Here is a 144,179-nt window from a genome sequence, read left to right as displayed (position 1 = left end):
AAAGATTATTTAAGATTATTCCCAAAGTTTAGTGTAGTTGCTATTTCTGAAACATGGTTCGATGAGGATAAAGTCTCAGCTGTTGAACTGGAAGGACATGAACTGTTTGTAATGAATAGAAAAGACAAGAGGAGGTGGAGTTCTCTCTCTGTAGATTCTAACCTGCATTGTAATGCTATAGAAAGCATGTCTACTACAGTTGATCATATGTTAGAGTGTGTCACGCTTGAGATTCACACGGAGAAACAAACACAAATAACTGTTGCATTTATAGAACACCTGGTTCTTCTCTGGATCATTTGAATGACTTTATATCTAATATGTTTCACTCAATTGGAAATAAGTCTTACATTGTCTGTGGTGATTTGAATGTTGAGCTGCTTAACCAGGTGGACACAAGAAAACCACAGACTTTATCAATACTTTTTATAACAGGACATTATTTCCAGTCATAGTAAAACCAACTAGAATAACAACAGAATCAGCAACATTCATTGATAACATATTTACAAATGAAACTGGTCAAATTGATGGAGGTCTTTTAATGACTGATATTAGTGACCATCTTCCTGTTTTTGCAATTCTTCAAAATGTATTTAAAACACGGTGTAATGAGACGAGCGACATAAGAACAGTGAGACATAGAACACCTGAAGACATTCAGACTTTGAAAATGGAATGAAATAAACAAAATTGGGATGAAATTTATAGGTATGAAAATCCTAATGAAGCATATGAAGTCTTTTTAGCAAAATTACTTGATATTTATAATAATTGTTGTCCACTTAAGACAATAATTTGTAAAAAACAGATGCTGAAACCCTGGTTCACTAAAGGAATAATTAAGGCAGAAAGAAAAATCAACTATAGGAAATTCCTAAAATCCAGAACGCAGGTTTGTGAAAATAAATATAAAGCATACGAGAATAAATGAGTTAATATAATCAGAAATTGTAAGAAAGAATATTATACACAATTATTAATGCAACATAGACAGAAAATCCAGGGAACATGGAAAATAATGAATGATTTAATACACAAGAGACATAATAATAATAATAATAATTATCCTAATTATTTGAACAAAGACAATGACAAAATAAGTCATATTAAGGGAATTGTTCATGAGTTTAATGATTACTTTGTAAACATTGGCCATAAATTGGCAACACAAATTGTGGCCCTCAAAACAATGACATGGAGACTGGGGTCACGTATGAGGGTGTTTTTTCTAAACCCAACAAATGAAAATGAAATATTGAAAATTGTGAAGAGCTGTAAAAACAAACAATCAACAGATAATAATGGGTTCGATATGTTTTTAGTCCAAAAAATCATGGAACATATTGTCAATCCATTTACTCACATCTGTAACTGATCTTTTCAAACAGGAATTGTTCCTAATCAAATGAAAATAGCAGGTTATTCCCTTGTACAAAGGCCGTGACTAACATTTGACTTGTAATTATCGACCCATTTCTTTACTTTCACAATTTTCAAAAAGATGAGAGAAATAGTTTGTTAAAGATGAGATAACTATGTTGAAGCGAAGCATATATTAAATGAGCATCAGTTTGGTTTTAGAGCGCACAGGTCCACAACGATGGCAGTTGTTCATCTGGTTGAACATATTTCCCAATCATTAGATCAAAAACTCCATACAATAGGTTTATTTTTGGATTTACAGAAAGCATTTGATACAATTGACCACACAATTTTATTACAAAAATTGGAAAAATGTGGCTTTAGGGGAAAAGCAAATTCTTGGTTAAATAATGACTTATCGGATCGATTCTGATAAGTTCATCTGAAGGGAGCAGAGTCTAGTTGTCAGAGAATTAGTTGTGGGTGTGCCACAAGGCTCTGTTTTAGGCCCAAAATTATTTGTATTATATATTAATGATATCCAAAAAGTGTCTGATGTTCTTAATTTGATGTTGTTTGCAGACGATGCCACAGTTTACTGCTCGGGTCATAATCTTAGTGAGTTGGTGAAGGTGATGGAGAGAGAAGTGCATCAACTAAACAACTGGTTTGCATTCAATCAATTATCATTGAACTGAAATAAAACAAAATTGATGGTATTCAGTAACACACATGTAGATAATGATATCAAAATTAAAATAAATAGTTATGAAATTGAAAGAGTCAATTATATTAAGTTTCTTGGAGTGATCATAGATAAATTACATGGAAAACACATATTCAAAAACTATTGCAATTTTATACAAATTGCAGTATATTTTGAACAAAAATGCTTTATATTTACTTTACTGTTCTCTCATTACTCCATATTTAACATATGGTATTGAGATCTGGGGAAACACAAACAAAACTAGAACTAAACCAATTTTCATTCTACAAAAAAGGCCATTAGACTGATCAATCCTGCATCTTATAACTCGCCGAGTCCCTTTGTTCATTCAATCTAAGCTTTTAAAATGTTATGATTTGGTAAGACCTGTTTACTGCTATATTTATGTATTTAGTTCAATATAATCAAGTCCCTACATCATTGAGGATAAAGTTTACCCAGAGGGAAAGTAAATATAGTTTAAGGGGAACGTGTATATTTGACAGAGCTTATGTGAGAACCACGCCGAGGGTCATTGTTTGTCAAGTAAAGCAGTTCAATTATGGAACAATTGTTGCGATGAATTAAAAAATGCCACTTCTTTATTTCTGTTGAAAAGGATCTTTAAGAAAACAATCATTGATAAATATTTAGCAGAATGAAACTGCAGCTTTGTTCTAAAACCTTGAATGTTTGTGGAGGAAACTGTGAGCAGACTGTCCAGTTTTATGTGGTGTTGTTTGTGTTGATGAACTGTGGCTTGTGAACTATAAAATGTCCACCAATGTTGAGCGTTTGAGAGAAGGGTCGGCACAATAAGCCTTGGCTTCTGCTACACCTGGTCCAAAAACATGAATGTATCTCGAATTTAGTTTTGTGCTTGAATGTTGAGCACCTTTTGTTTTGTTTTTGACCAAACCACAATAAATAAAATAAAATAAATGCAGTTAAGATGAATATATTTGAAGTTTTGCTCAACATTATAACGTTTTATCCCAGAATCGCAATTTGTCGGTTGAAAGTCAGGTTTTCTGGTGTCAAAAGCCTGGTAAAGACCTAAAAACAGGATCAAGTCTTGGGAGTCAGCGTTGCATCATCAGGTCCATCTAACACAGTCTGGTATTGGAACTAATGTGAGGGTTTTTCATGAAGCCAGTTTGTGCCTCGTTTATGTCCGAAAGGCCAGATTTAAGACGTTTGGCATAAACTGAGGCCAGTATTTTACACTCTGTATTGAAGCGTGTGATTGGACGCCAGTTTTCAATCATCAGCGGATCCTTTTGGGGTTCAGGGATCAGGCAGATCACGCCTTGTTTCACTGAAGCTGACATTTCTCCCAAGGTGACACATTGATTAAGCGCTTTAAACAATGGCTTTTCAATCATGTCCCAGAATGGAGCATTAAAACCCCCTGGAGACCCATCACACCGGGCAATTGGCCTTTTTTTAGGGCTTTTTTCCACTTCCTGTCATTCCACGATCGTTATCGTGAAACATCTGGTTGAGAATCTGACTGATTTGACTTTTTTGACAAAAGGATTCAACATATTTCAGAATATCTAGAGACTTAGATAATAACACTTTGTCAGTTACTTTTAGGTCATTCACACCATTTCTTTTTTGGTTCCTTTTTTCTGTAGAAGAAGCTTGAGTTTTCCCCATATTCTCTCCATTTACACGTCGATGTCACAAAAGCACCTTCAGCCGTCTCGTCTTTTAAGCCTTTCATTTCTACTTCCTCCTCTTCACCGCAACTTTTACACTGGGAATATTCTGGAATAATCTTCAACCATTTGACAAAACACATCATGGTTCAATAGATTCACATTCAACTTCCAGAAGCCTCTAATATCTGGTTCTCTTCTGCACCAGCCTGAGGTCAGCTGACGGTCAGAGAATGGGGCATAATTATGACACACTTTGATCGATTGGAATTATGCCCAGAATATTCCTTGATATCAGATTTAGAAAGTGCCAAATGTCCGTCACATTTAGTCGCTCGTTCGTTCTGTGCTTTTAAATGTGGAGGTCAAAACTCTTCTGGGAGGTATTTGATCCACTAAATCATTTGGTGCATGTTTGAAATCACCTTGTTGAGCATACTTGCAGATGGAGCAAAGCCATGTGTTACCTGCGTGATCAGTGAATGTGTTGTTGTGTTGTAATGAGCATGCGCAATAAATGGTCAGTAGTGTTGTTTTTTCCCTCAGACCAAAGAGACGACGGTTGTCTGTATTTTTTCCCCCGAACCACATTGGTGACTACAAAACGATAGACTGCTGCAGAATGTCTAACGTAACAGGTTATGGGCCCAGTCAAGTAGGCCAAAAGTGGTTCAGACTTTTATTCGACGGCGAAGAGAAAAGTTACGAGCTGTGGGAAACGAGGTTCCTCGCGCATATGGAGTTACGCGGCCTCAGAGGAGTTATCTCGGAAGACCCGGAGATAGATGAGGAGGACGAAGATGCTTGGGCGGAAGATGAGACGAAGAACGGCGAGGCATATGCAGAGCTAGTGCAATGTCTTGACAACAAGAGCTTGTCATTGGTAATGAGAGACGCGAAAAGAGACGGAAGAAAAGCGCTGAATATTCTCCACGAACACTACGCTGGAAAGGACAAACCTCGTATTGTGAACTTTCCTCGCTTCATAAGGCCAGCAATGAAACGGTAACTGACTATATTATTCGAGCAGAGACTATATTCACGTCATTGAGAAGAGCAGAAGAGCACACTAGTGATGGGCTTCAGATAGCGATGGTAGTTAAAGGGCTACCTGATTCATACAAGCCATTCGTCGTGCACATCACCCAGACAAATGACACTGTGACGTTCAGCGAGTTTAAAACGAAACTGCAAAGTTATGAGAGTACTGAAAAATATGGGAAGAGTGACGTGAATGCTGATGAAGACAACGTGATGAAGACTAGTTGGGCAACAAGGTCACGAGGAAGAGGAAGAGGAAAGAAAATGGTCCTGGCTGATGCTGAATGTTACACGTGCGGTAAAAAGCGACACATGGCCAGGACATGTCCGGACGGATACCAGTTGAGAAAAGAGGAACAAAAATGGGACACAACACAGCGCGGAAGGGGACAATATCGAGGACGAGGCGGTTATTATGTGAAGAAAGTTGATGGAGAGACGGAGGCAGAGCCTACATCTTTTTGTTTCTTCAAGATGAGTGACTGCCCTACACAAAGAGGAAACAAGAAAGGTCTCATGGTCGACTGCGGCGCCACAACACACATGATCAACAACGCCACAAAGTTCAAAACAGTTGACAAGAGCTTCAGACCTGAGGACCACATGATCGAGCTTGCCGACGGATCCAAGGTGAGCGGGATGGCGAAAATGAGGGGAGATGCTGAAATCTACTTGTTGGACAGCGAGGGACGAAGAGTGAAAACGATTCTCAAACAGGCACTCTACATCCCATCGTTTCCACAGGACATCTTTTCAGTTAAAGCAGCGACGGCCAACGGAGCTGAGGTCCACTTTAAGGACGGTAATGACTGGCTGGTCCACAAGGACGGTACCAAATTCAAAATGGACGTGTATGGTAGGCTGTATTACCTTAGCGCAGTAGAAGATGAAAATGTTGATGAAGTATATGGGTGTCATGACATTCAAACGTGGCATAGGATACTTGGTCATTGCAATTTTGATGATGTTGCCAAATTAGAAAAGGTGGTTGAAGGAATGTCTATAAAAGGGAAACATGACAAATCCAACCAAAAATGTGAAATATGCACACAGGGCAAACTCACACAAAGCAGAAACCGACAGGCAGACTCTAAAGCCACAGCTGTGTTAGAGCTTGTACACACAGACCTATGCGGTCCTATAGAACCAGCAGATAAAGATGGGTACAGATATGCAATAGCATTTACTGATGATTGCAGTGGGATGATATTTCCATACTTTATTAAAACAAAAAGTGACACGACAAAAGCTACAGAAAAATTCATAGCGAATGTAGCCCCATATGGAAAGGTAAAGTGCATAAGGTCAGATAACGGCACAGAGTTTACCGGACAAGAGTTTCAATGTCTACTTAGGAGTAATGGGAAAAGGCACGAGAAGAGTGCACCCTACTCACCTCATCAGAATGGGACTGCCGAAAGAGGGTGGAGAACCTTATTTGAGATGTCACGATGCATGGTATTGGAGAGTAACCTCCCAAAGCAATTATGGACATATGCTGTACAAACAGCAGCCCAAATCCGCAACAGGTGCTACAGTAAGCGGCTAGAGCAGACACCTTACCGTATTTTTACAGGAAAAACACCTAACCTATCTAACATGCAGATATTTGGCTCTGAATGCTATGTTTACAAGCAGGATAAGAAAAAGCTAGACTCTAGATGCAGCAAGGGGATCCTTGTAGGCTATGACAAATATACTCCAGCATATAATGTGTATTATCCTGAGACAGGAAAAGTCCTAAAACATAGGCTGGTAAAATGTATCACCAAAGGTGGCACAGATAGCCAGACCCAGACAGATTGTGACATGGGGGAAGACATTGAGAGTTATGTAAATACACCTCAGAAGAGAGTCAACCAGGGTCAGAGACAGCCTGAAGAGAGTAAAGAGTCCAGTATTGAAGAGGCTGCTGAGACAGGTCCGACACAGACAGATAGTACTCAGAAAGAAGAGGTAGAAAGGAGATACCCTACAAGACAGAGAAAGGCTCCAGAATACTTAAAGGAGTACCAGTGTAAAGTTGAGTGTAACAATGACGAAAGTGAGAATGTAGATTATTTCTACAGAGTAGCTTATGATGTTCCTAAAACACTTAGAGAGGCAATGGACTCTAAAAAGTCAAAAATGTGGGCTGATGCGATGAACTCTTTGACAGAGAATGAAATTTTCACTCTGACCCCACTGCCAAGAGGCAAGCAAGCAGTGGGAGGTCGCTGGGTATATGCAGTGAAAGAGAGCCCAGATGGATCTGAGACTTGTAAAGCCAGATATGTTGCAAAGGGCTATGGTCAAGTGGAAGGAATTGACTATAAAGAGACTTTTTCACCAACAGCCAACATGACCTCTGTACGAGCATTAATGCAGGTGGCTGTACAGGAGGATCTTATTTTACACCAAATGGATGTGAAGACTGCTTACCTCCATGCTCCAATGGACTGTGAGATATATATGGAACAGCCGGAAGGTTTTGAAATCAAATCAAAGACAGGGGAACACTTAGTGTGTAAACTCAACAAGTCATTGTATGGTTTAAAACAGTCCGGACGTAGCTGGAATATGTTACTACATGATCACCTTACAGAGAACGGTTTTGTACAAAATTATGCTGATCATTGTGTCTACAGCAGAAAATCTGAGAATGAGAAAGTGATTTTGTTAGTATGGGTGGATGATTTAATCATAGCAGCGAGTAACAACACCTTACTCAGTGATGTGAAGGAAATGTTGAAGAGAAGATTTAAGATGAAGGATATGGGTCCACTTAAATACTTCCTGGGTATAGATTTCAGACAGAGTGATGGAGAAATCAAAATGACCCAAAAGAGACACATAGAGAAGATATTAGCGAAATTTGGAACGTCCGAATGCAAACCGAGATCCACCCCATGTGAGCAAAAGTTAAACTTTGATTCAACAGGATACAGAGAGATAGTAGGTAGCTTGATATACATTATGACATGTACAAGACCTGACCTGAGCTGGGCTGTTAGTAAACTATCTCAATACCTAGCAGAACCAAAGCAACAGCATTGGGCTACAGCGAAACACATACTGAGGTACTTAAAGGGTACTATGGATCAAGAACTACACTACCAGAAATGTGAGGAAAGCCCATTACAGCTGGAGGGATACAGTGATGCTGATTGGGCAGCCGATATGGATGACAGGAGGAGCTCGACTGGATACTGTTTCAGCTTAACTGAGAATGGTCCAGTTATATCATGGAAGAGCAGAAAACAGCAAACGGTGGCATTATCCACATGCGAAGCTGAGTATATGGCGCTAGCAGCCACTACTCAAGAAAGTATGTATCTTGTACAACTACTTGGAGGAATAGATAGTTGTAACCAGCATACACCAGTCAAGATATTTGAGGACAACCAGGGGGCGATGGCTTTATCAAAGAACCCAGTTTGCAGACAGAGAAGCAAACATATAGACATAAAGTACCATTTTGTACGGTCTGCACACGCAGAAGGTAAAATATGTATAGAATATTGCCCTACTGCAAACATGGTAGCTGATGTCCTTACCAAGCCTTTGACAAAAGCTAAGTTTGAGAGTTTTAAGGGATATTTGTTTGGGAAGTAATGTTGAACATTGCTAATATACCAAATGTTTTTTTTTTTAATGTTGTTTTGAAGTGTTTAGAACTTTGCCAGTATGCCAAATGTTTTATTTTGGGGTTATATATTTTTGTTTACTATATGAGAACTATACACATGTCTTTGAGTGGGAGTGTTGAGCATACTTGCAGATGGAGCAAAGCCATGTGTTACCTGCGTGATCAGTGAATGTGTTGTTGTGTTGTAATGAGCATGCGCAATAAATGGTCAGTAGTGTTGTTTTTTCCCTCAGACCAAAGAGACGACGGTTGTCTGTATTTTTTCCCCCGAACCACATTGGTGACTACAAAACGATAGACTGCTGCAGAATGTCTAACGTAACACACCTGCTACGATTAGACACGCCCCCTGGGATTCCTTTCTCAATTCTGATCATTTATTCACACGTTATAGATGTTGCAAATAATGAAAGTACATTTCTCCTCCTCAATATTGAGAATGATCCATCTCTTTGGGATGAATATGATTTTGAACAGTTCCTTGTGTTCAGTGCGATAGCGGCGGTTGAGGCGTGCTCCGCCCTATTGAACCTCAGCAAATGAACAATCAGTAACTTCATCTTTTCAAAGATCTAAAGTCCGTCATTTATTCACCAAAACAGTTCAAATGACCAAATGTTTAATAAAGAAACACACATAAAAGAGCTGATTTCCACACGAGCCGTCTCATGGTTTTTATTTGGGGTCTTATCGCTCTTCTGTCCAACTCTGTGTCAAACGTCCCCCAGTAAGTGGAGACACTGCTGGTCTCTGGATCCACAGACTCACACGTGTCCACAATCATCTTCTTCAGGCTTTTTGTGAGCTCAGAACCTCCTTTTGCACCTTTCGAATTCTTTAAGAAGAGACTCTGACCTTTGCTCCACCATCTCATTTATGTTCAGAGAGATTAAGTCTTTAAGTCTTGTGATGGCAAAAGAGATATAAAAGAGGTATAAAAGAGGTATAAAAGAGGTATAAAAGAGGTATAAAAGAGATATAAAAGAGATATAAAAGAGGTATAAAAGAGATATAAAAGAGGTATAAAAGAGGTATAAAAGAGATATAAAAGAGATATAAAAGAGGTATAAAAGAGATATAAAAGAGGTATAAAAGAGATATAAAAGAGGTATAAAAGAGATATAAAAGAGATATAAAAGAGATATAAAAGAGGTATAAAAGAGGCGGTGGATTAAAGTCACTCACGTTGTGTCACTTCTCAGTCCGAGGAGGTTTTTCTGCTCCTTAAAACTCCATAAACGTCTCTAAAATGTGAAATCAAAGCTGAGCAGAATCTGTGTCACACCCATAGACCATGAAAACGAGTGGACTGTTGGACTGTGAGGTCAGAGGCCACGCCCCCAAATACTCACACAGGTATATAAATACACACGTGGTACATTCTGTCAGTCAAAGTCTGAAACAGTAACTCTTCTGCTCATGTCCCAACACTGCCACCTTCTGGAAATGTCGTGTCAGGTTCATTCATAAATCTAACGCCCAAACTTGACTTTTCCGTTTCGAGACGAGCTCTTTGCTTTTTTACAACAATCTGAACAAACGTTACATTATAAACCTTCTGGTCATTCTGGAAAAATGTCATATTCACAAATCCAAACTCAGAAATATAGAAAAGAACTAAAAAGAAATGGACCTGGAGCGACTAAAGTCCAGTGTGCTCTCTCTGCTACTATATTCACAGTTTAATATTGATAAAGTTGTGTGGTCTTGACTTCCTCTTGAGACGTGAGTGGGACATTTTCATCTGCAGGTCCTTCTTGATGAAAAACTCCTCTTCAAACACAAGTTCAAGCGCACAACTCTCCCACGTGGAATAACAGATATGTACTTGTGAACAGGAGATGGACCTTTCTCCACCAGAGCTTTTCTAACGCTGTTCGTGGAGAAAGAAGAACATTGTGTGTGAATTCTGTGCCAAATATCAGATCTGCTGTAGCCAAAGAAGATCTAAACAGAGTGTCCAGTCTCTCCCAGGATCTCTGACCAACACGGTTAAACAGGATCTAATACAGTCTAAGGTGACCCCTGTAATGAGGGCTCTTTGTGTGGACGCTGCTGAGTTATCGGCCACTTTATTAGGTACACCTGTCCAACTGCTCGTTAACGCAAATGTCTCATCAGCCAATCACACGGCAGCAGCTCAATGCATTTAGGCTGTAGACTTGGTCAAGAGGATCTGCTGCAGTTCAAAGCAGCATCAGGACGGGGAAGAAAGGTGATTGAAGTGACTTTGAAGGTGGCGTGGTTGTTGGTGCCAGACGGGCTGGTCTGAGTATTTCACAAACTGTTGATCTACTGGGATTTTCACACATCTCTAGGGTTCACAGAGAATGGTCCGAAAAAGAGACAATATCCAGTGATTATTATGAAACCCTCTTTTATTATAAATCACATCATCAGCAAAATGTCAACCATCATCAGTCAATTCATCCTGAAAATCAAAGAAATATTAAATACTGTTACCACCCACCTGTCCGCCGGCGAACATTTTCTATATCTCAAATATTCTCTTACATCATCACTTTTATTTCCGTGGTCAATACCAGCAAGCCATACATCATTTTAAAGCTTATTTCCTCAACAAAACGAATATGTCATTGATTTACATTGAATAATATGCCCCAAGAAGCAATTGCCAATAGTTTGTGAGAAAGTCTCAACTTCTACAAACGCATGTCCTGTTTGCTGTTTATGACGGACGAAACGGCTTTAATTCTGTACATCCTTGTACTCAGTCTGTCCGTAAGGAACCATTGAAAAACAATATCCACTTGTATTTTTCCTGAAGTTATCTGATTTCGAGATATTGTCAAGTAAACAAACTTTTCTTCGTTTCTCACCGGACGAGAATGCGCTTGTCCGCCGCATTTCTCCGTCCATAACAAATGACCTGTTTGACTTATACGATAGTGTTTGACATCGATCTCTTCCTTAGACTGTTTCCTACAGAATGAATTGCTACAGCCTCCGGAGGAAAAAAATTCGGCGCTTCCGAAGCGCGCGTCCATCTTTGTTTTTAGCCCTTAGCTTCTGCTAGCAGGCACGCAGGAGACTTTGAGTGACATATTATTCTAGCCAGTCAGGAGAACTTTTTCCTGAGAGGCGGGACAAAGGGTTTATTTACACAGAATTCTCCCTGTTCACGTGCGTAAGGCTCCGGGAAGGCTGTAAAGAGCCAGATTTCTCGGCAGGATTTTGCGCATAACGTTTTCTGATTTTATTAGCCTTTTGGACGTGCATTTTGTGAGATGTATGTATTATTATACCAATACAAAAATAAAATAAAAATATTATAATTTTTTTTTTTTTTTTTAACCTCTATATGGGAAATTCATGGGTAAACTCATATTTACACATTTTCACATATTTTTTTTTTAGCGGTTATAATTGCTATTAGTGGCCTACAAAACATCAAAATGTATGTTTTATGATCATAGAGGTGCTAAAATTGTAATAAAGCAGTTTGGCACAGTTGGCACATATTTGGATCACTTGTTCCGAATATACTTTTTGATACAAAAAGGTCAACAGCACCAAAATGCCTGTTCCTAGAGATCTGAAACTTTACACAGTTGTTGTCAACAAGATAAACATCATGTACAGTGAACAGCATATGCACACAATGAAGTATGTCATGCTCAGGACCATTACAAATTGACAATATTCAGGCGAGACTAAAAAAGGATGTTTTGTTTATGTTTGGGCCTCTGTAGTGTAAGTTCTGAAGCCCTGACAGTGTTCATGTGCACATCTGCAGAAACTAGAAGGCCTAAGCTTTCTAATGATGCATCACACTTGCATGTGGAACATAAGATCCTCTTTTAATAAGCAATGCCATTTGGGTCCAACCATTGTGCACAGGGCGAAAATAGGTGGGTGGTAACAGGTTAAACATGAAGCAAAACATTTCATCACAAATGTTCAGGGAGTAAATACCATTTTGTCCTGGGACTTTTGAAAACATAAAACTATAATAATAATAATAATGATAAAATGTTTGAGAATGAGTGACAGTTTCTGACTCCATGAGAGTTTAGTCAGATTTGACAAATTCCTTTTTGAAGCGTTCCAATGTAAAACAGAAATAATTGTTTGATTCGTCGAACACTAAAATAATCTCGACAAAATAATATGAATAATAAAATGCTCATTGAAGTTAAATGTTTTTTCTAAATGTGTTTGTGTTTGGGATGAGACCAGACTAACAGGACCTGAAGTGTCAGTCCTCCAGGGGGCGCTGTGTGCTCAGCTTCACCAGAGACACTGAACTGTTTACACGCCACAGTCCAAACCCAGGAAACAGAGGCTCAGTGAAGGAGGAGCTGAAGGTGTGGAGGTGGGACAGTTCTCCACCAGAGAGGACCTTATAGAAGGACAGAGCTCCAGCCTCAGAGTCCAGCAACACGCCCACTCTGGAGGTGTTTGGAGGAAACAGAGGTGACAGCTTATATCTTCTCAAACTTGACATAAACTCAGGTCTTTCTTTCTCATTGTGCATAAAATAATATTTTCCTCCCCAGATCCTCAGATTCCAGGACTGATCATTGAATCCAAACTCACACTTCTCACTCTCTCCTCTCCGTCTGATTCCTCTGTAACTCACTGCTACATCAACGTTCCCCTCACACTGCACCTCCCAGTAACAGCGCCCCCTCAGGCCGGAGGAGGCCAGGACCTGCCACCAGTGTGTGAACCTGTCCTCATGATCTGGAACTTGTTCTGACTCAGAGAATCTCACAGTCCGTTTGTCCTCAGACAGATGGAGTCTTCTGTGTGCCGTGTTTGGATCCAGAGTGAGCTCACAGTGATCTGAAACACAAAGACACATTTAAAATGTGATGATTTAAACATGTTAGTGAGAGTAAATATGAAGTGTGAAAGTCCTGTTTCTTCTCAAAGGTAAATCAATGATAATGAGGTGGTTGGAGGCTCAGCTCATGTGTGATCAGCTTCAACATGTTTAGTTTGGCTCAAAACCTCATCAGTGTTTTGAACTGGGACGTTCAGTTTGTGCGGCTCCAGATCCAATACTGATCTTTAATGTTTGTTCTTTACGATACTGATCCGATACTGATCTGATACCGATCTGATCTTCCTATATTTCATGTTTTGACCCTTAGTTTAGTCTGATCTTGAGCCTTTATAAAACATGAAGAACACAAAGCTGAATTTGGCTCCAGTTTAATTCCATGACGACAGTTTCAATATGAATATTACAGAATAGTGTTTTAAAGTGGTCCACAGCTTCAGAGCATCACACTCACTGTGACAGACACATTGATGGATTGATGCAGGTCAAATGAGATGTGCATTTATATATTTGTGAATAAATCATTGGTGGACGACCTAAACTGTGCTTTCTTCACCTGTGAATGTGGATGTTTTTCAGACGTTCCACATTCTGCTTTGGAGCCTCTCAAAATCCACATTTATTCAAAGACAGATTTGTTCTCATCAATTCTCATTTATAAACATGAACGTTGAGATGACATGATTGACAGTTTAAAAGTGGGCGTGGTGTTCAGGGGAGATGTCCGTGGACACAGTGTGGATATTTGCTCCAACTAAAAGACTCTTTAGGCCCTTTTTACTTTAGTTTTTAGACTTGTTTTAGACCGGAGCGCCAAGGCACACGCATTTCCCGAGTCCTCACGGAGCGAGACGAGCCGGTCGTGACACACGGCTGTAAAAACACAAGATTCTATCAAGTCAAAGTACAGCACATTTACTATGTTGTGGAGACACCAGATTGTTGAACTTTAGCCTTCTTCTTTCACCAATAAGTGACTTTTGACTCCTTTGACTCGTCTACTGCCTCTTAAGTCTCTCACACACATGGATTGTAGAAGAACAATCAAAATACACAACTTTATTGATTCAGGATCAGATTTATATGTCCACATCCAGAAACACTGCCCCCAGTGGTCACCACAGGAACTCTGAATGTGACAAAAAGATCAAACTCTCACAAGCAAAACGACAGATTTAAAAAGAAAATGTCAATCATGTCAAGTCATTTCAACGTTCATGTTTATAAATGAGAATTGATGTGAAAAAATCTGCCAAAACATTTATAATTTATATGTATTACCTTCTGATAGATTTGCAGTGATTTTTCACTAGAACTAAAGTCTCAATAACAAAACTCTGCTGAATATGACTGAGAATTAATATCATTTATGATGAAAAATGATGAGATCATCTTTGATTATTACAAAGGGTTATTAGGGATATTAGTGTGATTCTTCCCATTATTTATTTATTCTGCCCTAAAGCTGTTTGGACCTTTTAATTCATATTAAATGATATATTAATATATCTTGAGTAACAGTTAATATGTAAAACGCAGCCTAATTGTGTCTCAGACATAAACATATCAGTGTTTATTTGTGTCTGATACAATATGTCTTTGTGTCTTACATTCAATTAAAAAAGTCAAAGGTCCAAACGTGACTGTGTCATATTAAATAATGATTGAGACACGTCAATATCTCTTTGTGATATGAATCCATTATTATTTGTAGAAAGGATGAACAAAAACAAGTCAAAGACATTTCTTACATTAATACATGACATGTCCTCTGAGTGCGCCATCTAGTGGTGAAATCAGCCTTATTCAAAAGTGACTCCTACTTATTTATTTCTTCTTTATTTTCAGCTTTAATTGGCATAAAAACACAATAAACAGTAATAAACGTGTAGTTTGGAAGAGAAAAAGAGCATAGATCATGTGACGTCTGCAGAGCTGAGCCGATGGTGCCCAGGCACATTGTACTCACAGCTCCTCAGTGTTTCTGCTGCTCTGGACTTCAGCCTTAACATTAGCAGTGACCGCTGCGTGTGGACCACGTGAGGACCATATGCACTTGTATGGAGCCCATCTAGTCACAGGTTCTGATCCCATACTCAAACATACATGTGTCTGTGTGACGGGGGAAAGGGTGGAGTCTGTGGGAGCTGTGGTGGAGGAGGACCAGGGCATCAGGAGTAACTCAACAATGTGGGCTCAGGAGTAACCGCAGCAACAGCCTCCTCTCACTGCCACCAAGAACACGACCTTTTAAGACATCGTTTGTCCCGTCTGCCGTGTCCAGGGCCCAAGCCTTCAGGGGCTTTTTCATCTTATATATGTTGTTTTATCATTGTTCATCGTTTGATGTTGCACCGAATCACCAAAGCAAGTTCCTATTTTGTGAATTATGTTCATTGACAATAAACCTTTTCTGATTCTAATTCTGATTCTGACTTCTTCTTTTGCATTTACCCCTTGACTACAGATGCCACAAACTGCAGCACAAACAGACGGGCAAAGTGTGAGCGGCGGCCGAGGCGTCGGAGCAGGACAATATGTTTCCAAGTCCAATTCATGACGACAGACGAGTACGAGAGCGAAAGCTCAGGATAAAGAAGACGCCATCATAAATCTGTCTTATAATAATAAGGTATTATCATATTTACCTGTAAGATTAGGAGAATAAAGATTAATGTAAAGATCGCCCTAGTTCAAATGTAAAGTTGGACAGTTCCTCCAGTGAAACAGTTTCAGTCTGATGTTTGTGGAAGTTGCTGCTTGTCAAACCTCTAAATGTGTCGATAAGTTCAAATAAAAACATCAGATCTACAGCTTTAAGTCTTCTACATGTGAAGTTGTACCAAATAAAATACTACTCACATTTTCTAAGACCTGGAACCATCCAGCGCTTTCCAGAAGGATCCAACCTGGAAAACACAAGTCTAGTTTAGACCAGAACCTGGACCAACCCCTGAACCAGGGCCCACACCTGACAGACTGTAGGGGGCAGTGTGGTCTCACCTGACAGACTGTAGGGGGCAGTGCGGTCTCACCTGACAGACTGTAGGGGGCAGTGCGGTCTCACCTGACAGACTGTAGGGGGCAGTGTGGTCTCACCTGACTGACTGCAGGGGGCAGTGTGGATCGTCCCGTAGTGCGGTCAGTCTCTCTGCTGAGGGTCCTGGATGGTTGTAGCTCAGGTCTAACTCTCTTAGATGGCAGTGGGTGGAGCTTAGAGCTGAGGCCAGATAGGCCCCGCCCCTTTCTGAGACCAGACATCCAGACAGCCTAAAGACACACAGCATTACACTCATGTGGACACAAGGGGCAGAGTGCATGATGGGAGTGTCTCACCTGAGAGTCTCCAGTCTGCAGGGGGCGCTCTTCAGTCCATCACACAGCAGCTCCACTCCTGAGTCCTGGAGGTCATTTTGACTCAGGTCGAAGTGTGTGAGACTGGAGGAGCTGAGGACTGAGGCCAGAGGACCACAGCTGAGAGAGGACAGGCCACAAGTACTCAATCTGGGGAAAATACATTTTTATTTATTATGCCCCGAAATAGTCATTGCAGTAATAGTATTGAAGCAGTACACAAACTTAAAAATAATTTTAAATGCAAGTTATTATGATGAATAGAATAGAAATGTCAATAGACTAATAGACAAACAAACACTGGAAGAGCAAAGTGTAGTTGATCCAACCTGAGAGTCTCCAGTCTGCAGGGGGCGCTCTTCAGTCCATCACACAGCAGCTCCACTCCTGAGTCCTGGAGGTCATTTTGACTCAGGTCGAGGTGTGTGAGACTGGAGGAGCTGAGGACTGAGGCCAGAGGACCACAGATGCTGTTTGTCAGGTTACAGCCGGACAGACTGAGGACAGAGAGGGAGATTAGAGCGCACTCACACCTGATCGTGAACAAAGTGTCAACTATGAGGTCCGTTTGGACAATGTCAGTCTGATTTGTGCTTCAGTGATGCTGCTGGAGGAAGTGGACCTTATGAAAGTCTGTGTGTAGTTGAACTTTAGGATTATATGGCCTCGAGGACATGTTTATGTACCAGTGTTTTCACATTTTAGCTGCTTTTGTTGGACACATTACACATGTTCTGCCATTTGGATTTAGGGTAGACTTAGAGTTGAGAGTGTTAACCACTCTGCCACAGTGTAGTTTATACTCACATGGCTTTGGTGGAGGCCTTGATAACCGGCAGCAGATTCAGCAGAGCCTTCTCTGAGGGACAGTATTTCCTCAGGTCAAACTCCTCCAGGTCTGAGTCTGTGGATAGTAAGAGAAATGCCAAGGCTGACCACTGAGCAAGAGAAAGTTCATCTGCCTTCAGGCGTCCTTCTCTCAGGGTGTTTTGGATATCCTGCACCAGACTGTGGTCGTTCAGCTCGTTCAGACAGTGGAACAGGTTCAGGCTTTTCTCTGTAGACAGACCCTCATCATTGAGCTTCTGTTTAAGGTATTTTAATGTCTCTTGATTGGTCTGAGAGCCACTTCCTGTGTGAGTCAGCAGACCCTGCAGCAGCCTCTGATTGGTCGGCTGAGACAGGCCCAGGAGGAAGCGCAGGAACAGGTCCAGGTGTCCGTTTGGACTCTTTAAGGCCTGGTCCACAGCAGAGCTAAAGAAGGTTTCTTCAGAAGAGTTTGATGAGGACAGCAGGTTCTCTCCAGAGCTGAAGAAGGTCTGATGGACGTGAAGAGCAGCCAGAAACTCCTGCACACTCAGATGGATGAAGCAGTAGACCTTATCCTGGTACAGCCCTGGCTCCTCTCTAAAGACCTGTGTGAACACTCCGGAGTACACTGAGGCCGCTGCAGCGTCCAGCCCACACTCGCTCAGGTCACACTCGTAGAAGATCAGGTTTCCTTTCTGCAGCTGCTCAAAGGCCACTTTTCCCAGAGACTGCACCATCTCCCTGGTCTCTGGAGTCCAGTGAAGGTCTGTCCCTGATCCCTGGTGATACTTGATGTTCTTTACTTTGGCCTGCACCACCAGGAAGTGGACGTACATCTGTGTGAGAGTCCGGGGCAGCTCTGGTTCCTCTGTTTGTTCCAGAAGCTTCTGTATAACTGTGGAGAGGATCCAGCAGAAGACCGGGATGTGACACATGATGTGGAGGCTGCGGATGCTCTTGATGTGGGAGAGAACAAGTTTGACCTGCCGCTCGTCTCTGAACCTCTTCCTGAAGTACTCCTCCTTCTGCGGGTCGGCGAACCCTCGCACCTCTGTCACTATGGAGATGCACAACTCAGGGATCTGATTGGCCGCTGCGGGGCGCGTGGTTATCCAAAGGCGAGCGGAGGGAAGCAGGCTCCCCCTGATGAGGTTTACCAGCAGCACGTCCACTGAGACGGACTCTGTGGGGTCGCTCAGGACCCGGGTTTGGCTGAAGTCCAGAGGAAGTCTGCACTCGTCCAGACCGTCAAAGATGAAGAGCACCTGGAGCTGTTGGAAGCTGCAGAGAGCGTTGGATGGACTGAAGAAGTGGTGCAGCAGCTCCACCAGGCTGACCTGTGTGTCTCTGAGCACATTGAGCTCTCTGAAAGTGAACGGGAACAGCAGCTGGAGCTCCTGGTTGGTCCTACCTTCAGCCCAGTCCAGACTGAACTTCTGAGTCAGCACTGTTTTCCCCACGCCGGCCACGCCCTTCGTCAGCACGACTCTGATTGGTCCCTTTGTCTGTGCTCTCATTGGTTCTTCTCTGATTGGGAGTTTAAACATGTCTTCACACTTGATGGCGGTCTCTGCAGAGGCCGGTTTCCTGGTCTCGATGTGTCTGACCTCATGTTGCTCTGTGGCCTCTCCCTCTGTGATGTACAGCTCTGTGAAGATCTGCTTCAGTTCAGAGGAGTTTCCTTCTTTAGCGATGCCCTCACACACACGGCTGAACTTCTGTACCAGACCAGTCTTCAATTCTCCCTGAACCTTAGAACACAGACCTGTAAAAAGAGAAATCTGCATCAGACGTGTAACTGGACACACTGGGTTCAGTTAGAGCAGAGAGAGCTCTGGAGATTTTATGAAATTCAACCCGCTGTTACGGCCCCCGTCCTCCCTGTTGTGTGTTTGACTGTAATGTTCCCTTCCCAACACGGCTGTAACAAGGGACAAGTTGGTTTCCTTTTTCTACTTCCTGATTCCTCTGGTTGATGGGCCAATCCACAGTCTTCACCTGAAGCCACTCCCAGTATTTAAAGACACGTGTTGCAGCTGCACAAGGCCATTTGTCTTCTCGTTCATCAGGGCTGTGGTGGTAGTGCCTGACTTTGTGTTTTGAGACATTTGTAGTTTGTTTGTTTGTTTGTTTGTTATGTGTCTCCTTTTAAGTTGTCACTTTGATTCTGTTCATGGGCCTTTGTTTTGTTTGTCCTGTGACTCGTACCTTTTAGAGACACTTAACTTGTTTTCTTAGTCGTGTCTGTGTTTGTTCATTTACCTTTGTGTTCCTGTTTATTGAACAAACTTTATTTCACCATTGAACATCTTGGTTTTGTTACTTCTTTTACCCTCGCAGTTATAACACGCACACTTTGAAACAGCAGAAACATTTGAATCCAGATAAGAGAGCTCTGGTCAAGTCCTTTTCAGCCAATAGCAGCTGTAGCTAATCACCTGACACTTAATGCTGATATGCAAGTATAATTTAGGTAATAAAATAGACTTACAATAGACTAGTTCAGTCAGTAAAAAGCAATGTTCTCGCTGGGCTGAGGTTGAAGGATGTCGGTGGGACAAACCGTACTAGCGCCGTAGGCAGCGCGAGCAAAAAGTACTACGGCGCTTGTGATCTTAATATCCTATTATGATCACTATTTTCATACCTGAATATTGCCTATAGGTTCTCGGTCAATTGAAATTTACGTTCGTGAATTGTCACTATCCCGTTTTTGTGTGTCTGTGTGTGAGAAAACAGGTCCATCACTTTCACCCACGACTACCACAGACGCTCTCGCAGAACAGGAGCCAAATAAACATTTGGGACCAGAATGGAAGTCGTCTGTTATCGAGTGTAACTTTCTTAACTATATGATTGCGTTATATAAAAAACTCGCAGTATCTTTTTGGCATGGCGCCCCGCCATGATAAAACCCCTCAGCGAGAACACTGAAAAAGGTGTGTAGATTTGTGCTTTAGCATCAAATCTTCTTCCTTGTGCCTATGTAACATAGTTGATATGAGCGCGTTAAATCCCAGCATATTAAGGCGCACTGCCATCTTCTGGTACCTGTTTGTACCTACACTTGTACCTGTACTGATATCGCGAGAACTCTCTCGAGCTCTCCTCACTGTAATGGAGGACTCAAGACGAGATAACATGTCCATGAATTGGAGTGGATAAAATGTGTAATTCATTCATGTGTAGTCATTGTACAGCTAAACTAGTAATTGTATGAGTGTTGTATTTATCTTATTTTTACCGTCTTCTGCTGACGTAAACTCGCAGTATATATGATTTGACTGTGTTTTTCTAACGAGCTAGTTAGCGGCTAACAAACCGCTGTCTCCGCAGACGACAGAGAACATGGTGAATGTCCACTGAAAAGCCAATTCACTCTTGTTTTATCTTGTGCAGGTATGTAAATGTGTGGGAAATGTTTTATGTTGAAATGTTGTTTTTGATGTCGATGATGTTGATTTGAGGGTGTTTCACTCACACACAAAAGAAAAGAAAAAAATGACAGACAAATTGCATTAAGATATTTTCAATTGATTAGAAATAAAATTATTGCACTATACGATCACGAAAGCTACATTAACAATGGGTCATATTACATATTGTAATGTAGGACTCACTGTAATGGAGGACTCGAGACAAGATGACAGAGCACATGGTGAATGTCCACTGAAAAGCCAATGCACGACTCTTGTTTTATCTTGTGCAGATAATAAACTGCTGTCAGACCAAACCAGCCGCCTCCGTGAGTCATTGAAATAAATGAGAAGGCAAAATACACCGGTCACACCTGTACCTAAAAACCTGGAGCATCTGAACTGAATGATTTTCACCCAATAGCACTGACCTTCATTTGATGTAAGAGTGTGGAGCAAACTGTGAGTAAAAACATCATGTCGTCTATATCCAACTGTTTGGACATCTAACAGTTTGCATATGAAAGTCAGAAGTACAGAAGATGCAGCCATCACTCTATATTACACCTTAGCAAAGCACCTTCAGGCCCCTGACCATTATGCTAGAATCCTCTTTGTGGACTTTACATCAGCTTTCAGTTCTATGCGTGTACATATTTGACTGAACAGGCTCATGGACCTCGGTGTTAATGGAGGCATTATCAAATGGGTCAGAGACTTTATGTCCAATCGTTCCAAAGAGATATTTATCCTACTCTGGGTAGGCCCTGCCCACTGGGCGGGACCTCCTAATGAAAAGGTGTTATTGGTTTCAACAGAAACTAAACCTTTTTGTTTTCTATCAAACTAGCGTCTTTGTTTATTATCAGTCCTTTAATGGACTATCAGCCTTCTATTGTCGCTGGCTCACTCTCTTTCTCTTCCCTGAGGACCTGATTAGCATCAGAATGCTCTGGGCGTCGACGTCTCCAGGGATTCAAGATTCCAATACAAACAACAGGAAAGTTGAATCTTAAACCTTCTTCCTATTTAATGATGGTGTTTTTTTTTTTAAAACAAAAATAGCCTCTTTAATTCAAGCCATCTTTTCTCCTGCTCAGAATCTTCTCCTCACTGTCTTTGATAAAGTGGTTTGTGTCTTTAAGATGAAGATGCACGGCGCTCTGTGGTCCTGAACTCCAGTGTCTTCTGTGCTGATAAAGCCTCTTGTGAAGTGGCTGTTTAGTCTCTTCTATGTCACGCTCTTTACAGTTTTCTTTACTGCATTGGACAGAATATTCTATCCAATGCAGTGCACAGAAGACAGGCCAAACGTCTCGTTTTTTCCAGATGATTACAATTGAATCTTTTTCTACAATGGAACACTCCAGGACGAATGAGGAATAACACCAACAACAAGTTATTACTTGTGGTGAGTTCTTTTATGTAACAACTCATAATTTATACGTTGCATTTAGTGATGCAGACCTAAACCCACGTTCAGGTTCAAGTCCGGATTCAAATCCAGAGGTTTAGGTTTAGGTCCGGACTCATTAGGTCCGGACCTAAACCATGCCATATTTGCATAATGTTATAACAGCATAACACAAGCTACTTGGCTAAATTAAGTTGAAGACACTTGAACAAGGACGACTATCAAACACAAGGCTTAACTGCAGATTGAAATAAACTCAACTTGTCTGGTTTATTCACAGTTTTTAACAGAAGTTACAACTTACAAATCACAAGCTACTAGCTACTAGCTAGCTGCTAAACTATAGCTTAACTAACAGTTAACACACATTCATGTGTTTTACTTGAGGAACAAGAGCATGTTGAGTATTGTTGACAGGGTCAGTCTGGGTCAAGGGTCAAAGCAGCTGTTTCATCTGATACAATGTTTTGCCTTTAGACACATTTCCATCTTTAATGTTACAGATCCATTGGCATCAAAAGTCAGGTAAAAACCTTCAAACAGACAATACACCAGTGTAAATAATTAAATAACAGTGTAAAATAACAGAGTTATAAAAACTAGTATAAAAGTCAACTAGAATCACTATAAAGCATCAACTTAGCAGTATCAAAAGTAGAATATGAAAATATTTTACACAACACATCAAAATAATAGATCATATTAGCAGCATTAAACACCAGACCATATTTAACAACTGTAGAATACAAATACAAAATATAAACTCCAATTAATGAATGCAGCAATTAAGCAATATTACTTTGACTTTCCTTTGTATTTACTTAATGCCAAATATATCACACCACAACATAACACTTAAGTTATTTCATTCATATTTACACAAAGCCCAAAGCACAACCCAGACAAGACCAAGCTGACCCCGCCCCTTTAACCATCACAACATGGCACGCGGCGGCCACAGCTTAAACAGTTCAGATAAAGCCAGCGATCTCACCGGCTTCACTTCAATGTTCACATGTGGACACACGGTTCTGCAGCTCGACACGTACCAGGCGCTCCCGTCTCTCGCATCTTTAAACTTATTTCACCGGCTTTAACTTCTGCCCGGAAGACGCGTGCGTCACTAATTAGGGTCCGTGTGCGCTATTGACGGCGGCGCATGGCAGTGTTTACGTCCAGCGCAAATTTCGCGATCAATGGAAGGTTTAAGATGGTTTAGATTCTAGAACGAAAAGGATATAGTATGTGAGTGCTATATTTTTTTATGAGTCCAGAACCGAATCACCGAGGTTTCGTTTTTTTTGGACCTGAACCGAAACGTTTTTACAAGTCCAGATCCGGTCCGTCGTAGCGGTACACATCCCTAGATACATTATGAAATGTTGAGTGTGACATGTAGATCGTGTATATTTCTAATTGTTTTGATGAAACCAAAGGTAAATAGTTTTCATATTCGTATTATAACAGATGAATGGTGCATTTGGAGCTCCGCCCCTCTGGTCACCTGACTGTCCATCACACAGAGGGTCCTGAAGCCTCTGGTGGACTGTTCGGCTGCTCCGCCGTGACAAAACCTAATATCTAAAGCTAGTTTGTCTTACGACACGTGCTGCTTTCAGGTGAGTAAAGTCCCCGCTCTGAGGGATTATAGACACTTCAAACACCACAGGGACTAGAACAGTGTTTGATTTAGGTGGGGGGCTGCCACACTCTGTTGTAGCTGGACCCAAGACCCTCACACCTTCACAGAGTTCTTAAGGCACGTTTGGACTGGCCCCGGCCCCTCAGACCGGTTTAGAGTTCTTTGGAACGGTTTGCTCCATGCTCAGGGCGCTGAGCAGCAGACGTTACACAAATATAACAAATACAAAATCTAATATAAAACCTGAATTATACCTTTGACAAGATGTTAAAAGGGCTCGAAATAACAAATGAGCTGAAAACCAAGTGCAAAAGCCACTCTCAGTACTTGGGTACTCAGCCCCCAAAATGTTTGACTTCAGTGCAAAGCCTCTACGCAGAGTGACGTGCTGCGACAAACAGAAAACAGATGTTGCTTTGCCTGCTTTGTGTGGCTAACGTGCTTTGCTAGCTTTGTGTTGCTAACGTGCTTTGCCTGCTTTGTGTTGCTAACGTGCTTTGCCAGCTTTGTGTTGCTAACGTGCTTTGCTAGCTTTGTGTTGCTAACGTGCTTTGCTAGCTTTGTGTTGCTAAGGCTCCACATATAAGTTAGCATCAGTGGAAACGTGGCTTTACTGTTCTGCAGATGCTGGAGCAGCTGCTCCTGGTCCATCCTCCTCAGGAAGTCCAGGGTGATGGTCAGAACCGCCTCTCTGCTCGACTCCTCCTCCTCACTCTCAGAGCATTCTGGGTAATCTGAGGCCAGGAGCCTGTGGAGCCTCTGCAGCTGCTGTTTGACATAATCCAGGACCTGCTCCTCCAGACGCTGAAACACAGAGAACACAGAGGAGCAGGTCAGGCCCTGGGATCCACTCTGCAGGTGGAATCTCCTCTAAATGTTTCTGACCATGTGACGCTTTTGGTACAAACCTTGAAAACAGAGTCCAGGTCACAGTCTCCTCTGGGGCCCTCTGCGCTCTCCTCTCTGTGGGACAAACAAACCAATGATACAACATTACACTCTGTCCACTGCAGAACATCAGAGCCAACAAACCCCCGACGGGAGCGACAGGAGCGACGGGAGCGACGGGTGTTGAGAAAAACGTCTTTAAAGAAACAGGATTTGGAGAAGGTTCTTCTGGGACTTACTCTGAATCTGGTCCTGGTTCTTTAAACGCTGGAGGTTGACGTCTGGAGCGGTCACTCTTTAAGGACAGGTCAGCTCAGTCACAGAATAAACTGCAGAAGGTTCTAACCATCCAGTCCATACACCAGAGCTTCTCAAACTGTTTCTGCTGCGATCCCTTTAGGGGATTGTTAGTGAGAGCCCGGGACTGTGTGTCTGACACTCGGACCTGCAGTGTGGGGGCGCCCCAGGGCACTGTCCTCGCGCCCTTTCTCTTCACCTTCTACACTGCAGACTTCAGACATGACACGGACAGCTGTGTCCTGCAGAAGTTCTCTGACCACTCTGCCATCATCGGACTCATCACAGACGACGATGATGTGGAGTACAGAGGACTGGAGCAGGACTTTGTGGACTGGTGTCAGTGGAACCACCTCCTCATCAACGCGGGGAAGACCAAGGAGATGGTGGTGGATTTCCGCAGACGCCACGCCCCCCTCACCAGTGAACATCCAGGGACGGGACATTGAGAGAGTGACTCATACAAGTACCTGGTGTTCATCTGAACCACAAACTGGACTGGACTCATAACACAGACTGTACAGGAAGAGCCAGAGTCGGCTCTACCTCCTGAGGAGACTCAGGTCTTTTGGAGTGACAGGGCCACTCCTGAAGACCTTCTACGACTCTGTGGTGGCATCAGCTCCTGTAGGCGTGGCCTGCTGGAGCAGCAGCATCACAGAGAGGGAGAGGAAGAAGCTGGACTAAGTCATCAAGAAGTCCAGCTCCGTCCTGGGCTGTGCTCTGGACTCGGTGCAGGAGGTGGGGGACAGAAGGGTCCTGGCTAAACTCACATCTATGCTGGACCATGAGTGTCGCCCCCTGCAGGACACTCTGTCCACTCTGGAGAGAAGCTTCAGTGCCTGATCCACCCTCGCTGTGTGAAGGAGACGTGCTAGCCCTGAACACGTGCAATACTGACTTAACCATGTGCAATACCGTCATATTCATGTGCAATTACTGTCACACTCACACGTAATTAATGTCATTCATGTGCATATAACTGATGTAAATAAGAGTGTTTACTTTACCATTATTAGTAGTATTATTTGTCTTATGCCAGCTATTTTTATTTGTATTATTATTATATTTTATCTTTATTTTCTTCTCTCCATTCCCTATTAAGATATGAGAGGAGTTTTGTTAATAAGAGTTTTTGTTTTTGTACATAAGAGTTCTTCTATTAAGAGTGTTTTTTAAACTTCCTATAAGTTATCTGTCCTTTCCCCCTGTATCTACTGCGTTGTAACACCAACATATCCCCATGTGTGGACAATAAAGTTATATCTTATCTTATCTTGTTCACGCCCCCCACAGCCTCCAGAAATATAAACTCATCAAATAAAACACATGCACTTTTACTATAAATGCCTCAATTAAAGGCGTAATGGACGATTTTTTGGCCCAAATCTGAGTCTCATTTCCTCGTGGCGTGGACGGCCGATTAGTCCTGCCACGTATCAATCATAAAACGCACCTACTGCTCACCTGCAGCCTCTTTCTGGCTCGTCTCCAGGACAGCAGCACGTTTCGCTGTGTCTAAGCGCATGGATCTATCATAATATAGTTCCCTCCGTGTAGAGGACAACATTAAGACAGAGAAAGACAGTTTGAGCTCAGAAGAGACGGAAATCTACGGAGACGAGAGACGCGATGTGATCCGTCGCGCTAATAAACAAACGCACGTGTTGCAACGAGGCTTTGATGTGCCTCCGCAGGGGATGAGTGCACATGCGAAAAATCCTCCTTTATTCCTTTGACCTTAAATACACAGCAATAATGAGAGTTTGACATAAATTACATTCATCTTTAGTAAAAGTGTCACTCTCTCTTATGGTTATAGGAACTCTGAACTGCACATGAGAAGGTTCTGGGGTCTTACTCTGAATCTGGTCCTGGTTCTTTAAACTCTGGAGGTTGATATTTAGAGCGGTCACTCTTTAAGGACAGATTCCTGGGTCTGGACCTGTAAAACACAGTCACAGCTGTTGTTAAACCTGCTGCTGCTTCACTGAACTGTAACTGTCTTAAGTGTGAAGAGTCAGACTCACGGTGGATCAGTGCTGCCCCCTGGAGGCGGCTCCTTCACAGAGTCACTCATCATGGACCTGAGGAAAAGCACAGGAAACAGTGACTGAGACTGAGCTCACTTTACTCACACTAAAGTTTCCTTTATTCATGGGAAACACAGTGGTCACATATAGAAATAAGTCATTTAAATACAACGTAAAGTGCCTTTCATCTGGCTGTTTGTGTCACATTAAATGTACTTTATGAGTCAGAAAGTTTGATGTGATAAAGCTGCTCTCTAGAGTCACAGTGAGTCATTTGTGAATAAATGACTTGTTTGACCTCATCAATAATCATCAAATCTAGAATAAATTGACTCTGATGAGGATCATTCCGTCTCAATGGATTTAAACGCTCTAATATATTTGGAGAGGCTTTTAGAAAAATGATCAAACTGAACAAGAGACGTCCATAAGAATAACCCAGACTGTGGCATTAGTCCAGGATAAAGCTCAGTTTGTCTCTGTTAAACTTCCACGTTACAAAAGCTCTTTAAAACTCTTTAAAACTCTTTAAAGCTCTTTAAAACTCTTTAAAGCTCTTTAAAACTCTTACATTTGTGTTTTAGAACACGAGATCTGTCGAGTGTCAGTTTGTGACTCACATTTCTCTTACTTTCACTTTCCTCCAAAAACACGCACACGACTAAAACCGGATTAAAAGATATAAAAGAGATATAAAAGAGATATAAAAGAGGCTTTGAATTAAAGTCACTCACGTTGTGTCGCTTCTTGGTCTCACTTCTCAGTCTGAGGAGGTTTTTTTGCTCCTTAAAACTCTATAAATGTCTCTAAAGTGTGAAATAAACGCGGAGCAGAAACTGCGTCAGGTGTTCAAGTTTATGTCGCAGGTAGGTTAGCGGAAGTGGGCGGGGCTTGGGCCTCCACTCGCTTTAGCTCGGAGCGTTTCTACTTTATTATGTGTCCCATACCACACGCAGGGGCCACAAAACGCAGGGGCCACACACGCAGGGGCCACACACGCAGGGGCCACAAAACGCAGGGGCCACACACGCAGGGGCCACACACGCAGGGGCCGCACTATAAAACGGCTCCGCTTTCCCTTACCTGACCGCGCCCCTCTCTGACGTCACATCCGCCGTGCAGCGCTCGGCCGCAGTCAGACAAAATGGTTGAAGTTGTGAGAAATAGTGACGCCAAATGAAGCCCCATGAACCATTTGAGGCTTCAGCCAATTGTATCGATACATGAGTCGATGCCTCACAAAGTGTTTCACTTGCTCCACTGCGCCATCTTGTGGTCAAATAAATGTAATGCATGTAAGATAGTACAAGCGTCACTGTTAGAATTGTTTTCTCATACATATTGTTATTTACGTGCACTTTATGTTCATGTATTATTTTGTTGTTATATTTGATCACTTCCGGTTGTGACCACTTCCTGGTGTCTTGGCGGGATATAAATTGATTGCTGTTGAGCTCTGCACCTGATGGAAATAAACTGGAACAAAGAAGCTACGAGTGTGTTTTCTTTTCACAAACCAAATAATAACCAATTTTATTGAGAAAATAACATCAATACACAAAAAAATAAAAGATCTACTCAATGATGCATATTTATTCCATAACAACAGCTTGTGTCACATGGTTCAACGATAAGTCCTGATCAGGTCTCGACCTCATGTTCCCCTGGTCCCAGGGCGGATGCAGCTCTGGTCAGACACACAGACTTCTGGAATCTTCAGGTTCATATTAGTATTTATCTATTTCAACTCTCTGATCTTTCTCAGAGCCAGACACTGACACGGATTATGAGACAGTTCATTTGTGCTTGTTCTCCTCCTCCAGACGCTGCTTCAGATCATCCTGATGGAGCTTTAGTTTAAAGTCTGTATCAGAACTTGACTCATTCATCACTGCTGCAAAATGAGTGTCTTATGTCAAAAAGTCTATAATATGAGGGATCATCACACATTGACATAATTGGAGCGTGAGTGAATCAACGCTTTGGGACTCATTCTTTGTTTGTTTTTTTACTCTAATGTGACTCGAAAGCCCAAGTTTTGAACAGGGCTGAATGAGACTTTGAACTCATGTGGAACTGAAGCCACATCATTTTAAACGACTATTGAAGCTCTAAATAAATGATCGAGTTAATCTATTGCCTCTGTCCATCGATTTTACTTTTCTGTGCGACTTATTTTAGCTTTTGTTTCCTCCAAGTGAAATAATGCGGCCGACAACCCATCGTCCAAACATACAAATAATCTGACTGGTTTATTTCTGGTGAGCACTAGTTTAGACCTGGTTTGTTCAACGTTTAGTCCTTGTTTAATTCTGCTTTAGACCTGTTTTGATTCATGGTCAGAGCTGTTTGTACTTGTCTCGTCTCAGTTTAATTCTGGTTCAGTTCTGGAGGAGCAATTTTAAAAAACAATGTTCCTAAAGCATTTTGTATGTTATTTTTTCACAAAAATCTAATCTATCAGTTTTTATTTTATTGTATTCTCTCAATTTATTGAAAACATGTTGGAGATATTTTGTGTGACCCAAACCTGTGTTACAGCAGTGGCCCAGAGGCCCAGAGGCCCAGAGCCAGAGGCCCAGGGGCCCAGAGGCCCAGAGGCCCAGAGCCAGAGGCCCAGAGAACCAGAGCCAGGGGCCCAGAGGCCCAGAGCCAGAGGCCCAGAGGCCCAGAGGCCCAGAGGCCCAGAGGCCCAGAGCCAGAGGCCCAGAGAACCAGAGCCAGGGGCCCAGAGGCCCAGAGGCCCAGTGGCCCAGAGGCCCAGAGCCAGAGGCCCAGAGGCCCAGAGCCAGAGGCCCAGGGGCCCAGAGGCCCAGAGGCCTTGGCCCCTGAAAAAACTGGCCTTTGGTAAAATAAAGTTGAATAGTCCTGGTTTACAGTTTTTTTCGATTGAATAAACACAATTTTGATGGTTTTGTTTTATTTAGTAAAATCCTTCACACAATTATTACAAACACAAACACAATTATAAAACACCTGAGCTGCTTTGCAAAATGAAACACTCTTGTAAAAACTCTACACTAATTTATCAAAACCATATTTTTTGACCATATGAAACAAACACGTTGTATTTGACTTAATAATGTTTGCACCAGTTACACACCAGTTACACACAGTTACACACAGTTACACACCAATTACACACCAGTTACACACCAGTTACACACCAGTTACACACCAGTTACACACAGTTATACACAGTTACACACCAGTTACACCAGTTACACACCAGTTACACACCAGTTACACACAGTTACACACCAGTTACACACCAGTTACACACAGTTACACACCAGTTACACACTAGTTACACACCAGTTACACACAGTTACACACAGTTACACACAGTTACACACAGTTACACACAGTTACAGTTTCTAAGTGCACAGAGTCGTGTGGGTGAAGAACACAGTGAACATGGCTCAGATTTGCACAACTGTAAACACAATGTCTGCTCACACTTTGTGCACAACAACACACACAGTGAACACTACACACACTTGTGTGCATCACTGTAGACACCACACAGGACACAAGACTCATGCTGTTGACAACGTCATTTATTTTGTTCCATAAACTCAAGTCAACATGACGGAATAAAAACATTTACCACTTTTCATGAACATTACATTTTATCCAGTACAAAAAAGAACCTCCCAAACTCCTCCTGGGTGTGGTCATTTGGCACATGGGTGTGGTCATTTGGCACATGGGTGTGGTCATTTGACACATGGGTGTGGTCATTGGACACATGGGTGTGGTCATTTGGCACATGGGTGTGGTCATTTGGCACATGGGTGTGGTCATTTGGCACATGGGTGTGGTCATTTGGCACATGGGTGTGGTCATTTGGCACATGGGTGTGGTCATTTGGCACATGGGTGTGGTCATTTGGCACATGGGTGTGGTCATTTGGCATATGGGTGTGGTCATTTGGCACATGGGTGTGGTCATTTGACAGTCAGTGCTTTAGAATTGCATAAGTGACATCTTGATGTACTTCTGTGTGTAAATGCACAAGTGTGTTGAGTGTTGTAAGTCACTGTGTGTGTTGTTTAGCACAAAGTGTGAACTGACTTATTGTGTTACAGTGGAGCAGATCTGAGGCCCAGTTTTGCTCCTTGAGTTTAAGGTTTTGATATTTGGGCAAAACTTTAGATTTTAGAGTTTATTCAATCGTAAAAAACTGTATCATCACCAAAAGTGGAAATAAAGTGAGTTTATTTAAATAATTCAGATGTAAATGTGGATTTAAAATATGTATTTAAAGAAGTAAATGTTAAATATTCATTTTTGGACATTTAAAAAAACCAAAACACGCTCATGTCAAATAGCGCCCCCTATATTTAGCAGCACCAGCCGCCACTGCTGAAGTCTCATCAATGTGAGTAACAGACGTTCTGTTTCAGCCGCCATTTTGTAACTGTCAAATTCGACTGAAGAATTCAGACAAACTCAAACTTTTAACACAATTTTGTCTGAAATACTTTGATAATTGGACGAGCGTCGGAGAACCTGGCGCTCCAGGTTGTATATGTGGCATTTAACGACATTTAATGAAACATCATCAAAACCATAACGCCACCAAAGAAATCAGATCCTCTGATGGAAGTTGTCCAAGACTTGGAGGAAATCAAGGCAGCGCTAAACGGCTTGTCTAAAGATATCGCCACCGTGAGGCAGCAGCAAGTGAAGCTAGTGGCACTGGTGGATGAAGTTAAAGAGCTACGGCAACGTCTAGAGGAAAAAGATCGGGTCATAAATGGATTGGAAAGACGTATCGATGACCTTGAACAATACACACGAATGGAGGACGTGATTATTAATGGGCTAGAAACAAAACATGGCAATTACGCAGGAGCAGCTGCTGGCGCCGGTGCCATGGTGGGACCGAACGCACCGGTGGAGGAGTTGCGAACACTGGAGCAACAAGTAGTTACATTTCTCTCAACTAAAGACATCAAAGTGCCACCTGCTTCCCCGGAAGTGTAGCCATGCCAAACCTGCGATAGTGGTTCACTTTGTGAACAGAAAACACAAAGTGGATCTGCTGCTCCAGGCACACAAGCTAAAGGGGAGCATGGTGTACATTCATGAACACCTCAGCAGCAAGAACGCAGATATCACAAGACATGCACGAATTCTGTGGAAACAAAAGAAAATACAAGCGACATGGACCAGGAATGCTGGTGTTTTTATTGGTCTAAATGGAACTGAACAAGCACGAGTGATCACAGGGACATCAAAGACTTGGACCAGTACAAATGAGGCAAATACTATTCAAATATGACTTTTCTTTGACTGAAATGACTTATGAACTTCATGAAGATGATGGTTTGTTTTGGATTATAGGGATGAGACTTTCTTCTTTAATGGACTATGAACTCTATGAAGATGAACCTTTCGTTTGGATTATGGAACAACTTGTGTTTGGACCAGTGGACTTTTCCAGACATTTTGCCATTATTTTTGTTATTGATACTATTATTATTTATATATATATATATATATTTTCTTACAACATGCCAGAACTTGGATCCACGGTAGAACAAAATACACACTTAAATGATGAGACCATCAATGATATCGATGATCCAACTGATTTCTACAATAACTTAAATGATTTAAATGTTAAACATGGTAAATATGATGTTGAAAAGGAAATAAATCCTGATACTTATTGTAGTCAGACAAATTGTCAATATTACACAGAAGAACAGTTTAAGAGTGAACATGGAACATGCTTTCTCTGTGAGACATTTTAATAGTAGAAGTCCCATTTATTAAAGATTATTTAAGATTATTCCCAAAGTTTAGTGTAGTTGCTATTTCTGAAACATGGTTCGATGAGGATAAAGTCTCAGCTGTTGAACTGGAAGGACATGAACTGTTTGTAATGAATAGAAAAGACAAGAGGAGGTGGAGTTCTCTCTCTGTAGATTCTAACCTGCATTGTAATGCTATAGAAAGCATGTCTACTACAGTTGATCATATGTTAGAGTGTGTCACGCTTGAGATTCACATGGAGAAACAAACACAAATAACTGTTGCATTTATAGAACACCTGGTTCTTCTCTGGATCATTTGAATGACTTTATATCTAATATGTTTCACTCAATTGGAAATAAGTCTTACATTGTCTGTGGTGATTTGAATGTTGAGCTGCTTAACCAGGTGGACACAAGAAAACCACAGACTTTATCAATACTTTTTATAACAGGACATTATTTCCAGTCATAGTAAAACCAACTAGAATAACAACAGAATCAGCAACATTCATTGATAACATATTTACAAATGAAACTGGTCAAATTGATGGAGGTCTTTTAATGACTGATATTAGTGACCATCTTCCTGTTTTTGCAATTCTTCAAAATGTATTTAAAACACGGTGTAATGAGACGAGCGACATAAGAACAGTGAGACATAGAACACCTGAAGACATTCAGACTTTGAAAATGGAATGAAATAAACAAAATTGGGATGAAATTTATAGGTATGAAAATCCTAATGAAGCATATGAAGTCTTTTTAGCAAAATTACTTGATATTTATAATAATTGTTGTCCACTTAAGACAATAATTTGTAAAAAACAGATGCTGAAACCCTGGTTCACTAAAGGAATAATTAAGGCAGAAAGAAAAATCAACTATAGGAAATTCCTAAAATCCAGAACGCAGGTTTGTGAAAATAAATATAAAGCATACGAGAATAAATGAGTTAATATAATCAGAAATTATAAGAAAGAATATTATACACAATTATTAATGCAACATAGACAGAAAATCCAGGGAACATGGAAAATAATGAATGATTTAATACACAAGAGACATAATAATAATAATAATAATAATAGTAATTATCCTAATTATTTGAACAAAGACAATGACAAAATAAGTCATATTAAGGGAATTGTTCATGAGTTTAATGATTACTTTGTAAACATTGGCCATAAATTGGCAACACAAATTGTGGCCCTCAAAACAATGACATGGAGACTGGGGTCACGTATGAGGGTGTTTTTTCTAAACCCAACAAATGAAAATGAAATATTGAAAATTGTGAAGAGCTGTAAAAACAAAAAATCAACAGATAATAATGGGTTCGATATGTTTTTAGTCCAAAAAATCATGGAACATATTGTCAATCCATTTACTCACATCTGTAACTGATCTTTTCAAACAGGAATTGTTCCTAATCAAATGAAAATAGCAGGTTATTCCCTTGTACAAAGGCCGTGACAAACATTTGACTTGTAATTATCGACCCATTTCTTTACTTTCACAATTTTCAAAAAGATGAGAGAAATAGTTTGTTAAAAGATGAGATAACTATGTTGAAGCGAAGCATATATTAAATGAGCATCAGTTTGGTTTTAGAGCGCACAGGTCCACAACGATGGCAGTTGTTCATCTGGTTGAACATATTTCCCAATCATTAGATCAAAAACTCCATACAATAGGTTTATTTTTGGATTTACAGAAAGCATTTGATACAATTGACCACACAATTTTATTACAAAAATTGGAAAAATGTGGCTTTAGGGGAAAAGCAAATTCTTGGTTAAATAATGACTTATCGGATCGATTCTGATAAGTTCATCTGAAGGGAGCAGAGTCTAGTTGTCAGAGAATTAGTTGTGGGTGTGCCACAAGGCTCTGTTTTAGGCCCAAAATTATTTGTATTATATATTAATGATATCCAAAAAGTGTCTGATGTTCTTAATTTGATGTTGTTTGCAGACGATGCCACAGTTTACTGCTCGGGTCATAATCTTAGTGAGTTGGTGAAGGTGATGGAGAGAGAAGTGCATCAACTAAACAACTGGTTTGCATTCAATCAATTATCATTGAACTGAAATAAAACAAAATTGATGGTATTCAGTAACACACATGTAGATAATGATATCAAAATCAAAATAAATAGTTATGAAATTGAAAGAGTCAATTATATTAAGTTTCTTGGAGTGATCATAGATAAATTACATGGAAAACACATATTCAAAAACTATTGCAATTTTATACAAATTGCAGTATATTTTGAACAAAAATGCTTTATATTTACTTTACTGTTCTCTCATTACTCCATATTTAACATATGGTATTGAGATCTGGGGAAACACAAACAAAACTAGAACTAAACCAATTTTCATTCTACAAAAAAGGCCATTAGACTGATCAATCCTGCATCTTATAACTCGCCGAGTCCCTTTGTTCATTCAATCTAAGCTTTTAAAATGTTATGATTTGGTAAGACCTGTTTACTGCTATATTTATGTATTTAGTTCAATATAATCAAGTCCCTACATCATTGAGGATAAAGTTTACCCAGAGGGAAAGTAAATATAGTTTAAGGGGAACGTGTATATTTGACAGAGCTTATGTGAGAACCACGCCGAGGGTCATTGTTTGTCAAGTAAAGCAGTTCAATTATGGAACAATTGTTGCGATGAATTAAAAAATGCCACTTCTTTATTTCTGTTGAAAAGGATCTTTAAGAAAACAATCATTGAAAAATATTTAGCAGAATGAAACTGCAGCTTTGTTCTAAAACCTTGAATGTTTGTGGAGGAAACTGTGAGCAGACTGTCCAGTTTTATGTGGTGTTGTTTGTGTTGATGAACTGTGGCTTGTGAACTATAAAATGTCCACCAATGTTGAGCGTTTGAGAGAAGGGTCGGCACAATAAGCCTTGGCTTCTGCTACACCTGGTCCAAAAACATGAATGTATCTCGAATTTAGTTTTGTGCTTGAATGTTGAGCACCTTTTGTTTTGTTTTTGACCAAACCACAATAATAAATAAAAAAATGCAGTTAAGATGAATATATTTGAAGTTTTGCTCAACATTATAACGTTTTATCCCAGAATTGCAATTTGTCGGTTGAAAGTCATGTTTTCTGGTGTCAAAAGCCTGGTAAAGACCTAAAAACAGGATCAAGTCTTGGGAGTCAGCGTTGCATCATCAGGTCCATCTAACACAGTCTGGTATTGGAACTAATGTGAGGGTTTTTCATGAAGCCAGTTTGTGCCTCGTTTATGTCCGAAAGGCCAGATTTAAGACGTTTGGCATAAACTGAGGCCAGTATTTTACACTCTGTATTGAAGCGTGTGATTGGACGCCAGTTTTCAATCATCAGCGGATCCTTTTGGGGTTCAGGGATCAGGCAGATCACGCCTTGTTTCACTGAAGCTGACATTTCTCCCAAGGTGACACATTGATTAAGCGCTTTAAACAATGGCTTTTCAATCATGTCCCAGAATGGAGCATTAAAACCCCCTGGAGACCCATCACACCGGGCAATTGGCCTTTTTTTAGGGCTTTTTTCCACTTCCTGTTATTCCACGATCGTTATCGTGAAACATCTGGTTGAGAATCTGACTGATTTGACTTTTTTGACAAAAGGATTCAACATATTTCAGAATATCTAGAGACTTAGATAATAACACTTTGTCAGTTACTTTTAGGTCATTCACACCATTTCTTTTTTGGTTCCTTTTTTCTGTAGAAGAAGCTTGAGTTTTCCCCATATTCTCTCCATTTACACGTCGATGTCACAAAAGCACCTTCAGCCGTCTCGTCTTTTAAGCCTTTCATTTCTACTTCCTCCTCTTCACCGCAACTTTTACACTGGGAATATTCTGGAATAATCTTCAACCATTTGACAAAACACATCATGGTTCAATAGATTCACATTCAACTTCCAGAAGCCTCTAATATCTGGTTCTCTTCTGCACCAGCCTGAGGTCAGCTGACGGTCAGAGAATGGGGCATAATTATGACACACTTTGATCGATTGGAATTATGCCCAGAATATTCCTTGATATCAGATTTAGAAAGTGCCAAATGTCCGTCACATTTAGTCGCTCGTTCGTTCTGTGCTTTTAAATGTGGAGGTCAAAACTCTTCTGGGAGGTATTTGATCCACTAAATCATTTGGTGCATGTTTGAAATCACCTTGTTGAGCATACTTGCAGATGGAGCAAAGCCATGTGTTACCTGCGTGATCAGTGAATGTGTTGTTGTATTGTAATGAGCATGCGCAATAAATGGTCAGTAGTGTTGTTTTTTCCCTCAGACCAAAGAGACGACGGTTGTCTGTATTTTTTCCCCCGAACCACATTGGTGACTACAAAACCATAGACTGCTGCAGAATGTCTAACGTAACAGGTTATGGGCCCAGTCAAGTAGGCCAAAAGTGGTTCAGACTTTTATTCGACGGCGAAGAGAAAAGTTACGAGCTGTGGGAAACGAGGTTCCTCGCGCATATGGAGTTACGCGGCCTCAGAGGAGTTATCTCGGAAGACCCGGAGATAGATGAGGAGGACGAAGATGCTTGGGCGGAAGATGAGACGAAGAACGGCGAGGCATATGCAGAGCTAGTGCAATGTCTTGACAACAAGAGCTTGTCATTGGTAATGAGAGACGCGAAAAGAGACGGAAGAAAAGCGCTGAATATTCTCCGCGAACACTACGCTGGAAAGGACAAACCTCGTATTGTGAACTTTCCTCGCTTCATAAGGCCAGCAATGAAACGGTAACTGACTATATTATTCGAGCAGAGACTATATTCACGTCATTGAGAAGAGCAGAAGAGCACACTAGTGATGGGCTTCAGATAGCGATGGTAGTTAAAGGGCTACCTGATTCATACAAGCCATTCGTCGTGCACATCACCCAGACAAATGACACTGTGACGTTCAGCGAGTTTAAAACGAAACTGCAAAGTTATGAGAGTACTGAAAAATATGGGAAGAGTGACGTGAATGCTGATGAAGACAACGTGATGAAGACTAGTTGGGCAACAAGGTCACGAGGAAGAGGAAGAGGAAAGAAAATGGTCCTGGCTGATGCTGAATGTTACACGTGCGGTAAAAAGCGACACATGGCCAGGACATGTCCGGACGGATACCAGTTGGGAAAAGAGGAACAAAAATGGGACACAACACAGCGCGGAAGGGGACAATATCGAGGACGAGGCGGTGATTATGTGAAGAAAGTTGATGGAGAGACGGAGGCAGAGCCTACATCTTTTTGTTTCTTCAAGATGAGTGACTGCCCTACACAAAGAGGAAACAAGAAAGGTCTCATGGCCGACTGCGGCGCCACAACACACATGATCAACAACGCCACAAAGTTCAAAACAGTTGACAAGAGCTTCAGACCTGAGGACCACATGATCGAGCTTGCCGACGGATCCAAGGTGAGCGGGATGGCGAAAATGAGGGGAGATGCTGAAATCTACTTGTTGGACAGCGAGGGACGAAGAGTGAAAACGATTCTCAAACAGGCACTCTACATCCCATCGTTTCCACAGGACATCTTTTCAGTTAAAGCAGCGACGGCCAACGGAGCTGAGGTCCACTTTAAGGACGGTAATGACTGGCTGGTCCACAAGGACGGTACCAAATTCAAAATGGACGTGTATGGTAGGCTGTATTACCTTAGCGCAGTAGAAGATGAAAATGTTGATGAAGTATATGGGTGTCATGACATTCAAACGTGGCATAGGATACTTGGTCATTGCAATTTTGATGATGTTGCCAAATTAGAAAAGGTGGTTGAAGGAATGTCTATAAAAGGGAAACATGACAAATCCAACCAAAAATGTGAAATATGCACACAGGGCAAACTCACACAAAGCAGAAACCGACAGGCAGACTCTAAAGCCACAGCTGTGTTAGAGCTTGTACACACAGACCTATGCGGTCCTATAGAACCAGCAGATAAAGATGGGTACAGATATGCAATAGCATTTACTGATGATTGCAGTGGGATGATATTTCCATACTTTATTAAAACAAAAAGTGACACGACAAAAGCTACAGAAAAATTCATAGCGAATGTAGCCCCATATGGAAAGGTAAAGTGCATAAGGTCAGATAACGGCACAGAGTTTACCGGACAAGAGTTTCAATGTCTACTTAGGAGTAATGGGATAAGGCACGAGAAGAGTGCACCCTACTCACCTCATCAGAATGGAACTGCCGAAAGAGGGTGGAGAACCTTATTTTAGATGTCACGATGCATGGTATTGGAGAGTAACCTCCCAAAGCAATTATGGACATATGCTGTACAAACAGCAGCCCAAATCCGCAACAGGTGCTACAGTAAGCGGCTAGAGCAGACACCTTACCGTATTTTTACAGGAAAAACACCTAACCTATCCAACATGCAGATATTTGGCTCTGAATGCTATGTTTACAAGCAGGATAAGAAAAAGCTAGACTCTAGATGCAGCAAGGGGATCCTTGTAGGCTATGACAAATATACTCCAGCATATAATGTGTATTATCCTGAGACAGGAAAAGTCCTAAAACATAGGCTGGTAAAATGTATCACCAAAGGTGGCACAGATAGCCAGACCCAGACAGATTGTGACATGGGGGAAGACATTGAGAGTTATGTAAATACACCTCAGAAGAGAGTCAACCAGGGTCAGAGACAGCCTGAAGAGAGTAAAGAGTCCAGTATTGAAGAGGCTGCTGAGACAGGTCCGACACAGACAGATAGTACTCAGAAAGAAGAGGTAGAAAGGAGATACCCTACAAGACAGAGAAAGGCTCCAGAATACTTTAAGGAGTACCAGTGTAAAGTTGAGTGTAACAATGACGAAAGTGAGAATGTAGATTATTTCTACAGAGTAGCTTATGATGTTCCTAAAACACTTAGAGAGGCAATGGACTCTAAAAAGTCAAAAATGTGGGCTGATGCGATGAACTCTTTGACAGAGAATGAAATTTTCACTCTGACCCCACTGCCAAGAGGCAAGCAAGCAGTGGGAGGTCGCTGGGTATATGCAGTGAAAGAGAGCCCAGATGGATCTGAGACTTGTAAAGCCAGATATGTTGCAAAGGGCTATGGTCAAGTGGAAGGAATTGACTATAAAGAGACTTTTTCACCAACAGCCAACATGACCTCTGTACGAGCATTAATGCAGGTGGCTGTACAGGAGGATCTTATTTTACACCAAATGGATGTGAAGACTGCTTACCTCCATGCTCCAATGGCCTGTGAGATATATATGGAACAGCCGGAAGGTTTTGAAATCAAATCAAAGACAGGGGAACACTTAGTGTGTAAACTCAACAAGTCATTGTATGGTTTAAAACAGTCCGGACGTAGCTGGAATATGTTACTACATGATCACCTTACAGAGAACGGTTTTGTACAAAATTATGCTGATCATTGTGTCTACAGCAGAAAATCTGAGAATGAGAAAGTGATTTTGTTAGTATGGGTGGATGATTTAATCATAGCAGCGAGTAACAACACCTTACTCAGTGATGTGAAGGAAATGTTGAAGAGAAGATTTAAGATGAAGGATATGGGTCCACTTAAATACTTCCTGGGTATAGATTTCAGACAGAGTGATGGAGAAATCAAAATGACCCAAAAGAGACACATAGAGAAGATATTAGCGAAATTTGGAATGTCCGAATGCAAACCGAGATCCACCCCATGTGAGCAAAAGTTAAACTTTGATTCAACAGGATACAGAGAGATAGTAGGTAGCTTGATATACATTATGACATGTACAAGACCTGACCTGAGCTGGGCTGTTAGTAAACTATCTCAATACCTAGCAGAACCAAAGCAACAGCATTGGGCTACAGCGAAACACATACTGAGGTACTTAAAGGGTACTATGGATCAAGAACTACACTACCAGAAATGTGAGGAAAGCCCATTACAGCTGGAGGGATACAGTGATGCTGATTGGGCAGCCGATATGGATGACAGGAGGAGCTCGACTGGATACTGTTTCAGCTTAACTGAGAATGGTCCAGTTATATCATGGAAGAGCAGAAAACAGCAAACGGTGGCATTATCCACATGCGAAGCTGAGTATATGGCGCTAGCAGCCACTACTCAAGAAAGTATGTATCTTGTACAACTACTTGGAGGAATAGATAGTTGTAACCAGCATACACCAGTCAAGATATTTGAGGACAACCAGGGGGCGATAGCTTTATCAAAGAACCCAGTTTGCAGACAGAGAAGCAAACATATAGACATAAAGTACCATTTTGTACGGTCTGCACACGCAGAAGGTAAAATATGTATAGAATATTGCCCTACTGCAAACATGGTAGCTGATGTCCTTACCAAGCCTTTGACAAAAGCTAAGTTTGAGAGTTTTAAGGGATATTTGTTTGGGAAGTAATGTTGAACATTGCTAATATACCAAATGTTTTTTTTTTTAATGTTGTTTTGAAGTGTTTAGAACTTTGCCAGTATGCCAAATGTTTTATTTTGGGGTTATATATTTTTGTTTACTATATGAGAACTATACACATGTCTTTGAGTGGGAGTGTTGAGCATACTTGCAGATGGAGCAAAGCCATGTGTTACCTGCGTGATCAGTGAATGTGTTGTTGTGTTGTAATGAGCATGCGCAATAAATGGTCAGTAGTGTTGTTTTTTCCCTCAGACCAAAGAGACGACGGTTGTCTGTATTTTTTCCCCCGAACCACATTGGTGACTACAAAACGATAGACTGCTGCAGAATGTCTAACGTAACACACCTGCTACGATTAGACACGCCCCCTGGGATTCCTTTCTCAATTCTGATCATTTATTCACACGTTATAGATGTTGCAAATAATGAAAGTACATTTCTCCTCCTCAATATTGAGAATGATCCATCTCTTTGGGATGAATATGATTTTGAACAGTTCCTTGTGTTCAGTGCGATAGCGGCGGTTGAGGCGTGCTCCGCCCTATTGAACCTCAGCAAATGAACAATCAGTAACTTCATCTTTTCAAAGATCTAAAGTCCGTCATTTATTCACCAAAACAGTTCAAATGACCAAATGTTTAATAAAGAAACACACATAAAAGAGCTGATTTCCACACGAGCCGTCTCATGGTTTTTATTTGGGGTCTTATCGCTCTTCTGTCCAACTCTGTGTCAAACGTCCCCCAGTAAGTGGAGACACTGCTGGTCTCTGGATCCACAGACTCACACGTGTCCACAATCATCTTCTTCAGGCTTTTTGTGAGCTCAGAACCTCCTTTTGCACCTTTGGAATTCTTTAAGAAGAGACTCTGACCTTTGCTCCACCATCTCATTTATGTTCAGAGAGATTCAGTCTTTAAGTCTTGTGATGGCAAAAGAGATATAAAAGAGGTATAAAAGAGGTATAAAAGAGATATAAAAGAGGTATAAAAGAGATATAAAAGAGGTATAAAAGAGGTATAAAAGAGATATAAAAGAGATACAAAAGAGATATAAAAGAGGTATAAAAGAGGTATAAAAGAGGTATAAAAGAGGTATAAAAGAGATATAAAAGAGGTATAAAAGAGATATAAAAGAGATATAAAAGAGGTATAAAAGAGATATAAAAGAGATACAAAAGAGATACAAAAGAGGTATAAAAGAGATATGAAAGAGATATAAAAGAGGTATAAAAGAGATATAAAAGAGGTATAAAAGAGGTATAAAAGAGGCGGTGGATTAAAGTCACTCACGTTGTGTCGCTTCTTGGTTTTTCTGCTTCTTAAAACTCCATAAACGTCTCTAAAATGTGAAATCAAAGCGGAGCAGAATCTGTGTCACACCCATAGACCATGAAAACGAGTGGACTGTTGGACTGTGAGGTCAGAGGCCACGCCCCCAAATACTCACACAGGTATATAAATACACACGTGGTACATTCTGTCAGTCAAAGTCTGAAACAGTAACTCTTCTGCTCATGTCCCAACACTGCCACCTTCTGGAAATGTCGTGTCAGGTTCATTCATAAATCTAACACCCAAACTTGACTTTTCCGTTTCGAGACGAGCTCTTTGGTTTTTTACAACAATCTGAACAAACGTTACATTATAAACCTTCTGGTCATTCTGGAAAAATGTCATATTCACAAATCCAAACTCAGAAATATAGAAAAGAACTAAAAAGAAATGGACCTGGAGCGACTAAAGTCCAGTGTGCTCTCTCTGCTACTATATTCACAGTTTAATATTGATAAAGTTGTGTGGTCTTGACTTCCTCTTGAGACGTGAGTGGGACATTTTCATCTGCAGGTCCTTCTTGATGAAAAACTCCTCTTCAAACACAAGTTCAAGCGCACAACTCTCCCACGTGGAATAACAGATATGTACTTGTGAACAGGAGATGGACCTTTCTCCACCAGAGCTTTTCTAACGCTGTTCGTGGAGAAAGAAGAACATTGTGTGTGAATTCTGTGCCAAATATCAGATCTGCTGTAGCCAAAGAAGATCTAAACAGTGTCCAGTCTCTCCCAGGATCTCTGACCAACACGGTTAAACAGGATCTAATACAGTCTAAGGTGACCCCTGTAATGAGGGCTCTTTGTGTGGACGCTGCTGAGTTATCGGCCACTTTATTAGGTACACCTGTCCAACTGCTCGTTAACGCAAATGTCTCATCAGCCAATCACACGGCAGCAGCTCAATGCATTTAGGCTGTAGACTTGGTCAAGAGGATCTGCTGCAGTTCAAAGCAGCATCAGGACGGGGAAGAAAGGTGATTGAAGTGACTTTGAAGGTGGCGTGGTTGTTGGTGCCAGACGGGCTGGTCTGAGTATTTCACAAACTGTTGATCTACTGGGATTTTCACACATCTCTAGGGTTCACAGAGAATGGTCGGAAAAAGAGACAATATCCAGTGATTATTATGAAACCCTCTTTTATTATAAATCACATCATCAGCAAAATGTCAACCATCATCAGTCAATTCATCCTGAAAATCAAAGAAATATTAAATACATTTATTAAACATGAAGCAAAACATTTCATCACAAATGTTCAGGGAGTAAATACCATTTTGTCCTGGGACTTTTGAAAACATAAAACTATAATAATAATAATAATGATAAAATGTTTGAGAATGAGTGACAGTTTCTGACTCCATGAGAGTTTAGTCAGATTTGACAAATTCCTTTTTGAAGCGTTCCAATGTAAAACAGAAATAATTGTTTGATTCGTCGAACACTAAAATAATCTCGACAAAATAATATGAATAATAAAATGCTCATTGAAGTTAAATGTTTTTTCTAAATGTGTTTGGGGTGAGACCAGACTAACAGGACCTGAAGTGTCAGTCCTCCAGGGGGCGCTGTGTGCTCAGCTTCACCAGAGACACTGAACTGTTTGACCTCCTCAGTCTAAACCCAGGAAACAGAGGCTCAGTGAAGGAGGAGCTGAAGGTGTGGAGGTGGGACAGTTCTCCACCAGAGAGGACCTTATAGAAGGACAGAGCTCCAGCCTCAGAGTCCAGCAACACGCCCACTCTGGAGGTGTTTGGAGGAAACTGAGATGACAGCTTATATCTTCTCAAACTTGACATAAACTCAGGTCTTTCTTTCTCATTGTGCATGAAATAATATTTTCCTCCCCAGAACCTCAGACTCCAGGACTGATCATTGAATCCAAACACACACTTCTCACTCTTTCCTCTCCGTCTGATTCCTCTGTAACTCACTGCTACATCAACGTTCCCCCTGCACTGCACCTCCCAGTAACAGCGCCCCCTCAGGCCGGAGGAGGCCAGGACCTGAGGACAGTCTGTGAACCTGTCCTCATGATCTGGAACTTGTTCTGACTCAAAGAGTCTCACAGTCCGTTTGTCCTCAGACAGATGGAGTCTTCTGTGTGCCGTGTTTGGATCCAGAGTGAGCTCACAGTGATCTGAAACACAAAGACACATTTAAAATGTGATGATTTAAACAGGTTAGTGAGAGTAAATATGAAGTGTGAAAGTGCTGTTTCTTCTCAAAGGTAAATCAATGATAATGAGGTGGTTGGAGGCTCAGCTCATGTGTGATCAGCTTCAACATGTTTAGTTTGGCTCAAAACCTCATCAGTGTTTTGAACTGGGACGTTCAGTTTGTGCGGCTCCAGATCCAATACTGATCTTTAATGTTTGTTCTTTACGATACTGATCCGATACCGATCCAATACCGATCTGATCTTCTTATATTTCATGTTTTGACCCTTAGTTTAGTCTGATCTTGAGCCTTTATAAAACATGAAGAACACAAAGCTGAATTTGGCTCCAGTTTAATTCCATGACGACAGTTTCAATATGAATATTGCAGAATAGTGTTTTAAAGTGGTCCACAGCTTCAGAGCATCACACTCACTGTGACAGACACATTGATGGATTGATGCAGGTCAAATGAGATGTGCATTTATATATTTGTGAATAAATCATTGGTGGACGACCTAAACTGTGCTTTCTTCACCTGTGAATGTGGATGTTTTTCAGACGTTCCACATTCTGCTTTGGAGCCTCTCAAAATCCACATTTATTCAAAGACAGATTTGTTCTCATCAATTCTCATTTATAAACATGAACGTTGAAATGACATGATTGACAGTTTCTTTAAAAGTGGGCGTAGTGTTCAGGGGCTATCAGTCTTATTCAAAAGTGACTCGTACTTATTTATTTCTTCTTTATTTTCAGCTTTAATTGGCCTAAAAACACAATAAACAGTAATAAACGTGTAGTGTTGAAGAGAAAAAGAGCATAGATCATGTGACGTCTGCAGAGCTGAGCCGATGGTGCCCAGGCACGTTGTACTCACAGCTCCTCAGTGTTTCTGCTGCTCTGGACTTCAGCCTTAACATGAGCAGTGACCGCTGCGTGTGGACCATGTGAGGACCATATGCACTTGTATGGAGCCCATCTAGTCACAGGTTCTGATCCCATACTCAAACATACATGTGTCTGTGTGACGGGGGAAAGGGTGGAGTCTGTGGGAGCTGTGGTGGAGGAGGACCAGGGCATCAGGAGTAACTCAACAATGTGGGCTCAGGAGTAACCGCAGCAACAGCCTCCTCTCACTGCCACCAAGAACACGACCTTTTAAGACATCGTTTGTCCCGTCTGCCGTGTCCAGGGCCCAAGGCTTCAGGGGCTTTTTCATCTTATATATGTTGTTTTATCATTGTTCATCGTTTGATGTTGCACCGAATCACCAAAGCAAGTTCCTATTTTGTGAATTATGTTCATTGACAATAAACCTTTTCTGATTCTAATTCTGATTCTGACTTCTTCTTTTGCATTTACCCCTTGACTACAGATGCCACAAACTGCAGCACAAACAGACGGGCAAAGTGTGAGCGGCGGCCGAGGCGTCGGAGCAGGACAATATGTTTCCAAGTCCAATTCATGACGACAGACGAGTACGAGAGCGAAAGCTCAGGATAAAGAAGACGCCATCATAAATCTGTCTTATAATAATAAGGTATTATCATATTTACCTGTAAGATTAGGAGAATAAAGATGAATGTAAAGATCGCCCTAGTTCAAATGTAAAGTTGGACAGTTCCTCCAGTGAAACAGTTTCAGTCTGATGTTTGTGGAAGTTGCTGCTTGTCAAACCTCTAAATGTGTCGATAAGTTCAAATAAAAACATCAGATCTACAGCTGTGAGTCTTCTACATGTGAAGTTGTACCAAATAAAATACTACTCACATTTTCTAGGACCTGGAACCATCCAGCGCTTTCCAGAAGGATCCAACCTGGAAAACACAAGTCTAGTTTAGACCAGAACCTGGACCAACCCCTGAACCAGGACCCTCACCTTACAGACTGTAGGGGGCAGTGTGGTCTCACCTGACAGACTGTAGGGGGCAGTGTGGTCTCACCTGACAGACTGTAGGGGGCAGTGTGGTCCCACCTGACAGACTGTAGGGGGCAGTGTGGTCTCACCTGACAGACTGTAGGGGGCAGTGTGGTCTCACCTGACACACTGTAGGGGGCAGTGTGGTCTCACCTGACAGACTGCAGGGGGCAGTGTGGTCTCACCTGACAGACTGCAGGGGGCAGTGTGGTCTCACCTGACAGACTGTAGGGGGCAGTGTGGTCTCACCTGACAGACTATAGGGGGCAGTGTGGTCTCACCTGACAGACTGCAGGGGGCAGTGTGGTCTCACCTGACAGACTGTAGGGGGCAGTGTAGTCTCACCTGACAGACTGTAGGGGGCAGTGTGGTCTCACCTGACAGACTGTAGGGGGCAGTGTGGTCTCACCTGACAGACTGCAGGGGGCAGTGTGGTCTCACCATGGATCTATTATAATATCTGGATAGGGTGTGGCTCGCCGCAGCATGTCGCAGACTCCCCCAGTGGCCACTCCATTGGTACTGCAGCCAAAGAAATCGTGCGTCCAGAAAGCTTTTTTTCCCTAGAGCGCAATGTAACTAAAAACTGCTCGTGTTCGGCTGAAAGAGCACCTAGAGCTTTCAGAAAAGTCGGATATAGCGGCAATTCTTAACTATTTATGGCTCATAGACTTTTTCTACTTTTAAGATTCTTCAGTTGTCTTTAAAACACATTTTAAGATGTTAATTTCAGCTACGCTCTAGCGCGCCGCTCTAGCCCAGCTCATGACCGTCTAGACCAATCAGAGCGCGTGTAGGTGAAGAGAACGGGCCGAGATGCCGTGGGGAGCCCAAATGCCACGAATGAGCTACAGGCGTAAAACTATGAATCTATGAGTTTAATAACTGACCTAATGACCACTCTACGACTCAGAAGCGATGTCTTGAAATGTTTCTGCCTGAAAAACTAAATCACGTAATAAATGCTCTGGAAATGGAATGTTTTGCCAAGTATAAACTAATGGATGTTACGTTTCGTGTCCATCAGTGTCGTTATCTGTATTACACAGACAAGAAACCTAAATACGGACTTAATCATGACTTAAGCATGTTTTGCATGTAGATAAACATGTCATCTGAATACATTTGACATGTAGAATTATATGATTAAAAATCCGTAATTTAAGAAATCAATGTTAGATCAAACAGTCCATGTACTTAATAAGGACCAGAATTATTTCCATTGACAGTGAAAAAGTTTCTTAAAACCAGTTGTTTAATATTTGGCTTTATCTCACACTGTGCTCTGCGCTGCTCTAGTAACTCTCTCTGATTGGTCAGTACAATCACATGGTATGCAAACCGGACGCAGACCTACGTCACTTCTGGGCTGCAGTGTCTGAAGAGCTAAAGGCTAACTGGCGACATGCGCTACTGAGCAGCTCTCATTGACTTGAATGGGCGGCCATCTTGGCTGCTGGGGCCTTGGGTCTCACCTGACAGACTGTAGGGGGCAGTGTGGTCTCACCTGACGGACGGCAGGGGGCAGTGGTCTCACCTGACAGACTGTAGGGGGCAGTGTGGTCTCACCTGACAGACTGTAGGGGGCAGTGTGGTCTCACCTGACGGACGGCAGGGGGCAGTGGTCTCACCTGACAGACTGTAGGGGGCAGTGTGGTCTCACCCGACAGACTGCAGGGGGCAGTGTGGTCTCACCTGACAGACTGCAGGGGGCAGTGTGGTCTCACCTGACAGCCTGCAGGGGGCAGTGTGGTCTCACCTGACTGACTGCAGGGGGCAGTGTGGTCTCACCTGACAGACTGCAGGGGGCAGTGTGGATCGTCCCGTAGCGCGGTCAGTCTCTCTGCTGAGGGTCCTGGATGGTTGTAGCTCAGGTCTAACTCTCTTAGATGGCAGTGGGTGGAGCTTAGAGCTGAGGCCAGATCAGCCCCGCCCCTTTCTGAGACCAGACATCCAGACAGCCTAAAGATAAGATAAGATATTCCTTTATTGTCCCACATGGGGAAATTTCATTGGTGCAACGCAGGTAGATACAGAGGTAGATACAGAAGAACAGATCACTTATAGGAAGTCTGAAAAACACTTTCAGTAGAAGATCTCCTATAAATAAATAAAAACTCCCATAGACAAATAAATAAATAAATACATAAATACCATTGCATGTGATCACGACAGTAATTGCACATGAATATGTGTCACGACAGCACATAGATTGCACATGAATTCCAACAGCAATTGCACATATGACAGAATTGCACATCAGTATTAGGTTAGGTCAGTATTGTGAGTGTTCAGGACTAACAGTTTTTGTTATAAAGTCTGACTAACAGTCAGACTTTATAACTGTTAGTTATAAAGTCAGACTTTATAACTGTTAGTCAGACTGTTATAAAGTCTGACTAACAGTTTTTGTTATAAAGTCTGACAGCAGCAGGAAGGAAAGACCTACGGAACCTTTCCTTCGCACATCGAGGGTGGATCAGTCTCTCACTGAAGCTGCTCTTCAGAGCGGAGAGAGTGTCCTGCAGGGGGTGACACTCATGGTCCAGCATAGATGTGAATCTAGCCAGGACCCTCCTGTCCCCCACCTCCTGCACCGAGTCCAGAGCACAGCCCAGGACGGAGCTGGACTTCTTGATGACTCTGTCCAGCTTCCTCCTCTCCCTCTCTGTGATGCTGCTGCTCCAGCAGGCCACACCGTACAGGAGGGCTGATGCCACCACAGAGTCATAGAAGGTCTTCAGGAGTGGCCCTGTCACTCCAAAAGACCTGAGTCTCCTCAGGAGGTAGAGCCGACTCTGGCTCTTCCTATACAGTGCGTCTGTGTTATGAGTCCAGTCCAGTTTGTGGTTCAGATGAACACCCAGGTACTTGTATGAGTCCACTCTCTCAATGTCCCGTCCCTGGATGTTCACTGGTGAGGGGGCAGTGGGGTGGCGTCTGCGGAAATCCACCACCATCTCCTTGGTCTTCCCCGCGTTGATGAGGAGGTGGTTCCGCTGACACCAGTCCACAAAGTCCTGCGCCAGTCCTCTGTACTCCGCGTCATCGTCGTCCGTGATGAGTCCGATGATGGCAGAGTCGTCAGAGAACTTCTGCAGGACACAGCTGTCCGTGTCATGTCTGAAGTCTGCAGTGTAAAGGGTGAAGAGAAAGGGCGCGAGGACAGTGCCCTGGGGCGCCCCCACACTGCAGGTCCGAGTGTCAGACACACAGTTCCGGGCTCTCACAAACTGGGGTCGGTCTGTGAGGTAGTCCAGGATCCACTCTGCCAGGTCATACTCCACACCAGCCGTCTCCAGCTTGTCCCTCAGGAGCAGCGGCTGGATGGTGTTGAAGGCACTGGAGAGATCGAAGAACAGGATCCTCACAGAGCTGCCAGGCTTTTCCAGGTGAGAGAGAGAGCGGTGCAGCAGGGAGATGACGGCGTCCTCCACTCCGATGCCAGACCGATATGCAAACTGCAGCGGGTCCATGGCTGAGCTCACGGTGGAGCGGAGGTGGTCCAGGACTAGCCGCTCCAGTGTCTTCATCAGGTGGGACGTGAGAGCCACTGGCCTGAAGCTGTTGAGGTCTTTGGGGCGCGGTGTCTTAGGCACAGGTACCAGACAGGAGGTCTTCCAGACCTGTGGTACCACCCTCAGCTTCAGGCTCATGTTGAAGACATGCTCCATAACTCCACACAGTTCATCTGCGCAGGACTTAAGGAGCCTGGGGCTGATGCCATCAGGTCCTGCTGCCTTCCTCACTTTAATCCTCTTCAGCTCACTCCTCACCTGTGCTGCTGTGACAGTCAGTGGTTGGCAGGGGGACCGTGTGCTGGGGGGATGGGTGAGTCCAGGCGAAGTGGGGAGCTGATGGTCCGGGGCAGATAAGCGAAGAGGAACAGATGCAGGGCATTGTCCAGCTGTGGAAGAGGGAGCATGCAGCTGTGCAGGGGGAGGGGCGGGTGACCGATCAAACCTCAAGAAGTGAGCATTTAAATCATTCACCCACTGTAGATCCCCCTCTGTCTGGGCAGGGGGGATTTTGAAGCCCGAGATGGTTTTCAAGCTCCTCCACACTCCCTGAATGTTCTTTTGCTGCAGCTGCTCCTCCATCCTCCTCTTGTAGCCGGCCTCAGCCTGCCTGATCTTACTCCTCAGCTCCTTCTGCACAGTCCTCAGCTCCTCCTTGTTCCCTGACCTGAAGGCTCTCTTCTTCTCCTTCAGCAGAGCCTTCAGTTCACGGTTAATCCATGGCTTGTTGTTTGGAAAACACCGCACCGTCCGGGAGGGAACAATGTTCTCAAAACAGAAGTTGATGTAGTCCGTGATGCACTCTGTGATGGTGTTGATATCCTCCCCATGTGGGTCATAAAGCTCAGTCCAGACAGTGGTGCTGAAGCAGTCCCTCAGAGCCTCCTCGCTCTCAGCAGACCACATCCTCACCTCACGGGACACCACAGGCTGCTTGCGCACGATGGGTTCATACACAGGCCTCAGATGTACAAGGTTGTGGTCCGAGCTGCCCAGGGGAGGGAGGGGGGAAGAGGAATAAGCCTCCTTGGTGTTGGCAAAAAACAAGTCCAATGTTCTATTGTTTCTGGTGGGGCAGGTAACATACTGGGTGTATGTTGGTAGGACAGAAGAGGGAGAAGCGTGGTTAAAGTCACCAGAGATGAGGAAGAGAGCCTGTGGATGCTGTGTTTGCAGCCTACAAGTGCAGGAGAGCAGTGCTTCACAAGCATTTTCAGCATTGGCAGACGGGGCCACATAGACTGCGATCAAAATCACATGTGAGAACTCCCGGGGCAGATAGTATGGCCTCATGCCAATAGCCAATAGTTCAATATCCTTGTTACATAGCTGCTCCTTCACTGTGCAGTGTTCGGGTTTGGACCAGCTCGTGTTCACATACACCGCCAAACCGCCTCCTCTTTTCTTCAAGCATTCTCTCGTTCTGTCCGCCCGCAGCAGATGAAAATTGTCCAAACCTACAATAGAGTCTGGCATTTCTGCTGTTAACCACGTCTCTGTGAAAATCAAGACGCTGCTGTCCCTATAAATCCTCTGGGACCGCATGAGGCTCGCTATTTCCGTCATTTTATTTTGAAGGGACCTCACGTTACCCATGACTACGGCGGGAACCGACTTCCTGTTTGTCCCTCTCTTCTCTCGGAGTTTACGTCCAGCCCGTCTGCCTCGTTGTGTTTTCCTTAGGATGTCCGCCGGGATAACGTGACCTCTCCGCAGTTTCATGAGTTCCTCCTTTGTGTAAACGCGGTACGGCGCCGGGCGGGGGGCGGGGCCGGAGCCGGGGGACTCAGAGCCAAGACACATCGCAACGACACGACGAAAACACTCAATCCAGCCGAATAAAGTCAAAACAAGTTAATTTGAAGCGATTCCAGTGCGTGTCCGTGAAGTTCGTGAAGTTCCTCTTTCATATAAACGTGTATATAAACGTGTACCGACGACACGCCGTACTTTAGCGCGGCCGGAGGGCGCGGGGGGGCTGGTGGGCTCGCTCGGAGCTAGCTCACGTCACAACAACACAACGAACGCAACGAAAAACGCTCAAATCCAGCCGAAAAAAGTCAAAAACAGTTGAATTAAAAAACTATTCCAGCGCGTGTCCCTATCCTACAGTAAAATAGAAAAAATATACTAATTAAATTTACAAAATATAGGAGATAAAGCACAATAAGTGTGAGAAAGAAGAGAGAGCGTTTACACCGGGCTGCCAGCTGTACCAGCGCCTTATGACACACTGCATTACACTCATGTGGACACAAGGGGCAGAGCGCATGATGGGAGTGTCTCACCTGAGAGTCTCCAGTCTGCAGGGGGCGCTCTTCAGTCCATCACACAGCAGCTCCACTCCTGAGTCCTGGAGGTCATTTTGACTCAGGTCGAGGTGTGTGAGACTGGAGGAGCTGAGGACTGAGGCCAGAGGACCACAGATGCTGTTTGTCAGGTTACAGCCGGACAGACTGAGGACAGAGAGGGATATTAGAGCGCACTCACACCTGATCGTGAACAAAGTGTCAACTATGAGGTCCGTTTGGGCGATGTCAGTCTGATCTGTGCTTCTGTGACGCCGCTGGAGGAAGTGGACCAAAGCACATGAGAGTCTTATGTACGTCTGTGTGTAGTTGAACTTTAGGATTATATGGCTTCGAGGACATGTTTATGTACCAGTGTTTTCACATTATAGCTGCTCTTGTTGGACACATCACCCTGGAATGTTCTGCTATTTGGATTTAGGGTACACTTTGAGTTGAGAGTGCGAACCACTCTTCCACAGTGTAGTTTGTACTCACATGGCTTTGGTGGCGGCCTTGACGACCGGCAGCAGATTCAGTAGAGTCTTCTCTGAGGGACAGTATTTCCTCAGGTCAAACTCCTCCAGGTCTGAGTCTGTAGACAGTAAGAGAAAGGCCAAAGCTGACCACTGAGCAGGAGACAGTTTAACAGCCTTCAGGCGTCCTTCTCTCAGGGTGTTTTGGATGTCCTGCACCAGACTGTGGTCGCTCAGCTCGTTCAGACAGTGGAACAGGTTCAGGCTTCTCTCTGTAGACAGACCCTCATCATTGAGCTTCTGTTTGAGGTATTTTACTGTCTCTTGATTGGTCTGAGAGCCACTTCCTGTGTGGGTCAGCAAACCCTGCAGCAGGCTCTGATTGGTCGGCAGAGACAGGCCCAGGAGGAAGCGCAGGAACAGGTCCAGGTGTCCGTTTGGACTCTGTAAGGCTTGGTCCACGGCAGAGCTGTAGAAGGCTTTTTCAGAGGAGTTTGATGGTGACAGCAGATTCTCTCCAGAGCTGAAGAAGGTCTGATGGACGTAAAGAGCAGCCAGAAACTCCTGCACACTCAGATGGATGAAGCAGTAGACCTTGTCCTGGTACAGGCCTGGCTCCTCTCTAAATACCTGTGTGAACACTCCAGAGTACACTGAGGCCGCTGCAGCGTCCAGCCCACACTCGCTCAGGTCTCTCTCGTAGAAGATCAGGTTTCCTTTCTGCAGCTGCTCAAAGGCCACTTTTCCCAGAGACTTCACCATCTCCCTGGTCTCTGGAGTCCAGTGAAGGTCTGTCCCTGATCCTTGGTGATACTTGATGTTCTTTACTTTGGCCTGCACCACCAGGAAGTGGACGTACATCTGTGTGAGAGTCCGTGGCAGCTCTGGTTCCTCTGTTTGTTCCAGAAGCTTCTGTATAACTGTGGAGAGGATCCAGCAGAAGACCGGGATGTGACACATGATGTGGAGGCTGCGGAAGCTCTTGATGTGGGAGAGAACAAGTTTGACCTGCCGCTCGTCTCTGAACCTCTTCCTGAAGTATTTCTCCTTCTGCGGGTCGGCGAACCCTCGCACCTCTGTCACCATGGAGATGCACTCAGCAGGGATCTGATTGGCCGCTGCGGGGCGCGTGGTTATCCAGAGAAGAGCGGAGGGAAGCAGGCTCCCCCTGATGAGGTTTACCAGCAGCACGTCCACTGAGACGGACTGTGTGGGGTCACTCAGGACCCGGGTTTGGCTGAAGTCCAGAGGAAGTCTGCACTCGTCTAGACCGTCAAAGATGAAGAGCACCTGGAGCTGTTGGAAGCTGCAGAGAGCGTTGGATGGACTGAAGAAGTGGTGCAGCAGCTCCACCAGGCTGAACTGTGTGTCTCTGAGCACATTGAGCTCTCTGAAAGTGAACGGGAACAGTAGCTGGAGCTCCTGGTTGGTCCTACCTTCAGCCCAGTCCAGACTGAACTTCTGAGTCAGCACTGTTTTCCCCACGCCGGCCACGCCCTTCGTCAGCACGACTCTGATTGCTCCCTTTGTCTGTGCTCTCATTGGTTCTTCTCTGATTGGGAGTTTAAACATGTCTTCACACTTGATGGCGGTCTCTGCAGAGGCCGGTTTCCTGGTCTCGATGTGTCTGACCTCATGTTGCTCTGTGGCCTCTCCCTCTGTGATGTACAGCTCTGTGAAGATCTGCTTCAGTTCAGAGGAGTTTCCTTCTTTAGCGATGCCCTCACACACACGGCTGAACTTCTGTACCAGACAAGTCTTCACTTCTCCCTGAACCTTAGAACACAGACCTGTAAAAAGAGAAATCTGCATCAGACGTGTAACTGGACACACTGGGTTCAGTTAGAGCAGAGAGAGCTCTGGAGATTTTCTGAAATTAAACCCACTCTTACGGCCCCCGTCCTCCCTGTTGTGTGTTTGACTGTAAATGTTCCCTTCCCAACACGGCTGTAACAAGGGACAAGTTGGTTTCCTTTTTCTACTTCCTGTTTCCTCTGGTTGATGGGCCAATCCACAGTCTTCACCTGCAGCGACTCCCAGTATTTAAAGACACGTGTTGCAGCTGCACAAGGCCATTTGTCTTCTCGTTCATCAGGGCTGTGGTGGTAGTGCCTGACTTTGTGTTTTGAGACATTTGTAGTTTGTTTGTTTGTTATGTGTCTCCTTTTAAGTTGTCACTTTGATTCTGTTCATGGGCCTTTGTTTTGTTTGTCCTGTGACTCGTACCTTTTAGAGACACTTAACTTATTTTCTTAGTCATGTTTGTGTTTGTTCATTTACCTTTGTGTTCCTTTTTATTGAACAAACTTTATTTTCACCATTGAACATCTTGGTTTTGTTACTTCTTTTACCCTCGCAGTTATAACTCGCACACTTTGAAACAGCAGAAACATTTGAATCCAGATAAGAGAGCTCTGGTCAAGTCCTTTTCAGCCAATAGCAGCTGTAGCTAATCACCTGACATTTAATGCTGATATGCAAGTATAATTTAGGTAATAAAATAGACTTACAATAGACTAGTTCAGTCAGTAAAAAGCAATGTTCTCGCTGGGCTGAGGTTGAAGGATGTCGGTGGGACAAACCGTACTAGCGCCGTAGGCAGCGCGAGCAAAAAGTCCTACGGCGCTTGTGATCTTAATATCCTATTAAGATCACCCTTTTCATACCTGAATATTAGCTATAGGACCTCGGTCAATTGAAATTTACGTTCGTGAATTGTCACTATCCCGTTTTTGTGTGTCTGTGTGTGAGAAAACAGGTCCATCACTTTCACCCACGACTGCCACAGACGCTCTCGCAGAACAGGAGCCAAATAAACATTTGGGACCAGAATGGAAGTCGTCTGTTATCGAGTGTACCTTTCTTAACTATATGATCGCGTTATATAAAAAACTCGCAGTATCTTTTTGGCATGGCGCCCCGCCATGATAAAACCCCTCAGCGAGAACACTGAAAAAGGTGTGTAGATTTGTGCTTCAGCATCAAATCTTCTTCCTTGTGCCTATGTAACATAGTTGATATGAGCGCGTTAAATCCCAGCATATTAAGGCGCACTGCCATCTTCTGGTACCTGTTTGTACCTACACTTGTACCTGTACTGATATCGCGAGAACTCTCTAGAGCTCTCCTCACTGTAATGGAGGACTCAAGACGAGATAACATGTCCATGAATTGGAGTGGATAAAATGTGTAATTCATTCATGTGTAGTCATTGTGCAGCTAAACTAGTAATTGTATGAGTGTTGTATTTATCTTATTTTTACCGTCTTCTGCTGACGTAAACTCGCAGTATATATGATTTGACCGTGTTTTTCTAACGAGCTAGTTAGCGGCTAACAAACCGCTGTCTCCGCAGATGACAGAGAACATGGTGAATGTCCACTGAAAAGCCAATTCACTCTTGTTTTATCTTGTGCAGATAATAAACTGCTGTCAGACCAAACCAGCCGCCTCCGTGAATCATTGAAAAAAACGAGAAGGCAAAATACACCGGTCACACCTGTACCTAAAAACCTGGAGCATCTGAACTGAATGATTTTCACCCAGTAACACTTACCTTCATTTGATGTAAGAGTGTGGAGCAAACTGTGAGTAAAAACATCATGTCGTCTATATCCAACTGTTTGGACATCTAACAGTTTGCATATGAAAGTCAGAAGTACAGAAGATGCAGCCATCACTCTATATAAGACCTTAGCAAAGCACCTTCAGGCCCCTGACCATTATGCTAGAATCCTCTTTGTGGACTTTACATCAGCTTTCAGTTCTATGCGTGTACATATTTGACTGAACAGGCTCATGGACCTCGGTGTTAATGGAGGCATTATCAAATGGGTCAGAGACTTTATGTCCAATCGTTCCAAAGAGATATTTATCCTACTCTGGGTAGGCCCTGCCCACTGGGCGGGACCTCCTAATGAAAAGGTGTTATTGGTTTCAACAGAAACTAAACCTCTTTGTTTTCTATCAAACTAGCCTCTTTGTTTACAATCAGTCCTTTAATGGACTATCAGTAGTGATGCAGACCTAAACCCACGTTCAGGTTCAAGTCCGGATTCAAATCCAGAGGTTTAGGTTCAGGTCTGGACCTAATGAGTCCGGCTGAACTCATGCCATATTTGCATAATGTTATAACAGCATAACACAAGCTACTTGGCTTAATTAAGTTGAAAACACTTGAACAAGGACGACTATCAAACACAAGGCTTAACTGCACTGAAATAAACTCAATTTATCTGGTTTATTCACTGTTTATTAACAGAAGTTACAACTTCAAATCACAAGCTGCTAACTAACACACATTCATGTGTTTTACAAGAGGAACAACGTCCGAACAAGAGCATGTTGAGTATTGGTATTAGGGCAGCTGTTTCAGCTGATACTGTGTTTGTACTAAGTGTATCACTGGTTTGACTGGGCTGTTCCCACACCTGAAGTTTAATGCTTTAGATACATTTCCACTCTTTAATTTTGCAGATCCATTGGCATCAAAGTCATGTAAAAACCTTCAAAAACTAGCATAACAGTCGACTAGAACCACTATAAATCAATCAACTGAGCAGTATCAAAAATAGAATATGAAAATATTTTACACTACACACAATACATCATATTAACAGCATTAAACACAAGACCATATTTAACAACTGTAGAATACAAATACTATTACAAAATATAAGCTCCAATTAATTAATCCAGCAATTAAACAATATTACTTAGTATTTACTTATATATAATATAATATATGTATCTGGCACATTAACCCACCTAAATAAATGCTGCATCACACCACAACATAATAGTTATTTTATTCATATTGTAGCGCGGTCTCTGGGGCGGAGCTAAGAGCGGCTCAGGAGACGGGGTGGTTTTTGATGTTCCTGTTCCATCACCATGGTTACGGCCAACAGTAACCAACTCTGTTCAAGAAATAAAGTGACAACTGTTGAGCACTAAAACAGCATTACTGACCTGAGCGAGAAGTTACAATATTTACACCCAAACCAAAGCACAACCCGCTCCTTTAACGTCTTAAACTAACTCACGGAGCGGCACAAGCGGCGACGCACGCGGCGGCTTCAAACGATTCAATTAAGCCAGCGATCTTCCTGAATGTTCGGTCTCTCGCGTCTTTAAACTCATTGCGCCGGCTTCAACTTCTGCCGCACGGAAAACGCGTGCGTCGCTGATGCTCCGGGTCATTGACAGCGATGTCAGTGTTTACGTTCGATCTATGGAAGGTTTCAGATGGTTTAGATTCTAGAACGTAAAGGATATAGAATGTGAGTGGTAGATTTTTAATGAGTCCAGAACCGAATCACCGGGGTTTCGGTTTTTTTGGACCTGAACCGAAACGTTTTTACAAGTCCGGATCCGGTCCGTCGTAGCGGTACACATGCCTAGTTTCAGCCTCCTATTGTCCCTGGCTCACTCTCTTTCTCTTCCCTGAGGACCTGATTAGCATCAGAATGCTCTGGGCGTCGACCTCTCCAGGGATTCAAGATTCCAATACAAACAACAGGAAAGTTGAATCTTAAAACTTGTTCCTATTTAATGATGGTGTTTTTTTTAAAACAAAAATAGCCTCTTTAATTCAAACCATCTTTTCTCCTGCTCAGAATCTTCTCCTCACTGTCTTTGATAAAGTGGTTTGTGGCTTTAAGATGAAGATGCACGGCGCTCTGTGGTCCTGAACTCCAGTGTCTTCTGTGCTGATAAAGCCTCTTGTGAAGTGGCTGTTTAGTCTCTTCTATGTCACGCTCTTTACAGTTTTCTTTACTGCATTGGACAGAATATTCTATCCAATGCAGTGCACAGAAGACAGGCCAAACGTCTCGTTTTTCCAGATGATTACAATTGAATCTTTTTCTACAATGGAACACTCCAGGACGAATGAGGAATAACACCAACAACAAGTTATTACTTGTGGTGAGTTCCTTTATGTAACAACTCATAATTTATACGTTGCATTTAGGGATGCAGACCTAAACCCACGTTCAGGTTCAAGTCCGGATTCAAATCCAGAGCTTTAGGTTTAGGTCCGGACTCATTAGGTCCGGACCTAAACCATCCCATATTTGCATAATGTTATAACAGCATAACACAAGCTACTTGGCTTAATTATGTTGAAGACACTTGAACAAGGACGACTATCAAACACAAGGCTTAACTGCAGATTGAAATAAACTCAACTTGTCTGGTTTATTCACTGTTTTTAACAGAAGTTACAACTTACAAATCACAAGCTACTAGCTACGAGCTAGCTGCTAAACTATAGCTTAACTAACAGTTAACACACATTCATGTGTTTTACTTGAGGAACAAGAGCATGTTGAGTATTGTTGACAGGGTCAGTCGGGGTCAAGGGTCAAAGCAGCTGTTTCATCTGATACAATGTTTTGCCTTTAGACACATTTCCATCTTTAATGTTACAGATCCATTGGCATCAAAAGTCAGGTAAAAACCTTTAAACAGACAAAACACCAGTGTAAATAATTAAATAACAGTGTAAAATAACAGAGTTATAAAAACTAGTATAAAAGTCAACTTGAATCACTATAAAGCATCAACTTAGCAGTATCAAAAGTAGAATATGAAAATATTTTACACAACACATCAAAATAATACATCATATTAGCAGCATTAAACACCAGACCAGATTTAACAACTGTAGAATACAAATACAAAATATAAACTCCAATTAATGAATGCAGCAATTAAGCAATATTACTTTGACTTTCCTTTGTATTTACTTAATGCCAAATACATCTCACCACAACATAACACTTAAGTTATTTCATTCATATTTACACAAAGACCAAAGCACAACCCAGACAAGACCAAGCTGACCCCGCCCCTTTAACCATCACAACATGGCACGCGGCGACCACAGCTTAAACAGTTCAGATAAAGCCAGCGATCTCACCGGCTTCACTTCAATGTTCACATGTGGACACACGGTTCTGCAGCTCGACACGTACCAGGCGCTCCCGTCTCTCGCATCTTTAAACTTATTTCACCGGCTTTAACTTCTGCCCGGAAGACGCGTGCGTCACTAATTAGGGTCCGTGTGCGCTATTGACGGCGGCGCATGGCAGTGTTTACGTCCAGCGCAAATTTCGCGATCAATGGAAGGTTTAAGATGGTTTAGATTCTAGAACAAAAAGGATATAGTATGTGAGTGCTATATTTTTTTATGAGTCCAGAACCGGTCCGTTGTAGCGGTACACATCCCTAGATACATTATGAAATGTTGAGTGTGACATGTAGATCGTGTATATTTCTAATTGTTTTGATGAAACCAAAGGTAAATAGTTTTCATATTCGTATTACAACAGAAGAATGGTGCATTTGGAGCTCCGCCCCTCTGGTCACCTGACTGTCCAACACACAGAGGGTCCTGATGCCTCTGGTGGACTGTTCGGCTGCTCCGCCGTGACAAAACCTAATATCTAAAGCTAGTTTGTCTCACGACACGTGCTGCTTTCAGGTGAGTAAAGTCCCCGCTCTGAGGGATTATAGACACTTCAAACACCACAGGGACTAGAACAGTGTTTGATTTAGGTTAGCTCCACTTTAAAGGAGCTTTAACTGTGAGGGGCTGCCACACTCTGTTGTAGCTGGACTCAAGACCCTCACACCTTCACAGAGTTCTTAAGCCACGTTTGGACTGGCCCCGGCCCCTCAGACCGGTTTAGAGTTCTTTGGAACGGTTTGCTCCATGCTCAGGGCGCTGAGCAGCAGACGTTACACAAATATAACAAATACAAAATCTAATATAAAACCTGAATTATACCTTTTAAAATAGGTTCAAAGGCTCGAAATAACAAATGAGCTGAAAACCAAGTGCATAAGCCACTCTCAGTACTTGGGTACTCAGCCCCCAAAATGTTTGACTTCAGTGCAAAGCCTCTACGCAGAGTGCCGTGCTGCGACAAACAGAAAACAGCTGTTGCTTTGCCTGCTTTGTGTGGCTAACGTGCTTTGCTAGCTTTGTGTTGCTAACGTGCTTTGCCTGCTTTGTGTTGCTAACGTGCTTTGCTAGCTTTGTGTTGCTAACGTGCTTTGCTAGCTTTGTGTTGCTAAGGCTCCACATATAAGTTAGCATCAGTGTAAACGTGGCTTTACTGTTCTGCAGACGCTGGAGCAGCTGCTCCTGGTCCATCCTCCTCAGGAAGTCCAGGGTGATGTTCAGAACCGCCTCTCTGCTCGACTCCTCCTCCTCACTCCCAGAGCATTCTGGGTAATCTGAGGCCAGGAGCCTGTGGAGCCTCTGCAGCTGCTGTTTGACATAATCCAGGACCTGCTCCTCCAGACGCTGAAACACAGAGAACACAGAGGAGCAGGTCAGGCCCTGGGATCCACTCTGCAGGTGGAATCTCCTCTAAATGTTTCTGACCATGTGACGCTTTTGGTACAAACCTTGAAAACAGAGTCCAGGTCACAGTCTCCTCTGGGGCCCTCTGCGCTCTCCTCTCTGTGGGACAAACAAACCAATGATACAACATTACACTCTGTCCACTGCAGAACATCAGAGCCAACAAACCCCCGACGGGAGCGACAGGAGCGACAGGAGCGACGGGAGCGACAGGAGCGATGGGAACGACGGGAGCGACGGATGTTGAGAAAAACGTCTTTAAAGAAACAGGATTTGGAGAAGGTTCTTCTGGGACTTACTCTGAATCTGGTCCTGGTTCTTTAAACGCTGGAGGTTGACGTCTGGAGCGGTCACTCTTTAAGGACAGGTGGCTCTGTCTGGACCTGGAAACATCAGCTCAGTCACAGAATAAACTGCAGAAGGTTCTAACCATCCAGTCCATACACCAGAGCTTCTCAAACTGTTTCTGCTGCGATCCCTTTAGGGGATTGTTAGTGAGAGCCCGGGACTGTGTGTCTGACACTCGGACCTGCAGTGTGGGGGCGCCCCAGGGCACTGTCCTCGCGCCCTTTCTCTTCACCCTCTACACTGCAGACTTCAGACATGACACGGACAGCTGTGTCCTGCAGAAGTTCTCTGACCACTCTGCCATCATCGGACTCATCACGGACGACGATGATGCGGAGTACAGAGGACTGGAGCAGGACTTTGTGGACTGGTGTCAGCGGAACCACCTCCTCATCAACGCGGGTGTACTTTTATTGCAAATAGGAAAAAAACTACAACTCCCAATACCCCTTCTTGTCACGTGGTTTACGTATGTTGCGCGTCACGCACGCACTGCGTCACTTTAGCCAATCACGCGCTTGCCGGTTCAATATCAGCTTCCTGTGTGCCTCTCCGGGCACGGGGTCGGGAGAGGCGACAGGACGGCTGAACCAGGTACGCTTTGCAACAAACATCCGCTTTTTAATCATCTTAAATGTCGCCGGTTTTAAACTCGTGTATGTTAATAGACGCTTTATCAACCGCCGCTGATGCTGGACTCGTAGCGCGCAGGAAAACGTGGAATTTGGTGAGTCTGTCTGAGTTGTCTGTCTGTGTCTTCTTGGTGTGATGCATATTGCTTTGATTATTGATATATATATATTCATTGCCGTGCCAACAGATTATTTATCTAAACAGGTATTTATTCAAGTGTTTATTTAAATGTATTTGTACAACTGAATGTAATAAGTATTTACTGCATTACTTGTAATTTAAAGAGATGAACCAAAGAACCTAGAAGCTAGCTAAATGTTGGGTATTACACTGATGGACCTGTTTATTGATCGCAGGCCAGGTGTGCCCAGTGGGGTACCAGGTGTGCCCAGTGGGGTACCAGGTGTGCCCAGTGGGGTACCAGAACGAAGGATTAACTTGATGGAGAGCCGAGACCAGCCTGGACCCAGAACCAGAACTGAACACTGAACATTACAAAACTACAAACTTTCCAACATGAGCCACCTGCGGTATGGTAGGGGCTGATTCAGCCGTCCACTCCCACCCGAAAGACACCACACACCTTGCGAACTCTCCCCTCAGTCACAGCGCTATATTTTTGGACAATACAAGAACTCGGTTGCTTCTTTTATGGACATTTGTACTATTTTCATTGAGATGTGCAAGTGTTACTATGAGTGTGTGTGCTTTCTACCTTGGATGTCTTGCACTGAACATGATTGAAACTTGGATTGTTATTGATACCACCAGAAATTGTAATACGCTTCAGTATACCATTGGAAATCTGCAGATTGTATATATTGTAAATATTGGTATGTTGGTCACTGTAAATATATAAGGCACAGCCGCACTTTGATTCGCTGGTTTTTGTATTATTACTTACATGCACCTCCCTGAGTCGAACCTTCTGATCTAGCCCAGTGGCATATTCTCACATATGCTACACGGGGAAGACCAAGGAGATGGTGGTGGACTTCCGCAGAGGCCACCCCACTGCCCCCTCACCAGTGAACATCCAGGGACGGGACATTGAGAGAGTGACTCATACAAGGACCTGGGTGTTCATCTGAACCACAAACTGGACTGGACTCATAACACAGACGCACTGTACAGGAAGAGCCAGAGTCGGCTCTACCTCCTGAGGAGACTCAGGTCTTTTGGAGTGACAGGGCCACTCCTGAAGACCTTCTACGACTCTGTGGTGGCATCAGCTCCTGTAGGTGTGGTCTGCTGGAGCAGCAGCATCACAGAGAGGGAGAGGAAGAAGCTGGACAAAGTCATCAAGACGTCCAGCTCCGTCCTGGGCTGTGCTCTGGACTCGGTGCAGGAGGTGGGGGACAGAAGGGTCCTGGCTAAACTCACATCTATGCTGGACCATGAGCAGGACACTCTGTCCACTCTGGAGAGAAGCTTCAGTGCCTGATCCACCCTCGCTGTGTGAAGGAGACGTGCTAGCCCTGAACACGTGCAATACTGACTTAACCATGTGCAATACCGTCATATTCATGTGCAATTACTGTCACACTCACACGTAATTAATGTCATTCATGTGCATATAACTGATGTAAATAAGAGTGTTTACTTTACCATTATTATTAGTATTATTTGTCTTATGCCAGCTATTTCTATTTGTATTATTATTATATTTTATCTTTATTTTCTTCTCTCCAGTCCCTATTAAGATATGAGAGGAGTTTTGTTAATAAGAGTTTTTGTTTTTGTACATAAGAGTTCTTCTATTAAGAGTGTTTTTTAAACTTCCTATAAGTTATCTGTCCTTTCCCCCTGTATCTACTGCGTTGTAACACCAACATTTCCCCATGTGTGGACAATAAAGTTATATCTTATCTTATCTTGTTCACGCCCCCCACAGCCTCCAGAAATATAAACTCATCAAATAAAACACATGCACTTTTACTATAAATGCCTCAATTAAAGGCGTAATGGACGATTTTTTGGCCCAAATCTGAGTCTCATTTCCTCGTGGCGTGGACGGCCGATTAGTCCTGCCACGTATCAATCATAAAACGCACCTACTGCTCACCTGCAGCCTCTTTCTGGCTCGTCTCCAGGACAGCAGCACGTTTCGCTGTGTCTAAGCGCATGGATCTATCGTAATATAGTTCCCTCCGTGTAGAGGACAACATTAAGACAGAGAAAGACAGTTTGAGCTCAGAAGAGACGGAAATCTACGGAGACGAGAGACGCGATGTGATCCGTCGCGCTAATAAACAAACGCACGTGTTGCAACGAGGCTTTGATGTGCCTCCGCAGGGGATGAGTGCACATGCGAAAAATCCTCCTTTATTCCTTTAACCTTAAATACACAGCAATAATGAGAGTTTGACATAAATTACATTCATTTTTAGTAAAAGTGTCACTCTCTCTTATGGTTATAGGAACTCTGAACTGCACATGAGAAGGTTCTGGGGTCTTACTCTGAATCTGGTCCTGGTTCTTTAAACGCTGGAGGTGGATCTTTAGAGCGGTCACTCTTTAAGGACAGATTCCTGGGTCTGGACCTGTAAAACACAGTCACAGCTGTTGTTAAAGCTGCTGCTGCTTCACTGAACTGTAACTGTCTAAAGTGTGAAGAGTCAGACTCACGGTGGATCAGTGCTGCCCCCTGGAGGCGGCTCCTTCACAGAGTCACTCATCATGGACCTGAGGAAAAGCACAGGAAACAGTGACTGAGACTGAGCTCACTTTACTCACACTAAAGTTTCCTTTATTCATGGGAAACACAGTGGTCACATATAGAAATAAGTCATTTAAATACAACGTAAAGTGCCTTTCATCTGGCTGTTTGTGTCACATTAAATGTACTTTATGAGTCAGAAAGTTTGATGTGATAAAGCTGCTCTCTAGAGTCACAGTGAGTCATTTGTGAATAAATGACTTGTTTGACCTCATCAATAATCATCAAATCTAGAATAAATTGACTCTGATGAGGATCATTCCGTCTCAATGGATTTAAACGCTCTAATATATTTGGAGAGGCTTTTAGAAAAATGATCAAACTGAACAAGAGACGTCCATAAGAATAACCCAGACTGTGGCATTAGTCCAGGATAAAGCTCAGTTTGTCTCTGTTAAACTTCCACGTTACAAAAGCTCTTTAAAACTCTTTAAAACTCTTTAAAACTCTTTAAAACTCTTTAAAGCTCTTTAAAACTCTTTAAAGCTCTTTAAAACTCTTACATTTGTGTTTTAGAACACGAGATCTGTCGAGTGTCAGTTTGTGACTCACATTTCTCTTACTTTCACTTTCCTCCAAAAACACGCACACGACTAAAACCGGATTAAAAGATATAAAAGAGATATAAAAGAGGCTTTGAATTAAAGTCACTCACGTTGTGTCGCTTCTTGGTCTCACTTCTCAGTCTGAGGAGGTTTTTCTGCTTCTTAAAACTCTATAAATGTCTCTAAAGTGTGAAATAAAAGCGGAGCAGAAACTGCGTCAGGTGTTCAAGTTTATGTCGCAGGTAGGTTAGCGGAAGTGGGCGGGGCTTGGGCTTCCACTCGCTTTAGCTCGGAGCGTTTCTACTTTATTATGTGTCCCATACCACACGCAGGGGCCACACACGCAGGGGCCACACGCAGGGGCCACAAAACGCAGGGGCCGCACACGCAGGGGCCACACACAGGGGCCACACCACAGAGGGGCCGTAGGGGCCACACTATAAAACGGCTCCGCTTTCCCTTACCTGACCTCGCCCCTCTCTGACGTCACATCCGCCGTGCAGCGCTCGGCCGCAGTCAGACAAAATGGTTGAAGTTGTGAGAAATAGTGACGCCAAATGAAGCCCCATGAACCATTTGAGGCTTCAGCCAATTGTATCGATACATGAGTCGATGCCTCACAAAGTGTTTCACTTGCTCCACTGCGCCATCTTGTGGTCAAATACATGTAATGCATGTAAGATAGTTCAGTGTCACAAACCAAATAATAACTGATTTTATTGAGAAAATAACATCAATACACAAAAAAATAAAAGATCTACTCAATGATGCATATTTATTCCATAACAACAGCTTGTGTCACATGGTTCAACGATAAGTCCTGATCAGGTCTCGACCTCATGTTCCCCTGGTCCCAGGGCGGATGCAGCTCTGGTCAGACACACAGACTTCTGGAATCTTCAGGTTCATATTAGTATTTATCTATTTCAACTCTCTGATCTTTCTCAGAGCCAGACACTGACACGGATTATGAGACAGTTCATTTGTGCTTGTTCTCCTCCTCCAGACGCTGCTTCAGATCATCCTGATGGAGCTTTAGTTTAAAGTCTGTATCAGAACTTGACTCATTCATCACTGCTGCAAAATGAGTGTCTTATGTCAAAAAGTCTATAATATGAGGGATCATCACACATTGACATAATTGGAGCGTGAGTGAATCAACGCTTTGGGACTCATTCTTTGTTTGTTTTTTTACTCTAATGTGACTCGAAAGCCCAAGTTTTGAACAGGGCTGAATGAGACTTTGAACTCATGTGGAACTGAAGCCACATCATTTTAAACGACTATTGAAGCTCTAAATAAATGATCGAGTTAATCTATTGCCTCTGTCCATCGATTTTACTTTTCTGTGCGACTTATTTTAGCTTTTGTTTCCTCCAAGTGAAATAATGCGGCCGACAACCCATCGTCCAAACATACAAATAATCTGACTGGTTTATTTCTGGTGAGCACTAGTTTAGACCTGGTTTGTTCAACGTTTAGTCCTTGTTTAATTCTGCTTTAGACCTGTTTTGATTCATGGTCAGAGCTGTTTGTACTTGGTCTCAGTTTAATTCTGGTTCAGTTCTGGAGGAGCAATTTTAAAAAACAATGTTCCTAAAGCATTTTGTATGTTATTTTTTCACAAAAATCTAATCTATCAGTTTTTATTTTATTGTATTCTCTCAATTTATTAAAAACATGTTGGAAATATTTTGTGTGACCCAAACTTGTGTTACAGCAGTGGCCCAGAGGCCCAGGGGCCCAGGGGCCCAGAGGCCCAGAGCCAGAGGCCCAGAGGCCCAGAGGCCCAGAGGCCCAGGGGCCCAGAGGCCCAGAGGCAGTGGCCCAGAGCCAGTGGCCCAGTGGCCCAGAGGCCCAGAGGCCCAGGGGCCCAGAGGCCCAGAGGCCCAGAGCCAGAGGCCCAGAGGCCCAGAGGCCCAGAGCCAGAGGCCCAGGGGCCCAGAGCCAGAGGCCCAGAGCCAGAGGCCCAGAGGCCCAGGGGCCCAGAGCCAGAGGCCCAGAGGCCCAGAGCCAGGGGCCCAGAGGCCTTGGCCCCTGAAAAAACTGGCCTTTGGTAAAATAAAGTTGAATAGTCCTGGTTTACAGTTTTTTACGATTGAATAAACACAATTTTGATGGTTTTGTTTTATTTAGTAAAATCCTTCACACAATTATCACAAACACAAACACAATTATAAAACACCTGAGCTGCTTTGCAAAATGAAACACTCTTGTAAAAACTCTACACTAATTTATCAAAACCATATTTTTTGACCATATGAAACAAACACGTTGTATTTGACTTAATAATGTTTGCACCAGTTACACACCAGTTACACACCAGTTACACACCAGTTACACACAGTTACACACCAGTTACACACCAGTTACACACACAGTTACACACAGTTACACACCAGTTACACACCAGTTACACACCAGTTACACACAGTTACACACCAGTTGCACACAGTTACACACCAGTTACACACCAGTTACACACCAGTTACACACCAGTTACACACAGTTACACACCAGTTACACACCAGTTACACACAGTTACACACCAGTTACACACCAGTTACACACAGTTACACACCAGTTATACACCAGTTACACACCAGTTACACACAGTTACACACCAGTTACACACAGTTACACCAGTTACACACAGTTACACACAGTTACACACAGTTACACACAGTTAAACACCAGTTACACACCAGTTACACACAGTTAAACACCAGTTACACACAGTTACACACAGTTACACACAGTTACAGTTTCTAAGTGCACAGAGTCGTGTGGGTGAAGAACACAGTGAACATGGCTCGGATTTGCACAACTGTAAACACAATGTCTGCTCACACTTTGTGCACAACAACACACACAGTGAACACTACACACACTTGTGTGCATCACTGTAGACACCACACAGGACACAAGACTCATGCTGTTGACAACGTCATTTATTTTGTTCCATAAACTCAAGTCAACATGACGGAATAAAAACATTAACCACTTTTCATGAACATTACATTTTATCCAGTACAAAAAAGAACCTCCCAAACTCCTCCTGGGTGTGGTCATTTGACACATGGGTGTGGTCATTGGACACATGGGTGTGGTCATTTGGCACATGGGTGTGGTCATTTGGCACATGGGTGTGGTCATTTGGCACATGGGTGTGGTCATTTGGCACATGGGTGTGGTCATTTGGCACATGGGTGTGGTCATTTGGCACATGGGTGTGGTCATTTGGCACATGGGTGTGGTCATTTGGCACATGGGTGTGGTCATTTGGCACATGGGTGTGGTCATTTGACACATGGGTGTGGTCATTTGGCACATGGGTGTGGTCATTTGGCACATGGGTGTGGTCATTTGACACATGGGTGTGGTCATATGACACGTGGGTGTGGTCATATGGCACATGGGTGTGGTCATTTGGCACATGGGTGTGGTCATTTGGCACATGGGTGTGGTCATTTGACACATGGGTGTGGTCATTTGGCACATGGGTGTGGTCATTTGGCACATGGGTGTGGTCATTTGGCACATGGGTGTGGTCATTTGGCACATGGATGTGGTCATTTGGCACATGGGTGTGGTCATTTGGCACATGGGTGTGGTCATTTGGCACATGGGTGTGGTCATTTGACAGTCAGTGCTTTAGAATTGCAGAAGTGACATCTTGATGTACTTCTGTGTGTAAATGCACAAGTGTGTTGAGTGTTGTAAATCACTGTGTGTGTTGTTTAGCACAAAGTGTGAACTGACTTATTGTGTTACAGTGGAGCAGATCTGAGGCCCAGTTTTGCTCCTTGAGTTTAAGGTTTTGATAATTGGGCAAAACTTTAGATTTTAGAGTTTATTCAATCGTAAAAAACTGTATCATCACCAAAAGTGGAAATAAAGTGAGTTTATTTAAATAATTCAGATGTAAATGTGGATTTAAAATATGTATTTAAAGAAGTCAATGTTAAATATTCATTTTTGGACATTTAAAAAAACCAAAACACGCTCATGTCAAATAGCGCCCCCTATATTTAGCAGCACCAGCCGCCACTGCTGAAGTCTCATCAATGTGAGTAACAGACGTTCTGTTTCAGCCGCCATTTTGTAACTGTCAAATTCGACTGAAGAATTCAGACAAACTCAAACTTTTAACACAATTTTGTCTGAAATACTTTGATAATTGGACGAGCGTCGGAGAACCTGGCGCTCCAGGTTGTATATGTGGCATTTAACGACATTTAATGAAACATCATCAAAACCATAACGCCACCAAAGAAATCAGATCCTCTGATGGAAGTTGTCCAAGACTTGGAGGAAATCAAGGCAGCGCTAAACGGCTTGTCTAAAGATATCGCCACCGTGAGGCAGCAGCAAGTGAAGCTAGTGGCACTGGTGGATGAAGTTAAAGAGCTACGGCAACGTCTAGAGGAAAAAGATCGGGTCATAAATGGATTGGAAAGACGTATCGATGACCTTGAACAATACACACGAATGGAGGACGTGATTATTAATGGGCTAGAAACAAAACATGGCAATTACGCAGGAGCAGCTGCTGGCGCCGGTGCCATGGTGGGACCGGACGCACCGGTGGAGGAGTTGCTAACACTGGAGCAACAAGTAGTTACATTTCTCTCAACTAAAGACATCAAAGTGCCACCTGCTTCCCCGGAAGTGTAGCCATGCCAAACCTGCGATAGTGGTTCACTTTGTGAACAGAAAACACAAAGTGGATCTGCTGCTCCAGGCACACAAGCTAAAGGGGAGCATGGTGTACATTCATGAACACCTCAGCAGCAAGAACGCAGATATCACAAGACATGCACGAATTCTGTGGAAACAAAAGAAAATACAAGCGACATGGACCAGGAATGCTGGTGTTTTTATTGGTCTAAATGGAACTGAACAAGCACGAGTGATCACAGGGACATCAAAGACTTGGACCAGTACAAATGAGGCAAATACTATTCAAATATGACTTTTCTTTGACTGAAATGACTTATGAACTTCATGAAGATGATGGTTTGTTTTGGATTATAGGGATGAGACTTTCTTATTTAATGGACTATGAACTCTATGAAGATGAACCTTTCGTTTGGATTATGGAACAACTTGTGTTTGGACTAGTGGACTTTTCCAGACATTTTGCCATTATTTTTGTTATTGATACTATTATTATTTATATATATATATATTTTTTTTTCTTACAACATGCCAGAACTTGGATCCACGGTAGAACAAAATACACACTTAAATGATGAGACCATCAATGATATCGATGATCCAACTGATTTCTACAATAACTTAAATGATTTAAATGTTAAACATGGTAAATATGATGTTGAAAAGGAAATAAATCCTGATACTTATTGTAGTCAGACAAATTGTCAATATTACACAGAAGAACAGTTTAAGAGTGAACATGGAACATGCTTTCTCTGTGAGACATTTTAATAGTAGAAGTCCCATTTATTAAAGATTATTTAAGCTTATTCCCAAAGTTTAGTGTAGTTGCTATTTCTGAAACATGGTTCGATGAGGATAAAGTCTCAGCTGTTGAACTGGAAGGACATGAACTGTTTGTAATGAATAGAAAAGACAAGAGGAGGTGGAGTTCTCTCTCTGTAGATTCTAACCTGCATTGTAATGCTATAGAAAGCATGTCTACTACAGTTGATCATATGTTAGAGTGTGTCACGCTTGAGATTCACATGGAGAAACAAACACAAATAACTGTTGCATTTATAGAACACCTGGTTCTTCTCTGGATCATTTGAATGACTTTATATCTAATATGTTTCACTCAATTGGAAATAAGTCTTACATTGTCTGTGGTGATTTGAATGTTGAGCTGCTTAACCAGGTGGACACAAGAAAACCACAGACTTTATCAATACTTTTTATAACAGGACATTATTTCCAGTCATAGTAAAACCAACTAGAATAACAACAGAATCAGCAACATTCATTGATAACATATTTACAAATGAAACTGGTCAAATTGATGGAGGTCTTTTAATGACTGATATTAGTGACCATCTTCCTGTTTTTGCAATTCTTCAAAATGTATTTAAAACACGGTGTAATGAGACGAGCGACATAAGAACAGTGAGACATAGAACACCTGAAGACATTCAGACTTTGAAAATGGAATGAAATAAACAAAATTGGGATGAAATTTATAGGTATGAAAATCCTAATGAAGCATATGAAGTCTTTTTAGCAAAATTACTTGATATTTATAATAATTGTTGTCCACTTAAGACAATAATTTGTAAAAAACAGATGCTGAAACCCTGGTTCACTAAAGGAATAATTAAGGCAGAAAGAAAAATCAACTATAGGAAATTCCTAAAATCCAGAACGCAGGTTTGTGAAAATAAATATAAAGCATACGAGAATAAATGAGTTAATATAATCAGAAATTGTAAGAAAGAATATTATACACAATTATTAATGCAACATAGACAGAAAATCCAGGGAACATGGAAAATAATGAATGATTTAATACACAAGAGACATAATAATAATAATAATAATTATCCTAATTATTTGAACAAAGACAATGACAAAATAAGTCATATTAAGGGAATTGTTCATGAGTTTAATGATTACTTTGTAAACATTGGCCATAAATTGGCAACACAAATTGTGGCCCTCAAAACAATGACATGGAGACTGGGGTCACGTATGAGGGTGTTTTTTCTAAACCCAACAAATGAAAATGAAATATTGAAAATTGTGAAGAGCTGTAAAAACAAAAAATCAACAGATAATAATGGGTTCGATATGTTTTTAGTCCAAAAAATCATGGAACATATTGTCAATCCATTTACTCACATCTGTAACTGATCTTTTCAAACAGGAATTGTTCCTAATCAAATGAAAATAGCAGGTTATTCCCTTGTACAAAGGCCGTGACTAACATTTGACTTGTAATTATCGACCCATTTCTTTACTTTCACAATTTTCAAAAAGATGAGAGAAATAGTTTGTTAAAAGATGAGATAACTATGTTGAAGTGAAGCATATATTAAATGAGCATCAGTTTGGTTTTAGAGCGCACAGGTCCACAACGATGGCAGTTGTTCATCTGGTTGAACATATTTCCCAATCATTAGATCAAAAACTCCATACAATAGGTTTATTTTTGGATTTACAGAAAGCATTTGATACAATTGACCACACAATTTTATTACAAAAATTGGAAAAATGTGGCTTTAGGGGAAAAGCAAATTCTTGGTTAAATAATGACTTATCGGATCGATTCTGATAAGTTCATCTGAAGGGAGCAGAGTCTAGTTGTCAGAGAATTAGTTGTAGGTGTGCCACAAGGCTCTGTTTTAGGCCCAAAATTATTTGTATTATATATTAATGATATCCAAAAAGTGTCTGATGTTCTTAATTTGATGTTGTTTGCAGACGATGCCACAGTTTACTGCTCGGGTCATAATCTTAGTGAGTTGGTGAAGGTGATGGAGAGAGAAGTGCATCAACTAAACAACTGGTTTGCATTCAATCAATTATCATTGAACTGAAATAAAACAAAATTGATGGTATTCAGTAACAAACATGTAGATAATGATATCAAAATTAAAATAAATAGTTATGAAATTGAAAGAGTTAATTATGTTAAGTTTCTTGGAGTGATCATAGATAAATTACATGGAAAACACATATTCAAAAACTATTGCAATTTTATACAAATTGCAGTATATTTTGAACAAAAATGCTTTATATTTACTTTACTGTTCTCTCATTACTCCATATTTAACATATGGTATTGAGATCTGGGGAAACACAAACAAAACTAGAACTAAACCAATTTTCATTCTACAAAAAAGGCCATTAGACTGATCAATCCTGCATCTTATAACTCGCCGAGTCCCTTTGTTCATTCAATCTAAGCTTTTAAAATGTTATGATTTGGTAAGACCTGTTTACTGCTATATTTATGTATTTAGTTCAATATAATCAAGTCCCTACATCATTGAGGATAAAGTTTACCCAGAGGGAAAGTAAATATAGTTTAAGGGGAACGTGTATATTTGACAGAGCTTATGTGAGAACCACGCCGAGGGTCATTGTTTGTCAAGTAAAGCAGTTCAATTATGGAACAATTGTTGCGATGAATTAAAAAATGCCACTTCTTTATTTCTGTTGAAAAGGATCTTTAAGAAAACAATCATTGATAAATATTTAGCAGAATGAAACTGCAGCTTTGTTCTAAAACCTTGAATGTTTGTGGAGGAAACTGTGAGCAGACTGTCCAGTTTTATGTGGTGTTGTTTGTGTTGATGAACTGTGGCTTGTGAACTATAAAATGTCCACCAATGTTGAGCGTTTGAGAGAAGGGTCGGCACAATAAGCCTTGGCTTCTGCTACACCTGGTCCAAAAACATGAATGTATCTCGAATTTAGTTTTGTGCTTGAATGTTGAGCACCTTTTGTTTTGTTTTTGACCAAACCACAATAAATAAAATAAAATAAATGCAGTTAAGATGAATATATTTGAAGTTTTGCTCAACATTATAACGTTTTATCCCAGAATCGCAATTTGTCGGTTGAAAGTCATGTTTTCTGGTGTCAAAAGCCTGGTAAAGACCTAAAAACAGGATCAAGTCTTGGGAGTCAGCGTTGCATCATCAGGTCCATCTAACACAGTCTGGTATTGGAACTAATGTGAGGGTTTTTCATGAAGCCAGTTTGTGCCTCGTTTATGTCCGAAAGGCCAGATTTAAGACGTTTGGCATAAACTGAGGCCAGTATTTTACACTCTGTATTGAAGCGTGTGATTGGACGCCAGTTTTCAATCATCAGCGGATCCTTTTGGGGTTCAGGGATCAGGCAGATCACGCCTTGTTTCACTGAAGCTGACATTTCTCCCAAGGTGACACATTGATTAAGCGCTTTAAACAATGGCTTTTCAATCATGTCCCAGAATGGAGCATTAAAACCCCCTGGAGACCCATCACACCGGGCAATTGGCCTTTTTTTAGGGCTTTTTTCCACTTCCTGTCATTCCACGATCGTTATCGTGAAACATCTGGTTGAGAATCTGACTGATTTCACTTTTTGACAAAAGGATTCAACATATTTCAGAATATCTAGAGACTTAGATAATAACACTTTGTCAGTTACTTTTAGGTCATTCACGCTATTTCTTTTTTGGTTCCTTTTTTCTGTAGAAGAAGCTTGAGTTTTCCCCATATTCTCTCCATTTACACGTCGATGTCACAAAAGCACCTTCAGCCGTCTCGTCTTTTAAGCCTTTCATTTCTACTTCCTCCTCTTCACCGCAACTTTTACACTGGGAATATTCTGGAATAATCTTCAACCATTTGACAAAACACATCATGGTTCAATAGATTCACATTCAACTTCCAGAAGCCTCTAATATCTGGTTCTCTTCTGCACCAGCCTGAGGTCAGCTGACGGTCAGAGAATGGGGCATAATTATGACACACTTTGATCGATTGGAATTATGCCCAGAATATTCCTTGATATCAGATTTAGAAAGTGCCAAATGTCCGTCACATTTAGTCGCTCGTTCGTTCTGTGCTTTTAAATGTGGAGGTCAAAACTCTTCTGGGAGGTATTTGATCCACTAAATCATTTGGTGCATGTTTGAAATCACCTGCTACGATTAGACACGCCCCCTGGGATTCCTTTCTCAATTCTGATCATTTATTCACACGTTATAGATGTTGCAAATAATGAAAGTACATTTCTCCTCCTCAATATTGAGAATGATCCATCTCTTTGGGATGAATATGATTTTGAACAGTTCCTTCTGTTCAGTGCGATAGCGGCGGTTGAGGCGTGCTCCGCCCTATTGAACCTCAGCAAATGAACAATCAGTAACTTCATCTTTTCAAAGATCTAAAGTCCGTCATTTATTCACAAAAACAGTTAAAATGACCAAATGTTTAATAAAGAAACACACATAAAAGAGCTGATTTCCACACGAGCCTTCTCATGGTTTTTATTTGGGGTCTTATCGCTCTTCTGTCCAACTCTGTGTCAAACGTCCTGAAGTGTATTAAAACTAGGTCCATGCAAAGTTAGGCCTCATTCTGAGACTGGCTTTTGGGAATATGTGTGTTTCTACCAAAATGTCTATTCCACGGAATGTAAGGGGCCCACATCTGATTAACTACCGAATGAGAGATGTCTCCATCGGCTGCGAGGCCTTGAGATGCCTCGTATACATCTGTGTTTTCTCATGATCTCATTTCTGTAACTTCTCCCCTGGTGCTACCCAAATAAGGATACTTTTACATCTTGTTCTCTCATTGGCTAATCCGTTGGTACATGGATAGGGTCATACCTGTCAGATATTGTTTATCGGTCTTTGTGCGGCTTCAGTATATAAGGCGAGGTGCGCCCAGAGACGGGGTTCGTCTTCCTGATCACCAGCGGACCCAGGGCGCTGTTTTCTGCTGTCCTGTATTTGACACTGCTTTCTCTGTAAATAAACTAACTTGAAAAGTTGCAGAGCTTTGTCAGCGTGAATCCTTTGTCTACACCCTACGCCCCAAACGAGCATTGATCCAGCCACCACAAAATGGCGTCACGAACAGGATGGACCGGGAGGCAGGAGTTCCGGTATCTGAACGGCGAGTTGTTATCTTATTGGCTTTGGTCCGGTGCTGTTTGGATGCCGGGGGTTCTTAAATGCCTGTTTCCGTAAAAAACACTGGTGCAGGTGATGCTCGGTGAGGCGCGTGTGTGGGAAAGGGGGACACGTCTAAAAATGTGTTAGTTGAATTTGGAAAGATAAATTGTTTTTGTCTAAATACTGAGGAGACGTAGTGATCAAAGACCCTAGATTTAGCATTATTTACCGTAGGCCTCGGTGAAGAGTCAGACTAGTATCTAAGTGATGATATACGTGTCCAAAAATGTATTTTGAACTAAAACTGAAAATATAGACGGATAACGGAAAGAACCTGTCAGAAATAAAACGGCAGAGAGGTGAGATCTAGCCCTGCCGTCCTGCAGTTCTGTGTGTCTGTGTGCGCCGAGCAGAGGGAGAAGGGGAGAAGAGAGGGGAAGAGAGAGAGGAAGACGTGATGTAAAGTCCTTACGTTAATAGATGTTAACCCTGGCCAGGAGAGAGAGAAAAAAAAGAAAGAAATGCATTATCGTTCCTAAGGTGGTTGTGTTGAAAAGAGAATAAAAAGTACCTGGGAATAGTTTCTTCAAGTTCGAAGAAACGTTGAAGTCTGAAGTTGAGAGTAACGGAAATGCATTATCGGTTCCTAGGACAGTTTTTGAGTGTTTATGGCTAGCAAAGTGTTTGTCTTGGTGTATGTGGATCCAGTGCGTTTTTGTTGATTACCCTGGAGATTGAAACTCCAAACATGTGTGGCGTTTGTCTTTGTGCGTTTACCTGTGTTTACAAAGTGCGTGAAAAAAGTGTTTTCAGAATGCGGTATGGAAGAGAATCGAGATAGTTTTCAGGTGTGAAGAAACATGGAAGCTCAAAGTCGAGATTAAAAAGCATGCAAAAACCTTTCACGTTACTCGAGTTTGTTGTTTGTTTGTTGGTTTTTATGTGGGATTTTGCGGTTTTTGGTTATAAGATATAGTTACCTTGTTTGTCTTTGTGTGTGTGAATCCAGAGAGCGTTGTTAGTTATCTTTGAGGCTGGAACTCGAAGGTTATTTTGTCTTTGTGCGTGTTTCGTTGTTTGCAGAGTAAAATTGTGTTTTCAGGGTGCGGTCTGAGAGAGGACACAGATAGTCTTTCTAAGTTTGAAGAAACGTGAAGTTTAACTTTAAGTAAAAAAGAAATTTACTTTAAGTTGAGCAGCAGATGTTGTCTTTGTGTGAGTGCTGATCCGGAGTGTGGAGTCATTTTTGTTGATCATTTTTATATCATTTTCTTCGCTCTGTGGAGTCTGTTAAGAGATGTTTCAAGGGGGACAACTGGACCGCGTTTGAGATAGTTTTTAGAAGTTGGGGGCGGAGTTTAGCTCATCCTACAGGGTGTGAAGAAAGACAGAGCGGAGAGAGAGCGTAGGAAGTGCTCAGACAGCGGACCGGAGGAAGACTGAGAAGAGAGAACTCTATTGGGGGGCGGAGCTATTGGCTCCTCCCACATGTGTGTGAGGCAGAACAGGGCAAAACAGGGGAGAGAAAGAAAAGCAGTTTCTCAACCGTTTGTTACCACAGGCTGTACTCGATTTATTATTATAGGAGTAATAATAAAAGGGAGGAAGTTTGGAGATAAAGAGGTTAATTAACGAGAAAATAGAAAGAAATGAATTAATTAATACATAAATAAATAGATAAGTGAAGGACAAATGATGGTATTACAAAAATAAGATACTTTATTGGATGATTAAGAAAATTATTCATGATGAAAATTATGTTATGATAATTGTTTGAAATAACCTGAATTGGCAAAGGATTAACGTGAACTAATCACTGTTTTCTCTTTTCTGTTATTGCGACAACATACGAGATCGGAGTGACAGAAGGAGACAGGAAACGGAGCGGAACAGTTTGACGAAACCAAGCCGTCAACTGGAGGAGAAGACCTTGGAAAAGGCCAGTTTGTTTCTATTCACAAACTCTTGCATTAAAAAACACTGTGTAATTACACAGTTATAATCACATACTTCTGTTATACAAAAACTTGGCAATGACTGATTGTTGGGGTTACACATAATTACATAAGATAAGGCGTATCTTTACAATCGAGAACTGTTGCATTGGTGTGGTCCATTGTGAGTTAAGAGAATTGTTTTTATGCTACTTAATCGGATAAAAATTAAGTTGGTCCTATTATATCCTAAGTTGAATAACCAGTGGTACAATATCCTAATTTGAGTCGAATAAGGTACATTTTGGAATTGTGTATTGTTAAGTCAGATAGAAAATAACTTTGACCTGATTTATATTGGTCACCAATTTCAGATTGTTGATGTTGTCCATACGATAAGACATATTTCTACAATTAAGAATTTTACATTTTTAGTTGGTCCACTGCGTATCCTGAGATTTTGCTGAAATTTAACTTCAATTGAATAAAATATAGCTTTGATTTTCTCACATCTTAAGGTTAATTGGATAAGATATCATTTTGAATTTGTTTATTGTTACTCTTTAGTTAGATAAAAATAACTTTGATTTTTGATAGACATTGGATTTATTTGTACTCTTTAGTTATAATTTTGAATTTTGGTTGACATTGGACAACAATTTCTTCCCATCCGCTGAGATTGGCAAACGATCTTTGGAGTTTTTACCAAGGAGCTAAATAACTTGGGACGTGTTAGAGAAAACACTACGTTGAGGTAAATTCATTTAATAAAAGAAAACAAAATAAATCTAAATAAAATACTTTAAAATATAGCAAAATGGCGACACCAAGACTGATAACTCCAGTGGGATTGGTGCAGAAAAAAAAACCCTCTTGTTGAAAATGTACCGAAGATTTCCAAAAAATGGAGCCGTCGCTGGCCGGACATTGAACAACCCTGGCCAACTGAAGGAACTCTGAATGTGGATGTAATCAAAACACTACAAGTATTGATTACAACATACAGAGTCGACCAAAAGAAAGGAAGAACTGGACGAAGACGCAAAGAGAAGAGAAGAATCGAATTGGGAGTGATGCAATTGTTTGAAAACGAAGGAGAGAAATGGCTAAAGAACAACAAAGAGAAACGGGAGAAAATAAAGACAGAAATGGAAAACAATAAACCAAAAGTGGACAAGCTGATGGAAGAGGTTAATAGACCATACTCACACATGCAGGCGACACTGAAAAAGACGCCGCCACCTTACGAGAAATTACAGGATATTGCAAAAGAATATCCACAGCTCCCAGTGATGACTCAAGATGGAAGATACAAAATTGAAGATGAAAATGAACAAGTAATAGAGACTGGTAAAGCTACAACAACTGTAACAATGTATCCAAAACTCAAAAACAAAAAGAAGAAGAAAAAGACAAGCTCAAAAACCGTGGGACAAAGACTCAGAAAATTGTCCACCAAAAATGACAAAAGTGATGAAGAAGAAGGAGCAGCGAATGGATACGATCCAGCTGTGAAGAGAGTTTTGGCTGCCGCGGAGAAGAAAGGAAAGAAGTCATTAAAGGTGACATGCAAAACACAAAAGGAGAACAATGACACTGAAACAGAAGACAGCGATGAAGAGTCAGAAGATGGATCGGATTCAAATGAAGAGACTCAAGATCAGAGTGATGATTCTGATTCAACATCCTGGAGAGATGCAGAGAACAGACCGAAGCATCGACTTTCGTTCTCAGAGCCTTCACTTGCGCGACAAGACAGTGACAAAGGGAATAAACCAGAAGATGTGCCCAATAATAATAAAAGGACAACGTTTGGAATACAAGCCATGGCAAAATGTCGATATGTCGGATTTGATGGAAAAGTTGCCCATACTCCAAGATGGCGCACACCCCTGGATAGCTAAACTGGAGGAGATGCTAGTGGGGACACAAGCAGCAATGGGAGATATGAAGAGACTACTAGCAACTATTCTTGGCATGGCAGGGATGCAAGAAGTCTTGACAAAAGCAGGACTGAACCAATATGGGAAGACAGCAGTGTACGACGCAGAGCTGTTCGTTGCTTGTAAGGGAGCCATTTGTAGAGCAATGTGTGAGATGTTTCCAACAAACGTGCATCCAGACAATATCATTCTTCAACCGCTCGGAGAGGAGGAAAACCCGAGAGTATACGTATCAAAAGCTTATCAAGTGTGGAGAAATGTCACTGGCAACAATCCAGAGTTGAATCAAATGGAGAAATCAATTCTGCGAGCTAAAATTCAAAAAGGCTTGCCGATACCAGTAAAAAATAAACTGGCAGAAGTTGTTGGCCTTGGAAGCATGACAAATAAGATTTACACAGACCACATAGCTCACCAAGTGGAGCTATATCGGAAAAAGAAAGAAGATCAAAGAGAGCAAGATCAAGAAGTGCTTCGAAAACTGAATCAAGTAAAAGTTGGAGGAGGAAGAACAACGATTCATGAAGATTACAATTGAGGAAAGACTTCCCATGGGACTAAAACGGAGTCTAAATTTTTTTAAGAAAATTTGGCTGAAATTGAACAAGAATCTGAAAAGGACGATTATTCAAAGACATGGATGACATGATAATTATTCACTGAATAAAGAAATGTGTCATAAAGACTCTATCAAGTGTTACAGAAACTATTGGAAAGAGGGAGACAAAGTCTCAAAAGAAGTTACCATACTGCAAGAAGAATTGGATTATATAATAATAATAAATAAATACATAGCAATAGCTAAATGTACAACATAAATCAAGTGCTAAAAGTCTCACAAAGTAAACAGAACAGCCGAAGAAGCTGCAAACCTTGTGACCGGTGAAAATGCAGTGAGGAGAAGTTCTTTAAGTCACATATTAGGTGAATTTGAAAGAAAATATTACATTAAAGATGATTTTGATTTAAAGATGTTAAAGATTTGATGTTAGACTGTTGGTTCTAATTATTCTTGAAGCACATGGCTTAGCGCATGGTGCAAGGGAGGAGGTTAAGAGACAATTAGACACCAACCAGAGACAATATTTACTTTGAACTACTTTCAAAACTTGAACAAAAGAGATGCATAATCTGTTGCCAAGTTTGTGTGTAGTGAAGTTTTGTGTAGACAATCATAAGGAGGTGGAGACTGTCAAACAGAATCTTTCTGGAGAAAGACAGAATTTGTGAATAATAAAAAACTGAAAAATTTTTGAAATATAATACAATTAGATCAAATTGGGGTTCAATAGGATTTAAGGAGATTAAACTAGATTAAAGACTAGATTAATGTAGGAAACAAATTAGAAATGGAGTTTTGGAAAATAATCTAGCAAAATAGAGGTTTGAACTGGAAGAAGAGCTTCCACTGACATTGACAACGTTCAAGTGAGTTACAATTTCAAATGAAACCACATGAGTGGTGACGGGTGCACATATGATAACGCAGCGTTTGCACTAGTGGTAAGAACCATAGTTTAAAGCTATTAGAGAACAAGATGCAAACAGATGTTAAGATATGATGGTACATTTGATGAGAATTTTCTACAGACATTGCAGACAAATCGGTCTGAAATGGGGAAAACAGTGGTGACATTACAACAGAAATTAATCTCCATACTAAGGGTTTAAGCAATTTCCACTGACGAAGTTGATTTGATAACTGGGTTCAAAACCAAATAGGAAGCTAAAATTTAGTAGTGACTAAAAAGGGGAAATCTTGAATTAAGGGAAAATACGGAAGAGGAAATAATCAGAGAAGATATATTCTCTATAATAATGGGAGAAATATCTAGATTAGAAGAAATTAGGAATGGCGTTTTGCATTAGAAAATTATTGGTGAAGACAAAATTATAGATTGGTGCTGTTTAGAAATATTTGCATTAATGATTACATTAATGATTAAGTACAAGATGACTCTGTGAGTGAGAGTCAACGTTGACATCAACATTAACTAGGACAACAGCAAAGATGTCTGTCTGTTATAACAGCAAGAACATTGACTATTACATCAACAGATAAAATGGAAATCGGGTTTAGAATTAGTTAATAGTAAATTAGCTTAACTCAACAGGAGTTATCATTCATGGTGATGGTTCCTTAAAGGGGATGCATGCACATGATCATGAATGATGGTTAGCCTAGCACTCACATAGAAGGAGTGTTCTGGTTTAAGGGAGGAGTACAGTACATTACATTACAGTACATTCCATTCCATTACATACATTTTTAACATTTATTTTCTATTGTTTTTGTTTTATACATTCCATGATTTGTTTTACTTATTAAATTTGGTTAACCATTATATTATCACACTTATATATATATACATATCTATATTCTGTTCACATAAAAAATAAAAATACTTTTTAGAGGATGTTTTTACATGAAAAGATTGCAAGCTACAAGATACTGTTCAGTTATTTTTGTTCCCAGGACGATGCTGAAAGGCTGTTAAAAGGGACAATGGACATGGACAATAACTGGAGTGGACATTGAGAATATCAGAGGAGAACGCTGGAGCCAAACATCACAACAAGACCAACACCTTTGAAGACAACATAATCATCGCTGAGGAGTGGTGAAAAGAGTTATAATAGAATGTTAAAAGGGTTAAATAAATGATTGGGGTAAATAAGTAAAGGGTTGATGAAATAAATTATACTCATGTGTTGATGTGTTGAGGTGTTGTTGATAATCCAGTGCTGATGTTTAGGTTGTGCGGCGACACGAAGTTAGGCCTCATTCTGAGACTGGCTTTTAGGAATATGTGTTGTAATGGCAGAAAATGGGTCATGTCATGTCATTCTAATGTTGTTTCAGGCCATGACATGTCACGGAATTAATATCTTTGTTGTTCTCCTGTGTGCAGATGGGATAAGAATATGAGGTCCTGATTATACTGAATATCTACTGTCCGGCGCCTCTTAATCATCAATTAATGCGTCAGGACCGGATTCAGTGTGGAAATGGTCTTTGATTAAACCTCTGAAGAGAGAGCTGGAACCGTCACGGACGTGATAGTCTGGTCTATCTCTTTTTGAGCTGATTTGGGTTGTGATTATGTTATGTTTGTTACCACCTATAAAAGGTGTACTTTGTAACTTGTAAAGTTAGGTAGGGACAGAACGAACTTGTCTTAGGGAAAGTGAGGGTGTTTATCCACTGTGCACGTGAATAAACTTCCACCTTTTGAGAGAGACCGAGAGACTCTGTTTCTGCTTCAAGTTATTGCCTGGTTACTCTTTACTTGATCATTGTTTACAGGAAACTGCCGTAACAGTGTGTTTCTACCAAAATGTCTATTCCACGGAATGTAAGGGGCCCACATCTGATTAACTACCGAATGAGAGATGTCTCCATCGGCTGCGAGGCCTTGAGATGCCTCGTATACATCTGTGTTTTCTCATGATCTCATTTCTGTAACTTCTCCCCTGGTGCTACCCAAATAAGGATACTTTTACATCTTGTTCTCTCATTGGCTAATCCGTTGGTACATGGATAGGGTCATACCTGTCAGATATTGTTTATCGGTCTTTGTGCGGTTTCAGTATATAAGGCGAGGTGCGCCCAGAGACGGGGTTCGTCTTCCTGATCACCAGCGGACCCAGGGCGCTGTTTTCTGCTGTCCTGTATTTGACACTGCTTTCTCTGTAAATAAACTAACTTGAAAAGTTGCAGAGCTTTGTCAGCGTGAATCCTTTGTCTACACCCTACGCCCCAAACGAGCATTGATCCAGCCACCACAAAATGGCGTCACGAACAGGATGGACCGGCAGGCAGGAGTTCCGGTATCTGAACGGCGAGTTGTTATCTTATTGGCTTTGGTCCGGTGCTGTTTGGATGCTGGGGGTTCTTAAATGCCTGTTTCCGTAAAAAACACTGGTGCGGGTGATGCTCGGTGAGGCGCGTGTGTGGGAAAGGGGGACACGTCTAAAAATGTGTTAGTTGAATTTGGAAAGATAAATTGTTTTTGTCTAAATACTGAGGAGACGTAGTGATCAAAGTCCCTAGATTTAGCATTATTTACCGTAGGCCTCGGTGAAGAGTCAGACTAGTATCTAAGTGATGATATACGTGTCCAAAAATGTATTTTGAACTAAAACTGAAAATATAGACGGATAACGGAAAGAACCTGTCAGAAATAAAACGGCAGAGAGGTGAGATCTAGCCCTGCCGTCCTGCAGTTCTGTGTGTCTGTGTGCGCCGAGCAGAGAGAGAAGGGGAGAAGAGAGGGGAAGAGAGAGAGGAAGACGTGATGTAAAGTCCTTACGTTAATAGATGTTAACCCTGGCCAGGAGAGAGAGAAAAAAAAAAAGAAATGCATTATCGTTCCTAAGGTGGTTGTGTTGAAAAGAGAATAAAAAGTACCTGGGAATAGTTTCTTCAAGTTTGAAGAAACGTTGAAGTCTGAAGTTGAGAGTAACGGAAATGCATTATCGGTTCCTAGGACAGTTTTTGAGTGTTTATGGCTAGCAAAGTGTTTGTCTTGGTGTATGTGGATCCAGTGCGTTTTTGTTGATTACCCTGGAGATTGAAACTCCAAACATATGTGGCGTTTGTCTTTGTGCGTTTACCTGTGTTTACAAAGTGCGTGAAAAAAGTGTTTTCAGAATGCGGTATGGAAGAGAATCGAGATAGTTTTCAGGTGTGAAGAAACATGGAAGCTTAAAGTCGAGATTAAAAAGCATTTGTTTTCGAGTTTGTTGTTTGTTTGTTGGTTTTTATGTGGGATTTTGCGGTTTTTGGTTATAAGATATAGTAACCTTGTTTGTCTTTGTGTGTGTGAATCCAGAGAGCCTTGTTAGTTATCTTTGAGGCTGGAACTCGAAGGTTATTTTGTCTTTGTGCGTGTTTCGTTGTTTGCAGAGTAAAATTGTGTTTTCAGGGTGCGGTCTGAGAGAGGACACAGATAGTCTTTCTAAGTTTGAAGAAACGTGAAGTTTAACTTTAAGTAAAAAAGAAATTTACTTTAAGTTGAGCAGCAGATGTTGTCTTTGTGTGAGTGCTGATCCGGAGTGTGGAGTCATTTTTGTTGATCATTTTTATTTCATTTTCTTCGCTCTGTGGAGTCTGTTAAGAGATGTTTCAAGGGGGACAACTGGACCGCGTTTGAGATAGTTTTTAGAAGTTGGGGGCGGAGTTTAGCTCCTCCTACAGGGTGTGAAGAAAGACAGAGCGGAGAGAGAGCGTAGGAAGTGCTCAGACAGCGGACCGGAAGAAGACTGAGAAGAGAGAACTCTATTGGGGGGCGGAGCTATTGGCTCCTCCCACATGTGTGTGAGGCAGAACAGGGCAAAACAGGGGAGAGAAAGAAAAGCAGTTTCTCAACCGTTTGTTACCACAGGCTGTACTCGATTTATTATTATAGGAGTAATAATAAAAGGGAGGAAGTTTGGAGATAAAAAGAGGTTAATTAACGAGAAAATAGAAATAAATGAATGAATTAATAAATAAATAAATAGATAAGTGAAGGACGAATGATGGTATTACAAAAATAAGATACTTTATTGGATGATTAAGAAAATTATTCATGATGAAAATTATGTTATGATAATTGTTTGAAATAACCTGAATTGGCAAAGGATTAACGTGAACTAATCCCTGTTTTCTCTTTTCTGTTATTGCGACAACATACGAGATCGGAGTGACAGAAGGAGACAGGAAACGGAGCGGAACAGTTTGACGAAACCAAGCAGTCAACTGGAGGAGAAGACCTTGGAAAAGGCCAGTTTGTTTCTATTCACAAACTCTTGCATTAAAAAAACACTGTGTAATTACACAGTTATAATCACATACTTCTGTTATACAAAAACTTGGCAATGACTGATTGTTGGGGTTACACATAATTACATAAGATAAGGCGTATCTTTACAATCGAGAACTGTTGCATTGGTGTGGTCCATTGTGAGTTAAGAGAATTGTTTTTATGCTACTTAATCGGATAAAAATTAAGTTGGTCCTATTATATCCTAAGTTGAATAACCAGTGGTACAATATCCTAATTTGAGTCGAATAAGGTACATTTTGGAATTGTGTATTGTTAAGTCAGATAGAAAATAACTTTGACCTGATTTATATTGGTCACCAATTTCAGATTGTTGATGTTGTCCATACGATAAGACATATTTCTACAATTAAGAATTTTACATTTTTAGTTGGTCCACTGCGTATCCTGAGATTTTGCTGAAATTTAACTTCAATTGAATAAAATATAGCTTTGATTTTCTCACATCTTAAGGTTAATTGGATAAGATATCATTTTGAATTTGTTTATTGTTACTCTTTAGTTAGATAAAAATAACTTTGATTTTTGATAGACATTGGATTTATTTGTACTCTTTAGTTATAATTTTGAATTTTGGTTGACATTGGACAACAATTTCTTCCCATCCGCTGAGATTGGCAAACGATCTTTGGAGTTTTTACCAAGGAGCTAAATAACTTGGGACGTGTTAGAGAAAACACTACGTTGAGGTAAATTCATTTAATAAAAGGAAACAAAATAAATCTAAATAAAATACTTTAAAATATAGCAAAATGGCGACACCAAGACTGATAACTCCAGTGGGATTGGTGCAGAAAAAAAAACCCTCTTGTTGAAAATGTACCGAAGATTTCCAAAAAATGGAGCCGTCGCTGGCCGGACATTGAACAACCCTGGCCAACTGAAGGAACTCTGAATGTGGATGTAATCAAAACACTACAAGTATTGATTACAACATACAGAGTCGACCAAAAGAAAGGAAGAACTGGACGAAGACGCAAAGAGAAGAGAAGAATCGAATTGGGAGTGATGCAATTGTTTGAAAACGAAGGAGAGAAATGGCTAAAGAACAACAAAGAGAAACGGGAGAAAATAAAGACAGAAATGGAAAACAATAAACCAAAAGTGGACAAGCTGATGGAAGAGGTTAATAGACCATACTCACACATGCAGGCGACACTGAAAAAGACGCCGCCACCTTACGAGAAATTACAGGATATTGCAAAAGAATATCCACAGCTCCCAGTGATGACTCAAGATGGAAGATACAAAATTGAAGATGAAAATGAACAAGTAATAGAGACTGGTAAAGCTACAACAACTGTAACAATGTATCCAAAACTCAAAAACAAATAGAAGAAGAAAAAGACAAGCTCAAAAACCGTGGGACAAAGACTCAGAAAATTGTCCACCAAAAATGACAAAAGTGATGAAGAAGAAGGAGCAGCGAATGGATACGATCCAGCTGTGAAGAGAGTTTTGGCTGCCGCGGAGAAGAAAGGAAAGAAGTCATTAAAGGTGACATGCAAAACACAAAAGGAGAACAATGACACTGAAACAGAAGACAGCGATGAAGAGTCAGAAGATGGATCGGATTCAAATGAAGAGACTCAAGATCAGAGTGATGATTCTGATTCAACATCCTGGAGAGATGCAGAGAACAGACCGAAGCATCGACTTTCGTTCTCAGAGCCTTCACTTGCGCGACAAGACAGTGACAAAGGGAATAAACCAGAAGATGTGCCCAATAATAATAAAAGGACAACGTTTGGAATACAAGCCATGGCAAAATGTCGATATGTCGGATTTGATGGAAAAGTTGCCCATACTCCAAGATGGCGCACACCCCTGGATAGCTAAACTGGAGGAGATGCTAGTGGGGACACAAGCAGCAATGGGAGATATGAAGAGACTACTAGCAACTATTCTTGGCATGGCAGGGATGCAAGAAGTCTTGACAAAAGCAGGACTGAACCAATATGGGAAGACAGCAGTGTACGACGCAGAGCTGTTCGTTGCTTGTAAGGGAGCCATTTGTAGAGCAATGTGTGAGATGTTTCCAACAAACGTGCATCCAGACAATATCATTCTTCAACCGCTCGGAGAGGAGGAAAACCCGAGAGTATACGTATCAAAAGCTTATCAAGTGTGGAGAAATGTCACTGGCAACAATCCAGAGTTGAATCAAATGGAGAAATCAATTCTGCGAGCTAAAATTCAAAAAGGCTTGCCGATACCAGTAAAAAATAAACTGGCAGAAGTTGTTGGCCTTGGAAGCATGACAAATAAGATTTACACAGACCACATAGCTCACCAAGTGGAGCTATATCGGAAAAAGAAAGAAGATCAAAGAGAGCAAGATCAAGAAGTGCTTCGAAAACTGAATCAAGTAAAAGTTGGAGGAGGAAGAACAACGATTCATGAAGATTACAATTGAGGAAAGACTTCCCATGGGACTAAAACGAAGAAAATTTGGCTGAAATTGAACAAGAATCTGAAAAGGACGATTATTCAAAGACATGGATGACATGATAATTATTCACTGAATAAAGAAATGTGTCATAAAGACTCTATCAAGTGTTACAGAAACTATTGGGAAGAGGGAGACAACGTCTCAAAAGAAGTTACCATACTGCAAGAAGAATTGGATTATATAATAATAATAAATAAATACATAGCAATAGCTAAATGTACAACATAAATCAAGTGCTAAAAGTCTCACAAAGTAAACAGAACAGCCGAAGAAGCTGCAAACCTTGTGACCGGTGAAAATGCAGTGAGGAGAAGTTCTTTAAGTCACATATTAGGTGAATTTGAAAGAAAATATTACATTAAAGATGATTTTGATTTAAAGATGTTAAAGATTTGATGTTAGACTGTTGGTTCTAATTATTCTTGAAGCACATGGCTTAGCGCATGGTGCAAGGAGGAGGTTAAGAGACAATTAGACACCAACCAGAGACAATATTTACTTTGAACTACTTTCAAAACTTGAACAGAAGAGATGCATAATCTGTTGCCAAGTTTGTGTGTAGTGAAGTTTTGTGTAGACAATCATAAGGAGGTGGAGACTGTCAAACAGAATCTTTCTGGAGAAAGACAGAATTTGTGAATAATAAAAAACTGAAAAAATTTAGAAATATAATACAATTAGATCAAATTGGGGTTCAATAGGATTTAAGGAGATTAAACTAGATTAAAGACTAGATTAATGTAGGAAACAAATTAGAAATGGAGTTTTGGAAAATAATCTAGCAAAATAGAGGTTTGAACTGGAAGAAGAGCTTCCACTGACATTGACAACGTTCAAGTGAGTTACAATTTCAAATGAAACCACATGAGTGGTGACGGGTGCACATATGTTAACGCAGCGTTTGCACTAGTGGTAAGAACCATAGTTTAAAGCTATTAGAGAACAAGATGCAAACAGATGTTAAGATATGATGGTACATTTGATGAGAATTTTCTACAGACATTGCAGACAAATCGGTCTGAAATGGGGAAAACAGTGGTGACATTACAACAGAAATTAATCTCCATACTAAGGGTTTAAGCAATTTCCACTGACGAAGTTGATTTGATAACTGGGTTCAAAACCAAATAGGAAGCTAAAATTTAGTAGTGACTAAAAAGGGGAAATCTTGAATTAAGGGAAAATACGGAAGAGAAAATAATCAGAGAAGATATATTCTTTATAATAATGGGAGAAATATCTAGATTAGAAGAAATTAGGAATGGCGTTTTGCATTAGAAAATTATTGGTGAAGACAAAATTATAGATTGGTGCTGTTTAGAAATATTTGCATTAATGATTACATTAATGATTAAGTACAAGATGACTCTGTGAGTGAGAGTCAACGTTGACATCAACATTAACTAGGACAACAGCAAAGATGAAGTTGTCTGTTATAACAGCAAGAACATTGACTATTACATCAACAGATAAAATGGAAATCGGGTTTAGAATTAGTTAATAGTAAATTAGCTTAACTCAACAGGAGTTATCATTCATGGTGATGGTTCCTTAAAGGGGATGCATGCACATGATCATGAATGATGGTTAGCCTAGCACTCACATAGAAGGAGTGTTCTGGTTTAAGGGAGGAGTACAGTACATTACATTACAGTACATTACATTCCATTACATACATTTTTAACATTTATTTTCTATTGTTTTTGTTTTATACAGTCCATGATTTGTTTTACTTATTAAATTTGGTTAACCATTATATTATCACACTTATATATATATACATATCTATATTCTGTTCACATAAAAAATAAAAATACTTTTTAGAGGATGTTTTTACATGAAAAGATCGCAAGCTACAAGATACTGTTCAGTTATTTTTGTTCCCAGGACGATGCTGAAATGCTGTTAAAAGGGACAATGGACATGGACAATAACTGGAGTGGACATTGAGAATATCAGATGAGAACGCTGGAGCCAAACATCACAACAAGACCAACACCTTTGAAGACAACATAATCATCGCTGAGGAGTGGTGAAAAGAGTTATAATAGAATGTTAAAAGGGTTAAATAAATGATTGGGGTAAATAAGTAAAGGGTTGATGAAATAAAATATACTCATGTGTTGATGTGTTGAGGTGTTGTTGATAATCCAGTGCTGATGTTTAGGTTGTGCGGCGACACGAATATCCTCACACAGCAGCGATTAAGGATTGATTTAATTGGATAATAACTTAAGACTAAATACAAATTTACTCTTAAAGTTAATGATAATCAAAGAAGTGAGGCTGTTTAGGTCGCTAGGTAACACGATCAAGGACAGCCAGAAGGGGTGGTAGCCAAGATCGGTCAGAACAACTGACGGTTGGTGCCGCGAGAGAATTTTCCGGCTAAACAAAAGTAAATATCGACAAGCAGGTTTTTGCTCTCGCTTGTCGCTGATCGTGTCTAATTAATTAATTGATCTGAGCTTAATCACTCAGAAAGGGAGGAATATGAAGTGTATTAAAACTAGGTCCATGCAAAGTTAGGCCTCATTCTGAGACTGGCTTTTAGGAATATGTGTGTTTCTACCAAAATGTCTATTCCACGGAATGTAAGGGGCCCACATCTGATTAACTACCGAATGAGAGATGTCTCCATCGGCTGCGAGGCCTTGAGATGCCTCGTATACATCTGTGTTTTCTCATGATCTCATTTCTGTAACTTCTCCCCTGGTGCTACCCAAATAAGGATACTTTTACATCTTGTTCTCTCATTGGCTAATCCGTTGGTACATGGATAGGGTCATACCTGTCAGATATTGTTTATCGGTCTTTGTGCGGTTTCAGTATATAAGGCGAGGTGCGCCCAGAGACGGGGTTCGTCTTCCTGATCACCAGCGGACCCAGGGCGCTGTTTTCTGCTGTCCTGTATTTGACTCTGTAAATAAACTAACTTGAAAAGTTGCAGAGCTTTGTCAGCGTGAATCCTTTGTCTACACCCTACGCCCCAAACGAGCATTGATCCAGCCACCACAGTCCCCCAGTAAGTGGAGACACTGCTGGTCTCTGGATCCACAGACTCACACGTGTCCACAATCATCTTCTTCAGGCTTTTTGTGAGCTCAGAACCTCCTTTTGCACCTTTTTGAATTCTTTAAGAAGAGACTCTGACCTTTGCTCCACCATCTCATTTATGTTCAGAGAGATTAAGTCTTTAAGTCTTGTGATGGCAAAAGAGGTATAAAAGAGATATAAAAGAGATATAAAAGTGGATTAAAGTCACTCACGTTGTGTCACTTCTCAGTCCGAGGAGGTTTTTCTGCTTCTTAAAACTCCATAAACGTCTCTAAAATGTGAAATCAAAGCTGAGCAGAATCTGTGTCACACCCATAGACCATGAAAACGAGTGGACTGTTGGACTGTGAGGTCAGAGGCCACGCCCCCAAATACTCACACAGGTATATAAATACACACGTGGTACATTCTGCCAGTCAAAGTCTGAAACAGTAACTCTTCTGCTCATGTCCCAACACTGCCACCTTCTGGAAATGTCGTGTCAGGTTCATTCATAAATCTAACACCCAAACTTGACTTTTCCGTTTCGAGACGAGCTCTTTGCTTTTTTACAACAATCTGAACAAACGTTACATTATAAACCTTCTGGTCATTCTGGAAAAATGTCATATTCACAAATCCAAACTCAGAAATAAAGAAAAGAACTAAAAATAAATGGACCTGGAGCGACTAAAGTCCAGTGCGCTCTCTCTGCTACTATATTCACAGTTTAATATTGAAAAAGTTGTGTGGTCTTGACTTCCTCTTGAGACGTGAGTGGGACATTTTCATCTGCAGGTCCTTCTTGATGAAAAACTCCTCTTCAAACACAAGTTCAAGCGCACAACTCTCCCACGTGGAATAACAGATATGTACTTGTGAACAGGAGATGGACCTTTCTCCACCAGAGCTTTTCTAACGCTGTTCGTGGAGAAAGAAGAACATTGTGTGTGAATTCTGTGCCAAATATCAGATCTGCTGTAGCCAAAGAAGATCTAAACAGAGTGTCCAGTCTCTCCCAGGATCTCTGACCAACACGGTTAAACAGGATCTAATACAGTCTAAGGTGACCCCTGTAATGAGGGCTCTTTGTGTGGACGCTGCTGAGTTATCGGCCACTTTATTAGGTACACCTGTCCAACTGCTCGTTAACGCAAATGTCTCATCAGCCAATCACACGGCAGCAGCTCAATGCATTTAGGCTGTAGACTTGGTCAAGAGGATCTGCTGCAGTTCAAAGCAGCATCAGGACGGGGAAGAAAGGTGATTGAAGTGACTTTGAAGGTGGCGTGGTTGTTGGTGCCAGACGGGCTGGTCTGAGTATTTCACAAACTGTTGATCTACTGGGATTTTCACACATCTCTAGGGTTCACAGAGAATGGTCGGAAAAAGAGACAATATCCAGTGATTATTATGAAACCCTCTTTTATTATAAATCACATCATCAGCAAAATGTCAACCATCATCAGTCAATTCATCCTGAAAATCAAAGAAATATTAAATACATTTATTAAACATGAAGCAAAACATTTCATCACAAATGTTCAGGGAGTAAATACCATTTTGTCCTGGGACTTTTGAAAACATAAAACTATAATAATAATAATAATGATAAAATGTTTGAGAATGAGTGACAGTTTCTGACTCCATGAGAGTTTAGTCAGATTTGACAAATTCCTTTTTGAAGCGTTCCAATGTAAAACAGAAATAATTGTTTGATTCGTCGAACACTAAAATAATCTTGACAAAATAATATGAATAATAAAATGCTCATTGAAGTTAAATGTTTTTTCTAAATGTGTTTGTGTTTGGGATGAGACCAGACTAACAGGACCTGAAGTGTCAGTCCTCCAGGGGGCGCTGTGTGCTCAGCTTCACCAGAGACACTGAACTGTTTAACCTCCTCAGTCTAAACCCAGGAAACAGAGGCTCAGTGAAGGAGGAGCTGAAGGTGTGGAGGTGGGACAGTTCTCCACCAGAGAGGACCTGATAGAAGGACAGAGCTCCAGCCTCAGAGTCCAGCAACACGCCCACTCTGGAGGTGTTTGGAGGAAACAGAGGTGACAGCTTATATCTTCTCAAACTTGACATAAACTCAGGTCTTTCTTTCTCATTGTGCAGAAAATAATATTTTCCTCCCCAGATCCTCAGATTCCAGGACTGATCATTGAGTCCAAACTCACTCTCCTCACTCTTTCCTCTCCGTCTGATTCCTCTGTAACTCACGGCTACATCAACGTTCCCCCTGCACTTCACCTCCCAGTAACAGCGCCCCCTCAGGCCGGAGGAGGCCAGGACCTGACACCAGTGTGTGAATCTGTCCTCATGATCTGGAACTTGTTCTGACTCAGAGAATCTCACAGTCCGTTTGTCCTCAGACAGATGGAGTCTTCTGTTTGCCGTGTTTGGATCCAGAGTGAGCTCACAGTGATCTGAAACACAAAGACACATTTAAAATGTGATGATTTAAACAGGTTAGTGAGAGTAAATATGAAGTGTGAAAGTCCTGTTTCTTCTCAAAGGTAAATCAATGATAATGAGGTGGTTGGAGGCTCAGCTCATGTGTGATCAGCTTCAACATGTTTAGTTTGGCTCAAAACCTCATCAGTGTTTTGAACTGGGACGTTCAGTTTGTGCGGCTCCAGATCCAATACTGATCTTTAATGTTTGTTCTTTACGATACTGATCCGATACCGATCCGATACCGATCTGATCTTCTTATATTTCATGTTTTGACCCTTAGTTTAGTCTGATCTTGAGCCTTTATAAAACATGAAGAACACAAAGCTGAATTTGGCTCCAGTTTAATTCCATGACGACAGTTTCAATATGAATATTGCAGAATAGTGTTTTAAAGTGGTCCACAGCTTCAGAGCATCACACTCACTGTGACAGACACATTGATGGATTGATGCAGGTCAAATGAGATGTGCATTTATATATTTGTGAATAAATCATTGGTGGACGACCTAAACTGTGCTTTCTTCACCTGTGAATGTGGATGTTTTTCAGACGTTCCACATTCTGCTTTGGAGCCTCTCAAAATCCACATTTATTCAAAGACAGATTTGTTCTCATCAATTCTCATTTATAAACATGAACGTTGAGATGACATGATTGACAGTTTAAAAGTGGGCGTGGTGTTCAGGGGAGATGTCCGTGGACACAGTGTGGATATTTGCTCCAACTAAAAGACTCTTTAGGCCCTTTTTACTTTAGTTTTTAGACTTGTTTTAGACCGGAGCGCCAAGGCACACGCATTTCCCGAGTCCTCACGGAGCGAGACGAGCCGGTCGTGACACACGGCTGTAAAAACACAAGATTCTATCAAGTCAAAGTACAGCACATTTACTATGTTGTGGAGACACCAGATTGTTGAACTTTAGCCTTCTTCTTTCACCAATAAGTGACTTTTGACTCCTTTGACTCGTCTACTGCCTCTTAAGTCTCTCACACACATGGATTGTAGAAGAACAAGCAACATTTTTAACTGGAACAAGAAAATATGAGCACATTTCTCCTATTTTAGCTTCACTCCACTGGCTGCCCGTCCATTTTAGGATTCATTTTAAAACTCTTTTATTTACGTTTAAAGCCTTAAATGGTCTTGCCCCTCCTGACCTCTCCGAGCTGCTACACCCCTACACTCCCAGCCGTTCCCTCAGGTCAGCTGACCAGCTCCTGGCAGTGCCACGGGCTAAAGGTCAGAGGTGAACGAGCCTTTGCAGTGGCAGCTCCAGTGGAACAAAGTGCCACTCCCCATAAGAAAAGCCTCTTTTGAAATCGCTTCTAAAAACATCTGTTTTCTCTGGCTTTTAACTCCATGTAGTGTGTTGATTGTATGTTTTATATGTGTTGGGAGGGCAGCACCTTTTTATCTATTTTATTTTGTTTATTTTTATTCCATTGATTTTAGTGTGTTTGTTTGATTTAATTTTCTATTTGATTTTGTTTTTATATCTTATTTTATTACTTTTATCCTATTTATGCCTCTGTAGTCTTTTACCTGCTGTGAAGCACTTTGGAACCCTCTGGTTGTGTAAATCGTGCTGTATAAATAAAGTGGATTGGGTTGGATTGGAAAATACACAACTTTATTGATTTAGGATCAGATTTTGCTCCAACTAAAAGACTCTTTAGGCCCTTTTTACTTTAGTTTTTAAGACTTGTTTTAGACTGAAGCGCCAAGGCACACGCATTTCCCGAGTCCTCACGGAGCGCTTTAATTCATATTAAATGATATATTAATATATCTTGAGTAACAGTTAATATGTAAAACGCAGCCTAATTGTGTCTCAGACATAAACATATCAGTGTTTATTTGTGTCTGATACAATATGTCTTTGTGTCTTACATTCAATTAAAAAAGTCAAAGGTCCAAACGTGACTGTGTCATATTAAATAATGATTGAGACACGTCAATATCTCTTTGTGATATGAATCCATTATTATTTGTAGAAAGGATGAACAAAAACAAGTCAAAGACATTTCTTACATTAATACATGACATGTCTTCTGAGTGCGCCATCTAGTGGTGAAATCAGCCTTATTCAAAAGTGACTCGTACTTATTTATTTCTTATAATTAAATCTATTTTCAGCTTCAATTGGCCTAAAAACACAATAAACAGTAATAAACGTGTAGTGTTGAAGAGAAAAAGAGCATAGATCATGTGACGTCTGCAGAGCTGAGCCGATGGTGCCCAGGCACATTGTACTCACAGCTCCTCAGTGTTTCTGCTGCTCTGGACTTCAGCCTTAACATTAGCAGTGACCGCTGCGTGTGGACCACGTGAGGACCATATGCACTTGTATGGAGCCCATCTAGTCACAGGTTCTGATCCCATACTCAAACATACATGTGTCTGTGTGACGGGGGAAAGGGTGGAGTCTGTGGGAGCTGTGGTGGAGGAGGACCAGGGCATCAGGAGTAACTCAACAATGTGGGCTCAGGAGTAACCGCAGCAACAGCCTCCTCTCACTGCCACTAAGAACACGACCTTTTAAGACATCGTTTGTCCCGTCTGCCGTGTCCAGGGCCCAAGCCTTCAGGGGCTTTTTCATCTTATATATGTTGTTTTATCATTGTTCATCGTTTGATGTTGCACCGAATCACCAAAGCAAGTTCCTATTTTGTGAATTATGTTCATTGACAATAAACCTTTTCTGATTCTAATTCTGATTCTGACTTCTTCTTTTGCATTTACCCCTTGACTACAGATGCCACAAACTGCAGCACAAACAGACGGGCAAAGTGTGAGCGGCGGCCGAGGCGTCGGAGCAGGACAATATGTTTCCAAGTCCAATTCATGACGACAGACGAGTACGAGAGCGAAAGCTCAGGATAAAGAAGACGCCGTCATAAATCTGTCTTATAATAATAAGGTATTATCATATTTACCTGTAAGATTAGGAGAATAAAGATGAATGTAAAGATCGCCCTAGTTCAAATGTAAAGTTGGACAGTTCCTCCAGTGAAACTGTTTCAGTCTGATGTTTGTGGAAGTTGCTGCTTGTCAAACCTCTAAATGTGTCGATAAGTTCAAATAAAAACATCAGATCTACAGCTGTGAGTCTTCTACATGTGAAGTTGTACCAAATAAAATACTACTCACATTTTCTAAGACCTGGAACCATCCAGCGCTTTCCAGAAGGATCCAACCTGGAAAACACATGTCTAGTTTAGACCAGAACCTGGACCAACCCCTGAACCAGGGCCCACACCTGACAGACTGTAGGGGGCAGTGTGGTCTCACCTGACAGACTGTAGGGGGCAGTGTGGTCTCACCTGACAGACTGTAGGGGGCAGTGTGGTCTTACCTGACAGACTGTAGGGGGCAGTGTGGTCTCACCTGACAGACTGTAGGGGGCAGTGTGGTCTCACCTGACAGACTGTAGGGGGCAGTGTGGTCTCACCTGACAGACTGTAGGGGGCAGTGTGGTCTCACCTGACAGACTGTAGGGGGCAGTGTGGTCTCACCTGACAGACTGTAGGGGGCAGTGTGGTCTCACCTGACAGACTGTAGGGGGCGGTGTGGTCTCACCTGACAGACTGTAGGGGGCAGTGTGGTCTCACCTGACAGACTGTAGGGGGCAGTGTGGTCTCACCTGACAAACTGTAGGGGGCAGTGTGGTCTCACCTGACAGACTGCAGGGGGCGGTGTGGTCTCACCTGACAGACTGCAGGGGGCAGTGTGGTCTCACCTGACAGTCTGTAGGGGGCGGTGTGGTCTCACCTGACAGACTGTAGGGGGCAGTGTGGTCTCACCTGACAAACTGTAGGGGGCAGTGTGGTCTCACCTGACAGTCTGTAGGGGGCAGTGTGGTCTCACCTGACAGTCTGTAGGGGGCAGTGTGGTCTCACCTGACAAACTGCAGGGGGCAGTGTGGATCGTCCCGTAGAGCGGTCAGTCTCTCTGCTGAGGGTCCTGGATGGTTGTAGCTCAGGTCTAACTCTCTTAGATGGCAGTGGGTGGAGCTTAGAGCTGAGGCCAGATAGGCCCCGCCCCTTTCTGAGACCAGACATCCAGACAGCCTAAAGACACACAGCATTACACTCATGTGGAAACAAGGGGCAGAGTGCATGATGGGAGTGTCTCACCTGAGAGTCTCCAGTCTGCAGGGGGCGCTCTTCAGTCCATCACACAGCAGCTCCACTCCTGAGTCCTGGAGGTCATTTTGACTCAGGTCGAAGTGTGTGAGACTGGAGGAGCTGAGGACTGAGGCCAGAGGACCACAGCTGAGAGAGGACAGGCCACAAGTACTCAATCTGGGGACAATACATTTTTATTTATTATGCCCCGAAATAGTCATTGCAGTAATAGTATTGAAGCAGTACACAAACTTAAAAATAACTTTAAATGCAAGTTATTATGATGAATAGAATAGAAATGTCAATAGACTAATAGACAAACAAACACTGGAAGAGCAAAATGTAGTTGATCCAACCTGAGAGTCTCCAGTCTGCAGGGGGCGCTCTTCAGTCCATCACACAGCAGCTCCACTCCTGAGTCCTGGAGGTCATTTTGACTCAGGTCGAGGTGTGTGAGACTGGAGGAGCTGAGGACTGAGGCCAGAGGACCACAGATGCTGTTTGTCAAGTTACAGCCGGACAGACTGAGGACAGAGAGGGAGATTAGAGCGCACTCACACCTGATCGTGAACAAAGTGTCAACTATGAGGTCCGTTTGGCCGATGTCAGTCTGATTTGTGCTTCAGTGATGCTGCTGGAGGAAGTGGACCTTATGAAAGTCTGTGTGTAGTTGAACTTTAGGATTATATGGCCTCGAGGACATGTTTATGTACCAGTGTTTTCACATTTTAGCTGCTTTTGTTGGACACATTACCCTGGAATGTTCTGCCATTTGGATTTAGGGTAGACTTTGAGTTGAGAGTGCGAACCACTCTTCCACAGTGTAGTTTGTACTCACATGGCTTTGGTGGAGGCCTTGATAACCGGCAGCAGATTCAGCAGAGCCTTCTCTGAGGGACAGTATTTCCTCAGGTCAAACTCCTCAAGGTCTGATTCTGTGGATAGTAAGAGAAAGGCCAAGGCTGACCACTGAGCAGGAGAAAGTTCATCTGCCTTCAGGCGTCCTTCTCTCAGGGTGTTTTGGATATCCTGCACCAGACTGCGGTCGTTCAGCTCGTTCAGACAGTGGAACAGGTTCAGGCTTTTCTCTGTAGACAGACACTCATCATTGAGCTTCTGTTTAAGGTATTTTACTGTCTCTTGATTGGTCTGAGAGCCACTTCCTGTGTGAGTCAGCAGACCCTGCAGCAGCCTCTGATTGGTCGGCAGAGACAGGCCCAGGAGGAAGCGCAGGAACAGGTCCAGGTGTCCGTTTGGACTCTTTAAGGCCTGGTCCACAGCAGAGCTAAAGAAGGCTTCTTCAGAAGAGTTTGATGAGGACAGCAGGTTCTCTCCAGAGCTGAAGAAGGTCTGATGGACGTGAAGAGCAGCCAGAAACTCCTGCACACTCAGATGGATGAAGCAGTAGACCTTATCCTGGTACAGCCCTGGCTCCTCTCTAAAGACCTGTGTGAACACTCCGGAGTACACTGAGGCCGCTGCAGCGTCCAGCCCACACTCGCTCAGGTCACACTCGTAGAAGATCAGGTTTCCTTTCTGCAGCTGCTCAAAGGCCACTTTTCCCAGAGACTGCACCATCTCCCTGGTCTCTGGAGTCCAGTGAAGGTCTGTCCCTGATCCTTGGTGATACTTGATGTTCTTTACTTTGGCCTGCACCACCAGGAAGTGGACGTACATCTGTGTGAGAGTCCGGGGCAGCTCTGGTTCCTCTGTTTGTTCCAGAAGCTTCTGTATAACTGTGGAGAGGATCCAGCAGAAGACCGGGATGTGACACATGATGTGGAGGCTGCGGATGCTCTTGATGTGGGAGAGAACAAGTTTGACCTGCCGCTCGTCTCTGAACCTCTTCCTGAAGTACTCCTCCTTCTGCGGGTCGGCGAACCCTCGCACCTCTGTCACCATGGAGACGCACCACTCAGGGATCTGATTGGCCGCTGCGGGGCGCGTGGTTATCCAGAGAAGAGCGGAGGGAAGCAGGCTCCCCCTGATGAGGTTTACCAGCAGCACGTCCACTGAGACGGACTCTGTGGGGTCGCTCAGGACCCGGGTTTGGCTGAAGTCCAGAGGAAGTCTGCACTCGTCCAGACCGTCAAAGATGAAGAGCACCTGGAGCTGTTGGAAGCTGCAGAGAGCGTTGGATGGACTGAAGAAGTGGTGCAGCAGCTCCACCAGGCTGACCTGTGTGTCTCTGAGCACATTGAGCTCTCTGAAAGTGAACGGGAACAGCAGCAGGAGCTCCTGGTTTGTCCTACCTTCAGCCCAGTCCAGACTGAACTTCTGAGTCAGCACCGTTTTCCCCACGCCAGCAACGCCCTTCGTCAGCACGACTCTGATTGGTCCCTTTGTCTGTGCTCTCATTGGTTCTTCTCTGATTGGGAGTTTAAACATGTCTTCACACTTGATGGCGGTCTCTGCAGAGGCCGGTTTCCTGGTCTCGATGTGTCTGACCTCATGTTGCTCTGTGGCCTCTCCCTCTGTGATGTACAGCTCTGTGAAGATCTGCTTCAGTTCAGAGGAGTTTCCTTCTTTAGCGATGCCCTCACACACACGGCTGAACTTCTGTATCAGACATGTCTTCACTTCTCCCTGAACCTTAGAACACAGACCTGTAAAAAGAGAAATCTGCATCAGACGTGTAACTGGACACACTGGGTTCAGTTAGAGCAGAGAGAGCTCTGGAGATTTTATGAAATTCAACCCACTATTCCGGCCCCCGTCCTCCCTGTTGTGTGTTTGACTCTAATGTTCCCTGTTCCTGTTTCCTCTGGTTGATGGGCCAATCCACAGTCTTCACCTGCAGCCACTCCCAGTATTTAAGGACCTGTTGCAGCTGCACAAGGCCATTTGTCTTCTTGTTCATCAGGGCTGTGGTGGTAGCGCCTGATTTTGTGTTTTGAGACATTTGTAGTTTGTTCGTTTGTTATTTGTCTCCTTTTAAGTTGTCACTTTGATTCTGTTCATGGGCCTTTGTTTTGTTTGTCCTGTGACTCGTACCTTATAGAGACACTTAACTTGTTTTCTTAGTCGTGTCTGTGTTTGTTCATTTACCTTTGTGTTCCTGTTTATTGAACAAACTTTATTTCACCATTGAACATCTTGGTTTTGTTACTTCTTTTACCCTCGCAGTTGTAACACGCACACTTTGAAACAGCAGAAACATTTGAATCCAGATAATCCTTTCTGATCAGTCCTTTTCAGCCAATAACAGCTGTAGCTCATCACATGAAATGTGCCTCTACCTAAAAAACCTGGAGCATCTGAACTGAATGATTTTCACCCAGTAACACTTACCTTCATTTTATGTAAGAGTGTGGAGCAAACTGTGAGTAAAAACATCATGTCGTCTATATCCAACTGTTTGGACATCTAACAGTTTGCATATGAAAGTCAGAAGTACAGAAGATGCAGCTATCACTCTATATAACACCTTAGCAAAGCACCTTCAGGCCCCTGACCATTATGCTAGAATCCTCTTTGTGGACTTTACATCAGCTTTCAGTTCTCTGCGTGTACATATTTGACTGAACAGGCTCATGGACCTCGGTGTTCATGGAGGCATTATCAAATGGGTCAGAGACTTTATGTCCAATCGTTCCAAAGAGATATTTATCCTACTCTGGGTAGGCCCTGCCCACTGGGCGGGACCTCCTAATGAAAAGGTGTTATTGGTTTCAACAGAAACTAAACCTCTTTGTTTTCTATCAAACTAGCCTCTTTGTTTACAATCAGTCCTTTAATGGACTATCAGTAGTGATGCAGACCTAAACCCACGTTCAGGTTCAAGTCCGGATTCAAATCCAGAGGTTTAGGTTTAGGTCCGGACTCATTAGGTCCGGACCTAAACCATGCCATATTTGCATAATGTTATAACAGCATAACACAAGCTACTTGGCTAAATTATGTTGAAGACACTTGAACAAGGACGACTATCAAACACAAGGCTTAACTGCAGATTGAAATAAACTCAACTTGTCTGGTTTATTCACAGTTTTTAACAGAAGTTACAACTTACAAATCACAAGCTACTAGCTACGAGCTAGCTGCTAAACTATAGCTTAACTAACAGTTAACACACATTCATGTGTTTTACTTGAGGAACAAGAGCATGTTGAGTATTGTTGACAGGGTCAGTCGGGGTCAAGGGTCAAAGCAGCTGTTTCATCTGATACAATGTTTTGCCTTTAGACACATTTCCATCTTTAATGTTACAGATCCATTGGCATCAAAAGTCAGGTAAAAACCTTCAAACAGACAAAACACCAGTGTAAATAATTAAATAACAGTGTAAAATAACAGAGTTATAAAAACTAGCATAAAAGTCAACTTGAATCACTATAAAGCATCAACTTAGCAGTATCAAAAGTAGAATATGAAAATATTTTACACAACACATCAAAATAATACATCATATTAGCAGCATTAAACACCAGACCAGATTTAACAACTGTAGAATACAAATACAAAATATAAACTCCAATTAATGAATGCAGCAATTAAGCAATATTACTTTGACTTTCCTTTGTATTTACTTAATGCCAAATACATCTCACCACAACATAACACTTAAGTTATTTCATTCATATTTACACAAAGACCAAAGCACAACCCAGACAAGACCAAGCTGACCCCGCCCCTTTAACCATCACAACATGGCATGCGGCGGCCACAGCTTAAACAGTTCAGATAAAGCCAGCGATCTCACCGGCTTCACTTCAATGTTCACATGTGGACACACGGTTCTGCAGCTCGACACGTACCAGGCGCTCCCGTCTCTCGCATCTTTAAACTTATTTCGCCGGCTTTAACTTCTGCCCGGAAGACGCGTGCGTCACTAATTAGGGTCTGTGTGCGCTATTGACGGCGGCGCATGGCAGTGTTTACGTCCAGCGCAAATTTCGCGATCAATGGAAGGTTTAAGATGGTCTAGATTCTAGAACAAAAAGGATATAGTATGTGAGTGCTATATAGCACTCACATACTATATTTTTTTATGAGTCCAGAACCGAATCACCAGGGTTTCGTTTTTTTTTAACCTGAACCGAAACGTTTTTACAAGTCCAGATCCGGTCCGTTGTAGCGGTACACATCCCTAGATACATTATGAAATGTTGAGTGTGACATGTAGATCGTGTATATTTCTAATTGTTTTGATGAAACCAAAGGTAAATAGTTTTCATATTCGTATTATAACAGATGAATGGTGCATTTGGAGCTCCGCCCCTCTGGTCACCTGACTGTCCATCACACAGAGGGTCCTGAAGCCTCTGGTGGACTGTTCGGCTGCTCCGCCGTGACAAAACCTAATATCTAAAGCTAGTTTGTCTTACGACACGTGCTGCTTTCAGGTGAGTAAAGTCCCCGCTCTGAGGGATTATAGACACTTCAAACACCACAGGGACTAGAACAGTGTTTGATTTAGGTGGGGGGCTGCCACACTCTGTTGTAGCTGGACCCAAGACCCTCACACCTTCACAGAGTTCTTAAGGCACGTTTGGACTGGCCCCGGCCCCTCAGACCGGTTTAGAGTTCTTTGGAACGGTTTGCTCCATGCTCAGGGCGCTGAGCAGCAGACGTTACACAAATATAAGAAATACAAAATCAAATCTAAAACCTGAATTATACCTTTGACAAGATGTTTAAAGGCTCGAAATAACAAATGAGCTGAAAACCAAGTGCAAAAGCCACTCTCAGTACTTGGGTACTCAGCCCAAGCCTCTACGCAGAGTGCCGTGCTGCGACAAACAGAAAACAGCTGTTGCTTTGCCTGCTCTGTGTTGCTAACGTGCTTTGCTAGCTTTGTGTTGCTAACGTGCTTTGCTAGCTTTGTGTTGCTAAGGCTCCACATATAAGTTAGCATGAGTGTAAACGTGGCCTTACTGTTCTGCAGACGCTGGAGCAGCTGCTCCTGGTCCATCCTCCTCAGGAAGTCCAGGGTGATGGTCAGAACCGCCTCTCTGCTCGACTCCTCCTCCTCACTCTCAGAGCATTCTGGGTAATCTGAGGCCAGGAGCCTGTGGAGCCTCTGCAGCTGCTGTTTGACATAATCCAGGACCTGCTCCTCCAGACGCTGAAACACAGAGAACACAGAGGAGCAGGTCAGGCCCTGGGATCCACTCTGCAGGTGGAATCTCCTCTAAATGTTTCTGACCATGTGACGCTTTTGGTACAAACCTTGAAAACAGAGTCCAGGTCACAGTCTCCTCTGGGGCCCTCTGCGCTCTCCTCTCTGTGGGACAAACAAACCAATGATACAACATTACACTCTGTCCACTGCAGAACATCAGAGCCAACAAACCCCCGACAGGAGCGACAGGAGCGACGGGAGCGACAGGAGCGACGGGAGCGACAGGTGTTGAGAAAAACGTCTTTAAAGAAACAGGATTTGGAGAAGGTTCCTCTGGGACTTACTCTGAATCTGGTCCTGGTTCTTTAAACTCTGGAGGTTGACGTCTGGAGCGGTCACTCTTTAAGGACAGGTGGCTCTGTCTGGACCTGGAAACATCAGCTCAGTCACAGAATAAACTGCAGAAGGTTCTAACCATCCAGTCCATACACCAGAGCTTCTCAAACTGTTTCTGCTGCGATCCCTTTAGGGGATTGTTAGTGAGAGCCCGGGACTGTGTGTCTGACACTCGGACCTGCAGTGTGGGGGCGCCCCAGGGCACTGTCCTCGCGCCCTTTCTCTTCACCTTCTACACTGCAGACTTCAGACATGACACGGACAGCTGTGTCCTGCAGAAGTTCTCTGATGACTCTGACATCATCGGACTCATCACGGACGACGATGATGCGGAGTACAGAGGACTGGAGCAGGACTTTGTGGACTGGTGTCAGCGGAACCACCTCCTCATCAACGCGGGGAAGACCAAGGAGATGGTGGTGGATTTCCGCAGACGCCACCCCACTGCCCCCCTCACCAGTGAACATCCAGGGACGGGACATTGAGAGAGTGACTCATACAAGTACCTGGGTGTTCATCTGAACCACAAACTGGACTGGACTCATAACACAGACGCACTGTACAGGAAGAGCCAGAGTCGGCTCTACCTCCTGAGGAGACTCAGGTCTTTTGGAGTGACAGGGCCACTCCTGAAGACCTTCTACGACTCTGTGGTGGCATCAGCTCCTGTAGGTGTGGCCTGCTTGAGCAGCAGCATCACAGAGATACAACCAAGGTACAGCCCCGTTTCTCTGCTTTCCCCGCTCCACAGACGGGGGCAATCTGGTCACAAAACTGGACTCAAATCCGTCTTGATTGGGCTAGAGCAACGCCGGCGTCTGGTATGTGGACTGCCGCTTCTGTCCCAACGTCTTTGTTTTGTTAGTCGTTTCCATTGTTTTGTTTTGTTCCCGCGTCTCTGTGTTGTCTTCTGTCTACATCCCTGTTCCTTAACTTCATCGGACATTACTGCACCGTCCATCGCTCATCTCCTCCCTCACTCCTGGACTATCTACTGCCCTAGCTGCCAGCTAACAGCTGGCTTAACACCTGCTGAGGTCCGTCATGGTATCGCGGGGCCTCCCTGCCGTGCAGACAAGGTCTGGGGCCAACGCCACTCACTCCACCAGCTTCAACACCCGGTCCACTGTTGCTTTTTCACAACTCTCTGCCCACCAGCTTCTAGTTAACCAGCTTCTAGCCACCGCCAACATTCTAACTGGATTACTCTCATCTGCTGTTACGTTCCATCTCCTCCTCGGACTATCACTCCCGCGCCTCCAGGCCACCGCTCCACCAACTTCTCGCCTACTCACCTACACTGCTGCTGACCTTCACCTCCTCAACCATAATCACCGTCTCCCAGCTGCTGCTGCCTCTGCAGCTAGCTCAGCTGGGATCCTTCGCCGGCCCCGCTACATCCACAGGGGCTCTGGTCTCTCCCATAACCAACACTCCAACGACGGCTCACCTATCCCCTCACTCTGGACTAGTTTTCGCCCCCCCGTCACCCCCACCAGCCGCACTGCCAACCTCAGCAACCTCCGCCCCCCCACCCCTGCGCCCCCATCCATCTCCGCGCCCCCATCCATCTCCCTTGCACTGCTGAACTGCCGCTCCCTCTCCAACAAATCACCTGTTATATCTGAACTGCTACTGGACAATAACATTGATCTGCTTCTCCTCTGTGAAACATGGCAACAGCCCCTGGACTTCTATGCTCTCAACCAAGCCACTCCCTCCAACTACACTTACACTGCCAAACCCCGCCTCTCCGGGCGTGGGGGAGGTCTTGCTGTTATTCATAAAAAATCTACATCCATCACTGAACTGAACCTCAACCTTCCATCCATCTCATCATTTCCCCAACTCTATCACCGCTATCCTGATCTATCGTCCCCAAAGCCCCACCCCTCTTTCCTCACTGAATTGTCCGAACTCCTCACCATCGCATCCTCTCTCTCTGCCCGCCTCCTACTCACTGGTGACTTCAACATCCACATTGACTGCCCCAACACCCCACTGACATCCGACTTCCTCTCTCTCCTGGACTGCTTCCATCTCACCCAACATATTGACTTCCCCACCCATACCAAAGGCCACACTCTGGACTTAGTCTGTTCCTCTCTCCTACCCATATCTAAGCCCCACCCCCTCCCATTTCCACTCTCTGATCATCTCTGCATCCTTTTCTCCGCCCCCCTACCCTCGCCCCACAACCCCAAAAAACGCACCATCACCTACCGCAATATCAAGTCAGTCAACCCCCTCACGCTCTCCCAGCTCATATCCTCTGCTTTCCCCCCTGACTCCCCCCCTCTTCCCCCGACGATTATGCTGTCATGCTCAACACCACCCTCTCCGACTCCCTTGACTCCCTAGCCCCCTGGAAAACCTCCTCCGTCTCATACATCAACCCCGCCCCCTGGTACACCCCTGAACTCCGCACCATGAAGCAGACTGGCCGCCAACTTGAACGACTCCTCAAAAGAACCCGCCTCACCGTCCACGCCGAAGCTTTCAAATTACACATCTCCTCCTACCGTGACGCTCTCCAAGCCGCCAAATCTGCCCACCTCTCCACCCTCATCAACAGCTCCCACCGGAGCCCTCGCACCCTGTTCTCCACCGTCAACAAGCTGCTCCAGCCACCGGACATCATTCCACCCTCGTCCCCTGACCTCTGCAACTCTTTCCTCCTTGCCTTCAATGACAAAATTTCCAAAATCAACAGCTCCATGACTGCCGTCTCCATTAACTCCATCACCACCCCCACCCCTGCCCCCCCCCCCCCCCCTCTCCCTGACCACCCACCCTTCCCTCCCCTCACCACCTTCTCCTCTGTTAACTCCTCTCATATCATAGACCTCATCACCTGCTCTCTCGACCCCCTCCCAACGACTCTAACCAAGGCCTGCCTCCCTGCTCTCATCCCCCATCTCACCACCCTCTTCAACCAGTCTTTATCCCTCGGCCATGTTCCTTCCATCTACAAACTGGCCTCCATCACCCCCATCCTCAAAAAACCCACCCTAGACTCCGCCAACCTCTCCAACTACCGCCCCATCTCCAACCTGCCGTTCCTCTCAAAAACGCTGGAACGCATCGTCGCCGCCCAACTTCACACCCACCTCCAGTCAAACAACCTCTATGAACCCCTCCAATCTGGCTTCCGCCCACCTCTGCAGACTCCGGGGCCCTCAACATCCTGTTACTACTAGACCTCAGCGCAGCCTTTGACACTATAAACCATTCCATCCTCCTACAAAGGCTGCGCCAACTGGGTGTTGAGGGCTCTGCACTTGACTGGCTCACATCCTACCTCACCAACAGGCAAGAGTTCATTTCCCTCTCCGGTCACTCATCCACCCTCTCCCCAGTAACGCAGGGGGTCCCCCAGGGCTCAGTCCTCGGCCCCCTCCTCTTCATCTGCTACATCTTCCCCCTTGGTCACATCCTCCGCCAACTCAACCTGGACTTTCACTGCTACGCTGACGACACCCAGATATACCTCACCACCAAATCCACCCAAAACCCTCCCCTCAGCCACATCGAAACCTGCATCTCTACAATAAAATCATGGCTCACTCTCAACTTCCTCAAACTGAACAGTGACAAAACAGAGCTCCTCCTCATTGGCACCAAATCCACTCTCAATAAAACTGGTCCCTTTTCACTCAGCATCGACACCTCGACCATCACCCCCTCCACCCTGGTACGCAATCTCGGTGTCATCATGGACCCCACCCTCTCCTTCACTCCCCATGTCAGCCACATCGTCAAGACCTCATACTTTCACCTCCGCCGCATCGCCAAAATCCGACACTGCCTCACCCTCCCCGCTGCTGAATCCCTCATCCATGCCTTCATCTCCTCCCGCCTTGACTACTGCAACTCCCTCCTCACTGGCATCTCCTCCCATTCCCTCCACAGACTCCAAATGGTCCAAAACTCCGCTGCCCGCCTCCTCACCCACACCCGGTCCCGTGATCACATCACTCCCGTTCTCCGCTCTCTCCACTCTCTCCCCATCAAGCAGCGCATAAACTTTAAAATACTCCTCCTCACCTTCAAAGCTCTTCACCACCTTGCCCCCCCCTACCTGTCTGACCTCCTCATCCCCCACCGCCCCACCCGAGCTCTCCGATCCTCCTCCTCTCTCACCCTGACTGCACCAACATCCCGACTCAAAACTTTTGGCGACAGAGCATTCTCCCGAACAGCACCCCGACTCTGGAACTCCCTCCCCCAACCTGTCCGCCACTCTCCCTCACTCACAACATTCAAATCCCGCCTAAAAACATACCTCTTCACCCAAGCCTATGACCTCCCCTACCCCTAGCCTCCTCTACCCCATTGCCTACTCTTCTACCCCCTGTTACATCCCCATCTTTTTCTCTCTACTTCTTCTGTCTTGTTCATTTTATCTGTATATTAATGTGTATTGTACGTGTTGTCCCCCCTGTCTGTAAATACCCCCCCCTTTTTTATATATGTTCAGCGTCTTTGGGTCACTGAAAAGCGCTATATAAATAAAAGTTATTATTATTATTATTAGAGAGGGAGAGGAAGAAGCTGGACAAAGTCATCAAGACGTCCAGCTCCGTCCTGGGCTGTGCTCTGGACTCGGTGCAGGAGGTGGGGGACAGAAGGGTCCTGGCTAAACTCACATCTATGCTGGACCATGAGTGTCGCCCCCTGCAGGACACTCTGTCCACTCTGGAGAGCAGCTTCAGTGCCTGATCCACCCTTGGTGTGTGAAGGAGACGTGCTAGCCCTGAACACGTGCAATACTGACTTAACCATGTGCAATACCGTCATATTCATGTGCAATTACTGTCACACTCACACGTAATTAATGTCATTCATGTGCATATAACTGATGTAAATAAGAGTGTTTACTTTACCATTATTATTATTATTAGTATTGTTTGTCTTATGCCAGCTATTTTTATTTGTATTATTATTATATTTTATCTTTATTTTCTTCTCTCCAGTCCCTATTAAGATATGAGAGGAGTTTTGTTAATAAGAGTTTTTGTTTTTGTACATAAGAGTTCTTCTATTAAGAGTGTTTTTTAAACTTCCTATAAGTTATCTGTCCTTTCCCCCTGTATCTACTGCGTTGTAACACCAACATTTCCCCATGTGTGGACAATAAAGTTATATCTTATCTTATCTTGTTCACGCCCCCCACAGCCTCCAGAAATATAAACTCATCAAATAAAACACATGCACTTTTACTATAAATGCCTCAATTAAAGGCGTAATGGACGATTTTTTGGCCCAAATCTGAGTCTCATTTCCTCGTGGCGTGGACGGCCGATTAGTCCTGCCACGTATCAATCATAAAACGCACCTACTGCTCACCTGCAGCCTCTTTCTGGCTCGTCTCCAGGACAGCAGCACGTTTCGCTGTGTCTAAGCGCATGGATCTATCATAATATAGTTCCCTCCGTGTACAGGACAACATTAAGACAGAGAAAGACAGTTTGAGCTCAGAAGAGACGGAAATCTACGGAGACGAGAGACGCGATGTGATCCGTCGCGCTAATAAACAAACGCACGTGTTGCAACGAGGCTTTGATGTGCCTCCGCAGGGGATGAGTGCACATGCGAAAAATCCTCCTTTATTCCTTTAACCTTAAATACACAGCAATAATGAGAGTTTGACATAAATTACATTCATTTTTAGTAAAAGTGTCACTCTCTCTTATGGTTATAGGAACTCTGAACTGCACATGAGAAGGTTCTGGGGTCTTACTCTGAATCTGGTCCTGGTTCTTTAAACGCTGGAGGTGGATCTTTAGAGCGGTCACTCTTTAAGGACAGATTCCTGGGTCTGGACCTGTAAAACACAGTCACAGCTGTTGTTAAAGCTGCTGCTGCTTCACTGAACTGTAACTGTCTAAAGTGTGAAGAGTCAGACTCACGGTGGATCAGTGCTGCCCCCTGGAGGCGGCTCCTTCACAGAGTCACTCATCATGGACCTGAGGAAAAGCACAGGAAACAGTGACTGAGACTGAGCTCACTTTACTCACACTAAAGTTTCCTTTATTCATGGGAAACACAGTGGTCACATATAGAAATAAGTAATTTAAATACAACGTAAAGTGCCTTTCATCTGGCTGTTTGTGTCACATTAAATGTACTTTATGAGTCAGAAAGTTTGATGTGATAAAGCTGCTCTCTAGAGTCACAGTGAGTCATTTGTGAATAAATGACTTGTTTGACCTCATCAATAATCATCAAATCTAGAATAAATTGACTCTGATGAGGATCATTCCGTCTCAATGGATTTAAACGCTCTAATATATTTGGAGAGGCTTTTAGAAAAATGATCAAACTGAACAAGAGACGTCCATAAGAATAACCCAGACTGTGGCATTAGTCCAGGATAAAGCTCAGTTTGTCTCTGTTAAACTTCCACGTTACAAAAGCTCTTTAAAACTCTTTAAAACTCTTTAAAACTCTTTAAAGCTCTTTAAAGCTCTTTAAAACTCTTACATTTGTGTTTTAGAACACGAGATCTGTCGAGTGTCAGTTTGTGACTCACATTTCTCTTACTTTCACTTTCCTCCAAAAACACGCACACGACTAAAACCGGATTAAAAGATATAAAATAGATATAAAAGAGGCTGTGAATTAAAGTCACTCACGTTGTGTCGCTTCTTGGTCTCACTTCTCAGTCTGAGGAGGTTTTTTTGCTCCTTAAAACTCTATAAATGTCTCTAAAGTGTGAAATAAACGCGGAGCAGAAACTGCGTCAGGTGTTCAAGTTTATGTCGCAGGTAGGTTAGCGGAAGTGGGCGGGGCTTGGGCCTCCACTCGCTTTAGCTCGGAGCGTTTCTACTTTATTATGTGTCCCATACCACACGCAGGGGCCACACACGCAGGGGCCACAAAACGCAGGGGCCGCACTATAAAACGGCTCCGCTTTCCCTTACCTGACCTCGCCCCTCTCTGACGTCACATCCGCCGTGCAGCGCTCGGCCGCAGTCAGACAAAATGGTTGAAGTTGTGAGAAATAGTGACGCCAAATGAAGCCCCATGAACCATTTGAGGCTTCAGCCAATTGTATCGATACATGAGTCGATGCCTCACAAAGTGTTTCACTTGCTCCACTGCGCCATCTTGTGGTCAAATAAATGTAATGCATGTAAGATAGTACAAGCGTCACTGTTAGAATTGTTTTCTCATACATATTGTTATTTACGTGCACTTTATGTTCATGTATTATTTTGTTGTTATATTTGATCACTTCCGGTTGTGACCACTTCCTGGTGTCTTGGCGGGATATAAATTGATTGCTGTTGAGCTCTGCACCTGATGGAAATAAACTGGAACAAAGAAGCTACGAGTGTGTGTTCTTTTCACAAACCAAATAATAACCGATTTTATTGAGAAAATAACATCAATACAAAAAAAAATAAAAGATCTACTCAATGATGCATATTTATTCCATAACAACAGCTTGTGTCACATGGTTCAACGATAAGTCCTGATCAGGTCTCGACCTCATGTTCCCCTGGTCCCAGGGCGGATGCAGCTCTGGTCAGACACACAGACTTCTGGAATCTTCAGGTTCATATTAGTATTTATCTATTTCAACTCTCTGATCTTTCTCAGAGCCAGACACTGACACGGATTATGAGACAGTTCATTTGTGCTTGTTCTCCTCCTCCAGACGCTGCTTCAGATCATCCTGATGGAGCTTTAGTTTAAAGTCTGTATCAGAACTTGACTCATTCATCACTGCTGCAAAATGAGTGTCTTATGTCAAAAAGTCTATAATATGAGGGATCATCACACATTGACATAATTGGAGCGTGAGTGAATCAACGCTTTGGGACTCATTCTTTGTTTGTTTTTTTACTCTAATGTGACTCGAAAGCCCAAGTTTTGAACAGGGCTGAATGAGACTTTGAACTCATGTGGAACTGAAGCCACATCATTTTAAACGACTATTGAAGCTCTAAATAAATGATCGAGTTAATCTATTGCCTCTGTCCATCGATTTTACTTTTCTGTGCGACTTATTTTAGCTTTTGTTTCCTCCAAGTGAAATAATGCGGCCGACAACCCATCGTCCAAACATACAAATAATCTGACTGGTTTATTTCTGGTGAGCACTAGTTTAGACCTGGTTTGTTCAACGTTTAGTCCTTGTTTAATTCTGCTTTAGACCTGTTTTGATTCATGGTCAGAGCTGTTTGTACTTGTCTCGTCTCAGTTTAATTCTGGTTCAGTTCTGGAGGAGCAATTTTAAAAAACAATGTTCCTAAAGCATTTTGTATGTTATTTTTTTATCAGTTTTTATTTTATTGTATTCTCTCAATTTATTGAAAACATGTTGGAGATATTTTGTGTGACCCAAACTTGTGTTACAGCAGTGGCCCAGAGGCCCAGAGGCCCAGAGGCCCAGAGGCCCAGAGGCCCAGAGGCCCAGGGGCCCAGAGCCAGGGGCCCAGAGGCCCAGGGGCCCAGGGGCCCAGAGCCAGAGGCCCAGTGGCCCAGGGGCCCAGATGCCCAGGGGCCCAGTGGCCCAGAGGCCTTGGCCCCTGAAAAAACTGGCCTTTGGTAAAATAAAGTTGAATAGTCCTGGTTTACAGTTTTTTACAATTGAATAAACACAATTTTGATGGTTTTGTTTTATTTAGTAAAATCCTTCACACAATTATCACAAACACAAACACAATTATAAAACACCTGAGCTGCTTTGCAAAATGAAACACTCTTGTAAAAACTCTACACTAATTTATCAAAACCATATTTTTTGACCATATGAAACAAACACGTTGTATTTGACTTAATAATGTTTGCACCAGTTACACACCAGTTACACACCAGTTACACACAGTTACACACAGTTACACACCAGTTACACACCAGTTACACACCAGTTACACACAGTTACACACCAGTTACACACCAGTTACACACCAGTTACACACCAGTTACACACAGTTATACACAGTTACACACCAGTTACACACAGTTACACACAGTTACACACAGTTACACACAGTTACACACCAGTTACACACAGTTACACACAGTTACACACCAGTTACACACAGTTACACACCAGTTACACACCAGTTACACACCAGTTACACACCAGTTACACACAGTTACACACCAGTTACACACCAGTTACACACCAGTTACACACAGTTACACACCAGTTACACACCAGTTACATACCAGTTACACACACAGTTACACACACAGTTACACACCAGTTACACACCAGTTACACACAGTTACACACAGTTACACACCAGTTACACACAGTTACACACAGTTACACACAGTTACACACCAGTTACACCCAGTTACACACAGTTACACACAGTTACACACCAGTTACACACAGTTACACACAGTTACACACCAGTTACACACAGTTACACACCAGTTACACACAGTTACACACCAGTTACACACCAGTTACACACCAGTTACACACACAGTTACACACCAGTTACACACCAGTTACACACAGTTACACACCAGTTACACACCAGTTACACACCAGTTACACACAGTTACACACAGTTACACACAGTTACACACCAGTTACACACAGTTACACAGAGTTACACACAGTTACACACCAGTTACACACAGTTACACAGAGTTACACACAGTTACACACCAGTTAAACACAGTTACACACAGTTACACACAGTTACACACAGTTACACACCAGTTACACACAGTTACACACAGTTACACACAGTTACACACCAGTTACACACAGTTACACAGAGTTACACACAGTTACACACCAGTTAAACACAGTTACACACAGTTACACACCAGTTAAACACAGTTACACACAGTTACACACAGTTACACACAGTTACACACCAGTTACATACCAGTTACACACCAGTTGCACACAGTTACACACAGTTACACACAGTTACACACCAGTTACACACAGTTACACACAGTTACACACAGTTACACACCAGTTGCACACAGTTACACACAGTTACACACAGTTACACACCAGTTACACACAGTTACACACAGTTACACACAGTTACACACACAGTTACACACAGTTACACACCAGTTACACACAGTTACACACCAGTTACACACAGTCACACACCAGTTACACAGTTACACACAGTTACACACAGTTACACACAGTTACACACACAGTTACACACCAGTTACACACCAGTTACACACCAGTTACACACACAGTTACACACCAGTTACACACCAGTTACACACCAGTTACACACAGTTATACACAGTTACACACCAGTTACACACAGTTACACACAGTTACACACAGTTACACACAGTTACACACAGTTACACACCAGTTACACACAGTTACACACCAGTTACACACCAGTTACACACCAGTTACACACAGTTACACACCAGTTACACACCAGTTACACACCAGTTACACACAGTTACACACCAGTTACACACCAGTTACATACCAGTTACACACCAGTTACACACACAGTTACACACACAGTTACACACCAGTTACACACCAGTTACACACAGTTACACACAGTTACACACCAGTTACACACAGTTACACACAGTTACACACAGTTACACACCAGTTACACACAGTTACACACAGTTACACACAGTTACACACCAGTTACACACAGTTACACACCAGTTACACACAGTTACACACCAGTTACACACCAGTTACACACCAGTTACACACACAGTTACACACCAGTTACACACCAGTTACACACCAGTTACACACAGTTACACACCAGTTACACACCAGTTACACACCAGTTACACACCAGTTACACACAGTTACACACAGTTACACACCAGTTACACACAGTTACACACAGTTACACACAGTTACACACCAGTTACACACAGTTACACAGAGTTACACACAGTTACACACCAGTTAAACACAGTTACACACAGTTACACACAGTTACACACCAGTTACACACAGTTACACACAGTTACACACCAGTTACACACAGTTACACAGAGTTACACACAGTTACACACCAGTTAAACACAGTTACACACAGTTACACACCAGTTAAACACAGTTACACACAGTTACACACAGTTACACACAGTTACACACCAGTTACACACAGTTACACACAGTTACACACAGTTACACACCAGTTACACACCAGTTACACACAGTTACACACAGTTACACACAGTTACACACCAGTTACACACAGTTACACACAGTTACACACAGTTACACACCAGTTGCACACAGTTACACACAGTTACACAGAGTTACACACAGTTACACACAGTTACACACAGTTACACACACAGTTACACACAGTTACACACCAGTTACACACAGTCACACACCAGTTACACAGTTACACACAGTTACACACCAGTTACACACAGTTACACACAGTTACACACAGTTACACACAGTTACACACCAGTTACACACCAGATACACACCAGTTACACACAGTTACACACCAGTTACACACAGTTACACACAGTTACACACAGTTACACACAGTTACACACAGTTACACACCAGTTACACACAGTTAAACACCAGTTACACACAGTTACACACAGTTACACACAGTTACAGTTTCTAAGTGCACAGAGTCGTGTGGGTGAAGAACACAGTGAACATGGCTCGGATTTGCACAACTGTATACACAATGTCTGCTCACACTTTGTGCACAACAACACACACAGTGAACACTACACACACTTGTGTGCATCACTGTAGACACCACACAGGACACAAGACTCATGCTGTTGACAACGTCATTTATTTTGTTCCATAAACTCAAGTCAACATGACGGAATAAAAACATTTACCACTTTTCATGAACATTACATTTTATCCAGTACAAAAAAGAACCTCCCAAACTCCTCCCCCTCTTCCTCTTCCTCTTCTTTTTCCTCATCCTCTACCTCTTCTTCTACCTCCACCTCCACCTCTGGCACGGCTTCCTCCTCCTCCTCCTCCTCCTCCTCATCCTCCTCCTTCTCATCTTCCTCTTCCTTTTGATGAACTCACCTGCTGCATTTTTATCGTGCTTAAACCTGATTGGTGCGTCTACAATTAAGCGATCTTGTGTTTGTGCGCCTGATGACAGTGTTCAATGAGCTGGCACATGGGTGTGGTCATTTGGCACATGGGTGTGGTCATTTGGCACATGGGTGTGGTCATTTGGCACATGGGTGTGGTCATTTGGCTCATGGGTGTGGTCATTTGGCACATGGGTGTGGTCATTTGGCACATGGGTGTGGTCATTTGGCACATGGGTGTGGTCATTTGGCACATGGATGAGGTCATTTGGCACATGGGTGTGGTCATTTGGCACATGGGTGTGGTCATTTGGCACATGGGTGTGGTCATTTGGCTCATGGGTGTGGTCATTTGGCACATGGGTGTGGTCATTTGGCACATGGGTGTGGTCATTTGGCACAAGGGTGTGGTCATTTGGCACATGGGTGTGGTCATTTGACACATGGGTGTGGTCATTTGGCACATGGGTGTGGTCATTTGGCACATGGGTGTGGTCATTTGGCACATGGGTGTGGTCATTTGGCACATGGGTGTGGTCATTTGGCACATGGGTGTGGTCATTTGGCACATGGGTGTGGTCATTTGACAGTCAGTGCTTTAGAATTGCAGAAGTGACATCTTGATGTACTTCTGTGTGTAAATGCACAAGTGTGTTGAGTGTTGTAAATCACTGTGTGTGTTGTTTAGCACAAAGTGTGAACTGACTTATTGTGTTACAGTGGAGCGGTGACGTCATTTCCGGTGAGTGTGTCGCGTTTTCAGAGCTGTTCGTTCTTAGAGCCTTTTACCGATTAATCCACGAATTATACACACTATTTACGCATCATATACACGAAAGTGAACGTTTGATTTCTCCGCAAACAATCCGGAGCCTCAAGCCGCTCGCTTTTCAGTATTTCGTGGATTAAAAAGCCCTCCTCACTTTCTAGCTCCAGCCTGAACTAGCCTAGCGTAGCCTAGCCGCTAGCGTCATGGCTGGATCTACCTTTACCTGTTTGAGCTGTCATATGTCGAGTCAGAACCCTGGCTCCTTCTCTGATAGGTGCGTGAAGTGCAGTGTAGTGGTAGTTTTGGAGGCCAGGGTTACGGAGTTAGAAGCGCGGATCCGCTGTTTAGAGGAGCTTAAGTCCAGTTATAGTTCGGTTTTAGCGCGAGGGCTACCGGACCGCGCTGCAGGGCGTAGCATTAGCATTAGCAGTAGCAGTAAGGCCGAGCTCAGCCCCTCAGCGTCTCCCGTGCAGCCGGGACTAGACCAGGAACAGAATAGGGACCATTTTGTGACAGTTCGGAGGGGACAAGGCGCTAAACGCCGAACCTCAGAGCGCCGTGAGCTTCACGTCTATAATAGGTTTTCTCCCCTCAGCGATCACACGCCCGCTGAACACACGAGAGAAACTCTTGTAATCGGGAGTTCTATTGTTAGAGACGTGAAGCTGCCAGCTGCTAGCGTTAGGTGTTACCCGGGGGCCAGAATGGGTGACATCGAAGGAAACCTTAGGATCTTAAAGCGGAGTAGGACCCGTTTCCGGCGAGTCGTGGTTCACGCAGGCGGTAACGACGCCCGGCGGAGACAATCAGAGGTGCTCAAAGTTCAAGTAGCCGCGGTGTGTGACCTAGCGAAGTCGATGTCAGACACTGTAATATTTTCTGGTCCCCTGCCCAATCGGATCAATGCTGAATTGTACAGCCGTCTCTCAGCATTCAACAACTGGTTATCCAGATGGTGCCCTCAAAACAACGTTGTCTTTATTGATAACTGGAGTGCGTTTTGGGGAAAGCCCGGGCTCATACGCAGGGATGGCATCCATCCGACTTCGGAGGGTACATCCCTATTAGTTCGGAATTTGACCGATAGTCTTAGTCGTGTTAAGTGACCATCTAGGGATGAGCCCCAGGTGCAGAGCAGCAGTTCAAGACGCTCCTCTGTCGCCGAACTCTCGCCCGTTCTGTTACATGTGAAGTGTTCAGATTCAAGACAGATAGAGACTGTGTGTGTCCCTCGTGTCCCTCGTGTCCCTCGTACAAATAATGCCAAAAAGTCACATCTCAGAAAAAATATTTCAGGCGTCAGACCAAATAACTTAAGGAAAATAACAATCACAAATGACACAAATACACAAATGAATAAACACGTAAAATGTGGACTGCTAAACATTAGAGCAATTTCCTCCAAATCGCTCTTAGTTAATGAATTAATTAGTGACTATAACATAGATCTTCTAGCTCTAACTGAAACGTGGCTTCAACAAGACGACTACGTCAGACTAAATGAGTCCACCCCACCCACCCATGTTAACTTTCAGACTGCCAGGAGCACAGGCCGAGGTGGTGGTGTGGCAGTGATCTCACACTCAAGCCTACTCATGAGCCCTAAAACTAACAATGCATTTCACTCATTTGAAAGCCTTATGCTGTCAATCACATGTCCAAATATGAAAAACCAAAAAGGAGTTTTGTTCATAGTTATCTACCGACCTCCTGGTCCCTATTCAGAGTTTTTAACAGAGTTTTCTGACTTTATATCAAACTTAGTGTTAGCCTGGGATAAAATAGTTATAGTTGGAGACTTTAATATCCACGTGAACATGAGTGATGACGCTCTCAGTAATGCCTTCAGCGCCTTGTTAGACAGCATTGGTTTCACTCAGAATGTAAATAAACCGACTCACACTCACAAGAACACTCTGGATCTTGTCCTAACGTATGGAACAGAGATTAGTGACCTCATTGTCCTCCCTCAAAACCCTATATTGTCAGATCATTTCCTAATTACCTTTCAGTTTATTCTTAAAGATCATCCAGTCCCACAAAATAAAGTTATAATGAAAAGGACAATATCTGAAAAATCTATCTCAAAATTCAAAGAAATAATAGAGCCAATATTCAGTGACATGTCATGTGATCCTGCTGAGAACAGCTTTAGTCCCAGTTTAAGTGATCAATTTGTCGACTTGACCATGAATTCTCTGAAGTCTGCTCTTGACGTTGTCGCGCCGTTAAAACAGAAGGTCATTAGGCCAAAGCGCGCCTCCCCATGGTACAACCAAGAACTGCGTTCACATAAACAAAGAGTTAGAAAGTTAGAGGGATTATTTCGTCGCTCTCACACCGAAGAATCCCTAAAAGCATGGAAAGGTTGCCTGCTGTCCTATAAGCAGGCTCTGCGTAAGGCCCAAACCAGATATTATTCAAATCTAATAGAAGTCAACAAAAGTAACACTAAATTCCTTTTCAGCACTGTAGCTAGGCTAACAAACTGTCACAGTGCAGTAGAGCCCTCAATCCCAGCTACACTTAGCTCTGATGATTTCCTCCTATTTTTTAATAATAAAATAAAAACAATCAGAGATAAATTAGATGAAATTACCCCCGCTATTAGCCCTGAACTAGCCCAAGCTGTAAATCTAACGTCCCATATAAATCCACCTGTAAACCTAGAAAGGTTCACAGCTGTTGATCAAGCAGAGATAACTTCAGCCATTATGTCCTCTAAAAGCTCAACTTGTGTCCTAGACCCCATTCCAAGCAGACTCCTCAAAGACATTCTTCCCCTAATTATAGACCCTATTCTTAATATAATAAATACTTCACTCCAAAGTGGCTATGTTCCACAGTCCTTCAAACATGCAGTCATTAAACCTCTTCTGAAAAAGCCTAATCTAGATCCCGACCTATTGGTAAACTACAGACCTATTTCAAATCTTCCCTTCGTCTCTAAAATCCTTGAAAAAGTTGTAGTAAAACAGCTTTGTCGCCACCTGCAGGACAATAACTTATTTGAAGTTTTCCAGTCAGGGTTCAGAGCCCACCACAGCACTGAAACTGCACTAGTTAAAGTCACAAATGATTTGTTATTAGCCGCTGACGATGGACTGGTCTCAGTCCTGGTTCTGTTGGACCTCAGCGCAGCGTTTGACACCATCGACCACAACATTCTACTGCAGAGGTTAGAATGTGATGTAGGTGTTGGAGGAACAGCCCTCAGCTGGTTTAAATCCTATCTATCTGATAGGTTCCAATTTGTTAATGTAAACCAGAGCTCCTCACCAAGCTCTAAAGTAATTTACGGTGTGCCACAGGGTTCGGTACTCGGTCCAATTCTGTTTACTCTTTATATGCTACCATTAGGCAACATTATCAGGTCACATGGCATTAACTTCCACTGCTATGCAGATGACACTCAGCTGTATTTATCAATGAAACCTGATCAGAGCGATCAAGTAGACAGACTTAGTACTTGTGTGAAGGAGATAAAAACCTGGATGACACTAAACTACCTGCTTCTTAACCCTGAAAAAACCGAGGTCATTGTGCTTGGCCCTAAGCATCTACGAGACGCTCTATCTGAGCAGATAGTCACACTGGACAATGTCAGTGTAGCCTCCAGTTCTACTGTAAGAAACCTTGGAGTCTTATTTGACCAGGAGCTCTCATTTAAAGCTCATATAAATCAAGCTTGTAAAACAGCCTATTTCCATTTGCGCAACATCGCCAAAATCAGAAGAATCCTGCCTAAAAGTGATGCCGAAAAACTTATCCATGCATTTGTAACGACTAGATTAGACTACTGTAACTCCCTGCTTGCAGCGTGTCCTAAAAGCTCCATAAAAAGCTTTCTGGTTCAAAATGCAGCAGCAAGATTACTAACAGGAACTAAAAGAAGAGAGCACATTACGCCGGTGCTGAAGTCTCTTCACTGGCTCCCCGTCGAGTCTAGAATCAAATTCAAAATTCTACTCTTGACCTACAAAGCCATAAATGACATGGCCCCATCCTACCTCAAAGATGCTATAGAACCATATCATCCAAACAGAGCTCTTCGCTCTCAGAATGCTGGCCTTCTGGTGGTGCCAAGAGTCTCTAAAAGTACTGTAGGAGGTAGAGCGTTTAGCTACCAAGCTCCTGTGTTATGGAATCAGCTCCCGACCCATGTTAAATCTGCTGACACAGTCTCTTCATTTAAGTCCAGGCTTAAAACGTTCCTCTTCGAAATCGCTTATGGTCAGACTAGTTAGGAACATAAAGATAAACCCACAGCTTCAGCTACGCTGCCCTAGGAGTAACTATGCTGGGGGAAGTATGACAGCTTGAGCACTATCCTCCTCTTCTTCTGACTACTTATGCTATCAAACAATATTTATTTTTTGATTCCACTTGCAAACTGTTCACCGCCTTCTTTTCTTTCTCTCACTTCTGAGGACCTGTGGACCCAGATGCCCCTCCCCTGGTGAAGTGGTCCCTGCCCTGTGTGGACGGTCCCTCATCTGCCTGAAGAGTGGCTCCAGTTCGCCTCAGTCGGTCCCTCATCTGCCTGAAGAGTGGGTCCAGCTCGCCTCCGACGGTCCCTCGTCTGCCTGAAGAGTGGGTCCAGCTCGCCTCCGACGGTCCCTCTTCTGCCTGAAGAGTGGGTCCAGCTCGACTCAGACGGTCCCTCTTCTGCCTGAAGAGTGGGTCCAGCTCGACTCAGACGGTCCCTCTTCTGCCTGAAGAGTGGGTCCAGCTCGACTCAGACGGTCCCTCATCTGCCTGAAGAGTGGGTCCAGCTCGACTCAGTCGGTCCCTCTTCTGCCTGAAGAGTGGGTCCAGCTCCAGTCTCCTCGTGTCCGTCTGTCCGTCTGTGAGAGTCGGATCTCTCCTTCACTGGAACTCCTCCAGGTTTCTACGCTTTTTTCCCAAAGAGGTTTTTTCTGTAGTTTTTCCTGGCCGAGAAGGAGAGTCTAAGGACAGAGGACCCTGGGACATCGTCCCTCGCCACCACAGACATTGTCTGACTTCATCGCCACCACAGACATTGTTGATTCACTTCTCCCTGTAGCCCTCAGAGGCAACTGTTGTTGTGATTTTGGGCCTTACAAAAATAAATTGATTTGATTTGATTTGATTTGATCTGAGGCCCAGTTTTGCTCCTTGAGTTTAAGGTTTTGATAATTGGGCAAAACTTTAGATTTTAGAGTTTATTCAATCGTAAAAAACTGTATCATCACCAAAAGTGGAAATAAAGTGAGTTTATTGAATTAATTCAGTTGTAAATGTGGATTTAAAATATGTATTTAAAGAAGTCAATGTTAAATATTCATTTTTGGACATTTAAGAAAACCAAAACACGCTCATGTCAAATAGCGCCCCCTATATTTAGCAGCACCAGCCGCCACTGCTGAAGTCTCATCAATGTGAGTAACAGACGTTCTGTTTCAGCCGCCATTTTGTAACTGTCAAATTCGACTGAAGAATTCAGACAAACTCAAACTTTTAACACAATTTTATCTGAAATACTTTGATAATTGGACGAGCGTTGGAGAACCTGGCGCTCCAGGTTGTATATGTGGCATTTAACGACATTTAATGAAACATCATCAAAACCATAACGCCACCAAAGAAATCAGATCCTCTGATGGAAGTTGTCCAAGACTTGGAGGAAATCAAGGCAGCGCTAAACGGCTTGTCTAAAGATATCGCCACCGTGAGGCAGCAGCAAGTGAAGCTAGTGGCACTGGTGGATGAAGTTAAAGAGCTACGGCAACGTCTAGAGGAAAAAGATCGGGTCATAAATGGATTGGAAAGACGTATCGATGACCTTGAACAATACACACGAATGGAGGACGTGATTATTAATGGGCTAGAAACAAAACATGGCAATTACGCAGGAGCAGCTGCTGGCGCCGGTGCCATGGTGGGACCGGACGCACCGGTGGAGGAGTTGCTAACACTGGAGCAACAAGTAGTTACATTTCTCTCAACTAAAGACATCAAAGTGCCACCTGCTTCCCCGGAAGTGTAGCCATGCCAAACCTGCGATAGTGGTTCACTTTGTGAACAGAAAACACAAAGTGGATCTGCTGCTCCAGGCACACAAGCTAAAGGGGAGCATGGTGTACATTCATGAACACCTCAGCAGCAAGAACGCAGATATCACAAGACATGCACGAATTCTGTGGAAACAAAAGAAAATACAAGCGACATGGACCAGGAATGCTGGTGTTTTTATTGGTCTAAATGGAACTGAACAAGCACGAGTGATCACAGGGACATCAAAGACTTGGACCAGTACAAATGAGGCAAATACTATTCAAATATGACTTTTCTTTGACTGAAATGACTTATGAACTTCATGAAGATGATGGTTTGTTTTGGATTATAGGGATGAGACTTTCTTATTTAATGGACTATGAACTCTATGAAGATGAACCTTTCGTTTGGATTATGGAACAACTTGTGTTTGGACCAGTGGACTTTTCCAGACATTTTGCCATTATTTTTGTTATTGATACTATTATTATTTATATATATATATATATATTTTCTTACAACATGCCAGAACTTGGATCCACGGTAGAACAAAATACACACTTAAATGATGAGACCATCAATGATATCGATGATCCAACTGATTTCTACAATAACTTAAATGATTTAAATGTTAAACATGGTAAATATGATGTTGAAAAGGAAATAAATCCTGATACTTATTGTAGTCAGACAAATTGTCAATATTACACAGAAGAACAGTTTAAGAGTGAACATGGAACATGCTTTCTCTGTGATACATTTTAATAGTAGAAGTCCCATTTATTAAAGATTATTTAAGCTTATTCCCAAAGTTTAGTGTAGTTGCTATTTCTGAAACATGGTTCGATGAGGATAAAGTCTCAGCTGTTGAACTGGAAGGACATGAACTGTTTGTAATGAATAGAAAAGACAAGAGGAGGTGGAGTTCTCTCTCTGTAGATTCTAACCTGCATTGTAATGCTATAGAAAGCATGTCTACTACAGTTGATCATATGTTAGAGTGTGTCACGCTTGAGATTCACATGGAGAAACAAACACAAATAACTGTTGCATTTATAGAACACCTGGTTCTTCTCTGGATCATTTGAATGACTTTATATCTAATATGTTTCACTCAATTGGAAATAAGTCTTACATTGTCTGTGGTGATTTGAATGTTGAGCTGCTTAACCAGGTGGACACAAGAAAACCACAGACTTTATCAATACTTTTTATAACAGGACATTATTTCCAGTCATAGTAAAACCAACTAGAATAACAACAGAATCAGCAACATTCATTGATAACATATTTACAAATGAAACTGGTCAAATTGATGGAGGTCTTTTAATGACTGATATTAGTGACCATCTTCCTGTTTTTGCAATTCTTCAAAATGTATTTAAAACACGGTGTAATGAGACGAGCGACATAAGAACAGTGAGACATAGAACACCTGAAGACATTCAGACTTTGAAAATGGAATGAAATAAACAAAATTGGGATGAAATTTATAGGTATGAAAATCCTAATGAAGCATATGAAGTCTTTTTAGCAAAATTACTTGATATTTATAATAATTGTTGTCCACTTAAGACAATAATTTGTAAAAAACAGATGCTGAAACCCTGGTTCACTAAAGGAATAATTAAGGCAGAAAGAAAAATCAACTATAGGAAATTCCTAAAATCCAGAACGCAGGTTTGTGAAAATAAATATAAAGCATACGAGAATAAATGAGTTAATATAATCAGAAATTGTAAGAAAGAATATTATACACAATTATTAATGCAACATAGACAGAAAATCCAGGAAACATGGAAAATAATGAATGATTTAATACACAAGAGACATAATAATAATAATAATAATTATCCTAATTATTTGAACAAAGACAATGACAAAATAAGTCATATCAAGGGAATTGTTCATGAGTTTAATGATTACTTTGTAAACATTGGCCATAAATTGGCAACACAAATTGTGGCCCTCAAAACAATGACATGGAGACTGGGGTCACGTATGAGGGTGTTTTTTCTAAACCCAACAAATGAAAATGAAATATTGAAAATTGTGAAGAGCTGTAAAAACAAACAATCAACAGATAATAATGGGTTCGATATGTTTTTAGTCCAAAAAATCATGGAACATATTGTCAATCCATTTACTCACATCTGTAACTGATCTTTTCAAACAGGAATTGTTCCTAATCAAATGAAAATAGCAGGTTATTCCCTTGTACAAAGGCCGTGACAAACATTTGACTTGTAATTATCGACCCATTTCTTTACTTTCACAATTTTCAAAAAGATGAGAGAAATAGTTTGTTAAAGATGAGATAACTATGTTGAAGTGAAGCATATATTAAATGAGCATCAGTTTGGTTTTAGAGCGCACAGGTCCACAACGATGGCAGTTGTTCATCTGGTTGAACATATTTCCCAATCATTAGATCAAAAACTCCATACAATAGGTTTATTTTTGGATTTACAGAAAGCATTTGATACAATTGACCACACAATTTTATTACAAACATTGGAAAAATGTGGCTTTAGGGGAAAAGCAAATTCTTGGTTAAATAATGACTTATCGGATCGATTCTAATAAGTTAATCTGAAGGGAGCAGAGTCTAGTTGTCAGAGAATTAGTTGTGGGTGTGCCACAAGACTCTGTTTTAGGCCCAAAATTATTTGTATTATATATTAATGATATCCAAAAAGTGTCTGATGTTCTTAATTTGATGTTGTTTGCAGACGATACCACAGTTTACTGCTCGGGTCATAATCTTAGTGAGTTGGTGAAGGTGATGGAGAGAGAAGTGCATCAACTAAACAACTGGTTTGCATTCAATCAATTATCATTGAACTGAAATAAAACAAAATTGATGGTATTCAGTAACAAACATGTAGATAATGATATCAAAATTAAAATAAATAGTTATGAAATTGAAAGAGTTAATTATATTAAGTTTCTTGGAGTGATCATAGATAAATTACATGGAAAACACAACTATTACAATTTTATACAAATTGCAGTATAATTTGAACAAAAATGCTTTATATTTACTTTACTGTTCTCTCATTACTCCATATTTAACATATGGTATTGAGATCTGGGGAAACACAAACAAAACTAGAACTAAACCAATTTTCATTCTACAAAAAAGGCCATTAGACTGATCAATCCTGCATCTTATAACTCGCCGAGTCCCTTTGTTCATTCAATCTAAGCTTTTAAAATGTTATGATTTGGTAAGACCTGTTTACTGCTATATTTATGTATTTAGTTCAATATAATCAAGTCCCTACATCATTGAGGATAAAGTTTACCCAGAGGGAAAGTAAATATAGTTTAAGGGGAACGTGTATATTTGACAGAGCTTATGTGAGAACCACGCCGAGGGTCATTGTTTGTCAAGTAAAGCAGTTCAATTATGGAACAATTGTTGCGATGAATTAAAAAATGCCACTTCTTTATTTCTGTTGAAAAGGATCTTTAAGAAAACAATCATTGATAAATATTTAGCAGAATGAAACTGCAGCTTTGTTCTAAAACCTTGAATGTTTGTGGAGGAAACTGTGAGCAGACTGTCCAGTTTTATGTGGTGTTGTTTGTGTTGATGAACTGTGGCTTGTGAACTATAAAATGTCCACCAATGTTGAGCGTTTGAGAGAAGGGTCGGCACAATAAGCCTTGGCTTCTGCTACACCTGGTCCAAAAACATGAATGTATCTCGAATTTAGTTTTGTGCTTGAATGTTGAGCACCTTTTGTTTTGTTTTTGACCAAACCACAATAATAAATAAAAAAAATGCAGTTAAGATGAATATATTTGAAGTTTTGCTCAACATTATAACGTTTTATCCCAGAATCGCAATTTGTCGGTTGAAAGTCATGTTTTCTGGTGTCAAAAGCCTGGTAAAGACCTAAAAACAGGATCAAGTCTTGGGAGTCAGCGTTGCATCATCAGGTCCATCTAACACAGTCTGGTATTGGAACTAATGTGAGGGTTTTTCATGAAGCCAGTTTGTGCCTCGTTTATGTCCGAAAGGCCAGATTTAAGACGTTTGGCATAAACTGAGGCCAGTATTTTACACTCTGTATTGAAGCGTGTGATTGGACGCCAGTTTTCAATCATCAGCGGATCCTTTTGGGGTTCAGGGATCAGGCAGATCACGCCTTGTTTCACTGAAGCTGACATTTCTCCCAAGGTGACACATTGATTAAGCGCTTTAAACAATGGCTTTTCAATCATGTCCCAGAATGGAGCATTAAAACCCCCTGGAGACCCATCACACTGGGCAATTGGCCTTTTTTTAGGGCTTTTTTCCACTTCCTGTTATTCCACGATCGTTATCGTGAAACATCTGGTTGAGAATCTGACTGATTTGACTTTTTTGACAAAAGGATTCAACATATTTCAGAATATCTAGAGACTTAGATAATAACACTTTGTCAGTTACTTTTAGGTCATTCACACCATTTCTTTTTTGGTTCCTTTTTTCTGTAGAAGAAGCTTGAGTTTTCCCCATATTCTCTCCATTTACACGTCGATGTCACAAAAGCACCTTCAGCCGTCTCGTCTTTTAAGCCTTTCATTTCTACTTCCTCCTCTTCACCGCAACTTTTACACTGGGAATATTCTGGAATAATCTTCAACCATTTGACAAAACACATCATCGTTCAATAGATTCACATTCAACTTCCAGAAGCCTCTAATATCTGGTTCTCTTCTGCACCAGCCTGAGGTCAGCTGACGGTCAGAGAATGGGGCATAATTATGACACACTTTGATCGATTGGAATTATGTCCAGAATATTCCTTGATATCAGATTTAGAAAGTGCCAAATGTCCGTCACATTTAGTCGCTCGTTCGTTCTGTGCTTTTAAATGTGGAGGTCAAAACTCTTCTGGGAGGTATTTGATCCACTAAATCATTTGGTGCATGTTTGAAATCACCTTGTTGAGCATACTTGCAGATGGAGCAAAGCCATGTGTTACCTGCGTGATCAGTGAATGTGTTGTTGTGTTGTAATGAGCATGCGCAATAAATGGTCAGTAGTGTTGTTTTTTCCCTCAGACCAAAGAGACGACGGTTGTCTGTATTTTTTCCCCCGAACCACATTGGTGACTACAAAACGATAGACTGCTGCAGAATGTCTAACGTAACAGGTTATGGGCCCAGTCAAGTAGGCCAAAAGTGGTTCAGACTTTTATTCGACGGCGAAGAGAAAAGTTACGAGCTGTGGGAAACGAGGTTCCTCGCGCATATGGAGTTACGCGGCCTCAGAGGAGTTATCTCGGAAGACCCGGAGATAGATGAGGAGGACGAAGATGCTTGGGCGGAAGATGAGACGAAGAACGGCGAGGCATATGCAGAGCTAGTGCAATGTCTGGACAACAAGAGCTTGTCATTGGTAATGAGAGACGCGAAAAGAGACGGAAGAAAAGCGCTGAATATTCTCCACGAACACTACGCTGGAAAGGACAAACCTCGTATTGTGAACTTTCCTCGCTTCATAAGGCCAGCAATGAAACGGTAACTGACTATATTATTCGAGCAGAGACTATATTCACGTCATTGAGAAGAGCAGAAGAGCACACTAGTGATGGGCTTCAGATAGCGATGGTAGTTAAAGGGCTACCTGATTCATACAAGCCATTCGTCGTGCACATCACCCAGACAAATGACACTGTGACGTTCAGCGAGTTTAAAACGAAACTGCAAAGTTATGAGAGTACTGAAAAATATGGGAAGAGTGACGTGAATGCTGATGAAGACAACGTGATGAAGACTAGTTGGGCAACAAGGTCACGAGGAAGAGGAAGAGGAAAGAAAATGGTCCTGGCTGATGCTGAATGTTACACGTGCGGTAAAAAGCGACACATGGCCAGGACATGTCCGGACGGATACCAGTTGGGAAAAGAGGAACAAAAATGGGACACAACACAGCGCGGAAGGGGACAATATCGAGGACGAGGCGGTGATTATGTGAAGAAAGTTGATGGAGAGACGGAGGCAGAGCCTACATCTTTTTGTTTCTTCAAGATGAGTGACTGCCCTACACAAAGAGGAAACAAGAAAGGTCTCATGGCCGACTGCGGCGCCACAACACACATGATCAACAACGCCACAAAGTTCAAAACAGTTGACAAGAGCTTCAGACCTGAGGACCACATGATCGAGCTTGCCGACAGATCCAAGGTGAGCGGGATGGCGAAAATGAGGGGAGATGCTGAAATCTACTTGTTGGACAGCGAGGGACGAAGAGTGAAAACGATTCTCAAACAGGCACTCTACATCCCATCGTTTCCACAGGACATCTTTTCAGTTAAAGCAGCGACGGCCAACGGAGCTGAGGTCCACTTTAAGGACGGTAATGACTGGCTGGTCCACAAGGACGGTACCAAATTCAAAATGGACGTGTATGGTAGGCTGTATTACCTTAGCGCAGTAGAAGATGAAAATGTTGATGAAGTATATGGGTGTCATGACATTCAAACGTGGCATAGGATACTTGGTCATTGCAATTTTGATGATGTTGCCAAATTAGAAAAGGTGGTTGAAGGAATGTCTATAAAAGGGAAACATGACAAATCCAACCAAAAATGTGAAATATGCACACAGGGCAAACTCACACAAAGCAGAAACCGACAGGCAGACTCTAAAGCCACAGCTGTGTTAGAGCTTGTACACACAGACCTATGCGGTCCTATAGAACCAGCAGATAAAGATGGGTACAGATATGCAATAGCATTTACTGATGATTGCAGTGGGATGATATTTCCATACTTTATTAAAACAAAAAGTGACACGACAAAAGCTACAGAAAAATTCATAGCGAATGTAGCCCCATATGGAAAGGTAAAGTGCATAAGGTCAGATAACGGCACAGAGTTTACCGGACAAGAGTTTCAATGTCTACTTAGGAGTAATGGGATAAGGCACGAGAAGAGTGCACCCTACTCACCTCATCAGAATGGGACTGCCGAAAGAGGGTGGAGAACCTTATTTGAGATGTCACGATGCATGCTATTGGAGAGTAACCTCCCAAAGCAATTATGGACATATGCTGTACAAACAGCAGCCCAAATCCGCAACAGGTGCTACAGTAAGCGGCTAGAGCAGACACCTTACCGTATTTTTACAGGAAAAACACCTAACCTATCTAACATGCAGATATTTGGCTCTGAATGCTATGTTTACAAGCAGGATAAGAAAAAGCTAGACTCTAGATGCAGCAAGGGGATCCTTGTAGGCTATGACAAATATACTCCAGCATATAATGTGTATTATCCTGAGACAGGAAAAGTCCTAAAACATAGGCTGGTAAAATGTATCACCAAAGGTGGCACAGATAGCCAGACCCAGACAGATTGTGACATGGGGGAAGACATTGAGAGTTATGTAAATACACCTCAGAAGAGAGTCAACCAGGGTCAGAGACAGCCTGAAGAGAGTAAAGAGTCCAGTGTTGAAGAGGCTGCTGAGACAGGTCCGACACAGACAGATAGTACTCAGAAAGAAGAGGTAGAAAGGAGATACCCTACAAGACAGAGAAAGGCTCCAGAATACTTAAAGGAGTACCAGTGTAAAGTTGAGTGTAACAATGACGAAAGTGAGAATGTAGATTATTTCTACAGAGTAGCTTATGATGTTCCTAAAACACTTAGAGAGGCAATGGACTCTAAAAAGTCAAAAATGTGGGCTGATGCGATGAACTCTTTGACAGAGAATGAAACTTTCACTCTGACCCCACTGCCAAGAGGCAAGCAAGCAGTGGGAGGTCGCTGGGTATATGCAGTGAAAGAGAGCCCAGATGGATCTGAGACTTGTAAAGCCAGATATGTTGCAAAGGGCTATGGTCAAGTGGAAGGAATTGACTATAAAGAGACTTTTTCACCAACAGCCAACATGACCTCTGTACGAGCATTAATGCAGGTGGCTGTACAGGAGGATCTTATTTTACACCAAATGGATGTGAAGACTGCTTACCTCCATGCTCCAATGGCCTGTGAGATATATATGGAACAGCCGGAAGGTTTTGAAATCAAATCAAAGACAGGGGAACACTTAGTGTGTAAACTCAACAAGTCATTGTATGGTTTAAAACAGTCCGGACGTAGCTGGAATATGTTACTACATGATCACCTTACAGAGAACGGTTTTGTACAAAATTATGCTGATCATTGTGTCTACAGCAGAAAATCTGAGAATGAGAAAGTGATTTTGTTAGTATGGGTGGATGATTTAATCATAGCAGCGAGTAACAACACCTTACTCAGTGATGTGAAGGAAATGTTGAAGAGAAGATTTAAGATGAAGGATATGGGTCCACTTAAATACTTCCTGGGTATAGATTTCAGACAGAGTGATGGAGAAATCAAAATGACCCAAAAGAGACACATAGAGAAGATATTAGCGAAATTTGGAACGTCCGAATGCAAACCGAGATCCACCCCATGTGAGCAAAAGTTAAACTTTGATTCAACAGGATACAGAGAGATAGTAGGTAGCTTGATATACATTATGACATGTACAAGACCTGACCTGAGCTGGGCTGTTAGTAAACTATCTCAATACCTAGCAGAACCAAAGCAACAGCATTGGGCTACAGCGAAACACATACTGAGGTACTTAAAGGGTACTATGGATCAAGAACTACACTACCAGAAATGTGAGGAAAGCCCATTACAGCTGGAGGGATACAGTGATGCTGATTGGGCAGCCGATATGGATGACAGGAGGAGCTCGACTGGATACTGTTTCAGCTTAACTGAGAATGGTCCAGTTATATCATGGAAGAGCAGAAAACAGCAAACGGTGGCATTATCCACATGCGAAGCTGAGTATATGGCGCTAGCAGCCACTACTCAAGAAAGTATGTATCTTGTACAACTACTTGGAGGAATAGATAGTTGTAACCAGCATACACCAGTCAAGATATTTGAGGACAACCAGGGGGCGATAGCTTTATCAAAGAACCCAGTTTGCAGACAGAGAAGCAAACATATAGACATAAAGTACCATTTTGTACGGTCTGCACACGCAGAAGGTAAAATATGTATAGAATATTGCCCTACTACAAACATGGTAGCTGATGTCCTTACCAAGCCTTTGACAAAAGCTAAGTTTGAGAGTTTTAAGGGATATTTGTTTGGGAAGTAATGTTGAACATTGCTAATATACCAAATGTTTTTTTTTTTAATGTTGTTTTGAAGTGTTTAGAACTTTGCCAGTATGCCAAATGTTTTATTTTGGGGTTATATATTTTTGTTTACTATATGAGAACTATACACATGTCTTTGAGTGGGAGTGTTGAGCATACTTGCAGATGGAGCAAAGCCATGTGTTACCTGCGTGATCAGTGAATGTGTTGTTGTGTTGTAATGAGCATGCGCAATAAATGGTCAGTAGTGTTGTTTTTTCCCTCAGACCAAAGAGACGACGGTTGTCTGTATTTTTTCCCCCGAACCACATTGGTGACTACAAAACGATAGACTGCTGCAGAATGTCTAACGTAACACACCTGCTACGATTAGACACGCCCCCTGGGATTCCTTTCTCAATTCTGATCATTTATTCACACGTTATAGATGTTGCAAATAATGAAAGTACATTTCTCCTCCTCAATATTGAGAATGATCCATCTCTTTGGGATGAATATGATTTTGAACAGTTCCTTGTGTTCAGTGCGATAGCGGCGGTTGAGGCGTGCTCCGCCCTATTGAACCTCAGCAAATGAACAATCAGTAACTTCATATTTTCAAAGATCTAAAGTCCGTCATTTATTCACCAAAACAGTTCAAATGACCAAATGTTTAATAAAGAAACACACATAAAAGAGCTGATTTCCACACGAGCCGTCTCATGGTTTTTATTTGGGGTCTTATCGCTCTTCTGTCCAACTCTGTGTCAAACGTCCTGAAGTGTATTAAAACTAGGTCCATGCAAAGTTAGGCCTCATTCTGAGACTGGCTTTTAGGAATATGTGTGTTTCTACCAAAATGTCTATTCCACGGAATGTAAGGGGCCCACATCTGATTAACTACCGAATGAGAGATGTCTCCATCGGCTGCGAGGCCTTGAGATGCCTCGTATACATCTGTGTTTTCTCATGATCTCATTTCTGTAACTTCTCCCCTGGTGCTACCCAAATAAGGATACTTTTACATCTTGTTCTCTCATTGGCTAATCCGTTGGTACATGGATAGGGTCATACCTGTCAGATATTGTTTATCGGTCTTTGTGCGGTTTCAGTATATAAGGCGAGGTGCGCCCAGAGACGGGGTTCGTCTTCCTGATCACCAGCGGACCCAGGGCGCTGTTTTCTGCTGTCCTGTATTTGACACTGCTTTCTCTGTAAATAAACTAACTTGAAAAGCTGCAGAGCTTTGTCAGCGTGAATCCTTTGTCTACACCCTACGCCCCAAACGAGCATTGATCCAGCCACCACAGTCCCCCAGTAAGTGGAGACACTGCTGGTCTCTGGATCCACAGACTCACACGTGTCCACAATCATCTTCTTCAGGCTTTTTGTGAGCTCAGAACCTCCTTTTGCACCTTTTTGAATTCTTTAAGAAGAGACTCTGACCTTTGCTCCACCATCTCATTTATGTTCAGAGAGATTAAGTCTTTAAGTCTTGTGATGGCAAAAGAGGTATAAAAGAGATATAAAAGAGATATAAAAGTGGATTAAAGTCACTCACGTTGTGTCACTTCTCAGTCCGAGGAGGTTTTTCTGCTTCTTAAAACTCCATAAACGTCTCTAAAATGTGAAATCAAAGCTGAGCAGAATCTGTGTCACACCCATAGACCATGAAAACGAGTGGACTGTTGGACTGTGAGGTCAGAGGCCACGCCCCCAAATACTCACACAGGTATATAAATACACACGTGGTACATTCTGCCAGTCAAAGTCTGAAACAGTAACTCTTCTGCTCATGTCCCAACACTGCCACCTTCTGGAAATGTCGTGTCAGGTTCATTCATAAATCTAACACCCAAACTTGACTTTTCCGTTTCGAGACGAGCTCTTTGCTTTTTTACAACAATCTGAACAAACGTTACATTATAAACCTTCTGGTCATTCTGGAAAAATGTCATATTCACAAATCCAAACTCAGAAATAAAGAAAAGAACTAAAAATAAATGGACCTGGAGCGACTAAAGTCCAGTGCGCTCTCTCTGCTACTATATTCACAGTTTAATATTGATAAAGTTGTGTGGTCTTGACTTCCTCTTGAGACGTGAGTGGGACATTTTCATCTGCAGGTCCTTCTTGATGAAAAACTCCTCTTCAAACACAAGTTCAAGCGCACAACTCTCCCACGTGGAATAACAGATATGTACTTGTGAACAGGAGATGGACCTTTCTCCACCAGAGCTTTTCTAACGCTGTTCGTGGAGAAAGAAGAACATTGTGTGTGAATTCTGTGCCAAATATCAGATCTGCTGTAGCCAAAGAAGATCTAAACAGAGTGTCCAGTCTCTCCCAGGATCTCTGACCAACACGGTTAAACAGGATCTAATACAGTCTAAGGTGACCCCTGTAATGAGGGCTCTTTGTGTGGACGCTGCTGAGTTATCGGCCACTTTATTAGGTACACCTGTCCAACTGCTCGTTAACGCAAATGTCTCATCAGCCAATCACACGGCAGCAGCTCAATGCATTTAGGCTGTAGACTTGGTCAAGAGGATCTGCTGCAGTTCAAAGCAGCATCAGGACGGGGAAGAAAGGTGATTGAAGTGACTTTGAAGGTGGCGTGGTTGTTGGTGCCAGACGGGCTGGTCTGAGTATTTCACAAACTGTTGATCTACTGGGATTTTCACACATCTCTAGGGTTCACAGAGAATGGTCGGAAAAAGAGACAATATCCAGTGATTATTATGAAACCCTCTTTTATTATAAATCACATCATCAGCAAAATGTCAACCATCATCAGTCAATTCATCCTGAAAATCAAAGAAATATTAAATACATTTATTAAACATGAAGCAAAACATTTCATCACAAATGTTCAGGGAGTAAATACCATTTTGTCCTGGGACTTTTGAAAACATAAAACTATAATAATAATAATAATGATAAAATGTTTGAGAATGAGTGACAGTTTCTGACTCCATGAGAGTTTAGTCAGATTTGACAAATTCCTTTTTGAAGCGTTCCAATGTAAAACAGAAATAATTGTTTGATTTGTCGAACACTAAAATAATCTCGACAAAATAATATGAATAATCAAATGCTCATTGAAGTTAAATGTTTTTTCTAAATGTGTTTGTGTTTGGGGTGAGACCAGACTAAAAGGACCTGAAGTGTCAGTCCTCCAGGGGGCGCTATGTGCTCAGCTTCACCAGAGACACTGAACTGTTTAACCCCCTCAGTCTAAACCCAGGAAACAGAGGCTCAGTGAAGGAGGAGCTGAAGGTGTGGAGGTGGGACAGTTCTCCACCAGAGAGGACCTTATAGAAGGACAGAGCTCCAGCCTCAGAGTCCAGGAACACGCCCACTCTGGAGGTGTTTGGAGATAACTGAGGTGACAGCTTATATCTTCTCAAACTTGACATAAACTCAGGTCTTTCTTTCTCATTGTGCAGAAAATAATATTTTCCTCCCCAGATCCTCATCCTCCAGGACTGATCATTGAGTCCAAACACACACTTCTCACTCTCTCCTCTCCGTCTGATTCCTCTGTAACTCACTGCTACATCAACGTTCCCCCTGCACTTCACCTCCCAGTAACAGCGCCCCCTCAGGCCGGAGGAGGCCAGGACCTGACACCAGTGTGTGAATCTGTCCTCATGATCTGGAACTTGTTCTGACAAAGAGAGTTCCACAGTCCGTTTGTCCTCAGACAGATGGAGTCTTCTGTGTGCCGTGTTTGGATCCAGAGTGAGCTCACAGTGATCTGAAACACAAAGACACATTTAAAATGTGATGATTTAAACAGGTTAGTGAGAGTAAATATGAAGTGTGAAAGTCCTGTTTCTTCTCAAAGGTAAATCAATGATAATGAGGTGGTTGGAGGCTCAGCTCATGTGTGATCAGCTTCAACATGTTTAGTTTGGCTCAAAACCTCATCAGTGTTTTGAACTGGGACGTTCAGTTTGTGCGGCTCCAGATCCAATACTGATCTTTAATGTTTGTTCTTTACGATACTGATCCGATACCGATCCAATACCGATCTGATCTTTTTATATTTCATGTTTTGATCTTGAGCCTTTATAAAACATGAAGAACACAAAGCTGAATTTGGCTCCAGTTTAATTCCATGACGACAGTTTCAATATGAATATTGCAGAATAGTGTTTTAAAGTGGTCCACAGCTTCAGAGCATCACACTCACTGTGACAGACACATTGATGGATTGATGCAGGTCAAATGAGATGTGCATTTATATATTTGTGAATAAATCATTGGTGGACGACCTAAACTGTGCTTTCTTGACTCGTCTACTGCCTCTTAAGTCTCTCACACACATGGATTGTAGAAGAACAATCAACATTTTTAACTGGAACAAGAAAATATGAGCACATTTCGCCTATTTTAGCTTCACTCCACTGGCTGCCCGTCCATTTTAGGATTCATTTTAAAACTCTTTTATTTACTTTTAAAGCCTTAAATGGTCCTGCCCCTCCTGACCTCTCCGAGCTGCTACACCCCTACACTCCCAGCCGTTCCCTCAGGTCAGCTGACCAGCTCCTGGCAGTGCCACGGGCTAAAGGTCAGAGGTGAACGAGCCTTTGCAGTGGCAGCTCCAGTGGAACAAAGTGCCACTCCCCATAAGAAAAGCCTCTTTTTAAATCGCTTCTAAAAACATCTGTTTTCTCTGGCTTTTAACTCCATGTAGTGTGTTGATTGTATGTTTTATATGTGTTGGGAGGGCAGCACCTTTTTATCTATTTTATTTTGTTTATTTTTATTCCATTGATTTTAGTGTGTTTGTTTGATTTAATTTTCTATTTGATTTTGTTTTTATATCTTATTTTATTACTTTTATCCTATTTATGCCTCTGTAGTCTTTTACCTGCTGTGAAGCACTTTGGAACACTCTGGTTGTGTAAATCGTGCTGTATAAATAAAGTGGATTGGGTTGGATTGGAAAATACACAACTTTATTGATTTAGGATCAGATTTTGCTCCAACTAAAAGACTCTTTAGGCCCTTTTTACTTTAGTTTTTAAGACTTGTTTTAGACTGAAGCGCCAAGGCACACGCATTTCCCGAGTCCTCACGGAGCGCTTTAATTCATATTAAATGATATATTAATATATCTTGAGTAACAGTTAATATGTAAAACGCAGCCTAATTGTGTCTCAGACATAAACATATCAGTGTTATTTGTGTCTGATACAATATGTCTTTGTGTCTTACATTCAATTAAAAAAGTCAAAGGTCCAAACGTGACTGTGTCATATTAAATAATGATTGAGACACGTCAATATCTCTTTGTGATATGAATCCATTATTATTTGTAGAAAGGATGAACAAAAACAAGTCAAAGACATTTCTTACATTAATACATGACATGTCCTCTGAGTGCGCCATCTAGTGGTGAAATCAGCCTTATTCAAAAGTGACTCCTACTTATTTATTTCTTCTTTATTTTCAGCTTTAATTGGCATGAAAACACAATAAACAGTAATAAACGTGTAGTTTGGAAGAGAAAAAGAGCATAGATCATGTGACGTCTGCAGAGCTGAGCCGATGGTGCCCAGGCACATTGTACTCACAGCTCCTCAGTGTTTCTGCTGCTCTGGACTTCAGCCTTAACATTAGCAGTGACCGCTGCGTGTGGACCACGTGAGGACCATATGCACTTGTATGGAGCCCATCTAGTCACAGGTTCTGATCCCATACTCAAACATACATGTGTCTGTGTGACGGGGGAAAGGGTGGAGTCTGTGGGAGCTGTGGTGGAGGAGGACCAGGGCATCAGGAGTAACTCAACAATGTGGGCTCAGGAGTAACCGCAGCAACAGCCTCCTCTCACTGCCACCAAGAACACGACCTTTTAAGACATCGTTTGTCCCGTCTGCCGTGTCCAGGGCCCAAGCCTTCAGGGGCTTTTTCATCTTATATATGTTGTTTTATCATTGTTCATCGTTTGATGTTGCACCGAATCACCAAAGCAAGTTCCTATTTTGTGAATTATGTTCATTGACAATAAACCTTTTCTGATTCTAATTCTGATTCTGACTTCTTCTTTTGCATTTACCCCTTGACTACAGATGCCACAAACTGCTGCACAAACAGACGGGCAAAGTGTGAGCGGCGGCCGAGGCGTCGGAGCAGGACAATATGTTTCCAAGTCCAATTCATGACGACAGACGAGTACGAGAGCGAAAGCTCAGGATAAAGAAGACGCCATCATAAATCTGTCTTATAATAATAAGGTTTTATCATATTTACCTGTAAGATTAGGAGAATAAAGATGAATGTAAAGATCGCCCTAGTTCAAATGTAAAGTTGGACAGTTCCTCCAGTGAAACAGTTTCAGTCTGATGTTTGTGGAAGTTGCTGCTTGTCAAACCTCTAAATGTGTCGATAAGTTCAAATAAAAACATCAGATCTACAGCTGTGAGTCTTCTACATGTGAAGTTGTACCAAATAAAATACTACTCACATTTTCTAGGACCTGGAACCATCCAGCGCTTTCCAGAAGGATCCAACCTGGAAAACACAAGTCTAGTTTAGACCAGAACCTGGACCAACCCCTGAACCAGGACCCACACCTGACAGACTGTAGGGGGCAGTGTGGTCTCACCTGACAGACTGTAGGGGGCAGTGTGGTCTCACCTGACAGACTGTAGGGGGCAGTGTGGTCTCACCTGACAGACTGCAGGGGGCAGTGTGGTCTCACCTGACTGACTGTAGGGGGCAGTGTGGTCTCACCTGACAGACTGTAGGGGGCAGTGTGGTCTCACCTGACAGACTGTAGGGGGCAGTGTGGATCGTCCCGTAGTGCGGTCAGTCTCTCTGCTGAGGGTCCTGGATGGTTGTAGCTCAGGTCTAACTCTCTTAGATGGCAGTGGGTGGAGCTTAGAGCTGAGGCCAGATAGGCCCCGCCCCTTTCTGAGACCAGACATCCAGACAGCCTAAAGACACACAGCATTACACTCATGTGGAAACAAGGGGCAGAGTGCATGATGGGAGTGTCTCACCTGAGAGTCTCCAGTCTGCAGGGGGCGCTCTTCAGTCCATCACACAGCAGCTCCACTCCTGAGTCCTGGAGGTCATTTTGACTCAGGTCGAAGTGTGTGAGACTGGAGGAGCTGAGGACTGAGGCCAGAGGACCACAGCTGAGAGAGGACAGGCCACAAGTACTCAATCTGGGGAAAATACATTTTTATTTATTATGCCCCGAAATAGTCATTGCAGTAATAGTATTGAAGCAGTACACAAACTTAAAAATAACTTTAAATGCAAGTTATTATGATGAATAGAATAGAAATGTCAATAGACTAATAGACAAACAAACACTGGAAGAGCAAAGTGTAGTTGATCCAACCTGAGAGTCTCCAGTCTGCAGGGGGCGCTCTTCAGTCCATCACACAGCAGCTCCACTCCTGAGTCCTGGAGGTCATTTTGACTCAGGTCAAGGTGTGTGAGACTGGAGGAGCTGAGGACTGAGGCCAGAGGACCACAGATGCTGTTTGTCAGGTTACAGCCGGACAGACTGAGGACGGAGAGGGAGATTAGAGCGCACTCACACCTGATCGTGAACAAAGTGTCAACTATGAGGTCCGTTTGGCCGATGTCAGTCTTATTTGTGCTTCAGTGATGCTGCTGGAGGAAGTGGACCTTATGAAAGTCTGTGTGTAGTTGAACTTTAGGATTATATGGCCTCGAGGACATGTTTATGTACCAGTGTTTTCACATTTTAGCTGCTTTTGTTGGACACATTACCCTGGAATGTTCTGCCATTTGGATTTAGGGTAGACTTAGAGTTGAGAGTGTTAACCACTCTGCCACAGTGTAATTTGTACTCACATGGCTTTGGTGGAGGCCTTGATAACCGGCAGCAGATTCAGCAGAGCCTTCTCTGAGGGACAGTATTTCCTCAGGTCAAACTCCTCCAGGTCTGAGTCGGTGGATAGTAAGAGAAAGGCCAAGGCTGACCACTGAGCAAGAGAAAGTTCATCTGCCTTCAGGCGTCCTTTTCTCAGGGTGTTTTGGATATCCTGCACCAGACTGTGGTCGTTCAGCTCGTTCAGACAGTGGAACAGGTTCAGGCTTTTCTCTGTAGACAGACCCTCATCATTGAGCTTCTGTTTAAGGTATTTTACTGTCTCTTGATTGGTCTGAGAGCCACTTCCTTTGTGAGTCAGCAGACCCTGCAGCAGCCTCTGATTGGTCGGCAGAGACAGGCCCAGGAGGAAGCGCAGGAACAGGTCCAGGTGTCCGTTTGGACTCTTAAAGGCCTGGTCCACAGCAGAGCTAAAGAAGGCTTCTTCAGAAGAGTTTGATGGGGACAGCAGGTTCTCTCCAGAGCTGAAGAAGGTCTGATGGACGTGAAGAGCAGCCAGAAACTCCTGCACACTCAGATGGATGAAGCAGTAGACCTTATCCTGGTACAGGCCTGGCTCCTCTCTAAAGACCTGTGTGAACACTCCGGAGTACACTGAGGCCGCTGCAGCATCCAGCCCACACTCGCTCAGGTCACACTCGTAGAAGATCAGGTTTCCTTTCTGCAGCTGCTCAAAGGCCACTTTTCCCAGAGACTGCACCATCTCCCTGGTCTCTGGAGTCCAGTGAAGGTCTGTCCCTGATCCCTGGTGATACTTGATGTTCTTTACTTTGGCCTGCACCACCAGGAAATGGACGTACATCTGTGTGAGAGTCCGGGGCAGCTCTGGTTCCTCTGTTTGTTCCAGAAGCTTCTGTATAACTGTGGAGAGGATCCAGCAGAAGACCGGGATGTGACACATGATGTGGAGGCTGCGGATGCTCCTGATGTGGGAGAGAACAAGTGTGACCTGCCGCTCGTCTCTGAACCTCTTCCTGAAGTACTCCTCCTTCTGCGGGTCGGCGAACCCTCGCACCTCTGTCACCATGGAGATGCACAACTCAGGGATCTGATTGGCCGCTGCGGGGCGCGTGGTTATCCAAAGGCGAGCGGAGGGAAGCAGGCTCCCCCTGATCAGGTTTACCAGCAGCACGTCCACTGAGACGGACTCTGTGGGGTCGCTCAGGACCCGGGTTTGGCTGAAGTCCAGAGGAAGTCTGCACTCGTCCAGACCGTCAAAGATGAAGAGCACCTGGAGCTGTTGGAAGCTGCAGAGAGCGTTGGATGGACTGAAGAAGTGGTGCAGCAGCTCCACCAGGCTGACCTGTGTGTCTCTGAGCACATTGAGCTCTCTGAAAGTGAACGGGAACAGCAGCTGGAGCTCCTGGTTGGTCCTACCTTCAGCCCAGTCCAGACTGAACTTCTGAGTCAGCACTGTTTTCCCCACACCGGCCACGCCCTTCGTCAGCACGACTCTGATTGGTCCCTTTGTCTGTGCTCTCATTGGTTCTTCTCCGATTGGGAGTTTAAACATGTCTTCACACTTGATGGCGGTCTCTGCAGAGGCCGGTTTCCTGGTCTCGATGTGTCTGACCTCATGTTGCTCTGTGGCCTCTCCCTCTGTGATGTACAGCTCTGTGAAGATCTGCTTCAGTTCAGAGGAGTTTCCTTCTTTAGCGATGCCCTCACACACACGGCTGAACTTCTGTACCAGACAAGTCTTCACTTCTCCCTGAACCTTAGAACACAGACCTGTAAAAAGAGAAATCTGCATCAGACGTGTAACTGGACACACTGGATTCAGTTAGAGCAGAGAGAGCTCTGGAGATTTTATGAAATTCAACCCGCTGTTACGGCCCCCGTCCTCCCTGTTGTGTGTTTGACTGTAATGTTCCCTTCCCAACACGGCTGTAACAAGGGACAAGTTGGTTTCCTTTTTCTACTTCCTGATTCCTCTGGTTGATGGGCCAATCCACAGTCTTCACCTGAAGCCACTCCCAGTATTTAAAGACACGTGTTGCAGCTGCACAAGGCCATTTGTCTTCTCGTTCATCAGGGCTGTGGTGGTAGTGCCTGACTTTGTGTTTTGAGACATTTGTAGTTTGTTTGTTATGTGTCTCCTTTTAAGTTGTTACTTTGATTCTGTTCATGGGCCTTTGTTTTGTTTGTCCTGTGACTCGTACCTTTTAGAGACACTTAACTTGTTTTCTTAGTCGTGTCTGTGTTTGTTCATTTACCTTTGTGTTCCTGTTTATTGAACAAACTTTATCTCACCATTGAACATCTTGGTTTTGTTACTTCTTTTACCCTTGCAGTTATAACACGCACACTTTGAAACAGCAGAAACATTTGAATCCAGATAAGAGAGCTCTGGTCAAGTCCTTTTCAGCCAATAGCAGCTGTAGCTAATCACCTGACATTTAATGCTGATATGCAAGTATAATTTAGGTAATAAAATAGACTTACAATAGACTAGTTCAGTCAGTAAAAAGCAATGTTCTCGCTGGGCTGAGGTTGAAGGATGTCGGTGGGACAAACCGTACTAGCGCCGTAGGCAGCACGAGGAAAAAGTACTACGGCGCTTGTGATCTTAATATCCTATTATGATCACTATTTTCATACCTGAATATTGCCTATAGGTTCTCGGTCAATTGAAATTTACGTTCGTGAATTGTCACTATCCCGTTTTTGTGTGTCTGTGTGTGAGAAAACAGGTCCATCACTTTCACCCACGACTGCCACAGACGCTCTCGCAGAACAGGAGCCAAATAAACATTTGGGACCAGAATGGAAGTCGTCTGTTATCGAGTGTAACTTTCTTAACTATATGATCGCGTTATATAAAAAACTCGCAGTATCTTTTTGGCATGGCGCCCCGCCATGATAAAACCCCTCAGTGAGAACACTGAAAAAGGTGTGTAGATTTGTGCTTTAGCATCAAATCTTCTTCCTTGTGCCTATGTAACATAGTTGATATGAGCGCGTTAAATCCCAGCATATTAAGGCGCACTGCCATCTTCTGGTACCTGTTTGTACCTACACTTGTACCTGTACTGATATCGCGAGAACTCTCTCGAGCTCTCCTCACTGTAATGGAGGACTCAAGACGAGGTAACATGTCCATGAATTGGAGTGGATAAAATGTGTAATTCATTCATGTGTAGTCATTGTACAGCTAAACTAGTAATTGTATGAGTGTTGTATTTATCTTATTTTTACCGTCTTCTGCTGACGTAAACTCGCAGTATATATGATTTGACTGTGTTTTTCTAACGAGCTAGTTAGCGGCTAACAAACCGCTGTCTCCGCAGACGACAGAGAACATGGTGAATGTCCACTGAAAAGCCAATTCACTCTTGTTTTATCTTGTGCAGGTATGTAAATGTGTGGGAAATGTTTTATGTTTAAATGTTGTTTTTGATGTCGATGATGTTGATTTGAGGGTGTTTCACTCACACACAAAAGAAAAGAAAAAAATGACAGACAAATTGCATTAAGATATTTTCAATTGATTAGAAATAAAATTATTGCACTATACGATCACGAAAGCTACATTAACAATGGGTCATATTACATATTGTAATGTAGGACTCACTGTAATGGAGGACTCGAGACAAGATGACAGAGCACATGGTGAATGTCCACTGAAAAGCCAATGCACGACTCTTGTTTTATCTTGTGCAGATAATAAACTGCTGTCAGACCAAACCAGCCGCCTCCGTGAGTCATTGAAATAAATGAGAAGGCAAAATACACCGGTCACACCTGTACCTAAAAACCTGGAGCATCTGAACTGAATGATTTTCACCCAATAGCACTGACCTTCATTTGATGTAAGAGTGTGGAGCAAACTGTGAGTAAAAACATCATGTCGTCTATATCCAACTGTTTGGACATCTAACAGTTTGCATATGAAAGTCAGAAGTACAGAAGATGCAGCC

At 42.5% G+C, this 144,179-nt stretch overlaps 3 protein-coding genes and 2 pseudogenes across 3 annotated transcripts; all 5 read right to left on the bottom strand.

Annotated features, from left to right (window-relative positions):
• Positions 1–12,200: 12,200 nt before the first annotated feature.
• On the bottom strand, positions 12,201–28,340 carry LOC140355754 (protein NLRC3-like; annotated as a pseudogene).
• Positions 28,341–43,725: 15,385 nt separating this feature from the next.
• Positions 43,726–45,965, bottom strand: LOC140355752 (stonustoxin subunit beta-like). Its single transcript, XM_072440408.1, has 2 exons — positions 45,884–45,965; positions 43,726–44,724 (listed from the first exon to the last, which is right to left on the bottom strand). The coding sequence occupies exons 1-2, from the start codon at positions 45,963–45,965 to the stop codon at positions 44,135–44,137; spliced, it is 672 nt and encodes a 223-aa protein (XP_072296509.1). The 3' UTR covers positions 43,726–44,134.
• A 1,731-nt stretch (positions 45,966–47,696) lies between these two features.
• Positions 47,697–66,218, bottom strand: LOC140355750 (protein NLRC3-like). The gene is made up of 7 exons (XM_072440407.1): positions 66,202–66,218; positions 64,933–64,989; positions 61,368–61,422; positions 61,074–61,263; positions 52,969–54,769; positions 52,471–52,638; positions 47,697–47,700 (listed from the first exon to the last, which is right to left on the bottom strand). The coding sequence occupies exons 1-7, from the start codon at positions 66,216–66,218 to the stop codon at positions 47,697–47,699; spliced, it is 2,292 nt and encodes a 763-aa protein (XP_072296508.1).
• A 26,585-nt stretch (positions 66,219–92,803) lies between these two features.
• On the bottom strand, positions 92,804–111,539 carry LOC140355743 (protein NLRC3-like). Its single transcript, XM_072440397.1, has 10 exons — positions 111,523–111,539; positions 110,340–110,396; positions 104,139–104,193; positions 103,845–104,034; positions 98,806–100,573; positions 98,324–98,491; positions 97,977–98,144; positions 97,740–97,910; positions 96,991–97,037; positions 92,804–93,808 (listed from the first exon to the last, which is right to left on the bottom strand). Exons 1-10 carry the CDS (start codon positions 111,537–111,539, stop codon positions 93,219–93,221), a joined length of 3,231 nt encoding a protein of 1,076 aa, XP_072296498.1. The 3' UTR covers positions 92,804–93,218.
• A 23,958-nt stretch (positions 111,540–135,497) lies between these two features.
• LOC140355739 (protein NLRC3-like) lies at positions 135,498–142,014 on the bottom strand (annotated as a pseudogene).
• Positions 142,015–144,179: the final 2,165 nt, after the last annotated feature.

Source organism: Eucyclogobius newberryi, unplaced genomic scaffold (assembly GCF_026437365.1).
Source record: "Eucyclogobius newberryi isolate DKJ021-1_F unplaced genomic scaffold, fEucNew1.0.hap1 SCAF_12, whole genome shotgun sequence".
Lineage (NCBI taxonomy): Eukaryota > Metazoa > Chordata > Actinopteri > Gobiiformes > Gobiidae > Eucyclogobius > Eucyclogobius newberryi.
Note: the sequence above shows the minus strand (reverse complement) of the source record. Positions and strands in the feature narration are given on the sequence as shown.

Excerpts from the sequence above, each read along its gene's own strand:
- LOC140355752 (XM_072440408.1), bottom strand. The coding sequence starts at position 45,965 with ATGAAAAAGCCCCTGAAGCCTTGGGCCCTGGACACGGCAGACGGGACA. Across the intron at positions 44,725-45,883 it reads AGGTCGTGTTCTTGGTGGCA|ATCACTGTGAGCTCACTCTG; the intron begins GTGAGAGGAGGC and ends TTTGTGTTTCAG.
- LOC140355750 (XM_072440407.1), bottom strand. Across the intron at positions 54,770-61,073 it reads GCTCCAGCGTCTGCAGAACA|TTACACGTCTGATGCAGATT; the intron begins GTAAAGCCACGT and ends CAGTGTGTCCAG. Across the intron at positions 52,639-52,968 it reads AAGGCCGCCACCAAAGCCAT|TCTGTCCGGCTGTAACCTGA; the intron begins GTGAGTACAAAC and ends CTCTGTCCTCAG.
- LOC140355743 (XM_072440397.1), bottom strand. Across the intron at positions 98,145-98,323 it reads TGCAGACTGGAGACTCTCAG|ATTGAGTACTTGTGGCCTGT; the intron begins GTTGGATCAACT and ends TATTGTCCCCAG. Across the intron at positions 97,911-97,976 it reads TGCAGACTGGAGACTCTCAG|GCTGTCTGGATGTCTGGTCT; the intron begins GTGAGACACTCC and ends GTGTGTCTTTAG.